Here is a 125,500-nt window from a genome sequence, read left to right as displayed (position 1 = left end):
CTACAATGGCATTTCATTAATATCAAATTTGATGTAAAGAATAATACTATACTATTTAAAACTCACAAACATTCATGACCCACAACTCAAAGTGGATAAAACAAAATCCAATTGAATTGGTTTAACTACAATTTTAAACGATTTACCAGCCATAACATCAATCAAAAGAAAAAATATATATATATACAAAAAATACAAAAAAAAAAATCCAATAAACCAACAAGACAAAGAAATTACAGTTATTAAGTTATTATTACAATTACCTTATCAAAAATAAATAAATACCTTGTCAAACTAATTGTGTTCAATTGCATCCTAATCCATAAATTACAGCTTGAGCTGTCCGAAAACTCATATTGTCCAGGGAGGTTATCAACACAAGGTCACATTCAGCTTCAACTAGTGGTAACTTTCAGTACTTTTTTCCGAACAATTTTTTTCAAATTATATCCAAGTGCTTGATATACAAAAAAGTTATCAAGATTCAAGTGTGGTGCAGACGTCGATGATATTTTCAGCTGTCCTCACTACTCACTGCAGGTTCTTACGGTCCAGGTTGGTGCAGTTGGTGCATCACTGCCTGGTTACCGAACCAGGCAGTGATGCAGCTACTCAGGATGCTCACTACAGTCCCTCTGTAGAATGTGGTGAGGATGGGGGCGGGAGGTGGGCTCTCCTCAGCTTCCTCAGGAAGTAGAGAAGCTGCTGGGCTTTCGTTTCAGTGGAGCCGGTGTTGAGGGACCAGGTTAAGTTCTCCTCCAGGTGGACACCAAGGAAGTTGGTGTTCTTCACAATCTCCACTGGGGAGCTGTCGATGTCCAGTGGCATGTGATCCCTCTGTGCTCTCCTAAAGTCAACAACCATCTCTTTGGTTTTGTCTACATTCAGGGACAGGTTGTTAACTTTGCACCAGGTTGTCAGTTGTTTCACCTCCTCTCTGTATGCAGACTCGTCATTCTTTTCGATAAGACACACCACGGTCATGTCATCAGCAAATCTGATGTTGTGATTCGAGCTGTGTAGCGCTGTGCAATCGTGAGTCTGTAGTTTGACAACTGAGCACACAGCCCTGGGGGCCCCTGTGCTCAGTGTGGTGGTGCTGGAGGTGTTGTTCCTGACCCATCTGAGGTCTCCCCCCAAGAAAGTCAGGATCCAATTGCAGAGGGAGGTGTTCAGGGCCAGCAGGCTCAGCTTCCTGGTCAGGTGCTGGGGGATGATCGTGTTGAATGCAGAACTGAAGTCTATGAACAGCATTCGGATGGATGTGTCCTTTTTGTCCAGATGGGTGAGTGCTTGGTGAAGGGCGATGGCGATGGCATCATCAGTGGAGCGGTTGGCTCGATACGCAAACTGCAAGGGGTCTAAAAGCACAGTGATTCGAGAAAAAAATCGAAATAAGAGTTAAACCTTTTACTTGGCTGCAAATCTATCAATCGTCCCTGCCCCTCTTGGTATTTAATAGTTTACTTTTATGTTTATAAGGGCTGTCGATTGTTTTAAAAAATTAACTAATTAATCGCCTAATTTGCTGTGATTAATCATGAGTAATCGTTTCTTTTTTTGTTTTTTTTTGTCTTCTAGAGACTGACACTTGTAATACAGTCATGGATTTTTAAATGTAAAACACAAAATTAATGTAGAATCAACGCAAAGGAAGTATATTTTCATTCGAAAACTATTGTTTATGAGCATCTTTTTAACTCGGAACACAGATTCTCTAATGCAAACTAGAGATTTCCAGTGAAACAATGAAGGCCATTATATTGACTGTCAGCTTGAAAGGCATATTTCTTATATTCATAACAGAAAAAAAACCCAGGCCTAAAATGCCAGTTGAATTAAGAAGGTAATCATTTATTATATGGATAAATGATAATTAAGCTGTTAATATGTTTTCACCAATCGTTTAAGAATATGTCCATTGAAGGTTTTTCTTAATTTAATCAAACCATAAATAACTAATAACCAAAGGGGGGATACAAGAGTGATTGATAGAGAGCCCAGATATGCACAGTGCTCTTTTTGTTTCAATAAATAACGGAATTGAGTACAATAACATACATCTAAAATGAAAACATGTTTTTATGTGTTTTAAATAACTTTTTGCACGATAGCGATTTTTCCGATATCCAATGAACACAGCTTTACTTCGTTTTCCGAGTTCCACTGAATGCAACATTTTACTCCTTGCTTGGAGCGCACGCGAGAGAGAGTGACAGATCAAATCTCTCGGACGGATAAAATAATAATAAGAAAAAATGCTATACATAAAAAACAAAAGCATACCAATGCTTACATCCACTGGAAGGGCAACTTAAGCCCCTCCAGCCCCTTAAATATTTTAAATTAATTACAAAATCAAGCGCTAATTTGTACCCAATTTTTATTCCAATTTGTATTTATATCTTAATCTTTACTTTCTATTTTATTTTTATGCCCAGAACAGTAACTGGCATTTGTGGAAAAGCATTTCACTACATGTTGTACTTGTGATAATGTGTATATGATAATAAATAAATATACCAATACAATAAATCTATAAATCTTGAATCATTCTTGTCTACGTTCAATCCTCGATGATATAAGAGGGGTTCCTAGTGCTCAAGGTTACTTTTCTGCCTGATGGGAACAACGAGAGTCCCTGTTGAATATTTTTGCAGTGGCTGGCGTCTAATGACTCTTTGAATCGGATGGTCGTCACGGTCTCTGTCGAGGACAGACGGTGCTGGCCCCAACATACCGCGCTTTGCAATGGCGCCGATTTTGACCCTCGTGACTACTACAATAACTTCACAGTATCTTGCTATATTGGCTTATGTGTCAGGTTAAATATCAAATTGAGGATTACTTTGGGTGTTTTCTCTAAGCTGTGGGGAAAAGACACGCAGTTCCATTTGAGGCGGGGTTAGTCACACACACACAGGGGAATTGACGTCACAGCCACACTTAAAGTACATGGTGGCAGCTTCCGTATTCCTTCTCACCCTGCTCCAGCTCTCCGTGCCGACACTCCCTAATCTCCTTCCTCATTGTGTTCACGGCAGAGCAAACCAAGCAACGCTTCAAACTCTTTTTATTGCCCTAGTTTACGAACTCCTATTTACCCATATCGCTTTCACCACAAACATACTGTATATTTTACTCAAACTATATTTCTCCAATTAGCTCAACAATTTTCCGGGGTCCCCACCATCGAATGTACATTATATTTCTTAGTTCTCATTAACCACAACATACACAATCAATCACAGTTTGGTACCATACGGTTCCTTAATGGCAGCTGTTTCCACACAATTTTCCGCTCGGCCTTCTATCACCGACTCTCGAGAGACACAGACTGAGGCCTTCCTGCCTTTGACTTACACGGATGGCAATGTGGCCCCGCGGTTCTGGTTGTTCATCCACTATTCCAATAGCAGTAGGAATTATATCTTTCAACATTTTTTTCCTTTATAATTGTTGGCCTCTCCTGCCCAGAGTTGGATCCCAATAATTTTATGCTAATGTGCCCTTTTTCTATTAATTAATGTATTCATTAATTCAATCCACAATCGTTTTATCGAAAACCATTTAGCTTGTCATCAGTTATGAATTACAAATTTGGCAATCTGACCGAATTTAGAATTTAGGTTCGTACAGGAGGTATCCCCAAGACACACACAGTCAACAGCTCCTGACAGTCCAATGTTTCTAAAACAGATTTTTATGAAAAAGGCTCTGCTCACCGATTTTTGACCGATGCACGTCCGAGGACGGCGGCACCTCCTGGCCACCAGATGATGGCCTGTAATTTACTGCCTATATGACTGAGGAAAGAACAAAGTCAGTAAAGTTTGTATAGCACCTACGTAGATTTATTACAACAGGTACAGCAATGGTGCACTCTGGTCAGATACCAAGGTATGAGCCATGAGAGGCGGTTCTGTCTTATCTTTATAGCCCCCCTTCGAGTGCTCTGAGGCAGGCCCTTAGTGCCTTGATCCTCTGTTGTTCCTTGACACATAGACAGATGGCCGTAGCTTGCGGGACCCTGGCCAGAAGGGACCGGAAAACAAACAAAGACGTTGCTGCCACTGTGGCAGGTTGATCAAAGAACGGGTCCACTGTGGTTTCTGGGCCCCCCTGTGGGGAGTTGTTTGGAAGGGCAGCGTCTGACGAGGAGCTGGATGATGTCTCGGAGAAGTCTGGGATAGTGAGGCTATGACTGAGGGGTCACATCCAATAGTCCTGGTTAGTGATGATGCAGGAGAAGTCCACATGGACTGGAATTGTATAGGTGAGGGGAGTTGGCCAGGTGTGGGATGCGGTGGTGTCCTCAGAGCGGTAGGCCGTTGTGGTGAGGGTCCAGGTGGAGGGGTGGTTTCGGTCTGGAGCTGGCATGGCGGAGGTGGTTGGTGTTGGGAGCGCGTGGCTTGGCACTGCTGTCGGGATCCCAGGCAGTGGACCTGAAAAGGTGGAGCCTGCGCTTTGGGCCATGGTTCTTAGGCCTACAGGGAATGGGGGCTGCATGAGTGTGAACTTGCCTGAGTGGAACCCTTTGGGGTTCTGGGGCCATTCATTAACTGTGGGAAAACTCTGGTTCTGGGGCCATTGATTAACTGTGGGAAGACTGGTTCTGGGGCCATTGATTAACTGTGGGTAGACTCTGGATCTGGGGCCATTGGTTTTCCAGAGGGACATGCCTGGGGGCATCTGTGGGAGATATGAGGCCTGGCCCTGTGTCATGAATGGCTGGTGGTGGGGTGCTATCAAAAGGCCTGAATGAGAGCTTGTCAACGTTTGTCGTGCACCTGTAGTGCTGCAGGAAAATCAGGAAAGTCTATATACAGCCCATCCGCTGTGCACATGATGTTAGCTTTGAGAGGGCAGAATGTCTCTCCCCAACAGATTGATGGGTGTATTTGCTGGGTATAGAAGTGGAGCGACTATAGTGCATCCTGTGATCAGCATTGGGACTGGCTGTGTGAGGGGTATCACTTGTGTTTTCCCAGAGAAGCCTATTGTTCTGACTGACGAACTGGAGAGGGGGACGCTGGAGCTGTTTTTCTCAATGCATAAGTATGTCGCGCCTGTGTCTGCCATCAAGGTGTTCTTTCTCTTGTATTAGAACTGATATGGTGGGTTAGTCCTGTGGTTGTGATGATATGATTGGTTACATCACTTCCCCCTCTGGCTTCCCCGGGTAGTCCCCCTAGTAATGTCAATTCGGAGGAGGGCCGTCCGTGGGCCGTGGGAGTCATTTGATTGCCCCATGATTTTGTAGGGCAGTCCATTCTTAGGTGGCCGGTTTGCCCACATCCCCAGCATTCTGGTTGGTAGCAGTCGTGTAGGTTTGGGTTGGATTGGTGGCGTCTGTATTGTGCTCCGGGGGAAGGTTGTCCTCCATCCCATTACATCGGCCGCCCTCGCATTATAGGCCTCACTGGCATTGTGCATCCTCTGCCTTGCATGTGGCAATAGTTGTCCCCTGTGGGGTTAACATGTACATAAATTGGCGGGAGCGGTGCTGCAGTAGGGTTGTTCTGTGGCGGCGCTAGTGCTGGCTGTGGCGCGCATGTCTAAGGGGGGACCTGGTGCACCGGAGCTTGGGGCATTAATGCTTCTGGGTTTTGGGTTTGGACAGTCGTTATCATGGGGGCTTGGTCTTCGTGTTTTCTATCTTTTGCTTGTTCAGTTCCACCAGCTGCAGTTGGGTCAGTTTGTGGGCCAGTTGACTTTTTTGCTCCTCTGCCTCCCGTTTTTTCTTCCTGCAGTTTTCCACATGGTGGACAATGTGTATGGAGAACATGGGCCATTCCGTTTTCATCAGCCCCATGATGTAATCAAATCGTTCCTGCACTTCCTGTGGCACCGCCTCTTTCACCATCAGCATACACAGTCGTTGTGTGGTGCTGAGGGTATTCCATGCACTCCCTGTCTCGTCTTTCCACTTGCATTGGAAGGCTTGTAGGAACTTGAATGGACAGTCCTCATCCTCACTTGGATGGATCCATTTTCTCGGGGTAATGTTGTCTTAGCTCTGCCCATATCTGAATGTGGTGTCAACCTTAACCCACGTCATCTGCATTATTGCCGCTCACCACTCTTGACAGCATCACTCTGCAGAAGATTTCTTCTGTGATGTGTTTCCCCGCTATGTGCATCAGCAGGGCTTTGATGTCTCCCTGGGCCATCGTTAGTCCTGCCGTGCTTTTTTCCAACGCTGTTATCCATTTTTATTTGCTCCAACCCAACAGCCAGCGAGGGCTGGCTGTTGGGTTGCTAGGCCAATCGTGTCCAAAAAATGACCATGGCACATAGCGTTGTTCACATCCGGGCCCTTTGATCACTCGGGGGTACATGCTTTCTCCTTCTTTCTCGTCATCGGAACTGTTTCTTCTGTGCAGCTGTCCTGCGTCCCTTTCCCACGCTGACCGACATTCTTGCCTCCACATTTTTGGCCGTTTCTTTTTCTCCTACAATATGGTGCGACTTTAGCGTGCCGTTCAGCTACAGGTGCAGTGTTTCCCCTTCTTTTTCTTGACTCCACATGTTGTCTTGGTCTTCCCATGATTTCCTTGTGGGTGTAACTTTGGGTGTAGATGTTTTCCGATGTTAATCTTGGAGTTCTGTTGTCATGACTTCAATGCTTTTCGCCACACTGGACAGTATTTTCTCGAGTTCATCTCTTTTCCGCGGAGTCTGGTCGATTCTGTGCTGCCTGTCAAGTGGGAGTCGTGGCGTTTCCATTGGTGAGGGGCATGGCAGTTTGAGCTGAGCACGTTTTCCCTTGGGTTGGGGTGTTGTTTTTTTCCTGTTGTGGGGTACAAAGGGGTGTGGTCAAGCACCAGTTGCGGACAACAGCACAGTTCCCTTTCCCGCGGCCACCAAGCTGCCTTTAATGGAGGCAGGGAGTTTTCTTAATGTTTGTCTGCCTTAGTGTGAGCTCCCTGGAGCACGCAGTGACCGGCCGGGAGCCAGCCAGAGGACCAGATCCATGTCCATCCCCAGGACCCACGCGGGATTCGCCTGGTCCCCAGCCCATTGCGGTGCCCCGGAGGACAATGTCAGGGAGGGCGCTACGTCCCTCCCCAGGACCCACACTGGATTCGCTGGGTCCCCAGCCCGTCGTGGAGCCCCGGAGGACAATGTCAGGGGGGGCGTTACGTCCATCCCCAGGACCCACGCGGGAATCGCCAGGTCCCCAGCCTGTTGAGGTGCCCCGGAGGACAATGTCAGGGGGGGGGGGCTACATCCGACATACGTGGGATTCGCCGGGTACTGTGGTGCCGCGGGACGCTCTCTCCCTTTCCCGCTATCCAATCTCTGTCCCCCCTCAGTGCGGACACTGCGACTCCTCCCCCGGTCGGAAAGGAGCCTACCAAATACCGGCTACAAGGGGGTACCAGGGGGTATCTGGGGTACCACTTCGTCGAAGCCCTGGTCTGACCCCAGCTCGATAAAAATCGCTGCGGTCGCAAACACACCGAGACCCAAGACCAAGAAGGACGTGAGGCAGTTCTTGGGGCTGGCCAGCTACTATAGGAGGTCTGTCCCCAACTTTTCAAAGCTAACCAGCTCTGACCGACTTAACTCCAATGGGTGCTCCAGATCCAGTCTCGTGGTCAGAGAAGTACCAGCAGGCGTTTGTGAGTGTAAAGTAAGCTCTCTGTGGGAAGCCAGTGCTGTTTAACCCTAACTTCTCCCTCTCAGACCGACGCGTCGAACAGAGAGCTGGGCAAAGTCTTGTCCAGGGATGGAGGGGACAGAGCGTCGGGTGCTGTACCTAAGCCGCAAGCTCTCAGAGCGGGAGTCGAGGTACAGCACAGTGGAGAAGGAGTGTTTAGCTACCAAGTGGGCAGTTGGTTCCATCTGCTACTCCTCCTGTCACATACTCCTCCTGGGAAGAGCTTTCACCCTCTGTTCGGAGCCCTGCTGCAGCCCTGCTGCAGTGGCTCCACCGCATGAAGGACACAAATGCCCGGATCACCCGGTGGTACCCTGCTCTCCAGCCCTTTAACTTCCATGCGGTCCACAGGTCGGCGGAGCAGATGGTCGTGGCTGACGTGGCTGACACCGGATGACTCCCTGGCCTAGGGCGGGCGGTGGGGTATGTGGCGGACAAAGGGGCGTGGTCAAGCACCAGCTGCGGACAACAACACGGTTCCTTTTCCCACGGCAACCAAGCTGCCTCAAACCGGCCCAATCAGGGCTGCGTGGGCAATGATTGGGCCAATTCGAGGCAGGGAGTTTTCTTAATGTTTTTCTGTCTTACAGAGGGGATTGGCACACAGGCTCTTGAGCAGCCCAGCAGGAGAACGCCATTCACCCTGCGCCGAGAGGATTATTATAATAATATATAATAATAATATTATTATAATAATAATAATCCTCCTTTGTTATATATAATTGTGGCCAGCGTACCTATTGTGAAGTGGACAATAAATACTCTCGCGATGTTGGCCCACCACGTCCAGAAAGACTCCCGTCTCCCTCCCTAAACCCTTACCTGTGGGCAGGAACTCCCACACCTGTCCTTGGGGCATCATGTATCACTCCGATTTTCTTTTCTCCAGATATTTTGCATAGTCCAGTCTGTTATTGAACTCTGCACTGGTGTCTTTCTCTGCTGTTCTTTGTTGGTAGTGTCAGTGTTCTTGGGTGTTCTGTGATGCAGTTTCTGTGTGTGAGTCATCTGGCTCCTCCTCTTCCAAATGTGTGCGCGATTTGTCTGCCTCATTACTGCTCTCGGTTTCGTCTTTGTCTCTCCAAAGTGTTTCTTTCCCTTTCTTGTTTTTTCTTCTTTCATCTGTCTGTCCCTCCTTTAGTGTTAGGGTGAAGTCTCCTTGTAACTTGCCTGTCACTTCTCATTTTAACCCAGTGGGTACTGTCCTATTATAAACAGGTTCCTATTACATGGGTAGGGCGGTGGGTTGGTTGAATAAGGGGGAGCTGTGAGTAGCTGTGCTTATTTTCCCTTTCCCTTTCCCTTTTCCTTTGTCTCCTTTCCCTTGCTTCTCATTGTCCTCCATCACAATCATTCGTACTGCTCTAACCATTTGTTGGTGATTACTCAACCCTCTTGTCTGAACCAACTTAGTACTTCCCTTTCTTTTGTTCTTCTCCCTGCCCTCTTGTCGCCCGTGTCTTTGGCTTTGTTATGCTTTATGTTAGTCTCCATCTTGTTACAACATGCCATGTTAAAAGTGCCCTCTTTTGGCCACTGTGCTCTGACTTTATTCCCTCCCATGGGGTTATATTCTGACCCTACTGACCCCTCTCCTTCAGGGTGTCTCTGACGATGTGTGTCCACCTGCCCGTCTCCAACCTGGCACGCCTGGGACTGATGGTGATACTCAGTTGTAGATTTGGAGTCTGTCTGTGATGGCCCGCTATACAGTAGGAGCCACTTAGAGAGGGCAGCTGGAACATGACAGGGCCCAGGCAGATCCGTGATTGGGGCATGGCTGACCCATGCAGGGTCCCTGTCAAGTCCTGGCTCAGATCCTGCCTGTAATTATATCCCCCTCGATGACGTAATTTTGCGCTGGCGGCTGGGAATGCCCCCAGGCTGCATTTGTGGAAAAGCTTAACTCTGAGAATTGGAGCAGGGGTTTCTTTATCCGACAGTGTGCCGTGTGCACAACTTATAAGTTATTATTACTTATTACTCTATGGAAATACTAATTTGAAGTATATTATTAGTATCTGTCTATCCCTGTTGCTTTTAAGAACAACAACGAATGCAGGCCCACACACACATGAGTAATTGACCATCTGTGCAATATGACTATTGATTGTGTGAGACCATTTTTATCTGTATTGCTGCATCACCCTTTATTGTTTATCGCATGTTTTTGCTGTTTTTCCTATTGCTTCCTACTTTCTGTTTTATCTTAATAATCATTTGTATGCAGTACACATTTTTTGAGTGACTACGAAGTAGACTGCAGGTAAAACCCTTGGCATCCCTTTGATTACACTAAATGGCCGATCATTGTGTCACCCAACAGGTCTGGTCATTGACGACGATCTCCACATTCAAATGGAGCAATCCTCCAGCAATCACTTGGAGGTGAAAATTACTCTTTGGAGAAGGGGAATCAAACATCCTGTTAACTATCATATGGGTCTTCTTTATAATTCTTAATTCTTAATTAATAGTTGCCGATGTATTTAATAGTTGGCAACTCATCTGTGAAGTAAACCATGGAGTTTAAACTATATCAACCGCAAAACAATCTTGAGTGTTCAGAAGGACCCATATACTGTGTAGTCTCTTTAACGGACAAATTATAATTATATCCCTGGTGTTGGTGATTTTATTTGATCAACTTTTATTGATTGATTTTTCACATTTTATTGTGCCATTGTTGTTTTTTGGAATTTTCTATTAAATGGGGGGGGACCGTTTCTTCAACAGAGAGGTTCAAATGCAGAAATTAGTTTTAATATTTCACAATTATTTTAAGTATAAAAATTTTAAGTAATTTTGAAGTAATAAAAATTTATAAAGATTGATTAAAAAAAAACATTTTGAAATCAAAAGGCCAAAAATTAGAACCTAAAAATCCACACACTTGGCCAATTTTGAAACTGGTTTAATTTATCTAACTTTAATTTATCAAGTATACATTGCATACCTGTTTTGTCTTACCTCTTAGTAGTACATTGCAGTACCTGTTTTGTCTTACCTCTTAGTAGTACATTGCAGTGTTTGTCTTAAACACTGTGTCTATCTTACCATTCAGTATTACACTGCGTTGTTGTGGCCCACGACTATTGAAGATGTCCACTATCAAGTTGACTCACTGTCATTATTGTCTGCATTTTATTTTGTCTTTCTTTGAGGTAAATACTTCTATATTACTTATATTACACTCGATTTTAAAATTTTGTTTAAAAATTAACTGTTTGAATTCTGTTTTTAAATACTGTTTTATTTGAATCGCTACTATACCCTTATTTTACGTATTATGTAAATTTGAGTTGACTCTGAGACTAAGAATCTCATTACTGGTAATGATGTTTGCATTGTTATCAAGTATTTGACAATAATCTTGAAACTATAATAACATAGCCCAAGTTTGAGAGCTCTCATTACAAAGCTATTGAACTTTGTAATTTAAAGAATGTAAATAAAAAAACAGCTCCCATTTAGCGCCATCTCATGGTGACACACTGCTATTGAATAAATGGGCGTGTTTAAAATCACAATTTAACACGCCCTGTCAGGACACATGAGAAGCTGGAAGCTGGTTGACATTCAGTTGTCAACCGGCTGGAAGAGCCCTCTTCAAGTGGCTCCTACTGTAGCAAACCCATCCGGTACCCTGAATATCGGGTTTGATGGTGGCTGCCACACTCGGATTGTGCACAGCTGTTCTAATACTTGTACAATGAATTAATTGATGTTTGATTGATTGATGGATTGATGGATTGGTTGATTGATTGGTTGATTGGTTGATTGATTGATTGATTGGTTGGTTGATTGGTTGATTGATTGATTAAGTGCAGGTGCATTTATGAAGTGCAGGCCAGCTCTCCCAGTTTCGGCCTCTGTTTTGGTCATCCTTCTCTCCTGGTTCAGCTCGTCAATTGTCGTGAACAAAGAGGACCAGGCCTGGGCCCGTTAAAAATAGTCTGGATCTCTGGACAATGTTTCTATCTTATTCTGGCTTCAAAAATTGGAAGAAACCACTGGAACAAAGCTAAATCTGATGCGATCAAGTATATTGTGCATGTTTATTGTTTATTGAGAAAACTTGGTGTTCGCTTCGCAAAACTGACTTGTTTTATTGTTTTTTGTTCTTTGCTTTATACTCGAAGAGCAGCTTGCTCATTTATATGTTTTTCCTCTTTCAGTGTCATGAGTCACTCAAAATCCCGTTTGAGCCAATCGCAGATCGTAGTCTTGTCAACATGCGATCTGGTGTAACTTTTCAGACAGCCAATCGCAGCCTTCGTAGTTGAACAGCCTTCTCTTTCTTGGAAAGGGTGTTAGTGGAACACTTCTGTCACATTTCCCCATAATTGGATATCCTTCGCCTTGGTTCAGACTTGAACTTCTCCCTCCATATTTTCCTGTTTTTGTAAAAGACTTTGGCTCCCTCTTCTGGTTTCATGATGTACATTTTTAAAAGTTTTTTTGCTACACTTGGTTTTGGTTTTATCACATAGGTGGTTTGGTATAACATGTAATAGGTTTCTTTCATGTGAGGTTACTAATTAACCACAACACCTCTGTCTCCGGACAGCTGACCGATCCGCAGACCAGACAGTCAACAAAGACCTAGGGACAATGGTGAGCAGAGCCATTTCATGAAATCTGCATAGATTCTTGACTGTCTATGTGGCTAAGTGGTGGCGTACCTCTTGAAAAGGGCCTAGATAATTCTGATTCAGACCTGTGATCCAAATTATTGTATCTAAATGAATGATTGGCGAGCACAGAGAAAATTCTGATTCAGACCTGTGATCCAAATTATTGAAGCTAAATTAATTATATACAGTATTAGACGGACTAAGGGACTGTTGGAACAAATTACGGATGGGTAAGACGTTGTGGGATGTTATAGTTAAAGTCATAGTCAAAAGGACAGAGATCCAGAAAATACTGACCTCTCACCAGGGGATGAGCGAATAATTATTAGACCTCTCACCGAAAGTGAGCGAATATTTGTTAGAATTTACATTACGGAGGATCAGCCGAAACAGTTTCAGACCTGATCTGTTGGGGATTCTCTTTAATCTCAAATCTTGACTGTGCAAAGGTTGTGGTGGGTATAGTACGTATGTCCTACCTGCCCCGCCGGTTTATTACCTAAGAAGGAATCTTGACGGGTGGAGTGTTTGTATGTATGTCCTACGTCAGGGGTCGGGAACCTTTTTGGATGGTAGAACCATAAAAGCCAAATATTTCTAAATGTATTTCCTTGTGAGCCATATAATATTTAATAAAATTGAATGCAACTTGATGCATACATTTTTAACGTATAACACATCTCTGAGCACTTAAAAAAGCGCTTTATATAATACATTTCTCTTTGTTCTTCTTAATAATATTGTTGTTAAACTGTAGCTAACCAATAATAAATGAAATACTTTTTACCATTAATGCGACTTCTGGTGCTGCATGGTTTTGCTGATGGCCTGGTAGTCTGGTTCATATGTAGTGAGGTTAAGCTCCATGCAGGTGTTGAGGCTTCCATCAGTTAAACATGAGCGCAGGTTGGTCTTAATGTTTCTCAGATGCAAGAAAGACTGCTCACATGCGTATGTAGAGCCAAACATGGTCAATACGGCAATACTCACACGCTGCATTGTGTGGTATGTGACGGGAAGCTCATTCCAAGTTTTAAGAATCAGCTGGTCTTCAGGTTCAAGTTCAAGTTCAAATTCAAGAGATTATTTGTCAGATACATATTGAAGTTTTTTCCATTTCTGTCCTCTTGTGTTCAGCTGATTGGTCCGACTCGAGGCAGGAAGTTTTCTTAATGTTTGTCTGTCTTAAAGAGGGGATCGGCGCACGGGCTCGTAAGCAGCTCAGCAGTGGAACACCATTCCTCCTGCTCCCAAGAGGATCATTATTATCCACAATTATTATAATAATCCTCATTGATTTATATAATTGTGGCCTGCGTGCCGCATATTGAAATGAACAATGAACAACTTTCGCAATGTTGGTGCACCACGGCCAGAAAGACTTCATCTTCCTCCCTAAACCCTTACCTGTGGGCAGAGACTTCCACAAGTGATGCCTGAGCAGGCCCCGGGAGGGGCAGGGCACCGAGTAAAAGGCGCCCCGGAGTCTTTCTGTGGTCCGCAGGCGGTGCTTGATGACGCCCCTTTGTCCGCCACATTTATATTTTATTTTCAAAATTGTAATTTCTCTTTCCTGTTTTACTTTAAAATGACACAGAATAATTATTTACTACTTGTTAATTGTCCGCGAGCCATATACCGTCATCGAAAGAGCCATAATTGGCTCGCGAGCCATAGGTTCCTGACCCCTGTCCTACGTGCTTCCTCAAGCGTCTCAGTTTAATGTCTTGGTTTAATAATATTTGTTTGTGAAAAGAGAGATGTCTCCAGAGTACAGGCTGCAGTCCGGCAAGCACTAAAATAGGGGATGCTGAGTTGGTGTTTGAAGGTACATGTACGGGTTGTGGTCCAAAACAGCCACAAACCATCAGTGGGCTGATATACTGTATATGTGGTTGGGGTGTGTTGTGATTGCCTGTCTGTCTGTCTGTCTGTCTGTCTGTCTGTCTGTCCATCAATCTGTCTGCTGACCTGTCTTTCAGTCCCTCTGTCTGTCTGTCTGTCCGTCTGCCTGTCTGTCTATCTGTCTATCCGTCTATGTGTTGTAATTTGAGTGAAAGTGTTGAACCTGCACTCTTCTGATCCAAAGTCATACGTGTCCTGCCAGCTCTCCAGCTAATAACGGGTCTTGGTGACTGAGAGGGTTGGCGTAAATACATACAAGCTCCTCCAGTACCCTGATCTGAGGGCTATTTAGTGACTGTGATTTAATGATGAGCTCTTCTCTTGGGAGCCCAGTGCCTTTTTCACCCCAAACATTCCAGACACCTCACATGCCAGTGCCTGGGCTTGCGTGGAGGTGCACACGTTGTTCACCGGAATTTCCTGAACATAATGATCTTTGTTGAATGTCAAACTTGTGTCCCAGAGCAATGTTCAGCTTTTACACTATCCACAGTAACTGCACCATTTGTGACGCCTGCCAGTAAAGGTCACCACAGAGACTATAAACCAGCCCGCCCCAGAAATCTGGGCTCTTTTCCGACCCTTGGTGCATGTTCTTAAAAGTTTATACCAGTACTTAATAAATACTCATCGTCTAATCACTGTCTTTCCACCTCAGTCCAGCTGTCCAGTCCACACAAAATACACCATCAAGAGTGAAAGCTGCATCAATATGAGTTATTAACTTATCGCTGAATTGACTGTACTAGAGGGAAGTGTGAGTATTCCACGTAAAATGTCAAATTAAATAGTTGCATAAAAGTATAAATAAACTCAGTTGTTTAATGGACTTAGAGATATGACGTAACGTCAAGGGGATGATTCAAAGGACATGCCCCTCTCACCGCTAATAAATGTGGCGGACTCTCTTTGTCTAAAGTGTTTTCGATCACTTTCTTTCAACGGCTCTTGCTCATTTTCTCTTAGCAGCTTTTTCCGCTCCTCTTTGTTGTTTTTCTTTTACTTTGAAACCCTGAAAGATCTATGGATGCGCAACACGGATCTCATCTATCTTAATTCCTTTCATAGTTTCACTTAAGATTTTATACTGAGTTCTGCATAGTTTGACTTAGGGAAACCAGTTCCAGTTAAATATTTTTGTATCTTAGTAACACAATTTCTCGAGTTAATAAGACATTTGTAATTGGTGTTGAACGGCCAGCAACTTTATTTACTAGTTTATTTTTAAACAAGTTAAGTAGACACATTTAGAAGAGCCACTTCCGATGCCCAGCTCTAACCAACCGTGACGACTCTCACGTCATGTCTTTCTTAAATTGCAGTGTCTTGAGCTCTCAGGACCACCGTAGGTTTCCTCTCCACCATCTGAGTCTGAACCTGTTATGGTTGTGCGCTCCGGCCACGCTTACTGTGATGTAATTCATTATATGGAGATTCACTGTGGGGATTCCTTTAGAACTGAGGTTTCCCAGTTTACGTTCGCTTTTGTCCTCATTTCTGGTTGCAACACCTGTGCATGTGTAATGCATGTCTTTTTTTGAGTGACTCATCAAGAACGGAGCCCAAAAAAAGACCCAAACCGTTCATCACTAGTGTGCACATAAATTATGGTTAATCCAGCTGAAGTACACATACTATTCCTCACCATCTTAGTTCCAAGTGTAAAATGGAGCAATCAAGTTTTCCAAGAACTGTGATGCCTGTTCTAAAAACCCAACAGTTTAGAGACGCATGGTGCAAAATGGTCACATCTTAAACTTGCTTTACACTGAATATGAAAATGCATCCGACAGTCGGAGCCTACCCCCTTTCGTCTGTGTGATTACCTGTGTCTAGGTTGTGCGTCAAACTGGTGAATCTGGCACACTGTATCTCTTCTGCCTAGTCTTCTTGCAACCTTTTCCAGAAATTTGGCTTTGCCAATTCAACTAAATGAAAGGGCTCTAAAACAGTGTGGCAGTTTCTCCTACCATGGCCACCCAAGTGGCGTGTTCGGGGACCTCGGCAGAAGACAGGGGTTGGAAACACCAGTATATTTTAGAGCGTGGGCCAGGTGGAATTACCCAGGAGCAGATAGCAGGTGTCATGACACAGGCTCCTATCCTCAATGTGTGTGGGGATGGGGGTTTTACCTGCTGCTCGTTAGATCAACAGGTATTCAGCCACTCTGATCCCAATTACCTAGATTCAGGTCAAGTGTGGCTGCTCAAACTACACCATACTGAGGCTGACACCAAACTGAGGCAAGGGAGAATACCTGGCCAAAGCCTACCAACCCCCACCAAGCAGAGAACAAAAAAGGATAAAATGCCTAGAACGGGTTTGAAACAGGGTTGCTATACCTGAAAAGGACAGACTCTGACATAGGGTTGCTATACCTTAAAATAATAAAACACTGGACTCTGAAACAGGGTTCCCATACCTCAAACCAACGAATGTCCAAAAAAAATTAATTGGACAGTGGACAGACAATTAACTGGAGAAGGTTCCCTGGAACACCACAGTCGACTGGCTTCTTGAATCTTAAATCCTTCCCCAGGGCAACGACAGACTGCCCCCTCCTCGGGGGCCTCAGGCTGCTGTGCTGGCTGATAAAGGCGTGACCGGTCTTGGCTGTTGCAGGGGCTCCTTAGAAGGGTGGCCTGGCTGCTAGATGGTCCCGGCTGCGGATGCTGGGCGGAGAAGCTAGCTGCAGCGGTTACCTATGGTGGTTGCTGTGCCTGCTTCTTGACCCGCTGGTGGCTCCAGGGCATCTCCAGAAACATCTGTGTCCCTTCCCTAAACACCAGTTTATTGTAGAAAGTGGGCCAGCTGTAATGAGCCCAGGAGCAGATAGCATGTGTCATGACACAGGCTCCTATACTGAGTGTGTATGGGCATGGGGGTTTTACCTGCTGCCCGTTAGACCGAGCAACAGGTATACAGCCACTCTGGTCCCAATTACTTAGATCCAGGTCAGGTGTGGCTGCTCAAACCAGACCATCCCCACACCACACACAGTTATGTGGTGCTTGCCTCTTACACTGAAACATTTCTGGTGGAGAACCCCCATGAGAACCCCCAATTTGGACACCGTCAACTACACAAAGACAGCAATTCAACAGGAAAAAAGGACTGTCTGTTAGTTTAGGTTTACGTTATCTTCACTCACCCATGTGTATATATACACAGATAAAGATATAGTAAAAAAAGTAAAAGTAATATTGTAAGTAGATAAAGTAAAGATAACCATCCATTTTTATTTTGCGCTATGAGGTTCACTTAGAGAATTTGTATTTTTTTTTTTTTTGTCTGTCTATGTCTTTGGATTATCTCATTCATCTGATCCATTTCGAACTTAGCGGGTGTATTTCCTCGCGACCCATTGACGTGCAGTGTCAAAATTGTTGCAATCTGGACACGCATAATATTAATAGACTTTTAATAGACAAACGAACAGCAAGCCCCTCCGTACAGCTGGGGCGATTTGTGACATCATCATTGTGAAGCACGAAAGGCACGAGGGAAGCGCTGGAGCGCATGACCTCTAACGTCACACACGCACGCGAGAGGAGGAGACCCTTGCGCCTTGCTCCTCTCAGTCCACATAAACGACTCAGTCATTGACTGAAGAAGCCTGAACTCGACTGATCCTCCTGAAGTTCTAATATGCCTATATTCTGACATTTGGTGCTTATTTTTCATTGCAAAGTTACCCTTACGTTTTAGGAGTCAGTTAGTTGGTCTGTTAGAAATACATTTTTCCTAAGACATATTGTGTGTTATCACCGGGTGCGTTGCATTACATTTCACTGCATATATGTATGAAAGTATGTATATGTATGTGACAAATAAACCTCTTGAATCTTGAATCTTTGTATTCAAATCTATACCTATACTTATAGCTATCTATTTGAAGTGTCTAAATCTTTTCATTTAAGGTTATCTCCACTTATCTCTTAACATTTTCTACAGCAATGTTCAAAATGGTTTACCTTTATTTTAGGTTATCTTCACGTATGTGTATATAAACACAGATAAGTAAAGATAACCGTCTATTTTTATTTTACGTTGAGGTTCACTCATTTGTATTATTTCCCACGGCAACATTTACATTTTCTATTTTTAACTAGTTTCTATATTTTTTCCGTTTCTATTTGCTTTGGCAATGTAAACATCTTTCCCACGGCAATAATTGAAATTGAATAATGCACGGTGAGGACTGAGGAGTCACGTCGGAGTTGTGAATGGAATTCTCATAAAAATCTTTTGAATAATGCAAAAGCGTGGATCCCAGAAAATCATTTTGACAATTCTCCCAGAATGAGTTGGTTTGGCAGATAAATGCAAAGTGTGAAACAGATAATGTTCGTATGTCAAGATTATTGATTTAGACGAAATGTAAAGTGCAAATCCGTCACATTCAATATGAACTGTGCTAAATGCGACTTCACTCGCTCGCCCACTCTTTTGCCGGAGTAAAACGCCCCACGGCTGAGTTATTTCAAGGCTTCGTTCGCTACTAACGAATCGTTCCCGAGTCGTACACCACTAGTTGTCAGGTTGTGAGTGTGTGAGAACGCAGCAGAACTCACTCGGAGCTGCTTGGAGCAGGAAAATGAGTCGAACCTATAACGATGAGTTGCAATACTTGGACAAGATTGACAAAAACTGCTGGCGGATCAAGAAGGGCTTTGTCCCAAACATGCAGGTGAGAATTAAGGGAGTGAAACGCTTGCTACGTAGCATTAGCGGATGCTAACAGCTAGCCTGTTCTTATGCTGCGTTCCAATGAAACTCGGAAATCGGTATTTCGGAGATTGTAGGCTCCACTTTCGAGCGAAATGAAACCGGCAGTAAATGTGTTTGTTCCGCAGCTCGTGGATACCTACAAGCTAAATGTATTTTAACACTAAAACTAATGAGTATGCAAATCCTAGAGGTGATTTTCATTCAAAGCCATGAGTGACGTTACGTTGCTAGATGCGCCGCCTTTGCAGTGAGTGCGTGCTCTGTCCAAAATGGTTATGCTACGCATAATGCCTCATTCATCTCGAATCTCACTGTACGAATGTATACATGCATAGTTATACACCATTCAATGGTATACCAACTTTTACAAACAAATGTTATGATATTTGTTCAAGTTTCCGTCTCCTGCCGCCGGAAAATGTTTCCCCCTCCATTTAAGAGATCGACTATGCACCTCCTTTGTCGGGAGGTGCCCTGGCGGAAAAAGAGCGCACCCACTGTCACGTCGGGGTCGTCAAACATGGTCTTGTGCTCAAAGGTTCAGGTGGTATTACTCTGATAAAACATTTGAGGTTTTATTTCAGTAAGTTATTTTGCTGTTATTAATTATGTGTGAAAAATTAAATGTTATACCTGTTCCGCACCAAAATAACTCACTTGTTTGATTTATTTGTTTATTCAGATTTTTTTTATATTCTAAATATAAATATTAACGAAATAGAAAATATGCATACTTAGAATATCATATATATATATATATATATATATATATATATATATATATAGTAATAATATCTATCTATCTATCTATCTGTATAGTAATCGTAAAAACATCACCGTATGTAGTATCTCATATATTAGTAGTAGTAGTGAGGGAATGTAGTGATGGAGTATACATTTTTGTCATTAGTGTGCTGCTAGAACCGGGGCCCAGTGGCCACTAGGTGCTCATCCGATTGGCGCGCAGCGCACCCTTGATCGGCGCACCAAATATAGTTGTTTTTTCTTTATTTTGGATTTAGGCAATTTTATTTTACTCCGTTCCTTATTGAACAAAGCAAAATAAGCACCGTGCTTAATGGTCCATGCGTAACAGAAACTCTATTGTCATGTTTAAATCAATATTTCTTTCAAGAATATGCGATACTACATTGTTACAGAAATGTTACATTACCGTAACAATGTATATTTGCCTGGACATGTTACAATAAGAAAATAACAGAAAAAACACAAATAATATTCAGTTAAAGACACTGATTAAACAACACTAGTTAAAAACCAAGTGGGCTATATAGTAGTCGTCTTCAACCTTTGCCATAACATTTTCACTTTCTTCCTTCTCTGCGGCCCTCAACATCTTGACTTATCGTAGGTGGAAGGAATATTCTATGTCAATGATCCTCTTGAGAGTCTGATGTTTGAGGAGCTACGCAACGCATGTCGAGGAGGAGGTTTGTGTAGCTACATTGTGGGGGGAGACTTAACATCACAGCCTGTGTTGTATTGTATTGTGTGATGTCTATGCAAGCTGTTTTAACATTTAATCCATAGGACGAACTATTCCCTTTTTAAATGTTACCTGTACTTATATTTAATTGCTAGTTTCTATTCCAACAGTTACTAGTAATTTGTTTAGTTTTACGAGTTAAAATGTTGTAGGTACTTATTTATTAGATACTACTAATCATTAAAATTGTTACTAGTAACTATTGCAACAACAACAATTGAATGCAACTAGTAACAATCGAGACAATTTTGTCATTGAGTCCTATGGGGCTCCATGTTTCATAAATTAAATATTTGCCCCCTACTTCTATCTGTTCTGATTGTTACTCGTATTTATTTCAATTTTACTAGTCACTATTAATTGAATACTTGTACTTATTCATTAGAGACTAGTGCAATGTAACATTTTAAATCAAACTATCAACAAGCTGTTTTGACTGGTAATTTCTCATGATGGGTGAAAGGTACATTGTTGTCATGTCATGTCTGCTTAGGTTTCGGTGGGTTCCTTCCAGCCATGAAGCAAATTGGAAATGTTGCCGCACTCCCTGGAATAGTGCATGTGAGTAGAGCGGTGACCCACCGCAGCAAAACCCACCATCTCGCGCATTTCTAAAATCGCCAGGAGCAGCCAAATAAGTTGAAGGAAAACTTGATTTTTCCGGATTCGTGTTCCTTTGTGTTTTTTTTATCTCTCAATGTATTTTCAAAACTGAGCTTGATTTATAAATAGTAGAAAAATGTTAAACCATGGAATTAAATATTCCCGTTAGATTACATGGGGAAAACCAGTTCACTTACCGAGACGCTGAATAGCGCTGAACAACGACGATCGATCGTTTCCCTAAAAGCGACCGTCCAGGTAAAGATCATTCCTCCATATTCCGCGTGATGTGAAGTCACAATGTGAAACCGTTTTGATAGAGTTTGACCTTTAAATCGTACTACTTTTACACACACACACAGAGACATCGTTGTGGAGGGGGTGTGTCCCAACGTGTATCATCGAGTAAGAATCGCTGACGTCACTGACATCTCTTCCGTAAACAAGACGAGGATCCGGTTTCACTTGTCTGTGAAAACTTTCATTTGTGTGTTTGTGTTATAATGGATTACGAGGAAGATCTAAATCATATCGCGGACCTTAATCTGTGTACCTCCTGCGGCATTCGAGCCAGCCCTAACACGCACAGTGAAGGAGTCCAAAACATTTTCCATGTTTGTGTCCTTACACATGGAGTTACCTTGCAGCTCCAGAGCAACGGGTCCGAATAGTGTCTGTTTTATTTTAGTCCTGGAAGTTTAAAAAGTTGATGAAATGTCTTTGAGGGACATGCAGTGTTTGATCTGTTTGAATGGAACCTTGTTGTTGGGAACTTCCACACAGTGATTTCCTTTCACAGAGACACTGTGAGGCAGGACTACAGGTAGTAGGTTACAGACAACCACCTTATAATTTTTAGGACAAATTAATTAACATGCAACAAATGTATCCTTGTATTATTAATTTTGCGTGTCACCAGGACATGTAAAACTAGAGTCACCGCATCATGCCTATGCTGCTTTCATTGAAACTCAGCAAATTTAACTAGTTTTAGATGTAATGCTGATGTAAAGAGGAGCGACAACACACACTGATGCTACTTTCCATGGAAACTCTCAAATTTGAAAATTGGTGTTGATAATGGACCCAGTGTATTGCTGTCTGCATCTATATTTATTATTATTATAGATCTTATCATTAATTATTTTAACAATTTGTATGCAAAATACAAACCATACAAGTATTCCATACTGAATGCAAACAGGTTTACATTCATACACCCTATCACATTGTATCTCACAATACAAAAGTATGTATGATTTGCTCTATACATTGTAGGCCAAGCAATAGTAGAAAGACTACACCGGGGGAGGGGTTTACACATAAATTAAACTATCTTATCCTTTTATAAAAAAATAAAAATTTATTTATCAAGTGTTATAGCGGCTATTTGAGTGTTCATTTAAACCACTTTGAACAAGACATGGGACAGGGGCTTTGATTTTGTGATTCTTTTTTTTATTTTTTATTGTATTTATTTATTTTTGTGGATATGACATTAAGCCAATTTGAGTATTGCATTTATTATGTAGATTTTTGTATCCAATCTCAAAATCAAATATTTTTTTTCAAGTATAAAGAGAGGACACAATACTGTAAATGTGGTTCTTGCCACAACATCTGTGGGAGCTGGTTTCTACACTGACATATTATACAAGTCAATGTCAGCAAGCCAGCTACCTCACATGGAGCTCAGGGAGCTTGTGCAGCAAAGGATTATAGGAGCTCCCACTCTCCTATTTGTGTCTTCAGTAAAACCCTTTACGCACAAACTTTAGTTTTGAATTAACTTACTTAAAAAATATATATATTTTTAAGGATTTTTTAAGAATGCAGCTCGAAGTTCATCTTGGTGTGTTAACAGTGTTTCCTGATCCACAGAGGTCTATTGGTCTCCCAGATGTCCACTCTGGATACGGGTTCGCAATTGGAAACATGGCAGCCTTTGACATGAGTGACCCCAATGCTGTGGTGTCTCCAGGCATGTGACACCCTCATATAAGAAAATGTACCAGTGTCTTGCCTTCACAATGCCTCATAGAATACGTTGGCCAGCGTAGTGTGTATTGAACTGTAGTATTTGAGCTGAGTTTTAAACTTTTAATTTAACATACTAAATAGTGTGCTAGTACGCCAATACAACATGGCTATTGTCTCATCTGTCCATATATCATCTTTTACAAAACACCTCACGATTGGTCGCCGGGTTTCTTGTTCCATCTGCGCAGGTGGTGTCGGTTTCGATATCAACTGTGGCGTTCGCCTGCTGAGGACCAACCTGGACGAGGGCGATGTGCAGCCAGTAAAGGAGCAGCTGGCCCAGGCACTGTTTGACCACATTCCTGTCGGAGTGGGGTCCAAGGGGGTCATTCCCATGAGCGCGAAGTGAGCAATTTGGTATTGTATTCAAAACACTCATAAGCGAATTCCTTATCTCTGCTTTATTTAAATGGAGTATGTTGAAGTGTTGCTAAATAGCCAGCATTTCGTTCATCATTTTGTCTTTTATTTTCATATTTATCAATCTCTGTCTGGCATGAAGTGCCTCGACACACCATATATTGATTTACTTTATTCCCGTCTGATTTTCTTTTATGGCACCAGTAGTTTTGCAGCTCAAAGGGGGTAGGCTGAATCAGTATTCTGTTTCCGATTAGACCCAATAATGGTGCTACGCCACTCCCCAGTGTTTTTGGCCTTGTGGTCATTTGTGACGTGCGCTGCAGGGACCTGGAAGAGGCACTGGAGATGGGGGTGGACTGGTCGCTGAGAGAGGGCTACGCCTGGGCGGAGGACAAGGAGCACTGTGAGGAGTACGGCAGAATGCTGCAGGCGGACCCCAACAAGGTCTCCTCCAAGGCCAAGAAGAGAGGGCTGCCGCAGGTAATGCACAGGAAAAAGTCGGGCCCTGCTCACACCAGAAATTGAAAGTGAGTTTGCTTCGCGTTTGTGTGCATTTTGCGCTGTAGGCAGTACCAGCTCCAAAGCGATATCGTTTTTTTAGCAAGCTACCTCCCTAGCTAGCTCGCCACCATTTCAATGGTGAAAGAGAAATTCAGAACACAACATAATTGTGATATCTACACACCAGACCACACACTGGCCTCTCTTGTGTAATCTGGCAAGTAATGGTATTATTTTAATTGATCAATGAGGCTAATATGGCGTCGTCTGTGTCTCCTACAGTTGGGTACATTGGGGGCAGGCAACCACTACGCTGAAATCCAGGTGGTCGATGAGATCTATAATGATTACGCAGCAAAGAAGATGGGCATCGACCACAAGGGCCAAGTGTGTGTGATGATCCACAGTGGCAGCAGAGGATTAGGGCACCAGGTGGCCACAGGTAGGTGATGTTTCACATTCATCCACTTCTGAAGTTAACCGCTTTTTACTCACAAGTCCGAATTCTGTTTTTTAAATACAACATATAGCTATATTCAGTAATAATTTTTGGTTCGAGAAGGAACAGCATAATAGGGATCAAACACGTTGGGCATGTTTGTAATGCTGATATTCTTCACAATTTGTATCCACTGCTATTATTATTATTATTAATAATAATATTATTGCTATTACGTATTTCCCTGTTTGAATCGGTTGGAAAGGCTGGCCAAATACTGTGGGGGGTGTGTTTTTTTTTTTTTTGTTTTTTTTTGGGGCATGTGGATGGAGATTTAACACATTTGCGGTGTTGGCAGTGTTGTTGCGCATGCAGAGCCAACAATGTGCTTCCAAACACAACAGCTGTTTGTTTTTGGAGGACCTGTTTGTTGGTGTGTTAATAGGAAATATATAGTTTTACTTTTCCTTCTGGTTTTGTGAATAGGGCAGTCAGGCTATTTGAGATGCTGGGCTGTGATGTACCGCTGATTTACGCCCCCGAGAGAGCCCCATAGAGATCCCAAATTAAATGGCGCAACTTCAAGATGGCATTTACACTTGTTTTGAGCTTTTAAAGGTAAAAATGCAATATCTATACACGATCAGCCACAACATTAAAACCACCTGCCTAATATTGTGCAGTTCCCCCTCATGCCGGCAAAACAGCTCTGACCTGTTGAGGCATGGCATCGACTCCACAAGACATCTGAAGGTGTCATGTGGTATCCGGCACCAAGATGTTAGCTGCAGATCTTTTGAGTCCTGTAAGTTGCGAGGTCAGGTTGCATTATCCGGCTGAAAGAGGCCACTGCCAGCAGGGAATACCGTTGCCATGAAGGGGTATATTTGGTCTGCGACAATGTTTAGGTAGGTTGTATGTGTCAAAGTAACATCCACATGAATGCCGGGACCCAAGGTTTCCCAGCAGAACATTGCCCAGTGTGTCCTGGTGCCATCGCCTTCCCGGGTAAACAATGTAAATGCAACCGGCCATCCACATGATGTAATAGAAAATGTGATTCATCAGACCTTCCTTCTTCCATTGCTCCACTCAGGTGCCCATTGTAGGTGCTTTCAGCGGTGGAGAGGTGTCAGCATGGGCACTCGCATCACCGGTTTGCAGCTACGCAGCCCCATATGCAGCAAGCTGTGATACGCTGTGTGACACCTTTCTATCATAGCCAGCATTAGCTTTTCCAGCAATTTGGGCAGCCATGACCCTGTTGCTGGTTAACCGGTTGTCCTTCCTTGGACCAAATTTTAGGTACTAACTAGGAATGCAACAGTACACGATATGTTATCGAACCGTTCGGTACAGCTGCTACGGTTCAATATGCACACGTGAACTCCTGCGATGGCTGTGTCCCTCTTTATTATGAACTTCTCTTCACCACGTCATTCACGAATGAGCTGGTTCTTTTGAATGAATGAAGCTGAGAGGTTTTTTTTTTTTTTTCTCCCTCCCCATCCGTTGTACTAGCGACTACATCCTACCTAATGACAGGTGCCATTGTAACAACATGATCAATGTTATTCACTTCCCCTCTCAGTGGTTTTAATGTTGTGGCTGATCTTTTTTCTTTCTTTTACCAAGGATAACATTGTATGCCATCAAACCACGTAGATTTGACTGTTCTAGCAACTTTTCCCTCTTACCCTTCATCCACTGAGGGTGCCTCACCTTGGCTGTTTCATACTGTTAATGGCCTTATTTGGAGACACACCTTCCCTGGCTCAATTCGATTTTCTAGAGCTTGCAAAATGTTGATCGAAGAGTCTGAATGCTTCATACACAACTTCATATCTGGCATGTTGTATCGTGACAAGCCACTTGTGGCAGTAATGATATGTCCCTCTAAATTCTACCTGTGGGTAATTGGTGCACCCCGGGACTGGAACACCAACTCGACGTTGCTCCAGCCATTGCAAAATATTTGCAACCATAGCAATTACAGTGTCTCACAGAGAGATTTGATCCTGCATTCTATTGAAGTCGGGAAGATCTGACCTCACTCTGAAAAGTCTGCATTAATGCCGAAAATGGGTGGTGTTTCCCCCTAAATATGTAGTGGTTTTTTTTCTTTTTTTTGAGAAGGGCAGGACTGCACGTTGTGCATCTTTCTTTCTTTGTGCTGCCTAGTTCAATGGCACAGAGAATAAACCATACTTTGTTTACGAAACCAGTGCTGTGCAGTGCATTGTTGCATGCTTGATCAACCTCTGCACCGTTTTATCTTTTTCCCTTGAGATGCCCTTGTTGCTATGGAGAAGGCCATGAAGAGAGATAAGATCGTGGTGAATGACCGCCAGCTGGCCTGTGCCCGCATCACCTCTGAGGAGGGCCAGGACTACCTGAAAGGCATGGCCGCAGCCGGGAACTACGCCTGGGTCAATCGCTCCTCCATGACCTTCCTCACCAGACAGGTAGGAATGTGTGCTCGGGCTGGGGATCATGTCCATTTGAATTAAAGGGAACCCATTATGCTCCTTTTATACAAGTTAATATTGGTATCTGAGTTCCCCAAAACATGTTTTTGGAAGTTTTCTTTGATGAAAATACCGCTCAGATTATGCATTCAAGCCATTCTAATATGCCTGTTCCAGAACAGGCTGTTTTAGTGTGCCGCTTTAAATCTAAATGAGCAGCCAGGTCCCAAGTTCTGTGAGCCAATGGGGTTTGAGCTTTACTTCGGTTCAGTTGTATGTAGTCTGTTAACTAAAATCTGTGAACAAATTTTAGGAGAGCAGTATGAATCCAGTTGCTGAATATTCACAACGAGTAAGACCCCACATCCCTACACACTCAGGAGAGGAGCCGTTGTCATGAAATGCTGTCCATCTACACCGGGGCTTGTTCCACTAAGCCCCCACTTTCCAGTAAACGACTCAGTAGTTATTGTGACAGGCCTACTCCACAGTGGACTTGCTTCCTTATCGCAGGCCTTCTCCAAAGTGTTCGCCACCACGCCTGATGACCTGGACATGCACGTCATCTACGATGTGTCACACAACATCGCCAAGGTGGAGGAGCACATGGTGGAGGGCAAGCAGAAAACGCTCCTGGTACACCGCAAGGGCTCCACTCGGGCCTTTCCCCCGCACCACCCCCTCATCGCCGTGGATTACCAGGTACCAATTTGTGCAAACATTTGTATCTGAAGACGATTGAGAATCGCAGATCGTCAAATCACAGTGCTGTTTTACTTTTCTCCTATGGAATCAGCTTACGGGTCAGCCGGTGTTGATCGGAGGCACAATGGGTACCTGTAGCTATGTCTTAACAGGGACGGAGCAAGGCATGACTGAGACTTTTGGCACCACCTGCCATGGTGCGGTACGGAGTGTTTTTTCTTCTTTTCCCCCCACAACACATTCTCTGCAGAACCACCAGACCTGAATTGCATTTCAAATTATGTATTTAGCGATTTTACTTTCTGTGCCCATCCATTGGCCATAGGGTCGCGCTCTGTCTCGAGCAAAGTCCCGCCGGAATTTGGACTTCCAGGATGTGCTAGACAAGTTGGCGGACAAGGGAATCGCCATAAGAGTGGCCTCGCCCAAACTAGTCATGGAGGAGGTAGGGGGAAATCATTTTGGATTCTGAATTTATTTATTGAATAACCGTTCGGGTTTGGAAACAAATTAATCCAAAGTAATGCACATTGTTTTCCAGGCTCCCGAATCATATAAAAATGTTACAGACGTCGTCAATACGTGCCATGATGCCGGAATTAGCAAGAAGGCAATCAAACTTCGACCGATTGCTGTGATCAAAGGCTGAGGGATGCAGAGTTCCCCCGCTGGTTCTACCTGCAGTTATGTCAGGGATGTGAGCGTTGGGTGAACAAGAAAGCAAGCATGAGACTGACAAGCCAGACATATTGGGAGTACAGAGGGTTTGCTTTTGATAATCAATCTTATTTCTGAGCCAAAAATGGCAAAGCTGTCTTTGTTTGTAATACGCCAGATGTCACAAGGTGAGCTTGCATTTGTAGATTAATGGATTTAAATAAGCCGCAAATCTGTTTCACTGATGGCTTTTTTTTTGTTATTTGTGGAAGCTAAATATCTTCCATGTGAAATTGTTTTGTTTTTTAATGCGATTAAAAAAAAAAAAAAAAAAGTCAATCCTAATTAGTAAAACACTTTATTGGTACTAAAAGGTGTCCTAAAAACGGTGTAACAAGAATTTCCAATATAAAAAAAAAAAGTGATGACAACACAAATTCACTTGTCAAATATTTTGCTGTGTTTTGAATGCCATTAAACCACAAATCGAGTGTCCTAATAGTTAAATTCAGAAACGACTCAGATTCAAGAAATCTGTAGTATAATATAGGCTATCAATTAAGTAACCACTTTTTCCACTTCATTTATAAAAATACTCTTTTAATAAGACTTGCTTGAGGTTTTGATCTGCTTTGCAAATGCAATCAAAGTTTATGGGAAAGCAGAAAAACACCAGTGAAATTGGAGCCGCCCTATGTTTTACAGAACCGCTGTATTTCTTAACTTTAGATGAAATGGCCGAATGAATCCTCACCCAGAACTGATTGCTTTCACTCGAATAAGAAAGCATACAGTAAACTTGTTTGTAGAGGAGGGTGTTGGTCAGGACACTTCACAGTATTGCATAACGCAAGGTTCACCTCTACACGGGCACATTTTTCATCGACAGTTAACTTCGCTATTTACACCGGCTTTCGGATGGAACAAAGATTCTATAAAAATAAAATGCTAAACAGCAGAACTTTATTTACAATTAACATCTTATTTTTATTTACATTTTGTCATTAATTTCCATCTGAAAGGGAAAAAAAATAGTTTTGGACTAATGCAAAACCAAGTCACACAGTTTTCCAGTTAGTGGATGCCAAACATAATGGCAGATTGATCTCCTTTTGAAAATTATTAAACCACTGTACAGAAGTGACATGGTGACAACATAAGTATCTACATCAAAACGGGGAAAGAAAAATTCAAGCAGCAGCGGCACTATGTTCGTATGGAGAAACTGGTTGGCGTAGAGCTGCATGAAATGAACTGCATACCATCATGTCATTTTGAAACTATTTCCTCAAGCATCCATTTGAAAAGTGGGAAAAAAGGTACATTAAGCCCTTTGTTTAAAAAAAAATAAAAATAAAAACCACATGACAGGAAAACACGCCTAAATAAAGAAATACTTTTTAATGCCTAAATAATATGACCTTTACCAAAAAAAAAACTCATTCTAATGTAGGCCAGTTCAGTTCAGTTTTTTTTTTATATTTAACCCGACAAGACCTGGGCTTAAAGGCATTTAACATCTTCAGTCCTTTTTCGAAAAATAAATAAATAAATTGTCCTCCTGTCTCAGAGTGGTTCTGTCACCCCAGCCTGCCCACCTGAAGCTAGATGAGGCTTTGTTACACGATGACTCGGGAGGGGCAAAATGCAGTCGCCCCCGCAGAGTTCCAACGTCTTTGCAGCCACAGTCTCTCTCTTGGAAGTGTCCCATTTAACTCCAAACTTAATTTCACTTCTGTATTCCAGAACCCCAGACACGCCCTTTTTCCACCTACAGTTTGGCTCGCTGAAAGAACGCCTGAAACAAAAGCAAAAAAATATATATTGTCACCATAAATTTAGTCAGTCAAATTTCAGATTTCAGTGTCTTTTCTCAAAACCTGCGTAATCTACTCAATGAAAAAAAATGTCATGCCGAATTGATATCATAGAAAGTGATGACATATCACAGAAACTGTAAACATTTGAGTAGTCTTTTTTTAATCTAAACTAAGAACCATTGTCTTTAAAATAAACCTTCAAATACTGTATGGTGATGGACTGCCGTTTTACCATTTAATGCAGAAAAGTTGGATTGGCATCAATTATTGCGATTTCCTGGCAGCACTGGTTGCCAGGAAACAGGACTGCTTCTAACTAAACAGTCCTGTTTAGTTAACTCTGCAGGCTTAAGTCACTGTTTAAATAAAGGAAAGACTACTACCTTAATGTAGTTCTTCAGGACCTTCACATCTGGATGCTGAAGCACTTGACAAAGTTCCTGTCAGATAAGAAAAAAAGACAATTATGTTAAAACGTTTCATGCTTGTTGCAACGAGCGATGAGAATCCTTGGTCAGCGGTACCTACCTGTATGATCTCCGGAGACACCTGGAGAGAGGGCAGGTATTCGTGTTGCAAGAACTGGATGAACTCTGAACCCTTGGTTGCCAAAGCATCACAAGGGATTGGTTAGTCATTTTTCAATCCAATCCTTAACAAAATGCTATTTCACATCTTTTATAAGTGTGCACAGCACAACCTCGCTGAATGCTTTACTATTGAGGAACTCACCGCTGTGCTTAAATTCCATTCAATGGGGCAAATGTTTAAGCCTTAAAAAGACCTGAATTAAACTAATGTGATATTAATGTTATTAAGACAGGTAAGACACGTGTGATTGTCATTTTCCAAAATGAGTTTAAGCTAGGGCTGGGAGATATGGCCCAGAGGCTAAATAAGTGGAAAAAATTGGCTACATATATATCCAAGTTCAACTTATTTGCAAAAATCTAAGATGTAAACTCTGATTCATGAAACCTTGATCAACAAACAAAAAGGTACTTTGGTGCGGTTCGGTAGTCGCCCTCACCTGATAATTACCCTTGTAATAATCCATAAATATGCATATCCTTATCAAACACATGTTTAGCGACAAAACAACTGTTTTTTATCAACAATCTTTAAAAAAAGTTGTAAACAACAGGGTACAAGATTTTGTTTTTTTTCTCTCCCGGGTTAAGCTCTGTACGCCGCGATTTGTCCGTATATAAGTTCCCAAAGTGCCAAGTTTCTCCATGTTTGTTTACATTTGCCCCCAGATAAAATCTCACCATCAAGCAGATTTGTCACACAGCAATAGAAACGGTTTAAAAAATATATATATATATACACATTAGTAATTCATACATAGTCATATTGCACAGCACTACTTTAAGCTGCAGCAGAGTTTCTCAATAGTAAGGCCTGGGCTACAAAAAAAACACCTCATTCTAATGTATTGATGTATTGTATCCCCCCCAAACATAGTAATGACAAACAATAATTCAGTGAAACTGATTGCAAGATTTGCCAACATACCCTTCTGAGGTGAATCATTTTCAATGTGAGCGCGCACTCTGACAGCGTCTACAGAGGGGGCGGGGCACAAAATAGAAGTTTTGAAAAACTGAATCACACGGAAGAAACGGAACATGTACACAAAAAAGGGCACCTGAACTCACCAAGACCGTTTGAGCGTCAGTGAGGTCAAAGGTCGGCTTCAGCGGAGCCAGGAAGCACGCGGGGATGATGTGTTTGTAGATGAAGTCAGGGAAGCCCACCATTCCGTCTTTACCCCCTGAAAGGCCGAATACTGAATGGTCAAAAGCAATATACATTTTTTTGGGGGCGATTTAAGGGACACCCGCTAGAAAAGAGCGCTCACCCCAAAGCTCCACCAGCCTGGAGAGGATGATGAAACAGGTTTTCTGAGCAATGGGGTCAGGAAAGTCCACTGCTCCCTGGATTATGGTGAACAGCACCTGCTCGATGTTCTCCACCCCTAGTGAGGGAGAGGAACCTTTTAAATGGTGGGGTCCAACGTCATAGCGGCATGGTTAATAATGTAATAAGTTATCAATAGCATACAAACTACATAACAAAAATCTAATTTCAACTTAAACTTAAACAGATAAGTCTTATAAAAAAAAAAAAAAATCTTATACTGTATATATTATTGTCAGAACTATGTTGTTTTCCACCCTGGTAGGCACAGTATATGTAAGTTTTTATTTTGCGCATGGAAGCAAATTTGTACAATTTCCTAATTTTGTCAGAACAGTGAATTGTTAATATAGAGTAGGGATATTCAAGTGGAGGACTGGAGTCGAAAGCAGCCACATCAACACAGACAGGCCCCTTGAATATACGGAGGTTATGCAGGATTTAAGAAAAAATATCGGTTCAAAATTAAGGGTGACAATATGAAGAGGCCATTTTCCCTGCCGTCCCATTCATTGCTGCCTCAACCAATCAATTTGCCAATTCACAATCTGCTAAACTGCTGTGAATTCTGTATGTACACATATTTTAATTTGGTAGATAGTGAATTTACACCTAGTTGGATTAAATTCAGCAACAATAACAAACATATGATTATGCAGAATAAGTGAAATATAACACAAATATGAAATAGGAAAAATGCATTTACTTATTTTAATTTAATTACATTTATTTTAATAACTATTATACTTTTGGATTTTGGTTATGATAGTTTGAAGAATATAAAGGTGTACATTAGCTCCAATTGTTTCACAAGTGCAGCTATGCTGTAAAACAAAAATAAATTAAGAAAAGTTTACGTTGCAATTATCTGGCCCATAAACTGGTAACAGGCTGAAAATCTGCCCCAAACATTGTAGTTAATTAGCCCTGATATGGTTGTATTGAGTGTATTTTGTCAAATTAGTCAAATTATTATGGTTTATTTTTAGGTTCAGGTTTATTGTATATTGCCAATTTTGTTTTGTTTGTTTATTTTGGGATAAGTTCTTGTTATATATAATTATTTTTTGTTAATCTCTTTGGTATATTGCCAATTTTTTGTCCTTTATAAATTGTTTTTATTGCAAGCTGCTGTAATACTGAAACTTATGGTATCAATCTATACCTACCTTAGTGGTAATCTCTATATGGGAGCCCAGCCAGAAGAAAGTCTCACAGTACTTAAGCAAACTTATGTTCTATACAACTATATGACGTTTCAATAGGTTTGGGGGGGAAAAAGAAAATAGCATCCGTCTCCCAGATTCTCCAATCTGTAGGATGGAGGCGCTCATGTAGTGGAAAGTTACAAGCTACTGATTGTGCTCAGAAAATCCATTGTGCAACAGATTTTTATTGTAATTGAACCAGGGATCTGAGTGTAGCCTTCTTGCCCAATGCTACTCCCTAGACATAAGTCAGTCTGGTAAACAGTACTATCAATTAGACAAATTGTTGGAACACTATTTGAAAGAAAAAACACACTCCACGACTAGAAATTATAAAAAGGGCATGTATCCTTGTATTATGCCAAGTCTTGTCCTCTGCAGAGACAAACTCAGGTCTTTTGTATAATAAAGGAGTTTGAATTAAAGGACCTGTTCTCCAAGATGATGTTTTTCCCCACCACACTAACCCTGGTTGGCCATGACCTCGTTCATGCCGCTGCTGGCGATGGTCTGGATGAAGGTGAAGTAGCTCCTCCTCAGCATCTGCTTCTCCAGGGCGGCCGTTTGGTCGTTGTCCTCAGCGGGGCGGGCCAGCACCTCAAAAATGGCCAGCACCAGGGGCATGAAGACCTGCTGCAGGAAGGGAGACACCTGGCCCTGTCCAGCAGCGCCAGTGGGAACGGTAGTCAGTATACACAGTCACACATATCACGACTAACCAGAGAGGCCTGTCAGCCCTTTTAATTTACCCGCCAGAGCAGCTCCCAAAAGGCATTGGCTAAAAGCAATGTGCAGTTCCGCCATTAAAAATATAAATAAATATAGATGACGCAATACCTCAAGGGTAATAAACTGATGATTCAGGTGTTGATTATAATCACCACCGAAAAAAAATGATGATGAATGAGTTTGAATAAGCTTTGGAGGACATTACAGGGGAAATTTCACAGGAGCGAGTCTAGTTGATCCCCCCCCGCAGCCTTCCATTGAGCTAATACAGTTAGGTGGGAGGTGGGGGGTTGATGGCTCTGGGGAGCCAGAGAAAGTCAAGTGCAGGATTTATTATTGACAAGTAAACAGTATTTTGTTTTGTTCAATTCGGAAACAGAGGAGAAAACACATTTCTAGTGCTATAATTACGTAGATAAAGTAATCAATATCTAAATCATGTATTTATGTTTAGATTCAGATTGTTTGACTATTTGTCAGACTATTCACGTTGTGCAAGGCAGAAAACTTATTAAATGTTGAAATTGCACAGATATATATACAAGTTAGATAAAGTGAAACTACATAGTCATCTGCGTCTTAAGTGCCAACGGGTAAGTAAATGGCACTAAATAGTCAGCACTGCAAACCCCACTTACTGACAGTTCCCCTTTTTTTGAGAGAAATCCAAATGATCGTTATTTCTCCCAGTGAGTTCTCTCCTGTTGTACTCATTAAAACAGCCAAGATAGTGGCAGTCGCCTTCCTTCTGCTCACCATTGTCCTTTAAAAATCAGCAGGTTGAGCTCAAGCTGAACGCAAACAAACATCCTCATGGATACTTAAAAAGGAAAAAAAAAAATCTTCAGGCACTTCAGCCTCCAGATGTTCTCAAATCCTCTCCATTTCACTGTGGCGGCTGGGGCTGTAGACGCAGCCCATAACGCTCAGGAAGTGCCCTTAATGTTGGTTCGGGTTACCTTGAACTTGGCAGTGATCTGGCTGATGAGGGGGATAAACTCCTGCAGATCCTTGGCCTCGCAGTCCTTCAGCATGTGCTCTGAGGCTGCGGGGACGAAGGGGAGCACCTCCTCCTCCAGGCAGATGATCATGCGGTGCAGGAAGGAGCGCACTGAGCTCCGCAACACCCCCCTCTGGACGGGGCAGCTGAGTGCTGGCAGAAACGCCTGCAGACAGTCTCTGTACACCTCCGTACAGCCACACTGCTTCACCGTCTGCTTGTTGCTAAAGGCCTTGCTGGTGCGGCTGGAAAACAAACAAAAAAACCTTGTTCATGAACTAGACTTGAATGTTGGGCTTGCCCCCTGAAAGTCGAAGAGACGAATCATAGTCGACTGACTTTTTTTTGCATTACAATAAGTATAAAGAAAATAAAAGATTACAAAAATGTACAGGGATAACATTTCAATGAGGAATCATAAATATTTTTATGAAAAAAAAAAAATATATATATTTAAATAATATTTATAAATTAAAACAAATAATAATATTTGTAATTATTTTTTAAATATATTATTGATATGTTTATATATGAATCCGTGTGGCCCAATCACGGAGAGCTGTGCCCTGGGGTCGAGGTATGGACGAATGGGGCAAGAGTAGGGATGGGTATAGTATCGCCCCCTCTCCATGCGTAATGCACAGAAAATATAGCAGTGTTCATTTTTACGTTTTTCCTCTCAAAATAAAATAACCGATAAGGAGTACTGTTTAAGTACCGGAAAGATAAGCAGTATCGGTAACAGTAGTAGTAATGCCGTTAAAATCCAAACGATACTCATCCCTACGAGTCGTGCCACATTCCTCTGTGCCCTGTCCCCACACTGTTTTTAGTTGTTTAATTTGGAGGAACGGTGCATGGCTCTCTGCGATCAGGGCGCACCAATTCACACATAAAGACAAATGATTCCCTTTATTTATAATATGTTATTCCTGTGCATTTTTGTAAGCTTCTGTTTTATCCTGTTATTGTAATGCATACTGACACTGATCGACTTGATGAATCTCAGTCAACTGACGGGTCTCCGACTGATGAATCGACACCCACTTTCAGGGAGCAGCCTTAAATCAGGCTTAAACATTTGCCCCTTAGGACTGCATTTAAGCAGTGAAGTTATAAATGATGGCAAACAACATTTTAATAAAAAAAAAATAGTATTTAGAGGTTCACCTGGCAAAGCCCACGGCGTGGCTCAGGCAGTCCGCCAAGGCGGTCTGCCTGTCTTCCTCCGTCTCCTGGAGAAGTTTGGCGAGCAAGAGGCGGAAAGCGTCCATCAAAGGGGCAAGCAGACTCCGCATCAGCACTTGTTTCCTCTCTGGGGGACTCTCCCCATTCACAATAAGCACCCCTGCCGCCTCAAAAATGAATAGCTGGTCGTCGCTAGTGAGCAGCGTCGGAAAGCCATTTTCCTGGACAAAGTCAGGTGTGTAAGAAGGAAGTAAAAAGTAAAAACTCTGTTAGTCTTGACAGAGAATGGTTTGGCCAAGTTACCTTGGCCTATGTGGTAACACAGTACACTCAAAAAATTAATGAATACGTCAACGAGACTTACCGGTGGAGCCAGTTCGAGGAGGTCCTGGATTTGAGTAAGGACATCCTCGACAAAGGCATTCATGTGCTTACTGTCAACAGAGAACGTCATTTGTGAGCATAATTTCATAACTGCCACAGAGAAACCAGATAAATTCTATGACAGAAATTGCAAACCACTAGCACTAAAAACCTACTACAGAGTTTTGACGAATCTAGAGAAGAGGTAAGCAACCCTGCTCCTGACTTTAGGGCTGTTGTGTCTCAGTCCCCTTTGGTCCAGAAAAGCCATCTAAAAATACAGAAACAAAATCATATGAATTAGCTTTAGATCTTGTGCGCAGGATCTTGTGGGTATGAGGACTGAACGACTTGGGAAGATCAAATTGCAATTTCTTGAGACCAATATTGCGATTGCGATTTAGAATGTGATTTATTTGTTTCCTTATCTTCTGTATTATTCACTAAACACAAGCAATAAATCAATAGCAGTGGTACTCAATCTTTCCCAACCAGCTCAGGAGCCACATTAACAAAAAATATTTTCGCAAGAGCCCAATTTCTGAAACATCCCTTTCCTGCATCGAACCATTGTGCATTTTAAAATAAGGCTACTAGTAATATCTTATCAAGGAATGAAAAGTATGATGTATGCAATAATTGCAATATATTATTATGACCATGTTTTTATTACCATTGCAACCATAAAGGTATTATTATACACAAATTATGTACAAATGTATACGGGTAGACGACAAACTGGAATTTACGTAGATAAAGAGTAGAGCTGACTTTACTGTGCCTGTCTGCTGAGTGTGCGATGGTAAATGCCATGTTCTCTGGAATATCGCACTTAAATTAAGTTAAATGGCTTAAATGAAAACCGTGGATTGATGTAAAATTAGTTTTTCTATTTATTAATTGCATGGAGGCTATTGCCGTGCTTGTAGCGTGGAAGCGAGACAGCGGGAAGGCGGGAAGAGGAGACTACCTGTGGCATTGTATCGGTGGTCTCCCATTGGCGCGGTTGGGATAAGTTGCAGCTCCAGGTTATTACTTATGTACGGTAATAATATAATTGAATACAAATTATTAATAATAAAATTGCCAGTGGAAAAAGGTGATCTGCCATGTATCACTCAGTTATCAGATCATTGATCACTACCAGAAAACAGATCTCTTTAGATGCAGACTCTCTAAGCCTGTCTTGTCATGTCTTATGGGAAATCCAGTTTTGAATACTGCAGACTCAGACCTCTGCAAGGTCTCAGACAAAATTTATCGAAATACATTTTTAGAATTGTTTTATTCTTAAAGAGATTGTGTAGATAGATCTAAGTTAGATTGTGTAACATTAAAAAAACATTTGTTTTCTTAAAAAAAAATTAACATAATAAAGAAACATTTATTCTAAAATAGCAGCCTTCTATTACATTGCGATGTTGGTTTGAATGTGATTAATCGTTCAATCAATATGAGAGATAAATTCTATCAAATTTAATCTAAAATGGTTCCGAATGCAAGTAGCTCTTTTGGGTAATGAATGTAAAGATAGGAAATGGATAGGAAATAGGAAATTGTGTCTTTATAGCAGGACTCTCGTTAGGAACTTCACTTCTCCATCCCGACAAAACAACCAAAAACTCACCAAAACGTTTGGAATATGGTGGGGCTCCACGATGAAGAACTTCTCATAGCGAACGACACTTTCAAAGAACTCCAGAGACACAGAGGTATGCTGGTACCCGCTGACCCCGCAGGAGACCAGCTGAACAACAAAAGACAAAAAAAGGGCAAATGGTTAAGCGCCGACTTTACAGTTTCGGATGGTTTCAAAACTATCAACAAAAAGGACGTTTGTGACTCTTTCATTCAATGAAAATGCAAATGTCAAGCTGATCAAACTAGTTGCAAACAGACCAGAGACAAACAGTTTATTTTTTAATGACTTAAAATTTTGCCCCATTGCACTGCATTGAGGTAAAGTGAGAAGCAACAGAGCGGTAAGTTTCTCAAGGGTTAAGTGTTCAGTGAGATTGTGCTGTGAATAGTTTTAAATGATGGGGAAAATACTTTTTAATAAGGCTTGGTTTGAAAAACAACAAACCTATCCTTTAAGGGGATGAGCAGATGACTGTATAATGTGCTAGAATGCCAAAAGCCACAGACCGTCCTCATCATCTCCTGCAGAGCTGTGGTCTTAGCAGTGTCTCCAGAGAAGTGGGCTCCATGAGAGGCAGGCAGGGCCTCACCCAGCATGTACAGCAGCCGGATTGCCACCTCCACCTTCATGAACCGAGCTGTCTGCCAATTCCTGACACGGGGGGGAGGAGATTATTAAAAATAACAGTTCAGGTGAAGTCCAAGGGGACTCGGTCACAGAGACACTTACTGCATGGTGTTGGTGAAGACGCGGTGCACAGCCTCCAGCAGCAGCTCAGGAGAGACCTGAGCCAGGCGATCCAGCAGCATCTTCATCTGCTTCCTGTACTCCACAAACATGGCCTCGTCCTCGCCCTGTGGGACGGTCGGAATTACAAATCGCTCCATGCACAATAAACACCTGCACATATACTGCAGGTCACATGAGAAGTGGCACTCACTTCATTTTCAAAATTGTACTCGTCGTCATATGTTAGTTTCGTCATGACGGCGAGCATGATTGCCTGCAGAGGGAAACAAATATATAAGGTTCAGGGTAAGATGAAGAATTCCAGAGTTAATTTGATAAATATTAATTTGATTCACGATGAAAACTCACCTCTATGTTTGTTTTCTGCTGGTCTGCGAGTTGTGGTAGCTAGAGGGAGGGACAGAAAAATAAAAGTTTTAGTTCCAGGCCACTGCTTCTTTTCAGAGTGCTCTTTTTCCACTAGATTTAAGCCATTACCGTGAAATAACACGAGTTCTCGCTTATTGACCAATTCGCTTAGCGATCTGGTCCGAGGAACGGAACTCTTTAGTGAAGTTAGGAGTTCCTGTATCTGGTCAACCAGGGATGCATTTGGAGTACTGGGTACTGAGTTTTCACGACTAGAGCCCTGCCAATAAATTGTGTAGACACAAATACTAATTGTGCGATCACTGATTTTGAAAACCAACCATAAATAAGATATCACATGAAACTAGGGTTTGGTTAAAAAACGATCTTTATTATTTTCACCATAAAATCTTCCATGAAAATGATGACAATGGCAACAAGAGAGCGGTTAAAAAAAATAATCTGCAATTTTCAGTGACATCTAGTTTGACACAACCAGAAAGAGTCCCTCGGTCTGCTCCAAATGTCCCCACATATAATCACAAAGCGCAGATTCGAAAACTTTTTGGACTATTCCATAAAATAAAATAAAATAAAATGGCTCAGTGGCGCCTGAACAAGGACTCTCCTAAAGGGACACACAGGGGCCGTCCGAAGACACTCTCCGGACTGACAGCAGCACCCAAGGTGTCTGGTGGAGAAGCAGCCGCAGCAACCACCACGGGTAATCGCTTGAAGCTAGCTGCTTCGCCCAGCAGCCACCACCGGGATCATCCGGCAGCCAGGCCACCTCTAAAAGCAGCTCCCACAACAGCCAATCCTGGCTACACCTCTACCAGCCAGCACAGCAGCCTGAGCCCCCACGCTCCGGAAGGGAGGAGGTGGTAGTCTGCTTCGTCGCTCTGGGGAAGGGTCACCTATGGGCCGTGCCGTTATAGAGAACCAGGTCCCAAGAAAGGGACCAGTGGAAGGAGGAATCTTGAATCAAGGAATTCTGTGTCAGAGTCTCCCTTTAAGATTAAAGATTCAAGATTTTTATTTGTCACATACATATACATACTTTCATACATATATGCAGTGAAATGTAATGCAACGCACCCGGTGATAGCACACAATATGTCCTAGGAAAAAAAAAATAAAAGTAGAAAATTCCTTTCTAATAGACCGACTAACTGACTCCTAAAACGTAATACAGTAAGTTGAATACTTATAGAATAAGATAAAAATATATCGAATAAAATACAATAAAAATAAATTGAAATAAAATGGAATAGATAGAAGGAATATGCCTATGTATATACAGGTATGTGCATTTAAAGTGGCATGTGAATTGTGAATTAAAGTGGCATGTGAATGTGAATAGAGTGAGGTAGTGTTTGTGATAATACAGCACAGTATACAACAGTACGGCGCAGCAATACGGCATCACGAACAACCCTGAACAGTGACACAGTATGCGGTACAGTATGCTACATACAGTACAGTAGGTAGTGGAGCCTAGTGTATGGCTCAGTTAGGACCCCTGGTGAGGTCAGCGTTGACAGTTCTAATGGCGTGCGGGAAGAAACTCTGTCTCAGTCTCTCTGTTCTCGCTGCGTGACTGCAGAGGCGCTTGCCTGACCGCAGCAGCTGAAACAGTCCTTTGTTGGGGTGATGAGGATCCTTCATGATCCTGCGGGCTCTGCTACTACACCTCCTGGTGTATAACTCCTGCAAGGGGGGGAGGGTAGTTCCAGTGGTACGTTCAGCGAACGCACCACCCTCTGCAGGGCCCGCCTGTCCTGGGCAGTACAGTTCCCAAACCAGGCAGTGATGTTGCCTGTCAGGATGCTCTCCACTGCTCCAGAGTAGAAGGACTTGAGGATCCTCACCGAGACCCGGAATTTCCTCAGCTGCCTGAGGTGGTAGAGACGCTGCCTCGCCTTTCTCACCAGAGTGTCCGTGTGTACAGTCCATGTTAAGTCCTCTGTGATGTGGACTCCCAGATATCTGAAGCTGCTCACCCTATCGACAGAAGTCCCATTAATCCACAAGGGCGCGTGCGTCCTCGATTGTGATCCACGCCTAAAGTCCACAATCAGCTCTTTGGTTTTGCTGACGTTCAGGTGTAGGCTGTTGTCCTGGCACCAGAGTGACAGGTCAGCCACCTCCTCGCGGTAGGCCTTCTCATCGCAGTCGGTGATCAGGCCCACGACCACGGTGTCGTCAGCAAACTTGATGATGGTGTTGGAGCTGGACCTGGCCACACAGTCATGTGTGTACAGGGAGTACAGTAGGGGGCTGAGGACGCAGCCCTGGGGGGATCCTGTATTCAGGGTGAGGGAGCTTGACATGTACTTCCCCACCTTGACCACCTGGGGGCGGCCTGTGAGGAAGTCCAGGATCCAGGTGCACAGCGGACCATTCAATCCGGGCTCCATCAGCTTGACAGCCAGTCTGGTGGGGACTATGGTGTTGAAAGCTGAACTATAATCGATGAACAGCATTCTCACATAGGCCCCCTTCTGGCCATCCAGGTGCGTGAGCGTGGTGTGCAGTACCTGGGAGACCGCGTCATCCGTGGATCTGTTTTGCCGGTACGCGAACTGCAACGTGTCCAAGGTGCGGGGGAGGGAGGCGCAGATGTAATCCTTAATCAGCCTCTCGAAACACTTCATGACCACCGAGGTGAGAGCCACCGGACGGTAGTCATTCAGGCAGGCAGGAGAGGTGATCTTCGGCACAGGAACGACGGTGGACCTCTTGAAACAGGACGGGACAACTGATTCAGCCAGGGAGATGTTGAATATTGTGGTGAACACCGGAGCTAGCTGGTTAGCACAGGTCTTCAGTACTCGCCCAGATATGCCATCTGGGCCCGCAGCTTTCCTGGTGTTCACCCGCATCAAAGCCCTCCTGACCTCGTGCACGGACACTGAGAGTGCGCGCTCATCCCCAGCGGTGTAACTCCAATTAGCCGGCGAGCTAGCGGTGTTGCTGCCAGACTCGAACCACGCATAAAAGGAGTTCAGTTGGTTGGCCAGGGAGGTGTCCACACTCGTGGCTGGGGAGGAGCTGCTCTTGTAGTTAGTTATTGTTCGCAGCCCCTCCCACAAGCGTCTGGTGTCCCCCCGCTCCATCTGCAGCTCCACGGTCTCTCTGTACGTCCGTTTGGCGTCCCTCACCGCCCTCCGCAGATTTTACGACGGCGCTTTGTAATTGTCCATATTCCCAGATACAAGACCGTCGTTGTAAGCGGCCGTGCGAGCATTCAGAGCGCAGCGGATGGATTTATCAACCCATGGTTTCTGGTTTGGAAATATCCGAACTTTCACCGTGGGAACGATTTCATCCGCTAGCGTAGCCACAAAACTTACTACAACCTCCGTAAACTCGCTGACGTCACTTGAACTTGTTTGGAACATGTCCCAGTCTACGTCAGTCAGAGCGTCCTGAAGCGCAGCCTCCGATTGGTCCGTCCACCGCTTCACTTCCCTCGTCACCACCAGATCCCGCGCGATCAGAGGCCTGTAAACATGAAGCAGCGAGATCGCGGCGTGATCTAATTTCCCGAAAGCAGGGAAGCGAGACGGGCTTGTATCCGTTCTTGTAAGGAGTGTAACAATGGTCCAGAGTTCTGTCTCCCCTGGTGGCACACGTGATGTGTTGGTGGAAATTCGGCAGAACTTTTTTAAGGTTGGCCCTGTTAAAGTCCCCAGTCACCACCACAGCCGCGTCGGGATGTCTGATCCGCACAACGCATCGTACAGAACCGACAGAGCTGCGTCGGTGTCCGCTTGCGGTGGGATATAAACGGCTGTAATGATGACCGTGCTAAATTCCCGGGGGAGATAAAATGGACGGCATAGTATGGTCAGCTGTTCCAGGTTCGGCGAGCAGGAGTGGGAGAGGAATTTGGTGTTGTTGGCGTTACACCAGCGGTTGTTTACCATTAGGCAGACGCCTCCACCTTTGGATTTCCCCGACTCTCCCGTTCTGTCGCCGCGGAACACGGAGAAGGCCTCGGCTGGACGTATGGCTTCATCCGGCACCAGTGGGTTCAGCCATGTTTCCGTCAGACAGAGGACGCAACAGTTCCTCGTGTCTCGCTGGAATTTAATCCTCGCTCGAAGTTCATCCATCTTGTTCTCCAGGGACTGGACGTTAGCAAGAAGGATGCTTGGCAGAGGTGGACGGTAAGGTTGCGTCCTCATTCTGACCCGAATGCCGCCTCGTTTACCTCAGTGCTTCCTCCGTGGGCCTGCTCGTGGAACAGCGGCTCCATTCTTGTGTTGTTGTTGAGAGTGTTCCCGCGTAGGATTTCCGCCGGCCACTCTGCTCCACGGATAAAAAAGTCCCAAAGTTGTTCGTTTTAGGGAACATTTTATAGCCATGAGTGCATCGCAGTCTGATGAGTTAACTGTTGATGTTTTTTTCGCGGACATTATGATAAAAAAAAGGAAAAAAAATACTAAAAACTAAGAAAGTAACCGGAGCGCCGGCGCAGAGCGACCGCTAGGGGCGGCGCCACTATCGCCAATGGGATAGGAACTCTGTGTGTTGAGCCTGTAGTTTTAGCTATGGGAACCCGGTTTCAGAGTCCGGGCATTTTTTTTCTTCTGCTCGGTGAGGTGTGGGGTGAGGCTTCACCAGAGATTCTCCCAGGCCTCCGTTTGGTGTCGAGTGTATGTGGTGTGGGGAGGAGCCCCTGTCATGACACGTCCATCTGCTCCGGGCTTGTTGCACCTTGCCCTATCGCTACAACAAGGAGGTCCCTGAAAACGCTACTTGGGGAGCATATGGCATTAGGGACTGCCACCAAATACATACATACATAAAAATGCAAACATAAAAAATACTTTCCATAAACGCTTTTCACTCACCTGTTTCAGAACGTGCAAGTAGTCGTAGCAGAAGCCCACAATGTTGGCCGAGATGTCGTCATCCTCGTGCACCAGCAACTGCAGCAGCAGCGGGACCTTGGCTTCCACTGCCTGCAGTGTCTCTGCAGCGGCCTTCACGTTTCCCGCCTTGGCCAGTTTGGTCCAGCTCAACACCAGACTCTGGCCCATCCCGTTTACCAGCCTGGAAAACTTGGCCAGGAAGTCCACGTCCTCCTCCTGGAGAGGTGGGGTTTGGAAAAGATGTTTACTTAAGCAGGGTACAGACTATACCTACTATACTACACACCCAAGATAATGAAGCTGATTTTGGGCCCCAAGTGGGCTCGAACAGCCGTGAGCAAAGTCCCGATTGATGGCTCTAAAGATTATCGTGCAGTGTGAGGTACGGTTGGGCGATCATTTCTATTTTCATATTGTCAAATCGTGGCTATTCAAGATCGAAGAAGTCATACAACAGCAGCGATGCCGGCGAATGGGAGCACTGCTAAGCATAAAGTAAAATGTACAGTGCATATTCATGCCCTCTCCATGACATCATACATTTTTTCTTTTGGATTCTCTGTAAAAAAATAAAAAATAAAAAAAATAATTGCAAAAATTAAGATCACTAGCCTGTCACCCGCCATGTTTGTTAACTCTTGGTAATCTCGCATAGCCACACCTCTGTCAAATTGTGTCGCTACGCGAGATTAGGATTAGGTGGTTAGTGAATGGAATCTGTTAGTGTGTGGTGTACTGTTTGGGCAAATTGTTGCTCTCCACTAGTGCTAGGCGATAAAACTAACTATCGCAACATTTTTTCCCTCTGTCAAAATAATATAAGCTCCTTAATTTCAATAATGTCTTCTGTAGATTTGTTCATTTCTAGACACGTTAGGCAAGTGACAACAAAAAGCCAATTAATTTATATGATCTCAAGCTGACCTTTCCCCTCTAGCCAATTACGTTTGTCGCTATTGAGAGAAGCCATGCCACGTCCCCTGTATTTAGGTTGCACTTGTAAACACACAGGCAGCAGAGACAGAGCGGCAGCATCCAGAATGAGCAACTCAGAGGAGAAAGAGAAAGATGATGTATTGTTGACAAATGAGGGCCACCCAACCCCCGTCGGGTTCCATTCGGGTGTCCCCGCCTGGCTCTGGGTGGGCTGACGAAGCGCCAGGGGAGCCTCCGCAGGCTCAAGCTCCTGAAACTGGTTGGGAAGAGAATCGCGTGACTCTCAGCCAGCCAGCGGCTGCCCCCTCAGTGTGTAGGGTTTGGTTTCGCGTGACTGGCAGGGATGCGCTGTACCGCCAGGGCTCACATTAATGATCCTTCCACACATCGATAGTTTGGCAGTTTTTTTTGTTACATTTAATTTCCGACCCAAAGCAGACGGTAAATATCCATTGTGTAAAATATGTCGACGAAGACGGGCAACACCACAAACTTCATTATTTATTTGGATTTAGGCCTACTTGCCATATTTATTTTGTATTTGATTTTATCAATTTTATTTAACTTGTTCACTGTTCTTGTTCACGCCTTACTTACATTATGAGTGCTGTCAATGTTCATTATATAAAAATAATGTTTAGCATTTTATTTTCAGACCACCCCCCCACAATCTTTCTGATATTTAATTTGTAAAAAAAAAAAAAAAAAAAAAAAAAAATAAAAGAGGATGCTTAATGCTGTTAAGTTTTGTTGGATTTTTTTTTTTACGGCACAGATTTTTATTTCAAGACTAGTGTTTATTAAGGGCAATTTCATTCCAGCAATGAATGTGTTTTTAAAATGCATCATGGCATAAAGAAAGAAAGAATAAATAAAAAAGAAAAAAGGCCTTAAACGGTATGAAATATAAAAAATAAATCTGAATAATCTTGTAGTGTGGGCCAGGCTTTACTTCCATCACATCCAGGATGTGGAAATGAGCAGGAAGGGGACACAAGTCCTCTTGACTTGTCTGGAAAACCAGTTTGGTACTTGCGTAAATCATCAAAGAGGAGGAAATACAGACGTGGACAAATTTGTTGGTACCCTTACAGCTCACTGAAAGCCTGACAGCTTCATTCCTCTTGAAAAGTGATGGAATTAAAAGTATATTCTCATGTATAGCTGCATGCCTTTGGTATGTCACAGAGAAAAGCAAAGAAACTGTGAAAAGAGATACATTATTGCTAAAGAGATGAATTATATTCTAAAACGGCCTGGACAGATTTGCTGGTACCCTTCGACGAAAAAATAACCCACAATTTTCTCTGAAATAACTTAAAACTCACAAATGTAATTGGCATCCATCATTGTTTATTCCATATTTCATAGAAATCAGACTTTGCTTTTGATTTTTGATTCAACAGAATATTTCACATAATAAAACAATTGAAAATGGCATGGACCAAAATGATGGGACCCTTAACCAAATATTTTGTTGTACAAACTTTAGAGGCAATCACTGCAATCAAGTGATTTCTGTAGCTCTCAATGAGACTTCTGCACCTGTCAACAGGTAGTTTGACCTACTCTTCCTGAGCAAACTGCTCCAGCTGTGTCATGTTTGAAGGGTGCCTTCTCCAGATTGCATGTTTCAGCTCTTTCCATCGATGTTCGATAGGACTGAATTCAGTGCTCATAGAAGGCCACTTCAGAATAGTCCAATGTTTTGTTCTTATCCATTCTTGGGTGCTTTTAGCTGTGTTTTGGGTCATTAACCTGTTGGAGGACCCATGACCTGCGACTGCGACAGAGCTTTCTGAAACTGGGCAGTATGTTTCGCTCCAGAATGCCTTGATAGTCTTGAGATTTCATTGTGCCCTGCACAGATTCAAGGCCCCCCCGTGCCAGACGCAGCAAAGCAGCCCCAAAACATAACCGAGCCTCCATGTTTCACAGTAGGTATGGTACTCTTTTCTTTGAAAGCTTCAAAGACAACCCTCTCCTTTGCTTTCGCTGGTCCATGTTCAGTGTGGTGCACATGATGATACCAAACAGCAGAGTGACTAATTTTTTTAATTTAAATAGGCTGAATGACTGATTATAAGATTGAGGACATATGTGATACCAATTAAAGAAAACAGTTAGTTTGAAATATCACTATAATTATAATAACACAATAATTTACCACTCTTCACAGTTTCTTTGCTTTACTCTATGACATACCAAAGGCATGCAGGTATACATGAGAAAATTGCTTTTAATTTCATTACTATTCAGGAGGAATGAAGCATTGTTTCAATGAGCTGTAAGGGTACCAACAAATTTGTCTACATCTGTGTCTGTCATCAGCCTCAGAATCGGGGTGCATTTTGATTGCAGGGGATAGGTACATGATATATTTAATATTAAATATGGTATACAATGTATGGAGACATTGAGGCTTATGAAACAATAGCAGATTTATAGATCAGAAGTAGCAATGAGAATGAGAACGAAGAGAGCGACGATCAGAGTAAACTCAGATGTTGAAAAATAGCTGTGTCAAATTTTGAATGGAATTCTGGGACTTGTAGTAGCACCCAACATCTTATGAATTGCCACTTTAATACGTATGAACAATTTTTTTTTTCCATGAGCCATATAGAACAGAATTTGAAATTATTGGGGTAATCTAACTACATTTTTTCTTCCCACACACCATCATTATTGCACCATAAATCACCACCTGCTCTTGGGTTAAGTATTTTAATTAATAAAATTAGTAGTTAAGCATTTTTGTGTGAATGAGATCAAAAATGTTGACATTTCGCAATTGGGCAACATTGACAACCCCTGTATTAGTCGCTGTTGTATTAGTCGCTGTTGCTTGCTGTTCGGAAGGCCAAGCACACTGACGTTGACTTGGCCAGTCTCACCGAGAGCGTCATACCTGCTCCACGTTGAAGAAGCCTGCCGATTGCAGCACTTGGCACAGAGACTCCACCAGCTTAGTTTTGTCCATGGGGTCCATGCCCTTGTTGATGATCTCAAACAGGCAGTCACACGCTTCTTCTCGCAGCTCCTCCACAGACATCTGACTCAGCAGCAAGTTCACAAACCTAGAATAACAAAGGGACAGGGTTTAATGCTGTGCATTTAGTTGTCTGTTGTAGTCTTAGTCGAGTTAATAAGAAACCCAAGCTTTACACAGGTTTCTTTTTTTTGTCCAAACTTTGATTTAACTCGTTGTTGGATGACCTTTCAGGTAAACAGATTCAGATTCATAATTGTACGGTTTAACAACTGTCGAAAGATGCAAAATATGATACCAAAGAGGTTAAGTTTGCCAGTGCTGAGAAACTGTTGCCACTTAACACTTTGAAGTAATTATTGCCTGGAGTCACAGCATTGGTATGGATTTAAACATGCCGACAGTCTTTCTGTTGAGTCACCGACCGGTCGTTGGCAATGAGGTTGAGGTCGATCCAGGACACGTAGGCCCCCACCACCTCCAGACACTGGCAGGTGAGCTCGGGTTGGGACTGCTGGTAGGCCTGCAGGATCTGAAACCAGGATTCCACCAGGTTGTGGATGCACTGCTCCCTCATGGTGTCCTTGATCAGAGTGTTCCTGCGAGTCTCCTGAAATCGCAGCAAACTCAATGTATGCTAATGGAATATGACATACGTACGAAAATATGTATTGTGTGTTATCACCGGGTGCGTTGCATTACATTTCACTGCATATATGTATGAAAGTATGTATATGTATGTGACGAATAAACCTCTTGAATCTTGAACGTATGCCACTTAAATTCTATATGGACCAAACCAGAACACCTCAACTTAAAGTCTCAAGTAAGTAACCTATTGGTTAGTGGCCAAATAGGGCAGTAAGGTGTTTCGGTTTTTCATGGTCCTTGTGATATAAATTTGCACCATAAAGACATTGCAAATGGCTGTGTTGGAAAAAATTAACACTCGCTCTGCATACAAAGCAAATGATTTAAATCAAATGCTGCTGTTTAAACATGTGACTTACACTAAAACAAGATACTTTGGGTGTGATGCCGTACAACCGTAGGATTTGGCCCAAACGTGACGAGTGGTGGACACTAGCTATGTCAGATTGACGATTATGTCTTTCGGCGATCGAAGGACATTAAAAGACAGATGATATACAGTATATATATATACACAGTATAGTGTACACACACACACACACACACACACACACACACACACACACACACACACACACACACACACACACACACACACACACACACACACACACACACACACACACACACACACACACACACACACACACACACACACACACACCTTTCGGGTTAAATTTATGGAAAATGTAAAAAGTTCACGCGACAGTGATATGATATCATGAAAGTAGGGCATTTAAGAAGAAGCATGCAATGGTGATTTCCTCATCTCAAACAATTTCCTGAAAACAAAAGCCAACCACAGTGGTGGGTTTACCACAACAAAAAATGTCAATGTCTCAATAACTTGTCATGTGCCCTTGAGCATCAAATACAGCTTGACAAGCATGTCTCACGCTTTTCACAAGTCCACTTATTGTCTGCTGAGGCATGGCACCCCACTCTTCTTGAAGGGTGGTCCTCAGGTCATTGAGGTTCTGGGGCACAGTTACGAGCCTCTACACGGCGACTCAGCTGATCTCATAGGTTTTCTATGGGATTCAGGTCTGGAGAAAGTGCAGGCCACTCCATTTGAGGTACCCCAGTCTCCAGCAGCCATTCCCTAATGATGCAACCTCGATGAGCTGGAGCATTGTCGTCCATGAAGATGAAATTAAGCCTGTGTTGTTCATGCATGGCACAATGACTGGATTAATGATGTTATTCAGGTAGTATGGGCTTGTCACTGTACCATTCACAAAGTGTAGGGCAGTTCTGTATTGACTAGACACACCTGCCCACACTGTAACACCACCACCACCAAAGGCTCGTCTGGTGACAACAGTGGCTGATGCATAGCGCTCTCCTTGGCGTCTCCAACATCGTTGGCGGCCATCATTTCTGCTCAACGTGAATCGACTTTCATCAGAGAACAGCACTGAGGCCCACTGGTCCCTCGTCCAGCGTAGATGCTCCCTGGCCCATGCAAGACAATGATGCCTGTGCCTAGTGGTGTGGTCAGGTACCCTTGCAGGTTGCCTAGCACGTAGACCACGCCAATGTAAACGGTTTTGAATGGTCTGACACCTGTTGTGAATTTTGCCGTTCAGCTCCTTGTGAGAGAACAGCAAGTTGTGCAAAAAGTACTGAAAAATTGAACAATTGGACATGTGCATTCAAAAGTTTAGAGAAGGTCAAATTAAGTTCACCTGTAAAGATTATAGTGCATTATAGGTTCACCCTGAAATTTCACCCGAAAGCCGAATATCCCTACCTTTTTGTGAGTAGTGTGTGTGTGTGTGTACACACACACACACACACACACACACACACACACACACACACACACACACACACACACACACACACACACACACACACACACACACACACACACACACACACACACACACACACACACACACACACTTTCCCCCCCACCATGAAAAATCTTGCTGAACATTGAAATGGTGTAAGTGCAGTTTACCGTGTTCGATCATAGTGCATGTTTAACAAAGAGGTGTATTAGATTTGCTGTCACAAATCAGCCGCAGAATTGCTTCACTGCAATATTTCCGGCAACATCGCCGATCACTGGGGGGCGGGGGGCACAATTGTACGACTGAAATTTTAAACTATCGCCAAGCCTAGTGGACACGATAAGAAGAAGAAGAAACCGTACAAACTCTTCACCATCAGTAGTCAGTATTAGTCAAAAGGCTGACTTCTCTGCACAGCGTTTCACCAGGATTAGATTACATCCAGGAGAATCACACAATATTTCTCAAAAGGAAGGTACGCCACAAGTTTTGCCAAGTTTGCATTCACAACATACGAGAAATGTTGTCATCTATCGGGGCATATTGGAGGCAACTGCAATACTTGACCGTGACCGACTGATCATTATCCAGTTGAACATCGGAATCCTATATCAGCCTTGCTGTCACTTTAGTACACTGGGCGTCATTCACCAACATGTGGGTAGAAATGTTCTTACTTTAAGCAGGGTAAAAGTCAGTATGCAATGTCCACGCTGGATTCGAGACACGTTTGTAGCAGGATTTCTTACCCATGTTCGTATTTTGATTAATCCAAATAATGTCAAATTGACAGGGCGTGCCCGTAACTTCTAATTAGCAGAATACTCCTTCTGCGGGCTTGTATAGGGATGGCTCATATAGGCTTGGGCGATATCCAAAATTTTATATCATGATGCAGTCCCGCCCAAATATCGTGATGCGCGATATTATCGTCGTTGTTGACAGGGGGGATTCATTCAATGATACTAAATACATCTACAATAAAAACAATATTTGTTTTTTTGGAGAGACGGTGAACCTTTAATGCCAGATCATGGAGAACGGATGGCAAGTTGCGTGTGGGCGTTCACGTTATTGGTCGACTGATTAATCTGTCGGCCGATACAAAATCTGCCGAGCCGCTGCTTCCTCAGTCTCCTCTCTGAAAGTCACATACCCCGCCGCGGTGCCCACATAGTCCTGCCTTCTCTCACTCACTCGCTGTCTTCATGGTCTCACTGGCTCATCCGGTCTGTTATGGTGTAAGCTCATTAAAAATGGCAAGTGCAGAGCCTCCTACCAGTTTTGAAAGAAAATAGCAGGAATGCTGTTTGGAAATACTTTGCATGAGGCAAAACGTAAACCAAACTCAGAGAGCTGAAGTGGAGTTTTTCTCCTCCAGACAGCTCTGCACTGTGAGTGCGTTCCCGTGGCGGTTTCACTGTGTTTTTATTTTAGATCTATTTATTTTTGTGTGTTTCCTAACTTGCATCAAACTACTGTTTTCTTTTTAGTTTTGGTTCAAAAAGAGAATATCCATATCAGAATAAAGCCACAATTTCAGACACAGAAGGGTGATACATAATGATTAACAGAGTTATAAGAAACATCAAATAAACCATAGCTAATAATTATGGCTCCAATGAGGATGAACCAAATTTCTTTCACAATATATTTTCTAAACTCTAAAAATTCTCAGACTTTAGGGGTCCATCCTGTAGGGATGGTTTCTTATTATTCTCCTTGGTGCGAATCGAGCGAAACTGTCTAGAACCGAACCAACCGCTGGAGCTATGTACATGGTTGGGGTGTTGTCAGAACCGGGATGTCGTTAACATCTCGTGGTTCAAGTTTCATCCAAATCGTTCCACATACGGAACAGAAATTTGTGAAAAACCGACAAAATTGACCGGAAGTAGCCAAACGTTCATACATCACCGACACGCCAACATTCGAAAAATTCCTTATAAGTGTGCATCTTGTGGTTCTGAACGTCCATTTGCCAAACGCATTCTGTGCGGTGCGTAGTGTAGAGTCAATCACTCTGTAGTGGCTAAAGATTACAAACTACGCCTGTGTCTGTGTACCGTCTGACCTTGTTGAAGTCGGCAGGGCTGGTCGATTGATATTTTATCTCTTTTGTCTTCAATCATAAGTGAAGACATTTACTTGTCGTAAATGAAGACATTCTATGTCAGATCCAATCCCATGTGAGATCCGGAGTTGTGTGTTCCTCCTTTCTTTGCCAGATTCGCGGAAATTGTAAGACAAAATCTGCAAGTCCATGATGAGTTTCATGTTTAATAACGAATTGGAAAAATACAATTCCGCAAAGACGTCAACCCTTTTCCGGTTTCATCAAATCGTAACCTATCCTAAAACTTGGCCACAAAAAAACGATCCACAGAAAGCTATCACCACATAGAGTCCACCCGGACTATATGAATGAATGACACATTTAATGTCCTAGGAACGCATCGGAAAAAAAGTAAATGCGAAATTTTCATAACTCACAGAAAGACGTTACCGCTTTATGGATTTTATGGAACCGTAACCCATCGGAAAATGAAATCTGCAGAAATGTGTTACCACTTTAATTACGTTAGTAGGTTATTGTTGCCCCATATGGCATTAACTGGTCAAACATCTGTAAATAAGTCATTATTGCACCACACAACAAACGTCACATGTCCGTCACTGTGGCTGCAGCTCTATTTCCACAGACAACACGGTGAGTTATACAATGTAAGATTTGGTTTAGAGACAATAGCATGTATTTAGTGTATTTGTTATTTCAAATAATTACAACGTTTGTTTATTCTTGTTCCAGAAGCCGAAAAATAGCCAAAAGTCTAAGGCTATAAAGAAAAAACATAAAAAAAAATGTCAATTTAAATTATATCTGTGAAAAAAGTGAATAAAGATGAGAAGCCTTCAAATATAACTTGACTCTAGTGGTTGGCCAATTAATTGGGCCGATATTTGCACATTTTGGGATAATTGGCATTGGCTAATGCCTGCGCTCACAAGGTCGATTTAGAAAAAATGTCTGCAGACTAGTGTTGTCAATAATATAAATTTACCTATACACCTCCATACACTTTGGATATACCTGTACCAGCTGCTTCTTCGCTCTCTCTCTGACAGCGAGTCACATACCCTGCCACGGTGCCAAATATCCCCGCCTCCTCTCACTCCCTCGTTGTCTAGTGTGAGAAAATGCAGATGATCAATGCTTTGAATGTTTCATATGTGTTATATAAGACAATAGCCTTTTAGTATCTTACGTAGCTTTTTTTAAATTCATCTTGGGATTTAATGACTCATTTAGAGCTCACATTGTAGAGACTGTTCTTTACCTATAATACTATATCGTCACAAGACTAGACCACATTCCATCTTCACTCACACCTTGTGTGGATATAAGGATAACCCCTGGGGGCTTGACAGAGTATTCGGGTTTGTTTAATAGCACAGTCAGATTGTATCTGTGACTGAAGTTTGACTGTTAAATCATTGTATGAGAGAAACACCCGGGGATATGATGGGGGGGGCATAATCCTGTGAATGACACCTAACCAATGGCAGACAACCTCTCATTGGTATAAAAATCCTCTTCTGTAGAAGGGCAGAATGTACAGCATCACGGTTTGAAAGTGCATATGTATCTTTCTCTTTATTCTGCAGAATAAGTATCTTTAATACTCTGTTTTCCTGCAGTGAAACAGGTTCACCTCACCGACCCTGCAGTGAGAATTCTCCAACACTAGTCTCATTCATTTGTTATGGTGTTGCACATTAAATATGGCAAGTACAGAAGCCTCCACGACCGCTTTTGAAAATTGGAAATACTTTTTTGCATAAAAGGCTAAATGTGAACTTAACTCAGAGATTTGGAGTTGTGTTTTGCTGCGCTGTGGAATAGTGTTTCCTAACATGTATGAAACAATTTTTTTTAAACACAACACAGTTCTTTTTAGTTCCGGTTCAATAAGGGAACGGAGAGCACAGCGGAGCGCAGATCGCAGGCCTCCCGATGTGTTCCGATCATGGAAATCAGCTTCCTTGAAGCCAATTTCACTTAAAATAAAAATAATAATCGTAAAAACAGCACATAAAAAGGGCACCGTGGACATCACAATAAATGTTCATTTAACTGCTACATACAGTACAGTGAGGTAGTGGAGCCTGTCTGTGGCTCCGTGAGGACCCCTCGTGAGGTCAGCATTGACAGTTCTTATGGCTTGTGGGAAAAATCTCAGTCTCTCTGTTCTCGCCGTGTGACTGCGGAGCGCTTGCCTGACCGCAGCAGCTGGAACAGTCCGTTGTTGGGGTGCTGAGGATCCTTCATGATCCTGTGGGCTCTGCTACTATACCTGCTGGTGTATAAGTCCTGCAGGGAGGGGAGAGTAGTTCCAGTGGTACGTTCAGCTGAACGCACCACCCTCTGTAGGGCCCGCCTGTCCTGAGCAGTACAGTTCCCAAAACAGGCCGTGATGTTGCCTATCAGGATGCTCTCCACTGCTCCAGAGTAGAAGGACTTGAGGATCCTCACCGAGACCCGGAATTTCCTCAGCTGCCTGAGGTGGTAAGGACGCTGCCTCGCCTTTCTCACATGAGTGTCTGTTTGTAAAGTCCATATTAAATGTGGACTCCCAGATACTTGAAGCTGCTCATCCTGTCGAAGTGCCATCAATCACGCGCGTGCGTCCTCGATTGTAATCCACGCCTAAAGTCCAGAATCAGCTACTTGGTTTTGCTGACGTTCAGGTGGAGGCTGTTGTCCTGGCACCAGAGTGACAGGTCAGTCACCTCCTCGTGGTAGGCTTTCCCATCGCCGTCGGTGATGAGGCCAACGGTGGCGTCAGCAACCTTGATGATGGTGTTGGAGCTGGACCTGGCCACATAGTCATGTGTGTACAAGGAGTACAGTAGGGGGCTGAGGACGCAGCCCTGGGGGGATCCTGGGTGAGGGAGCTGGAAATGTGCTTCCCCACCCTAACCACCTGGGGCCAGGCTGAGAGGAAGTCCAGGATCCAGGCACACAGCGGAGTATTCAGTCCAAGCTCAGTCTGGTGGGGACTATGGTATTGAAAGCTGAACTATAATCGATGAACAGCAATCTCACATAGGCCCCTTCCGGACATCCAGGTGCGTGAGCGTGGTGTGCAGTACCTGGGAAACCGCATCATCTGTGGATCTGTTCTCCTGGTACACAAACTGCAAGGGTCTAAGGTGCGGGGGAGGGAGGCGCATATATAATCCTTAATCAGCCTCTCGAAACACTTCACGACCATCGAGGTAAGGGCCACCTGACGGTGATCATTCAGGCAGGCAGGAGAGGCGACCATCGGGACAGGAACAACGGTGAACCTCTTGAAGCTGGACGGGACCACTGATTTAGCCAGGGAGATGTTGAATATTGTAGTGAGCTGGTTAGCGCAGGTCTTCAGTACTCGTCCAGATATGCCATCTGGGCCCGCAGCTTTCCTGATGTTCACCCGCATCAGAGCCCTCCTGACATCATGCTCAGACACAGAGTGCGCGCTTATCCCCACCGGTGTATCTCCAATTAGCCGGCGAGCTAGCGGTGCTGTTGCAAGACTCAAACCGCGCATAAAAGGAGTTCAGTTCGTTGACTAGGGAGGCGTCGACACTCGTGGCTGGGGAGCAGCTGCTCTTGTAGTTTGTTATAGTCTGCAGGGCCTGCCACAGGCGTCTGGTATCCCGTTACTCCATCTATAGCTCCACAGTCTCTCTGTATGTCCGTTTAGCGTCCTTCACCGCCCTCCGCAGATTGTATGACGCCGCTTTGTAGTTGCCCATATTTCCGGATACAAGACCGTCGTTGTAAGCAGCGGTGCGAGCATTCAGAGCGCAGCGACCCACGGTTTCTGGTTTGGAAATATCCCAACTTTCACCGTAGGAACGATACTGTCTGCTAACTGGCCACGAAGCTCACAGCCACTTCTGTAAAATCGCTGACGTCACTTGAATTTGATTGGAACATGTCCCAGTCCACCTCAGTCAGAGCGTACGGAAGCGCAGCCTCCGATCGGTCCGTTCACCGCTTCACTTCCTTCGTCACCACCATTTCTCGCGCAATCAGAGGCCTGTAAACGGGAACCTGCGGAATCGTGGTATGATCTGATTTCCCGAAAGCAGGGAGGGAGACTGTCTTGTATCCGTTCTTGTAGGTGTATAACAATGGTCCAAAGTTCTATCTCCCCTGGTGGCACACGTGATGTGTTGGTAGAAATTAGGCTTCTGCCTAATTTTTTAAGGTTCGCCCTGTTAAAGTCCCCGGTCACCACCACAGCCGGGTCTGGATGCTTGTTTTGAAATCCGCACAACACATCATCATGGATTCATTTTTCAGAGTCTGCTTTTGACAGGAAGCCTCTGTTTTGTATATTTGAGATTAAGTTGTTCACGAGATCCTCAGTTGAACAGCCATGAACTGGCTGAACAATGCCATGAACAGCGGTAACTCATTTACAATTCTCTTAAAGGTTTCAATGATATTATTGTTAATGATACGTTTTTTAATTGCTCGTGTACCACTTTGTTGTACAGGAAGAGCAGACACGTCAAAGAATATGCCACAGTGATATTAAGTCCTTTTGATATGACCAAGTCCAGAGTAAAAGTAAAAAAGAGTATGCCCCTTATTGTGGGTGGGTCCACAAACATGCTGAGTGAGGTCAAATGTCTAAAATAGGCTAATGAAGCGTTGAGCATCTGGGTCTGTTTGATTTTCAACGTGAATGTTAAAATCCCCTCAGATAATTACACAATCATAATCACTGAGACCTTGGACAGTAGCTCAGAGAATTCATCTAGAAAGCCACATTTAGATTTTAGTGGCCGATAGACAGTGATGATTGAAACCGGAGAACTGCAGTTTATAGATAGAGCAAGGTGTTCAAAAGATGTGACTTATCTGTGGGGGATTTCCTTGCAGGTATACATATCAGAGAAGACAGCCGCACTGCCTCTCATCAGCTCTCGTGGTTTGGATGAATTTGAAATTAGGTGCTGTCTCAATGAGTGCAACTGTGCCATTTCTGTCCAGCCAGGTCTCAGTCAGGACAGTGAAATCCAGGGCATGGGTACTTATAAGGTCATTAACTAAAAATGACTTATTAGTTAGTGACCTGATGTTTAAAAAGGCATTTTTAATGTTCTCGGTGCATAGCTTTGGGGGGGACTGGTAGTTGAAAGTCTGAACCAGTAGTAAAGGGTTAGGTTTAGGGGAGACGAGGCTGGTGGACAGATTCCAACTCAAGGAAAAAATCCAACTGTAACATAAGTGGCACTCTAAAATTACAAATGATGCTGTGAACCCTAAAGTGGATGTTACAGTAACTATTATAATGTCTGTCATGTACCATTCATTACCTGGTAAAACTAAAAATAATGACATATTTCAGGCAGGTGGCTTACAGGTGGCTACTTCCGTGTAGGCTACATCAACAACAATATGGTGACTGATATTACAAAAGTAGAAAAAAAATTGTAAAAACAGAACATGAAGGTGAAAAATTTCTTTATTTACCTTTGTTAAGATTGCCGCTAAGCAAAGACCCGTGTTATTTCACGGTAAGGGGGTGAGGCGATTGCGAACGTTAGTGTAGTGAATACTGACAGACTGCGGGAGAGACAGACTGAGAACGGTGATGCGTGATCTGATGCTTGATGCTGAGACGCCGCGGTATTATACGCAGCACACAATACAGACTGGTCAGAGAGCTGGTCGTAAGTACGAACAGTTGTTTAACAGGAGGGTTGTTAAGTGAGCTGTACCTGTAAATATATAACAAGTGTCAAGCTGTCTTTATAAAAATTAGCATTCTGAACATTATCTTTTTATGTTAAAAAACGACATAACACAATGTTTATAAACACTGTTGATTTGACATTGTTTAAGTTGTAAATTACTTTTTATTTCCCTTTTTTTTGGAATTCTTGAAAATTGCCATTATAAATAATACACACTTATTAAATGTGGTGTGCTCTTTGTAAATATTGTAATATTTTGTTTGATTGTTTTGTCCAGATTTTTAGACAACTGTTTAATAAAACAATTATCGGACCTGTTTTGTCATCTCTTATCCCAATTAACCAATGCACTCTACTTAACAAATACTAAATGTTGTGATTTAAATATGTAAAACTGGTCTAACATTTACAATTGAAGAATTAGACATTTTGCAATTCATCTCAATATAAAAAAAGTGTTTTACAGAATCCCGGGAACATGTAATAGCTATAACGTACAAATAATTGACCCTTTGCCGCAAAATTCACCTACTATGTCACACTGCACAAAATAAGGACAAAGAATATAGACAACTATTATGGCCTGACAATTAAAATATTTTCCAGCACTATTATTATGCAAGTGATGTTTCTCTTGGCGATCAAATAACCCACATAATAGGGAATATACATATTACTCACCCCCCACAAAAGCTTCTCTAAAATTGACTACTTTGTGACAAGTAACTCAGTAATGTCCAAAATCACAAATCCCAAAAGCCACTCCATCATAATCTCTGATCATAGGCCAATTAGTTCCAGCCACATTAATGAAACCAGTGCCGGGTGGGGCGTCTGGTCGGCTGCAGTGGAGTGGGCCTTGCCCTTGCGCCGGGCGTGGGTGGGCAGGGGGGTCCTGCCGGATGAGGGCAGGCGGTTCGGGCGGGGTGTCGGTCTGTCGGCGCGGGGCCTGGCCACAGGACAGAGTTATTGCAACAGTTCTTGATGATTTAAGAATTAATAAAGAGTTGCTTTGCAGGTTGAGAACTTGAACTCCACTTGCAGACTAACTCTGTCCTAGATGCAATGGCATACAAATACTCTGTGTTTTATGCCCAGTATGCTGACAGCACAGGTTTAAAAAAAAAAAAAAAAAAAAAAAAAGTTTGAAACCAACCCGAACCCCACTGGAGGTTTAATACCTCACTTGCACCAGGGGCAGCAACCAAGCAACGGAAAGTAGGTACAGGCAGGGAATCATGCTGTGATCTCGCGAGAAGACGGAAGTGGCTACAGATCCAACATGGCGGCGCGCCCAGCTGCACAAACTAAAACACATACAATGTTCTCCAACTTAGACAAATAATAAAGCGAATTGCAAAAAATGAAAAGCACTAGGCAAATCCAAAGTTGAGAACCTCAAGGATTATATTGATTATTATTATTATAACGAGTACGTAATGGAAGAGGACCAGGACCTACCTAACAATCCAGTAAAAAGGAAGAAGGCAGACTCAGCTACCGATACAGATTATCTAATTCCCAGCCCTGTAGAAGTTAGTGTCTTGGATATTAACAAGAAGCTGGACATGCTTGGTCCGCTCCGCTGAGAAATTTCCAAGATCAAAGCCAGCCTTTCCTGCACCACAGTCGGCAAGATGCAACAAGACAATGTAGAGCTAAAACCTCGGTAAAGCTTCTCACAATGGAGATTGTAAAGAAAGAAAATAAAATAATCAAAGACGCTATCCTGGATATCCAATCCAGAAGTATGCGGGACAATCTCATCTTTCCCGGGATCTCTGAGAATAGAAAACATGGTGAAAGACTTCCTTCACACTGCCCTGAAACTCCTCACGCAGATCATCTTTCACCGGGTTCACTGACCAGACACCACGTGGGGAACCATCCTGCTTGAATACCTCAAGCACGAGGAGCTGGTTAAAAGCAAAGGACGAGAACCTGGGTATGAAAGATAAATTCCCCTGGGAGATCAACGACTGACGGAAGGTGCTGTACCCCATCCTGAAGGAGAACCGTCAGAACGGTAAACAGTATTGCTGGTTGTTGATAAACTATTGTACTGTTGTGGTGTATGGGGTGTGGAAGGGAGGGGTACTACCTTTAAGGTTGATATGGTCGCAGCTGGATTGCTAGTGCCGGTTGCACAAGTTGCACTTACTGGACCTTACCAGCACCCAGCTCTTGTCTATGGCTCCAAGTAGCAGAGTTTCTGCGGCCACACCACGGTAAACTGCTCAGACCGGCAGGCTAAACTAGACAAGGGTAGCCAGGGGGGCTCTTTGTCCCCCTGGTGAAGAGCTTGGAGAGGAGATAGGCACCACCAAGCTTATTTGCCTAATGAAATGTCATGATGGATAAACAGTCAGGAATCTACATGCCGGATTGGTCGAGGCCCGGAAAAACAACGGCCGTGCTACCCACTGTCTTGCGCCAGGGTGGGGGGGTGACAAGTTTGCTACTGGGACAAGATTATCACCAACACACAACCTCCCAAAGCATGACACCATTATTGGGACATGGAATGTTCGCACACTGTATGCCTGTGGGAAAGTCAGGGAGCTGACCCATGAACTAGACAGATATAGGTGGGACATTCTGGGACCGGCCGAGGTCAGATGGACCGGCTGTGGCGAAACTGCTACAGAAGAAGGCCACAAGATATGGTTTAGTGGAGATGATTCTAAACACCAGCATGGAGTTGGCTTTATTGTAGCAAAAGCAAAACAAATTCAGTTATCAGCTGCACGCCTATATCCAGCAGGCTCATCAGCATCCGGATCGCTGCGCGGCCCATGAATATAACCATCATTCAAGTGTATGCCCCAACGTCCGACTATGACGATGATGCAGTTGAAACTTTCTATGAGGAGCTAGAGAACACCATCAAGGCAACACCCAAGAAGGACTTTCTGGTCATCCAAGGAGACTGGAATGCCAAAATTGGCACAGATGCCTACGAACATTGGGGAGGAACAGCAGGCCGCTTTGGACTAGGTGAAACAAACGACAGAGGACTCAGACTTCTGGACTTTGCTCGAAGCCATAAGCTCACTGTAGCCAACACACTGTTTCAACACAAAATTTCCCGCAGAACAACATGGCACGCTCCAAATGGAAAGAGACATAACCAAACCAGCACCTTTCCTGGGGCGGACTTTGGAAGTGACCACGATATGGTACTGTTGACACTCAGACTTAGACTGAAGACACAAAAGAAACACAATAACCCACGCATCAGATTTAATGTAGATAAGCTGAAAGACCCACAAGCAGCAAGAGTATTTGAGGCAAACATAGGGTGTAAATTCGCAATATTTAACCTACTACAAGACATAGACACATTGACAGACAAGATGGAGGAAGCACTCATAGAAACAGCAATGGAATTATAAGGGAAGTACAGGAAGAAAAACAGCCATGGGTCACCGACGACATCCTAGATCTATTCGACCTTAGAAGAACCTTCAAGAAGACCAAGAAAGACGACCAAGATGCAACAAAACAGTACACTCTGGTGAACAAAAACATCAGGAAGAGGATGAGGGAAGCTAGAGAGAAGTGGATCACAGAGCAGTGTGAAAGCATAGAGGAAGGGATGCGACACGGCAACAGTAAAGCAGCGTACACCACATTGAAGAAACCGACAAAGACACAGCAACCCACAGCCACAATAAGTGAAGACAAGGACGGCTCTCTAGTAACCGAAAAAGTAGCGGTAACCAAGAGATGGAACGAGTACTGCCAGGAACTGTACAACTTCGAAATAAAACCAGACCCCAACATTCTCACCAATACCACAAAGTCCAGCAGGGAATGTGAAGATGTGCCAATACTCCAAGCCGAAGTGGAGGAGGCAGTAAGGAGCCTGAAGACCGGCAAATCGCCAGGCATCGACAACATCCCAGCAGAGCTTTGGAAACACGGAGGGCATGAGATGACAAAAGCAATGACATACATCTGCCAAAGGATCTGGGAAACCCAGCAGTGGCCCAAAAAATGGACCCAATCTTTAATTATCCCCATCCCCAAAAAAGGGAACTCGAGGCAATGCCAAAAGTACAGAACCATCAGCCTCATCTGTCATGCGAGCAGAGTACTGCTGCGGATCATCCTGAACAGGTTGAAGAGCAAGGCAGAGGAAATCATTGCAGAGGAACAAGCAGGATTCAGACGAAGAAGGAGCACCACTGAGCAAATCTTCAACATCAGATTACTGATTGAGAAGCACCTTGAGCATCAACACGAGCTATATCACAACTTCATTGACTTTAAAAAAGCCTTTGATCGTGTTTGGCATGAAGGCTTGTGGCAGGTTCTCAGAAACTACAACTTTGACAATAACCTCATACAGGTCACACAAGCACTCTACACCCACTCAAGCAGCACAGTTCTCATCAATAACAGCTTGGGAGAACCTTTTAAAACAATAGGTGTCCGTCAAGGCTGTCTCCTCTCCCCTGTCTTATTCAACATCTTCCTGGAGAACATCATGGAAGAAGCCCTGCAAGAGTTCCACACCTCCATATCCATCGGAGGAAGACCCATCTCCAACCGCTGAACTCCAGGATCTCACCACCAGACTGGAGCAGGTAACGAGAAGATACGGAATGGAGATAAGCGAAGAGAAAAGCAAGATCCTGGTCAACAGCCATAACCATCCAACACCAATCAACATCACAATGAACGGGCAAACACTGGAAGAAGTAAAGGACTTCAAATACCTTGGGTCCCTTGTAAGTGAAAATGGCAGCTCCACAAAAGAAATAAAAACAAGAATTGGCATAGCAACTTCAGCCATGACAAGACTGGCCAGAATATGGAGAAGCAATACCATCGGCTTCCCGGTGAAGGTCAGACTCTATAACTCTCATACTATCCACCCTACTCTATGGCTGTGTAAGCTGGACACTCACAGCGGACACCGAACGCAGGATACAGTCCTTTGAAAACAAGTGCTATAGAAGGATAGTACACATTTCCTACAATGAACACCGGACAAACGACTACGTCAGACAACAAGAACCTGTACTCTCAATAGTGAAACGTCGCAAACTGGCCTGGTTTGGCCATGTCACAAGACACACCTCCCTGTCAAAGACCATCTTACAGGGAACGGTAGAGGGGAAACGAAGAAGAGGCAGGCAGAGAAAGTCCTGGATAGACAACATCAAAGAATGGACTGGCTGCAGCTTCCAAACCCTGTTTCGTACAGCAGAATACCGTGAGCACTGGAGATCCCTGACGGCCCAAGCTCCCAACATGACACCCCTAGGCCACTCATCCCCTGGCCCCCTAGGCCACGGGATGAGTGAGTGAGTGAGTGAGTGAGTGAGATAAACTATATAAAGAGTGTGTTATTCCGAGACTCCTCCACCACACCTTGGTTATTCTGATATGCGAGATGTAGAAAAAAGCATCCTATGTCAGGATTGGAAATATTGCTCACGCTCATCATCTCACCTTCCCAATCGCTCCCTTTCTCCCTACTTCTCTCATCACTTAGTCTCTATCCACTCTCTCACTATATGTATGTCTGACTCCGCAATGTTCTATGTTTATCTTTGTCTATTTGTCATTTGTTTGTGTGGATACGCATCCCTTCAAACCTTGTGCAATATTAGGACAGTAAAAAGGAATGTAAAGGAGAAAAACTCAAGACTTATCGATGGGAAAACATGGGTACAGTGGTATAGCTATTGCCTTGGACGCACTGTGCTGCTGCATGGGAAAACTACAAATCCATATCCATCACCCCCTAACTACCCTCAATGACATCCATCAAGTTTGTTAGTTTGAATGTGAGGGGAATAGGCTTACCTGCTGAACATAGTAAAATCCTAAGTCACCTCACCAGGATGAACCCCAGCTTCTGTCTAATGCAAGCAACTCACCTCACAGCATCTCAGAGCACCTCAAACTCAAAGCTAAATGGTAAAAGCTAAATCAGATGTTTTCTGCATCATATAAGAGAAAAGGTGTTTCTATATTGATCAATAAAAGCATCCCATATCAGAATAAAACCACAATATCAGACACAGAAGGGCGATACATAATGATTAACGGAATTTTAGGAAACAAATTAACTTTAGCTGATATTTATGGCCCCAATGAACACATTCTCCCCCCCCCCACAATATATTTCAAAACTCAACACAATACTTGATCCGAGTTTAGACCATTCAGAAACCAGATTATTCCAAATCCTGGTGTTCGTCTGACATAAAATATAGGAGAGATCTTGCTCTTGGCGATCAGATGATCCACGTAATAGAGAAAACACATATTATTCACCGCCCCACAAAAGCTTCACTAGAATTGACTTTTTTTTTTGACAAGTAACTCAGTAATATCCAAAATCACAATTCCTGAAATCCACCCTATTGTAATCACCGATCACGCGGCGATTAGTTTCAACCTCATAAATGAAACCAACCTGAACCCTCCTGGCAGGTGGTGATTTAACGCCTCACTTCTGACAGATAAATAACTTAACCATTTCATTTTCAGAGAATGGACTTCCTTCATTGAACTTATTGACTCTCCAGAAATATCACCATCCTTACTCTGGGAAACAGTAAATGCGGTTGTGAGAGGTAGTATTCTTTCATTCTCCACTCAAGAAAAATAAAGGACAAGAATGCCAAAATAAACTACAACGATTACAATACTGGCACTCCCAACAAGCCCACTCACCCACTGAGCAAATCCGAAATTAGATCCGAACAATTACTGTTGTGGCACGGTGGCGCAGTGCATTGCACTGCTGCCTCACAGCAAGAAGGTCCTGGGTTCGATTCCCGCCTGGGGCGCTGTTGGCACCGTGCTCCGGCGGGTTATCTTCCAAAAAAACAGGAGCCTTTCTGTGTGGAGTTTGCATGTTCTCCCCGTGTTCACATGGGGTTTCCTCCACCTCACGTCAGTAAGGACCCCCACCAAAAACATGCACCCATCATCGTCTGACCAGCGATGGACACTTATCACCTGGTCCCCGGGCGCGAATGCTGCCCACTGCTCCTGGCTGTGCCCCCGGAGGAAGGATAAGCCAGGATGGGTTAAAAGCAGAGGAGACATTTCACCGGCCACCATCAAGCATGTGCGTGTGTGTGTGTGCAAGCATGTGTTGTGGAGTGTCGTGTGACAAATAAAGACTGTTTCTTTCTTCTTTTTTCTACATCTCATCTTCATAATATCATCCATCAAAAGACAATTCCTCATGCAACGAAGAGTGAATTATTTTGAATTGAATTATATCATTGGCATACACACAGGAAACTCTGTTCACAAAATCAGTTTGTATGCAGACAGTATTTTGTAATATTTAGATAACCCAATACCAGAAGTGTTTAATCTTATATCTAAATTTTCAGACTATTTTCAGACTATTCAGTAAATTGGATTAAAACTTCTTCCCACTCAGTGGGGAAGAAGCAAAATTTGATAGCTTGGTATTGATATCTCCACCAATTTGTCAGATTTGTTTATCCTTAACTTTATCCATGGCTCAAATCCATTGAAGAAGACCTCACTCGATGGAACAACCTACCCATCCCACTAATTGGCATGACAGCAACAGTGAAAATAAACATACTACCAAAAACAACTATTCGGCTAACCATCTTCAATTTCTAATTAAATGGTTACAACCAGAGCAACAATTAGGCCAGGGATGGCAATACATAACTCAATCTAATTTGGCACAACCCGGCTTTTCTAGATAAAAACAAAACAATAATCTCCAGGTCTTGGAAATTAAGTAATTACTCGTCTTGAACACATTTTGAAGACAGTTTACTTATATATTTTCCAACCCTAATCCAAAAGGTATAATATCGGTGGCCACAGATTCCTGCAATTCATTCTGTCTCTCAAATTAAAAATCTAATTAATGATTAATTAACATCCTCCAACCACCTCCGATGATTGAACATCTTACTCAAAAAAAAAAATCCCTTTTCCACAAAAAAACTCTTATTAAAAACAAATGACACTTTGTGTTAACCTACCATGGAATGGGAAAGAGACCTGTTTTCACTGATATCCACTTCTGAAAGCTTACTTGCAACATGTTCTTTATGACCCACAATTCCAAAATGCAACTGATCCAGGAAAAGATTTGGCACAGAGCACATATCACCCAACCCAAAATGTTCAAAATGGGATTCCTGGATAAAGATACTTGCTCTCATTGTTCCCTCAATACCAGAGATAACTACTTTCATGCCATTCGGATCTGCCCACCTTTCCAAACATTCTCAATTGAGGAGAGTGCACCGAGAAGCTCATCCTTTTTGCTCATCCTTAAATGATACCCATCCCTACTCGTGACCCGTTCCTCCGTGCCTCATCCCCACACTGTTTACAGTTGTTATATTTGGAGGAACATTTGGGGCACGGCTCTCCATGTTGCTCTCTGCGATCAGGGCACATGGAGAGCCGTGGTCGGACAATTCACACAAAAATATATTTATTGTTTCCCCATTTATATTCCCTCATTGAAATGTTATCCACGTGCATTTCGTACATTTAGTCATTTAGCAGACGCTTTTATCCAAAGCAACTTACAAGGGAGAATAACATTCAAGCTACATTGCGACAGAGACATTGGTGTAACAATAAATACTGCTAAGTAGTGCTAAGTAATTGTAGGTTAGGAGAGGAGGTACTCACTGAAGAGCTGGGTCTTCAAGTGCTTCTTAAAGACAGAGAGGGAGGTCCCTGCTCTGGTCATTTTTGGCAGCCCGTTCCACCAACTACAAATGAGAATAGACTGGATTGCTGTGGCTGTATGGCCGGCAGAGCCAGGCGGCGCTCATTTGACGAGCGCAGCATCCGGGGGGCAACATGTGCTCTTACAAGAGCATTTAAGTAGGCGGGAGCATTCCCAGCAATCACTCTGTAGGCCAGCATAAGAGACTTGAACTTGATGCGAGCGGCTACAGGTAACCAGTGGAGCTCGATGAGCAGCGGAGTGACATGTGCCCTCTTTGGCTGGTTGAACACCAGTCGCGCCGCCGCATTCTGTAGTATCTGTAGTGGCTTCACCGCACAGGCCGGCAAGCCTGTTAAGAGGGCGTTGCAGTAGTCAAACGGGACATCTCCAAGGTTTGCACCAGCAGTTGAGTGGCATATTGGGTCAGGTACGGCCTGACTTTTCGGATGTTGAGTAGTGCGAAGCGGCAGGACCAGGAGACGGCGGCAACATGGTCCGAGAATGTCAGTTGGTCATCAATAATGACACCAAGATTCCTTGCAGCCTTGGTAGGAACAAGAGATAGAAAGTCGATTTTAATATCAATGTTGTGATAAATACCTTGTTTGGCCGGGAAGACCAGCAGTTCCGTTTTCGCAAGATTTAGTTGAAGGTGATAATCCTTCATCCATGTGGATATGTCAGTGAGACAATCCGAGATCCGCGTCGAGACAGTGGGGTCATCGGGCGGGAAGGACAGATAGAGTTGAGTATCATCCGCATAGCAGTGATATGAAAAGCCATGTGAGCGGATGATCGGGCCCAGTGAGGTGGTGTATATGGCAAAGAGGAGGAGTCCTAGCACCGAGCCTTGGGGCACCCCTGTGGTGAGGTTGTGCGGCACAGACAGCTGGCCCAGTAAGGTAAGATTCGAACCAGGAAAGTACACTGCCCGTTATGCCCATACTTGAGAGTATGGACAGGAGTATGCTGTGATTGACAGTGTCAAAAGCAGCTGATAAGTCTAGCAGAATGATAGACTGATTGATTGATTCGATAGAATGATTTGTAAGCTTTTATACGTTTTATTCTGATATTGTAATGCACAATGCCAAAAAACAAACAAACAAAAAAAACAAACGACTGCTCGACTTGAAGAATTTCAGTCGACTGACGGGTTTCCGACTGATGATTCGACTCGTCGATTTTCAGGGGGCAGCCCTACTATCATTATATACTATCCTAAAACATTCAGTTTTGAACTGTTGTCCTGATATTGCACGTCACGTGTTTTCCAAATCGCACTGATCGGTCAGGGAATGGGGAAGCGTTGGGAGAGGACCATAACTCATTACCTCAGGGTTGTGGAGGATGTCACGGTCAACCACCTCTGCATCAATAGCCATCAGCATTCGCAGGTACACATCTACGCCATGCGGGTTCAGCCCAACCATGGACAGGATGTCAAAGAAGAATTTAGGCCACATGGTAACGTACTCCATGACGAATGTTAGGGCGAACACTTGGGCAGCCTTGTTGCGGATGAAGGGCTTCTCGGGCTGGGTGTTCATCAGCTGTGTAGTTAAAAGGGAGAGGATTTGATGGCAGCGCGTCAGCGAGTGAGACTTCAGGAACAGAGGGACCGTTTTTAAAAGACATACAGGTTGCTAATACAGCAGACTAAATGAATACACAGCTACCTGGCACTGGAGCCATTTCATCAAAGTCTCTCTGATGAGCTGCTGCTGAGCAGCATTGAGGCCAGCATGTCTGTAAGAGAACAGATAAGATATTTCAAATAAATAATGGGGAGTTTCTCCACCAATTACCTTCAGTATCCATATGCTTTAATTTACAACTGTTGATAGCGAAACCTCAATGAACGCTTGCTATTAACGGGGTCCTATTATGCGTTTCCTTATTTTCTGACACACACACACACACACACACACACACACACACACACACACACACACACACACACACACACACACACACACACACACACACACACACACACACACACACACACACACACCCTCCTGAAAAGTGATGAAATTAAAAAAGAAAATGTCTCACATATAACTGCATGCCTTTGGTATGTCATAGAGTAAAGCAAAGAAACTGTGAAAAAAGATAAATGATTGCTAAAGAGATCAATTATATTATAAAATGACATGGACAAAAATGATGGGACCCTTAACCTGATATTTTGTTGCACAACCTTTAGAGACAATGACTGCAATCAAAGGATTCCTGTAGGTTTCAATGAGACTTCTGCACCTGTCAACAGGTAGTTTGGCTCACTCTTTCTGAGCAAACTGCTCCAGCTGTGTCAGGTTTGAAAGGTGCCTTCTCCAGACTGCATGTTTCAGCTCTTTCCATAGATGTTCGATAGGATTCAGATCAGGGCTAATAGAAGGCCATTTCAGAATAGTCCAATGTTTTGTTCTTATCTATTCTTGGGTGGTTTTAGCTGTGTGTTTTGGGTCATTATCCTGTTGGAGGACACATGAACCGCGACTGAGACAGAGCTTTCTGACACTGTGCAGTACATTTAGCTCCAGAATGCCTTGATAGTCTTGAGATTTTATTGTGCCCTGCACAGATTCAAGGCACCCCATGCCAGACATAGCAAAGCAGCCCCAAAACATAAACGAGCCTCCTCCATGTTTCACAGTAGGTATGGTGTTCTGTCTGTGAACATAGAGCTGATGTGACTTGCCAAAAAGTTCCAGTTTTGACTCATCTGTCCAAAGGCCTTTCTCCCAGAAGCATTGTGGCTTGTCAATATGCATTTTAGCAAATTACAGTCTGGCTTTATTATGGTTTTCTTTCAAAAGAGTCTGAACTTCTTCCAGGGAACCCACTGTCACTCAAAAAGCGACGGTTTGTGCGATCAGACATGATGTACCTTGACCTTGGAGTTCAGCTAGTACCTCTTTGGAAATTGTATATGGCTCTTTTTCTGCCATTCGCACTATCCTTCTGTTCAATCTGGGGTCGATTTTTCTCTTGCGGACACGTCCAGGGAGGTTGGCTACAGTCAATCTGCTTGGAGATGGTCTCATAGCCTTTACCTTTAACATGCCTGTCTTTAATTTTCTTTCTAATCTCCTCAGACAACTCTTCCCTTTGCTTTCTCTGGTCCATGTTCAGTGTGGTGCACACGATAAACAGCAGTGACTACTTTTCTCCATTTAAATAGGCTGAATGACTGATGAGATTGAAGACATGTGTGATACCAATTAAAGAAAATTTCAAGTTACTTAAAATATCACTATAATCCAATTATTCATAATCTTTTCTAAGGGGTACCAACAAATCTGTCCAGGCCCTTTTAGAATACAATTGATGTCTTAAGCAATAATTTCTCTTTTCACAGTTTCTTTGCTTTACTCTATTACAAACCAAAGGTATGTATGTATACATGAGAAAATTGCTTACAATTTCATGACTTTTCAGGAGGAATGAAGCATTGTTTCAATGAGCTGTAAGGGTACCAACAAATGTGACCACATCTGTAAGTGTCAGGTAGCGACGCCGCACCCAGGCGGTAAGGGCCCACCTCAGATCTAGGGCTTGCTACAAGCACCTAGCATTTTACAAAAATCAAGTGGCCTGACTCACTCTCGCCAAGAACAATCTGTGTCAGCAGATCTCCACCCTCAATCAACAACTGCAGCACATTCAGCGGCTTTGAAGGGGGACGTTTTTTCTGATCACCAAATATGACCACTCCAATGTTTATGCACAGCAAACTCCACACCCCTTTTCTTGGAATAATCATCACAGTTGTTGTGTTACGGTTTTATTTCTTATATTATACTTATACTCTTATCACGGTTGTTATTTTTCTGATACTTAACAGTTGTTGTTTTATACATTTTCTTATATTCACTACATTTGCTGTTTTATAGTCTTTCAGTATATTCACTACAGTAGTTTAGTAGATTATACACTCACTTACAGGTACATTTATGTGCTGCTTGTTTGCCTACATTATACCCTGCATGCTCATTGTTACCATCTATAAGCCACATGTTATCCAGCATAACCAGTGTTACTACTTATAATCTTTCGTTTATCCTCGTTATTTTGTTAGAATGTGTTTGCAGAAGTCACAAAGGGGGGAATGTTGTGGTTAATTAGTAACCTGTTATGGTTAAACTCCTTATCCCACATAAAAAACCTACTATATGTTATACTAAATCCGATTACATAGAAATCAAATTGAGTGAATAAAAAAATCCTTTAAAAATTACCTTTAAAATTGAATGCACCTTGAGGCCATCAGATGGCGCCAAATCGAATACAACCTCAGGCTGGGGTGCCCTTGCTTTTTCAGCTTGCGAGCTACTTTTAAAATGACCAGGTCAAAATGACCTACCTGCATTAAAAAAATGCTAAATGGATTGTGAGAGAGAGAGAGAGAGAGAGAGAGAGAGAGAGAGAGAGAGAGAGAGAGAGAGAGAGAGAGAGAGAGAGAGAGAGAGAGAGAGAGAGAGAGAGAGAGAGAGAGAGAGAGAGAGAGAGAGAGAGAGAGAGAGAGAGAGAGAGAGAGTATGTACAATATATGTTTGTGTACCTTGCATCACTGCATGAACCCTTACGGCACAAAAAAAATTTAAATACATTTATGGTCACTACCTTACTCTGATGACTTGCACTGAATGGAGTCGGCCAGAGTTGCATAGTCCAGACAGTAGCTGCTGGTAGCGAGCCTAAAGCAGGCTTCCAAATGACCATCAATCATGGTGGAACAGTATTTGGACTTAATATTTTTATCTTTATGTGGGAAAAGGCTGACTCGCATAAACATGTAGAGCCGAATAATGCAGTCAAGGAGGTAGAACATTTACTCATGTTGGGGTACTTTTCCTCTGTGAGTATGTTCCAAAACTGTCCATGAGCCCTGGACTTCAGCTGAATGTCAGCCTGTAATGTCAACATCTCATTCTCCACTGCAGACGACTTCTGGTGAAACAGTGTTACAACTTTTGATGCGAGTGAATCAACCTCAACATCTTCCCTAAATGGGTAGCACATAAATTTCGGGATTGGCTTGAGTAAAGCAGTCTCAAAACCGATTGTCAAAGTGTGACAGACAATTTTCAATCTGCTCTGTGTAGCGCGCACTGTCAAGTTACGCACACGCCTTCCCTTGGGTCTCCAGCTCTGATGCAAGGTTTTGAAAGCTCCCCAAATCATGGCGCTGTAGCTTTGAGGACAGAAGTAGCATTTTTAGTTTAAAAGCATTAACTGAACTGATCATGTTGACCACGGTTTCGTCTTTTCCTTGCAGCTCTAAATTAAGCTCGTTCAACATGTTGGTCAGATTGGTTAAAAAAAAATAATAATAATAATAACAATAATTAAAAAAAAATAATAAAAAATAAAATATATATATATATATATATATATATATATATATATATTTTATTATTTTTTTTTTTGGAATGGCGCGCGATCTACCCACACTTCCTTTGCGATCGACGTATTGGGCACCCCTGCCCTAAGGCCACCAGATAGAGCCAAAGTTTAGCACATTGTATGACACGAATAGAGGACGCTAAAACATTCCCCAATAAGGAAAGATTAAAAAATATCTCCCAAGGTCAGATACAGGGCAGCCGAGATTGCCGAGTCAGCAAATCAGCTTTTTTATTTTTTTGGAAGCTGGCTGTTTTTGGAAATTTTCAAGTAACTCCCTCTCGAGAGAGGAAGGGGATAGAATAAGATAAGAGCGCCAAGCCCGAGATCCAGGCTTTATTTTTCACAGGCCTTCGCCTTGAATCTTTTTGACCACGATAATTCACAGGCTTCAGGCTGAATCTTTTTGCGCACAATAATTCACAGGCCTAGACCTGAATCTTTTAATGATGATAGTCGTCAGTCGGCAGGTCAGTCAGTTAGTTACACAGCTATTTAGGTTGGTGAAGTACTGCATTTCTTGCAGGTTGCACGAACTCTAGCTTTAACAATATAACATAAAAACAAAAAAATAACAGAAGCCATGGGCTAGCAGTGCCTGCACAAGCACCTGAGAAGCAGAGTGGAGAGGGGAAGTCACGTTCAAGTTTGCGGGCAACTTCAGATTTTTATGTGGCCGTGGCATTTTGATCACAAAAATGTGCCACAATTCTAAGTAAAAAAAACAAACATATTTTTTTAAGTGGACATATTCTGCTCATATTTACACAAGTTAATATAGGTCTGAGGTCCTCAAAATATGTCTTTGAAGTTTGTTGCTGAAAATACCACTCAATCTAGCCATTCTAAAATGCCTCTAGTGTACAACCATCTTGTTCCAAAACGGGATGTATTCTGTGGGAGGAGCCACCCTCCCAAGGCCCCTAGTTCTGTGAGCCAATGGGGTTTGAACACAAGTTCCAGGCTCTGTGAGCCAATGGCATGGCTTCCGGGTTTTGTTGTATTTCCTCTGTAACTTTCATTGATTTCACCTTATCAATCCACCAAAATCTGTTTCAGAACAAATTTGAGACAAGAAATAAGCAATCCAGGTCTATGAGTGAAGTGAATCTTCACTCATAGACCTTCTTCTTCCTCCAACGGCTGCTCCCATTAGTGGTCGCCACAGCGGATCATCTGCCTCCAATACCTTCTGTTCTGCGCATCTCCCTCCCTTACACCAACCGCCTGCATGTCCTCCCTCACCACATCCATAAACCTTCTCTTTGGCCTTCCTATTTTCCTCTTGCCTGGCAGCTCCATCCTCAGCATCCTTCTCCCAATATAACTTTCATCTCTCCTACACACGTCCAGAAGTTATTTCCGACTTCCGTTGCCGTACTGCAAGCTTGAGGGAGACACCGCACCGCGACTCTGCCGCAGGGATTTTTTTGTTTCATGTGAACACCAGAAAATAAAATAAAATCAATAAATACATACATCTACAATAACACACTATTTTTATTGGTTTTGTTTGGAGAAACGCACATTTCTCCAAATATGTTCTCTCTGCTTCCTGCTGCGGAGGAGATCGAAGATCACTTTTGACTAAATACCCGCCCACTTTCTCACAGGCCGGTGATAAATGCGCCGCAGCTCGGCGCAGCCTAGGGGTTGGGAACCTCTGAACTAGAGGACACACCAACTCTGTTGATGATGGTCGGGAGACTTGGGACTATGTACTTTACGGGATGACATGGCTCGCGGATGACATCTTTAAATTCAGACCCGTGCGAGATGTTAATCGGCCGCATATCTTTGCAGATAAAAGGGATCAAGTAATCTGTAATTGCCATTTGGCGGGCAGCTGGTAATCCTCGCGATGAAAGCGTTCATTACTGCCTGCTTTAGGCTGTTTTGTCGCCCTTATAGACATGTTGGATGAACAGTAATAAATAATGGGAACCAACATTATTATAAAGCCTGGGTTGAAAAATAGCAGACCTATACATAAATTCAAGATTGAAGAGGTTATTTGTCATAAACATACGGTCATACAATACAGGTATACAACCACAATGACAAAATCAGTGTTATGTGGCATGCCGTTGACCTTACCTGTATTTGATCTGATGTTCCAGCACTTGGAAGCAAAAGAACTTCACATGGTCATCACTAAAGTGAAAGAACAAAAAAGAAAAAAAAAAAATCTCAAGTACATTCCAGACAAAAATAGTTTAAGATGAGGGCATTTATCTGATCCTCATGACACAAACTCACGGATCAATACGATTTTTTTTGTTGATGTATAATGTCAAAGGCCATTTAAAAACTATGGGCTTGAAAGGACCCTCACCAATGCAGGCTAAGTTCCAGATGTATTGCCAAACGTTGCTCTCTAGCTACTGGTTAAAATTCCAGCTTACTTGCGAAATACGGCTCTTAAGGTGTAGAGGTCCAACCTGAAAACATACTTGTAAATGCCTTTGGCCAGGGCGTCTGCGCACACTTCCCAGGCATCCTGAGACTCCTTAAGCTGCTCAAAATAGGCCATGGCCTAAAGAGAAGACATCACAAAGAGGAAAACCAACAAACACAATGAAACAACAAGGCAACATACAATTTGCAAATCAGAAACCTCTAACCATGACATCTAAAAGGTAAAAAATAAAAAGCAAATGATATTGAAATAGAAATTGTTTCTGAAAAAGAGTCCTTTTCCATAGCTTCTCCTCTGAAGTGACTAAAAATGATGCTCCACCTGCAATAATGGAAGTAGTGTATGCTGTGTCCCAAGAGGTTCGCACTCTATCTAAAAATTAAAAAAATGGCTCCATATAAAAGTTGATTTTTCTATTTATGAATTGTAGAGAGGCTGGATGGTGCTTTGATGCACACATGGCAACAATGAACACAGCTGTCTGGTGCTCTACCTTGTAAAGGGAATTGGATATGTTATATAACCCATATAGTTTATAAATATATAGATATATATGGATGGCACGGCTCGGTCCAATCTCCTATTTCCCACGAAATGTCCCCATAGTGGAGAGAACTTAGACATGAGGTGATATCGATTGGCAACGGTTTGTCTGGTGTATGAGTTGCGAATCCAGTTATAACATATAATAATTTCATGTATAATAAATACTACACAATAAATAAAGAAGGGCTTCTCTTGCCAGTGGAAACCAGCTGATCAGCCATTGATCATTCTCCATAAACAGATTGTGGCGATCTCTAAAGATGTGCTCTCTCCCTAAGGCGCATATAGTAATATCTTCCAAAGCTAGATATGGCCATCTGCTTATAAATTAGAGCAACACTAGGTAACTTTTTTACCTTCAAATAAAAGCTTCAAAATCATTTTGATGGTACACCGATTTGTAATATGGAGAATGGCACGTCTTTAATTTCCACCCACCACCTGAACGCCAGTTCTTGCACTATGGAACTTCAGTGTTCGGGTTCAAAACCACGGGAAAAGTGTGTTACACTTCACGACACTTGCTTGATGTTTGGCTTAGGGTTTACGTTAGCTGGTAATTACAGTTTTCTTTTTGCCTGGTAAAATGTATATACCAGGCATTTGGTAAAAACCAAAATGTCCATACAAAACATAGCCATAGCGACGCGGTGAGGTCCGTGCAAGGGGGGCACTGTAACCTAGGTGTACATTAAATTTGCATTTGTAACATAGACTGTTATTGAAACGTGACCGATAAGGTTCAAATTTGTTCGTAAAATAAATTATTTTCAGAAACCGGAATTTTACGACAGTGGTGTGAAAGCGCAATTGCACTCAGAAATTGTAGGGGCACTAAATACCAAAAGTTACATAGTGCTGCTTTAATGTGAATCCTTTATAGCTTGCATGTATAGGTATAGTTAACCAACTGTACATAAAGAGTTAATTGACGGTCCTAAAATTTTGTGGCCGCAGATCATGATTAATAGACCAAAACAAAAACAAACAAAAGAACATGAAAAAAATGATTGTTGGTTTTTTATATGTTATACTGTATTGTATAATATTGAATAACTATACTTTTTTGTGGTTCTATGCCAATTACATTTCGGCTATAGAATTTTTTCGGACTCAGATGTCCTCATAATTTCTACGTATAAGTGGTCTGTGGCCGTTTTGAATTCCAACAGTAAGAACAAATTTAATTAAGAATATATCCTGATTTTTTTTGTTGGCTACAAAGCTTGGGACACCAGCCAAATGCATTATAACATGATTCTTAAAAAAAAAAAAAAAAAAAAACATTTAAATTAAAAAAATAAATCACTTGCTGGCAGCACCAACCCATTATAGCAGAGGAAGAACCTTCTATAGATAAATCACTTTTAGAAGATAAATTGCCTTCAAAAAATGTACGGTGACAATCTGTTAGGGTTGATCAAGCAGACAACATAAATTGAATCTTACCCGCTGTCTGTAACGGGCATCTGCATTTGGATTAAGCCCAATCAGGGCCTGCTCATCCATGATTGCAGCAACAGACTGGCAGGCCATTCGTGGTTAGCTTTCCTCCAATGCGGGTTCACGCCTGTCTGCTACCATAAAGCAGATTCCAAACATCTAGCAAACAAAACATCAGGGGGAAAATAAATAATAATAATCTGGACATTTCAATATCATGACCAAAGTACTATTTGTATCCAACTTTTTGTGGGATTGCAACCGTTAGGCAGCGACTTCCACTGCAGCCTGTTTGGAATCATCAGACATCTAGTGACAGCCTAGCAACAAGGGCTGCAGATATTTCTCTAGGATCTGATTCCAATTTGCTTCATTATTTTTTACATTAGAATGTATCCAAAATCGAAATGGTTCAATAAAGTACTAGGGGGGCCGGCGTTACCCACGGTCCTGCATCTCCGATCAGGGTGATCTTTTCTCCAAACAAAGCAAAAAAAAAAAAAAAAACTTGATGAATTTAATTTACTGTTTCCTGATCTGCTGCAGAGCAGATCGTAGATTGCTCCAGATCACTCCTGGTGGCAAATGCCCCACGACCCGGCACAGTCCGCGGGCCAGTGGTTGGGAACCTCCGCACTAGAGGACATTCTATTGGTGATGGTCGAGCTTATTTGCAACTTTCATTGTCACATCTTTGGCATTACTGGACATTCTGGTCAAAGCCGCACTCTCCCTTGTACATACAGTGAAACACCGTAGGATAGGGAAATGCGCCATTGGGCTCATGCATCTCCACACACCGTTACCGGGATTATTTCTCTCTAATGTGCATTAACTTATCTGTAATATTGATGATGATGGTACAAACTAAAGAATCTGTTCTGGACTCTTGTCCAGTAAAAAGTTGTTTAATTTTCTGACTCTGCATTCAGTCAGTTGATGTAATGCTCAGGTCAGAAAGGGATGACTTGAGGGATGAATGACACAGAAGAGTCCATTGGCTCAGAAGCCAGCTTTAGACTGAATGCACAAAATTTCACTGAAATGCTATTCATTTCTATGGAGTCAGAAACTGCATGCAAAACACTGATATATATAACTTTAATGCTGGTCGTCACCATATATTCACTATAAAAACATATTTATTTTCTTAATACATTGTGTATTTTAAATAATGTTCCCACTTTGAAAATACTAAAATAAAAGCCTTGACTCCCCATTCATGGAAAACTGTACATTTCCAACTGGGGAAACAAATCGATGTTGTACTAAAGACCAAGCTCTCCAACATATTTTGAGATAAGAAATTTATACACATGCACTATGATGGCCGCTGGAAGGGATGGGTTCCGACTATCAAGCTGGAGTTTAACTTTTTTGGGGTGGAATGCCAAACTGTCAGTCAGTCACATTCGATATGAATCATGCCAAAAAGGTATTTAATTCCCTTGGCCTTCAGTTTAGTCCATAGTAGTTATAAGTTTAAGTCGAAGATTCACTCATTCGCACTCCGAAGTGGCTCCCGACTCCTGTGTCATTTAAAGATCCGTTCGCTATGAACGATTCGTTCGCTATGGACGATTCGTTCGCGAATCGTGCATCACTAAACTGTGGAATTCCAGCTAGCTAGTTGTGCGAGCAGCAAGGCGTTTACGAGGTCGTTGGCGAATATCAGGTGTTTCTCGGCAGTAATCCAGTTACATGTGGCGCGAGAGTAGAAGTACACGCGTGATTGACGGTTCCATCCACGTCTCTGGACGTCGCTCGACAGGCTCCAGTGGAGAAGCGCACCGGGCGCTGCTCCCCGTCGTCACGTCACAGGCGCCCTGGCGAAAAATCAACCACAAGACAAACTTCCCCGGCTCTTCTCTGTCAGGGGGAATACACAAGGACAAAGACGTGTGCGGCTGTACGGATATCTGAGCCGAGTGTGAACTTGTTACCGTATAGAAGCGCCGTCAGGACCACTCCACACAGCAGCCAGGACGACAACTCCCCAGAAGCCAGTGCGGCGCCGCGAGCGGAGCTCGTGCGGCGTGTCTACTCAGCGGAAGTCAGCACGTTGGGTCAGCCGGAAGTACCGCTACGTTCCATTGACGTCTAAACTCGGAAAATCTAGACTCCTTACATGGAGAAATGCAAACACATTTTTAGGAAAAGTTCAAACTAAAATAAACGACTATCGATCGGTAAAGATATTTTATTCATCCCATAGGAGAATTGTAAATGTGAAATAAACCTACAAAATGAAAATCTTGACAATTAACAATACGTCTACAAAATAAACATGAACCCTCTGTAGCAACAATTCACACCAATTGTGCCAGTTTGCATAAATATGCAGTCTATAAAATAAAATCATAAAATATTTGTAGTTCTCAGTGTTTCTTTTATTACTTTTCCTCTATATACTTCGGTGTACATTTTTTTAAATGGCGTATGTATCTTGTTCTTCTTGGATTTTTTTTTTTTAATTAAACTGTGAAATGTAAATAATTTCGAAGTACCAATGTTGCATTTTCCCTAAATATAAACATTAAACAATTACTTTAGTGTGATCAGACAACTAAACCAACAAGGACATAAATAAATACAAGTTTTGTATCCGGAATTTACAAAAGGTCAAATACGTTCGATGAAGACGTCAATATTCTATTATTTTCTTTTATAACTAGGGAATAGCATAAATCATACACGTCCTTATTTTTCGTGCGTTTTAACGGTGGCTCTGATTGTAATGTTGCATTACCGCCCTCTTCTGTTGTTAAATGCATTATCCTGTGTGTCTGGTTGTGTGTGGCCTCGGTCGTTAATTGAAAAAAAAAATGGTAAATTATCACATTGTGAATATTACTGTAAAAAAAAGTAGGTGTTTAACAAGCAAAGTATGTGATTTCTTGATTTAGCGCTAATCAAAATAAAGATATATATATTTGCACATTTATTTTTTATACTTTTGATTAGCGCTAAATCAAGAAATCACGTGCTTGTTAAACACCTACTTTATATATATATTGTATATATATAATTTTATATGAATATATTTTTGGAGCCCCTCCCCGTTCGATACTTGACAAGCGGAAGCTCCACCTTTCTACTTCCTCTTTTACTGTGGCGCTCAGCGAGAGGCACCATGAAAGCGTCGGGCACAGTACGTACAAATGTTAATTCTTCATTAGAAACCTATAGGAAATGGGCATTTCCAACGATAGTCTTTATTAGTGTTTCGATGCCCACATGAGCTCGACGAAATGTGAAAATATCGTCTGAAGCTAGAATTACATTATAGGGAGCTACGCTGCGCCGATACAACATGGCGCCTCCATTGCCGCGAGCCCCCGCCATGTGGACAGCCATGGCTTTAGTGTGCAGCGGCGCTTTCCCGTACTCCGTATAACCACATGCGGGCAATCTTAACCGAACCTCCACGATCTAATAGTTTACTTTAAACAAATGTGACCCTGCAAGCGAGCTTAAACTTTCCAGTGTGGCGTCGCGCTCTTTAGTGGCTGATGAGGGTGGAGAATTGTTCTTGATGAGTCAGTCAGTAAATAGTCGTTCGTTCATTGGATTCAGTTGGTATAATCTATATACCCTGCCAACACAGTACTCGTACAGAATATATCTATAAACAATTCCCTTTACTTTTCCAATTAATGGGTATCTTAAATTATTAATTGTATTTTTAGGTTATTGTTTATTTCCTCTTTTTCTGTCATTTACTGTATAGTATATGGGTGAGGCAGGACTTAGGGCCTGTTTACACCTGGCATTAACATACGTCTGTTCACCCTCGGCATTAGAATGCGCCTCACTTCCCCGCTCTATATGAAAAACTGTTTTTGGAAATGTTGATGCTGTGTGTATGTACGCAGCGGCATTTATTTATTTTCCTGATTTTCCTACTTGTATGGAAAATTAAAAATGTGCGCCATACACACCGCACCAATTTTACTGTTTTATTTTAGATGTTTATTTTCGCTTGTTTCCTACTTGTATAAAACATTTTAAAACACAACTGAAAGGGAGTGATCTCCGGTCCACTGCGTCTTTTTGTTCAAAAGCAACTAAAAAGAAAGTATTTATTTTAGGTGTAATTGTTTTCCCCCGTTTTCTAATTGAACGAAACAAAGCCCTTGTGTCCCATGCCACGCCAGGCATGTCTACCTGATGCTGTGGGACTTAATTCAATAAAAACTGGATGTTATCTTTGCAAATACTTGTAAATAATAAATCCTGAACATATGCGGCGGCCCAGTCCACCTTAGAATGTGGTCTGAGTGAACGGATCTCAATGCAACTTGGGTGAGCTTACGCCTGTACTTCGAGCTTTCCACTCTTTGTTGGTCACCCAAGACACATGTGAGCCCCAGGTGTTAACAGGGCCCCAGAATCAGTCCGCACTGAGTTGTAAATGTTATTCTCACAGGAATCACATTATTGTCAAAATGATGTCCAAGTCATTAGTTACATGCACCCAAACCCAATGGTCATATCTAATGTGTGGTATGACTGAATCTGGTGTGCAAATAGCAAACTATGGACCTTGTCGCCTTTCTCTGATGCTCTCGTGCAATTGAAAGTGAACTCAAGGTTCAACAATTCATAACTTGTAAACACGCATGGTTTTTTTTATGCATTCGGTGGCTAATGTATTGCTTTCTGTATGCACAGCTTCGGGAATACAAAGTCGTTGGGCGACTTTTGCCTTCAACCAAGAACCCCGCTCCTCCTCTGTATCGCATGAGGATTTTTGCCCCCAACCATGTAGTGGCCAAGTCCCGCTTCTGGTACTTCGTCTCCCAGCTCAGGAAGATGAAGAAGGCTTCTGGAGAGACGGTCTACTGTGGCCTGGTATGCGACTAATGCTTTTCATTGTGTGATGTCAAACAACAATAAAAAAGACTTAATCAGACCTACTAACATGCATGCATTTTGTTTATCATGTACACTATCAATAAATAAAATATGCGCATACAAATTTACAGTTGACACATTTTAATTCATACTAATTGAACTCAGAAACGCTCCTGCAACAAGTGTGGCATGGAGTACCATTTAGAAAATATTAGGAATTCATATGGAATTTGAAATTTAAAGATAAAGAGCTGAAAAATACAGAATTTAAAGGAACAAATCCCCATGCTTTGAAGACCTCAAATACATAGTGCGCCACTTGCATAGTTTCATAACTTCCAGACTGAATTTAACTGACTGCTCTTCCAATATGCGAGCACCTTGTGTCGATTACGCACATTTTGGTGTTTTTTAGTATTTTTAGAGCTTATTGTGCGTAATCACCGGGTGTCATGACATTTCACTGCCTATATGTATGACCTTATGTATATGTATGTGACAATCTCTTCAACTTGAACTAGAGGAAATTTTCAGTTAAAGCTTGTCGTTTGAGCTCTGATCAGTCATTCTTTTATTTAGAGTCTTGTAATTACTTCATATCTTGTCAAAATTACAAGCATGTCTTTTCCAGCTATTAATGGTTATTGGCCATGTACGTGGCTGTGGTAGGTCTGCTTGAAGAATGTCCGTCTATTGTTAGAAACTTTGAATTCAGCTCTTGGTAACGTTGCTAATGAAAGGGTTCTTTATCATACTAGGTACACGAGAAGACCCCCCTGAAGGTGAAGAACTTTGGCATCTGGCTACGCTACGACTCTCGCAGTGGCACCCACAATATGTACAGAGAGTACAGGGACCTGACCACCTCTGGAGCTGTCACACAGTGCTGTACGTATACATACAAGTATTGTCATTTTATCCTTATTCTGAATGGTTCCAGACTCCTGTGCCTGTCTTTTTATTTGAGATGTATTTATTTTTGTTTGTGCCCTACTTGTATTTAACAGCGTTTTAGAACACAGCTGAGTTAAGGGACTATCCCGTTCAAAAATTACTTTCCGTTGCTATTAGACTTTATTTAGTAAAAACTGGATGTTTTTGTGGAAGTACTTTAACAAATCTTACACTTCTGTAACAGGGAGCCATTATGTTCTATGCAGGTGCGCGCACCCCTTCCCAATAATGCGACGAGTACATGCTCAACGTGTTCAGAATTTAAGACGTTGGGCCAAATGTCAATGATTCCATCCTATGTTCCACAATGGAAGATGAAACTGCTGGTTAAGCCATCCACCAGGGAATGACCCTCTTTGACTCAGTGACAGAGCCCTGTTTCCCGGTCCCCAGCTGAATCGATTTTCGCTGGTTATTAAATGTTTATCAATATGACACGTACAGAGCCCGAATATGACATGTTAACGCTTCCCTGGGGCTAAACTAAACTCTGTTCGGTCAAGTGGGGTTCCTCATTGGTTGTCTGATCAGGCGAGTACAAAATACATGTGATCTCTTATGTAACCTTATCTGCAAATAAACTTTATCTTATTTGTCTTCATGTAAGACTGGTGATTTGAGATGTTAGCGATGTTGCACATATAGCATCATTTGATTGTCGCCATGTCTTCCTTTTAGATCGGGATATGGGAGCCCGTCATCGTGCCCGCGCCCACTCTATTCAGATCATGAAGGTCCAGGAAATTGCTGCCAACAAATGTCGCAGACCTGCTATCAAACAGTTCCATGTAAGCATCTACATGCAGTGCCTTTTTGAAAGCTGTTATTGTATGATGTAATAGATTTTGTGGTGAAATCTATGCTGATGCAGCTTCACTTATGTTTGGATCAACAAATGCTTTCTCCTGAGGTTGTAACATTTGCAGGTTTTTAGCAAACAATCTTAAACCCATGCCATTCTAAACCTAGCTTAACAAGCATTTTCCTTTGCCCCTTCTCACAGGACTCTAAGATCAAGTTCCCTCTGCCCCACAGGGTGCTGCGTCGCCAGCACAAACCCCGCTTTACCACCAAGAGACCAAACACCTTCTTCTAAAGGAATTGGCTTTTTTTCACATTGTGTGGGAAATAAAACTTGTCAAAAGGAATGTTGTAGAAGATGGATTCATTTTCCGTGACTGAACTTATTTTGAACAACGTTTTCTTAAAGTGACCACATTCACCTTAGATGTCTTTCTACTACTTTTCTTGACAATCAAGTAAGCCAAAGAGCACTTCCTTGTACAACAAGCCATTGTTTAGTCTATTGGTTAGAGTTTCATGCACCCAAACCCAAAGGTCGTGTCTAATATGTGAGACGGCTGAATCTGGTGTGCAAACATCAAAATATCTATCTTGTCGCCTTTCTCTGATGCTGTAGTGCCTTTGAAAGTGAATTCAAGATTTAACAAATTATGATTTTAAAACTACAGCCATGGAAAAAAGTCAGCATTTACTGTAAAATAACAATCCCTGGGGGGATTTTTTTTTTTAACCTTAAAATAACAGTTTAAGAATCATTTAGATTTTTCGCACCTTGAACGCCTGTTCTTGCACGAAACTGGGGAACAACTGCGTTGTGCTTTTTTTCTAACAGACCTTTATTGAAACATGACCGATAAGGTTCATATCAAAATAAATTATTTTTGGAGTTTTACAACAGTGGTTTGAGTCCCAATTGCACTCAAACTGCAGGGGGGCCAGATATCAAAAGTTACATAGTACTGCTTTAATTGGAGATATCGTGTACAGAGCTAGTATGGTCACTTACATATTTATTCTCTTAGTGTTCTCGTTGCGCTGTTGCTGGGCCGGCTGAGACAACAGTACTCTGCAAGCTCACAGTGTTTACTTTCATACAATGGAGACATCAACTGCATATTCCAAAATCCTCAGCAGTGGAAATGCCAATATACCAACTTTTTCTACAATGAACCCCCCCGTCCATACTGCAGTATGGCCTGATAATTACTGTTGTCGGTAACCCTTGAGCTTGTAAACACTACTGCGATAACTGGTTCGTAACTTCTAATACAACCCTGCAAAATGCAATCGTTAACTTGAGTAATTGTATACTCGAACATTTTAATAGAACCCCTTTTTAAAAAGCAAGTGGGAAGGAGCAGTGGGCAGCATACGCGGACGCGCCCGGGGACCAGGTGATAATGTCCATCGCTGGTCAGACGATGATGGGTGCATGTTTTTGAACATGCAAACTCCACACAGAAAGGCTCCTATTTGGGAGATATCCCACCGGAGCACGGTGCCAACAGCGCCCCAGGCGGGAACCAAACCCAGGACCTTCTTGCTGTGAGGCAGCAGTGCACTGCGCCACTGTGCCACCTATGCATTTCATACAAGGGGAACACAATGCCCTTTACAAAGACGTACAATCAAAGAAAACAAAATGTCTGCAATCATAAGAACAGCTAGTGCAGGCAATGCCTAAAGGATTAGCTGACATTTGAATATTGGAAGCATTGTATCCAAGGTGAGGCAGCTTGAAAGTCTGCTGATTGATTCGAACTTGGGACTTCTCCTTTTGGAATCATGGTTAACTGGGTCATCGACAAGGACTGCGTTTGCTGCACCTGGGTATCAGGTTTTTGGTTAAGATAGAAAATTAGGCAGAGGAGGACTTTGCTTGTATGTTCGAGATCCATTTAAATCTGTAGAAGTAGGCCTACATCTTAATTCCTTGCAAGACTTGGAAAGCATAGCTGTCTATTGTATTGTTCCAGCCTATGTAATTTACTGTTGTTGGCATATACCGACCCCCACATTTAAAAAAAACATTTTCTGACAAACTGAATACCTTACTTAAGGAAATTGGTACCAAAAATTAATACATTGTATTAGGCATGTAAATGCTGCAAAAACAAAAAGGAAATAACTCCAGTATATCAAATCTGTATAATCTCTCTCAAAGGCTTCAACAAGGCTCCACTCCAACCAATCATTACCAACGCAGGTCTTATTTTTAGTAACAAACCTGAAATAATTACAAAATCTGACCTTAATTGTAAGAATACTGACTAATCTATTTTTATACAGACAAGGGGGTAACGGTCAGTCCATTTGAGGATAAATTAAAGCAGTTGGACTGGAATGATGTTCTGCAGTCTGATGATAGACAAGGCATCTAATATGATGGCCAGAGTCAGTATCAAAATGAAAAAAAACTTGAAGGCAGCTCTTAAATCTTCATTGCCACATAAGAAAACATTTCAGGATTTGGGAAACAGTAGTAAAGGAACTGAAAAAGCCTATTTTGTTTAATGAATCATTGTAAATTAGTCGTGAAAATATAAATAACAAAATTGTTAAATTCGGAAAAAAATGAACAATCAAAAGTTATAAAAGATAATGAACAAATCTGCAATCTTTGATTTGTTCTTTGTTGGTTCAATACAGTGTGGCCAACAATTTTTGTGTACGTTCAAAGGTTCTTGAACCTGAAAAAATGAATTCTCTGTTTTCACATATCAATAACGAACTACTATTCTCCTTGCTGGAAGGCTGCAGTAGTGGCTCCTCTCCTTAAATCTGGTGACTGAACTATCCCATCAAATTATAGACCCATTAATATTCTTCAAATAGCTACTAAAGTTGCCAAAAAGGTTGTTTGTGATCAGCTAGTCTCATTTAGATGGTGTATTTACTCTACACCCGATACAATTCGGTTTCCAAAAGCATAATTTGACAGAAATGGCAAATGGCTTTTTTGTTTAACAAATCAAAAGTCATCTTGTAAAATGTGTTGTCGGAGCCAGGTTTTAAGATGTTAGGAAGGCATTTGGTACAGTTAATTATGTTTTACTTTAAAAACTTTCTAAATGTAATAAATCTGTTAATCCACTGACCTGGATGGAATCCTACTTAACCTTAGAGGAAACAATGTACAACAGTGGTTTATAAGTGTTCCTCAACTGCTAGTTGTACAGTGGGGGTCCCTCAAGGTTCTATTTTAGGACCAATTTTATTTCATATTTAAATGAATGATCTCCCTCCATTATGTCCAGATGTCTGCGTCCACATGTATACTGACACTGTGATTTTTACACATGCGAGATCTAAAGCACCTGCTGCAGCCAAACTGACAGCTGCAATGAGAAATGTGTCCGATTGCAGTTTGCATGTATTTCACAGGAAGGATCAGTAATTCAGTAAATCCTGACATTTATTAAATGGTGAGGTCATCATCTGACACATGTTAAATATCTAGGCCTTATAATTGAAACAAATCTGCCTTTCAAAAAGCTAGTTGGTAGAGTTATTAGCAATAATAGGTTTAGTGTGAATCATTTTAAGAGCATTAGCTGTCCCAGTCTGCTGCAAAGCTTTTTGTACATACAGTAGTACCTCGACTTACGACTGCATCTACTTACGACTAATCCAAGATACGGGCAGCGATAGTCGCGAAAATTTGTATCAACTGGTGACCGACTGCTCCAATATACGACCGTGGAAATTTGCAGTTGGCGTGTCAGCAGTCAGTCAGCGGGCGACCTACATTGTGTGCACATAGTTCGTGGCTTATCGATATTTTTTTCATGTTTACTGTGTTTGTGCTGTGTAATTTGCTTATTTTCACCCTTCATGATTTCATAATTTATATGGGAAAAATTGCTTCAACATCAGCTGTTTTAACATACAACCGTTCTGAACGAATTAGAGTCGTAAGTCGAGGTACCACTGTACTATGATTTTTTCTCATCTGTTTACTGCATTACAACCTGGTCACAGGCAGGTGTGACAACACTCAAGCCTGTGTACTTACGCTATAAACAAATCCAAAAATAACTAGGTAGGTAAGCCACAGTGATTATCAGCACCTGAATATATATACTGTGTGTGTGTGTATTTATTTATTTATTTATATCCTTCCTCAAATTTGATAACCTCTTATTTTACTCTAATGTATGCCTGATGTTTAAAATTATTCATAAACTCGCAGCTCCTCTTAAAGGATGCCTCTCCTATCCCGGTAGTGGTGGTAGGACTAGAGAAGGGTTGTCCAAACTTTTTTCACTGATGGCCACATACAGAATAATATACAAATACCCACTAGAGGTGAGCTATATCACCTCGCCTCAAGTGTATTAAAGTTAGCAAGATCCCCCTTCACAACTCTTATAAAGGGGGCGAAATAAGGGGATGGGAATATTTCAAGCTTGTTATGCAAATAAGTGACGGTAACTTTAATTGACGGAATTTATTAAGTAATTGGGCTTATTAACACATGAATAAAAGCATGCACTCATCACCATTGTCTGACCAGCAATGGACACCTGGTACCAGGTCCCCGGGTGCCCTGACGAATGCTGCCCACTCCTGGCTGCCCCCCGGATGAAGGACAAGCCAGGATGGGAGAAATGCAGAGGCCACATTTCACTGGCCACCACCCAAAAAGCGTGTGTGTGTGTGTGTGTGTAATGTGACAAATAAAGATTGTATTCTATATATTTTTTTTAATTCTGTGTAATATATTTTGAACTCACCTATAATGGGAACAGCATGCAGTGGACTGAAGGATGGCTGGCAGGTCAGGAATAAGTTTGGTGGTTGAGATGTGAAGGACATCACAGAGATGGCTGTCGGTCATTTCGGTTCTCAATCTGCTTTTGTTCAGAGTGAACAGAGAAAATGTTTGCTCACATGTGTATGTTGAGCTGAACAGACTCGTCATTCTTTTTGCGTGGCATCTCATCAGAGGGAACTTTCCCAAGCTTCGGTAGAAGTGAAGGGTAGGGAGAGAAGCTGATGTTGATTCTCTGAATTATCATGCTGCATTTCAATATGTTCTAATTGCAGAACTTATTGAACTTACCTTACTCTTCCACTTTCCACAGAAAGCTTGGCATTTGGAAAAGTAAATTTGATTTTGGACAACGTGGGAATTGTGCAACATTGAAGTTGCCAAGTTATCTCAAAGAGACGGAGCTTCACACAGTGCTTTATTTTCACATCAGAGATGCGATGTCTGTGGCATCAGTGCTCTTATCACATGCAATTGAGTAAAAAGCAAAAGCTTTATCTGACACTTGATGTTTTAAGTTAACTGACAAGTCTTCAATTCGATGCACAACTGTGTTTCTGGATATGCTGACGTTGAATTCTCGTTCTTTGCTCTTGTTTTGTGGAGAAGCTGCCTTGTTCAAGACAGTAGCTTCACCTAGCATTAAAACTAAGAAGTACAATACAGTCAAGAGCAAGTTTCATTTGCGGGCCATATTCCATTATACTTTTACAATCTGCTGCAGGGCAATTTAAAATGGACCACAGGCCACTGTTGTCCCGCGTGGCCATAGTTTGGACACCTCTGGACTAGAGCACCTACCCGGGGTGACAGGGTACTGCAATTCAGAAGGACCAGCTTTGGTCAATCTGTTTTCTGGGTTAAAGTTGTGGGGAAGGGGAATTCCATACCCACAAACATTAGAAACTCTGAAAGCTTTGCAGTGTCTAAAAAACAGCCTCAAGCCCTGGCTTAAGGCAGCACAGAATGTGTCACCACCAATCTGAATCATACTGATTTTATCTCACATCGATGGAATTTTATGTATTGTGCTGTTTTCGTAGTGTATTTGTTCTGTGGTTCTTATTTGTCTACCTGCCCGGGGACAATATATGTAAATTACCTTCTAGCTAACTGTGGTGCCTATTAACTTTAATTGTGTGCTGTCCCTCCAAAAATAAACAAATAAAATAAACAGATGTACATAACGATGCAAGCCAAGAGGTAAGGTATATGTGTGACCTTCCTACCTTGTTATATCTGCTATTCCAAACACTTTACATGGGTCGATGGAGCACTCAAAATGGTTCATTCAGGAATAATGGGACACACATACAACCATAGTGGTTCAGCATTAATGGAAAGATGATCAGACGTTCACTCTGGCTCACGCAGAGCATGGGGTTTCCAATTATTGTGGATTTTTCTTGAATTGTGATCGTATAGTGGTATACTTTTTACATAAAAGGGTAACAAAAATATAAATAACAAATAAAAACAGATTTTTTTTTTGTAATAGTGAGTTACCATCAACAATAAATGCAAATATATACTTCAATGATAACTCCCATTACATAACTATAGACTTCTTTAATTAAAACAAAAAAAAAAAATTCTCATTTCAAAGCTCAATTTTATAAAAATTGCATATAATGACAGCCTACACAACATGACATAGCAAGTTTAACTAACAAAATACACACACTTAACACAAACAGTTCAATATCTAAACATACCTGGAATAATGGGACATACACACAACCATAGTTAAGCATTAATGGAAAGATGATCAGACGTTCACTCCGGCTTGCACTAAAAAGCAATGTTTCATTTTAGTGGACTAGTCGGCCATGTGTGCTTCGGTGCTTGTTAGAAGCTCGCCGAAATGCTACTCGTTAGCATTGCTTTTAGAGCGATATAAATATAAATCCTCGTGGCTTTTAGTTTAAGAGTCATGTTCACGGTAAATGCTGATAGCTTTAGACATTATATGAAACACAGATTATATTTAATGCTCAATTTGTGCTTGAGTGAACGGGAGACACTTTAGTACAGCATGGGATTTCCATCTCCTGTGGGTTTCCCATAACGTGCTGCACTTTATATGAAACAAACTCAAAATATGGCCTCACTGCCACCTTGTTGTGATAACCGAATAATATAAAATAAATAAATAAACTGGTGAAAGAACCATGGTTGAGGTCCCAGGTTTGACAGGAATTTAACTTTAAACTTCAAGATTCAAGAGGTTTATTTGTCACATACATATACATACGTTCATACATATATGCAGTGAAATGTCTTTGCAACGCACCCGGAGATTATGCACAATGGTTACTTAAGTTGATTATTAACACTGTTACGCACGTATGTATGCATAGAGGTAGAAGTTAACAGGTTCTATAATAGTCACTTGGATTGATGAGGTGCCTATGTCTGGCTGCTGTCGTTTTGGCACACTGGTTCAACGGTTTAAGCAATTCCCGTTGGAAAAAACATGTAATTCCGTTTTGAAGAAGCTGCTCGGAGAGGGAGCACTAGGTGGCGCTACAAATCAACACGCCGCTGCTTCTATTCACACACTTTTATATTAGTCTTCGGCACAGAATGAAAGAGGATAAGATGTACTGTTGGCGTTTTGTCCAATTCTGAAGTTGACATACGACTAAAAACCAATAGATAATAAATAATGATGTGACATACGGCACTTAAGCATCCCTCCAATTAGAGGCTTAGCTCACGATATCTTGTGTATATAGTGTGTTTAGTTGTGGACGTCCAGTTCTCACTTCCCTTGACGGATGAACATAATAATATTCTGTTATGTCACAGTGCCACTGCTTTTCAATTCCTGAAAAAGGAGATATTGCCTGAATCAGTCAATACAGACTACACAATCTAAACAGAACCTAAACCCCACATAACAGTTTCCTCACGGTTATAAGATTTATGATCTTTGAATACACTTGGACGCAGCTGTCACGTCACCTGATTAGCATAACACCACACCCGACTGCTCAATATTAGGAAGTTGATATTTCTATTTATAGATTTAATGGTGTGTTGATGATGCCTTCCACATGTAATCTGCTCTAATTGGGCATCCCAGGAAGACAATGGTGCAAGGACGCGAGATGGTATCAGGTGGGAACGGTTGCTCTGGGTTGCCACTCCGGAGAATTATGACATATATAATAATGTAATGAATAATTCATGAAGAAGGGCTTCTCTTGCCAGTAGAAACCAGCTGATCAGTCCTAGTAAACAGATCTTAAAGATCTGGTCTTTCCCTAAAGGCACATACATCAATACATTTGAATCCTTTGTAGCCCGCTAGACAATATATAACCAGCTGTACAATAGTGTTAGTTAATGAATGGTTCTAGAATTATGCTCTGGTGAAAGAACCATGGTTGCAGTCCCAGGTTTGACAGGAATTTAACTTTAAACTTCAAGATTCAAGAGGTTTATTTGCGTGCTTCGGGGATGTAGGGTCTCCTCACACTCTCTGGGACTGGTTTATGCTCCTCGGGGCTATGCGTGGGTGTTGCTCCACGGGCTCGAACTCCACTTACAAGTCTGTCCTAGATGCAATGGCATACAAATACTCTGTGTTGTATGCCGAGCATGCTGACAACAAAAATTAAAAAAAAGAAACTGTCAAAATCCGAAAATTCTATTTGACCATAAAAGTACGCCATGATCGATTATTTGCTCATTTGCATAATGTAAAAAACGGTAATGTGATTAGACTTTTTTGGATTTTGACTGTATCAACACCAAATTCGGTATACAGAATTATGGGACTGAGATGCAAATTTCTATTATAAATGACCAATATCGGTCCAAAAACATGGCCACCGTCAACAAAAAATAACGTTGCGCATGCCCACATGCACCATTCAATATCGCACTTCAGATTTTGGTTAATACTTGCCCCCATGTTGCTAATTTGTAAAATATATGTGTATCTCAGTCCTGCAATGCGGTATACCAAATTTGGTGTTGGTACAGTCAGAATCCAAAAAAGTCTATTCACATTACTGTTTTTCACATTACAAAAATAAGCGAAAAATCCATGATGGCAGACTTTTATGGTCCAAGAGGGTTTTTTGTAGACACATTGAGCTGGACTAGTGTGTCAAATTTCAAGTCAGTCGGAGTCACGGTGTAAGGGGCATGGCCTTTCCAAATTTGTGCTTTTGTGCTCATGTTTCTTGGGAAGCATTTGCACATCATTTCCAGCTATTGAGTCAAGTTTCATGTTTCTTGCTCATTCTAGCTCACAGCAATTTAAGACGCAGCATAAGACAACAAAGAATAATAAAGCAGCAAGAAAACAATGGGGTTCTATACCTTCGGGGTTTAAACCCTTGTAAATCGTCAGAAAAAAAATAGTGTTCTTCCCCTTCAGGTTTTGAACCCTAATTAAAAAGTATTTTCAGAAACAGTGGTGAAACATTGTGCTGAACTACATCTGATTCAGTATAGTGATCAGTCACAAAGTGAGCACCCAATTAATCATCTTGCTCTTCAAGCAGGATATAATCCTCTTCCAGATGATGCCACTCTCTTCAACATTTTCATCCTTACCGTTTTCACCCAAGATCATCAGCATCCTGACTATCATCCTCCTCCTCGTCGTCATAATTTGCTTCTGTAGCACTATCATTTTGACACTCCATGAGGCTAGTAGAAAACAGAACCTGTTCATACATTACAGTTGACCCCTGGACTGGGTCATGTTTGTAATCCCAAACTTAAAAGTTCAACTGAGTTTGATGGTATTTGGGTGACATTCCTTTTGGGAAGGTGAGATCCTGCAGCCACCTATGTCTATACCCAATATAATTTTATACAAAATACAGTATAGATGCAACGGTTACTTTGATTGGGGACGATCTCTTTACCAGAACAGATTCCAACTAACATGGAGCGGAGAACTATATCACTCAGAACTCATCCATTCACCCCAGTATGCTTGAAGACCCTCATCTGCAAAATACCTGGATGTAACTACGGTGATGTTAATCTTTCTATAAAATGATTATACCTATTTGTATATTGACATATAGTACATACATGTTGTTGAACTAGTCATTATGTTCTTTATCCTTTCATATATTCTAAATCATGCTTGGACAATAAATATAGATTGTCAATAAAAAAGTACTGCAGTGTGTAGGGTATGTAAACCTATGGTACTGAATAATGTAAGTTGTAGCAATATGATCGAGAGGTATCAGTTAAATTGTAGTCCTGTGATCATGTAAAAATAAGATATTTCAGTATCGGAACAAACCAGTGTTTGTAATGTACCTTCTGGCCCATAGAAAGAATGTTGCGATCTACTCCAGTAAATCGACAACATTGGCCGACTACCTTTATCGTCGAGCACTACACATTTTCTGTGAGTATTTGGCTTGCTATTGCTTAGTGGACTGTACTGTAAATGTTTGTATATTAGTTCAAGTTCAAGTTCTAGCTACCCCTAGAGGTACTTTAGGGAAGTGCAAAGAAAAAGTGCAAAAAATAATAATAAAAAAAACATTTAAAGTATATAACATGTAAATATTAATAATTCTAAAATATTCACCTCACCAACCTATTTGAATATAGATATTTAATTTCATTTCCCAAACAACCATTGGTAAAAAAAAAAAAAAAGCTAGCCTATCACTTTTTTTTACCCTGTAAAATAATGCTTACAGTTAATTTAATTCCCCCGATGGTTGGTGCCATGAAGGGAGGGGAGGGATTATTTTTGCTATTGTGTCTAATACGATTTATTAAATATCTACAATTTGTATATCATAATATTATCCATCATAAAACAATAGCTATAACGGAATTTAGTGACCGCTCGACCTGCACACTGACCCATGCTCTCTGAGTCCATCTTGTTAAACCAAACACTTATGTTTTACATACTGTATTGGACCTTTTCCTCTTCCAGACATCTAATAACTTCTTCAGGGACCGCGTTCACATAGAACACCAGTGACTGATCACTCATGACAATACATGCGGGCACTGCTTTAAATAGGATATAACAGATTGAATCATGGCTCAAGATTCTATGAGGTTGTGGCTGTGCGGCAAACATCCCTTGCCGAGCAGGCAACATTCCTCTGTGACGTTTAATTTTTAAGTTTTATATTTTTATTTTTCGTCGTTGTGATTTATGTTTTATTTTTAAATTTTTTTTTACCTGTGCTGTCAGCATGCTGGGCATACAACACAGAGTATTTATATGTCATTGCATTTAGGACAGAGTATTTCCCGGACTATAAGCCGCTACTTTTTTCCTAGGTTTTGAACCACGCGGCTTATACAAAGGTGCGGCTATTCTGTGGATTTTTCTTCCACCGCTAGGGGCGCTCTAACCGGAATTAGAATCAAAAATAAGATAGACGAAAAATCAATGCAAAGAAGAATACGCTACTTTTTCTTTAGCAGATAGAACGCGGACGATAAATTACCAACTGGTAATTATTTTCAAATCCTCGCCCCTTCATCATGGAACCCACAGGGAAGAAGTTCGTATGATGCAAGTTTAAAGTTGAGGCCATCGACATCAGTGTGAATCGGGCATTTAAAGCTGCACTCCGGGTTGAGTGGGAGGCTTGGATGACAAGTGGTGAGAAGTCATTCACAAAAACTGGCCGCATGCGAAAAGCATCTTTTTCTGATGTCTGTCAGTGGACCCTAACAGCGTGGAGTGCTGTGAAACAAATCCACCATCACCAACGGGTTCCGAAAGGCTGGACTGCTACGCGAAGCGAGCGGCGCACCTTCAGAGTCAACTTCACCGGAGGATGACAGCGACACGGAGCGAGACTGATGGAGACAGATGTGACGAAGCGCTTCTGAGGCTGTTCAACTCCGACACTGAAGAAGACGACTTCATGGGTTTCAGCGAAGATGATTAAAGTGACTTGTGGTTTCAAACACAGGAGAAATAAAGGTAAATAAATGCCGTTTTTTTTCTCTTGGTTCTGTTCCGTTTTAATCACCAAAGTTGCTGCCGTGTTAAAAGGCACTGTGTATTTTTGCACCTTCTTCCCTCTTATTACACAGAGAAAAGAGTGGTTTCAATTTTACACTGATGACTGTTATTTGTATACCTCCATTAGGATAGGAGTACCGGTGGGTGGACGCCTGGGCAGAGGGACCGTGAGAGAGTTTCCCTGTGAATGGATATCGGGTTCAGGAAACCGAAACACGTACTGCCCGGCAGGGTTTTGGCTCTCACACTCGATATAAAATAAAAAAATGTTATGCATAACAGGGGGGAATGTTATAAGAATTTTATATGTATATATATTGCTGTGCCTTTCACGTGAACTCTTGTACGTTCTATGTGTACTCGGTTTATCCTTCCGAAGGCTAAGTAGAGTTACTGTCGTAAAAAGGATGTAAACTAATCACTTTCTGTGAGGAGGAGGAAGGGAACCTCAACAGATAGTCGGTCTCAACGAAACTGCCCCATCAATGATCTATGCAGGGGCGTTGCAACATCTACTGACCTACATCCCAGCGGCTCCTCAGTTTTGCCACTCCAAGGAGACTGAATAAAAATCTGAGTACTCCAGGGAGAACTGAGAAATTCCTCTGTGACATTCTGTTGTGTTGTTACACTGAAACTGCTCCTCTTGTACAAGATTAAATACTTTATTCACCTAAAGTATTTGTCTCTGATTTCCTCTGTAACGGTTAATCTGTCCAAGAACAAAGTTTATAGCTGTTTAACTTTTACAGGGTCTATAAACAACTGATCACTACTCCAAGAGGGGGAGAATCACCATGGGTGAGACAAATAAACATAGAAACAAACAACATCTACACAAAATCATAAACAGTGGATATCATGTATTGAAAAACTGTTAATTAGGTCCAGGAAAACTGGAACTACAACTGGTCACGGTCCTCTTCCTGTCATAATTATGGCAGCAAATGAGGGAGGAAAGGAGAGGAATGCAACCAGGAGGGTGTTGGGGTGCACTTGAAGCAGGTGTGGTGGTGTGTGCGTGCGTGATGGGAACGCCTGTATGTGTGTGTGTGTGTGTGTGTGTGTGTGTGTGTGTGTGTGTGTGTGTGTGTGTGTGTGTGTGTAAGATGTCCACCGGTGAGTGGACATGACTTATCCCCATTGGTACTGGTGTCGAAGGTGGGTATTATGGCGCGACGCCTTTAAGCAGCAGAAAGAGCCCCGAAGCCCACTCCATCCAAGCCGACCGCCCCCCGGCCAACCACGCCCCCACACGACCCGCCAGCGACCGGCCACCGCAGAAAACCCCAGTCCTCAATGTGTGCTGTTGGTATTTGCAGTTAAAATTGCGGGGTTGGGGATGTGAGTCCTTCAGGCAAGTCAAACCTGAATCACTTGCACCCCTCCTGCCCCGCAGACCCTGGTGTTCGGAGTAGGATCGGTGTGCGAGTGTATGTGTCTAAACTAGGATAGGAGTAGGATTAAAATTTCGGGATGGACGAGAAGCACGCTTGGGCAGGAGCGTGATAGGCAAGATGGCAGCTGCCCGCCATATCCCCACCCATATAGCTTGCACCTTGCAGTCATCTCTGGTATCAAGGGAACATTGAGAGCAAATGTCTTCATCCACAAAACCCATTTTGAACATTTTGTGTTCCGTGATATGGGCTCTGTGCAAAATTTATATTGGATGAGTTGCATTTTGGAGTTGTGGGTCATAGAAAAGGTGTTAGGGTTATGGATAGGGTTAGGGTGCAAATAAACTTTCACAGGTGATATCGGGGGGAACAGCAAGGTCTCTCCGTTTTCATTGTAGATAAAGATAAGGTGTCATCTGTTTTTAATAAAAGTTTGCTTATTGTGGAAAAGGCATTTTTCAAGTGACCGATATGAGTGAAATGTTCAATCATTTGAGGTGGTTGTATGCTGGTGTTCGTCAAATTGATTTTAACTTTTAGAGAATGCTGTAATTGAAGGAATTGAAGGGAGCGGTGGCCACTGATATTATACCTTTGGGTTAAGGTTGGGAAGGATATAAGCAAATTGTTTTCAAAAATGTGTTCCAAATGAGTAATTCCTTGTCTTTTCCAAGACCTAAAGATTACTGGTCTGTTTTTAACTAGAAAATCTGGATTGTGCCAGATTGGCGTGAAATTGTTTGGAGATAGAGTGTGACCACTGAGTTTGAGGAATTTCAACCAGGCTGACAGAGTTGTTGCGATGAATGGGTTTTTAATGCAATTATGTTTCCTTATTGATTCAGTAAGGAATGGGAGATCAGATAATGATAACTCCTGACATTCAGATTGCTCAATGTCTTGCCATCCATAGGCCAATTGTTGCTCTGCTTGTTACCATTTAATCATGAACTGAAGATGACTTGCTAGATAGTATTATGTAAAGTTTGGGGCCTCTACAGTCTTTGTTTTTCTGTAGTATTGCGAGATTAATTCTCGGTTTCTTGTATTTCCAATAAAATCTGTTGACTATTGGGTCTAGAGTATTAAACCAACCCCAGTTAAACCCCAGTTGGTTGCACTGGGGTCATTGAAAATAAATAATTTATTTTTGGAAGTATATTCATTTTCACTGCTGCTATTCTACCAATTAGTGAGCTGGGTAGGAGTTGGTTGCACTGGGGTCATTGAAAATACATAATTTATTTTTGGAAGTATATTCATTTTCACTGCTGCTATCCTACCAATTAGTGAGATGGGTAGGTTGTTCCATCGAATGAGATCTTCTTCAATGGTTTTGAGCAATGGAGTGAAGTTAAGGGTAAACAAATCTGACAGACTGGTGGAGATATCAATACCAATGTATCTAATATTGCTCGTTGTGATGGTTAACTAAAGTTTCTGGGTTGCAGCATTGCAGTCCCCCCCACTGAGTGGTAAGATTGTGGTTTTGGTCCAATTTATTGAATAGTCTGAGATAGCTGAGAATTTAGATATAAGATTGAACACCTCTGGTAGGGATGCTATTGGGTTCCGTATGTACAACAAGATATCATCTGCAGACAAACTGATTTTGTGAACAGAGTTTCCTGTTTGTATACCTACAATATTAGAGTTTTGACGGATGGCCACCACAAGGGGTTCAATAAAGATTGCCAATAGTAAAAGGGAGGGTTAGTGTAGTGTGAAACGCTGTGAAGTGTTACCATTGGTGATGACAGAAGCAGCTGGTGAGTTGTACAGAATTCTAATCCACTGAATAAGTGACTCTTCAAAGCCGAATTTGTTGAGGGTGTAGTATAATTTTAAGCTTATATTTAAGGGAATCAAGAAGAAAAGAAGAAGAAACAGTCTTTATTTATCACACAACACACCACACTATAACACATGCTGGCACACACACACACATGCACATGCTTTTTGATGGTGGCCGGTGAAATGGATTCTCTGCTTTTGACCCATCCTGGCTTGTCCTTCCTCCGGGGGCACAGCCAGGAGCAGTGGGCAGCATACGTAGACGCGCCCGGGGACCAGGTGATAAATGTCCATTGCTGGTCAGACAATGATGGGTGCATGTTTTTGGGGGGGGTCCTTACTGACGTGAGGTGGAGGAAACCCCATGTGAGCACGGGGAGAACATGCAAACTCCACACAGAAAGGCTCCTATTTGGGAGATTACCCGCCGGAGCATGGTGCCAACAGCGCCCCAGGCGGGAATCAAACCCAGGACCAATGAATAAGAAAAACATGTCTTTGTCTTTGTGTTGGGTATGCCACAATTAGAAGCAGATGTGGAAGGCAGGAAGGAGGCTCCTTCCAATAATCACCTATTGAGAAGGAATGTGGGGGTTCAGGGTATCAAATCAACCTCATGAAATATATGTTTGCATGAAGACAAGATAGAACATATTTTGATATAATATGAATCAAATATAATGCATTTAGACATAATAGCAATAAGATATAACTTATTTAGACATAATATGACCAATGTATTAATTGTTGGGCTACTTTTATCACTGACATAATTCCATCATTTAATACTTGAGTCTTGAGCCTAAGTCGGTGCAATGTCGTGGTGCTTTGGGGCATGTGGGGGTCCTCCTGGTTGATGGCCTGGGTGGTGGCGCCCGCTCCTATACCTGAGTTGAGCTGGCCTGTCTCCAGTGGGGGGGGGGGGTGCTTGCTCGTGGGGAGTACCTGCAGCTGGTCCATCCGTGTGTTGGTTCAGGGCGTGGTTGAGGGTTCTGGGGTTCGGGTTGGGGGCGGGGGGTGTAGTTCACTGGTTCGGGTCTCGACCCCGCAGTCGGCAGGTTGGCACACCGCTGGGATTGCCTGCTCCGCGGGCGGGGTGGCCAGGCTTGTGTGTCCTTCTGCGTCCCGTGGAGGAGGGTGGCCCGTCGTGCCGGGGCTGGTTAGGCATTCCGTCTGGTCCTGTCAACCAGGGTCCTGAACCTGGCTGGCTGTGCTAGGCGCGGGACTCACCATGTGGCCTCCTTCGGTGGGGGGCGGTCTCCTGTCGTCACACTGGGCTGCCGGGGTACTTGCCTTCTTGCACTCTCTGTGCGCGGGGCACTCGTGGCTGTGGGTTCAGGCTGTGGGTGGGGGTGCTGTCTGCCGCCCTCTGTTCTGTGGCCCACATGCTTGGCGGCTGGGGGTGACCAGGGGCTGACCAGGGGCCTTATGGGGGCGCAGAGCTGCCCAGCATGGCGGAGACGCATGGCGGACCGCTCTGCACCCTTGGCTGATCGCTGTAGGTTTGCTGCCACCAGACCGAGGGCTCGTGGGATGGGCAGGGTGCAGGCTCTGTGGGTGGGCATGTGGCGGTCAGCTGCCATCTTGCCTGTCACGCTCCTGCCCAAGCGTGCTTCTCGTCCGTCCCAAAATTTGAATCCCACTCACATTAGCTTAGAACCCATACACTCGCACACCAATCCTACTCCGAACAACACTCTATCAGACCAGGGTCTGCGGGGCAGGATAGGTGCGAGTGATTCGGGTTCGACTTGCCTGAAGGACTCACACCCCCAATCGCAATTACCTACAGCACACATTGAGCACTAGGGTTTTCCGGGGTGGCCGTCCGCTTGCGGGTTGTGTGGGGCCGGCCTGGCTGGAGTCTTGACGGCTTGGCCTGGTGGCTTGGGATGTGCTGCGACCTGGCAGGGCTGCGGAGAGTGGGGGGTAACATCGAGGTGTCCGGCACTGGGCACACGCTACGTGTATGGGCACTTGACACTCACGGCGGGTGGGTCTTCTGGTCGGCTGCAGTGGGGCGGCCTACCCCTTGTGCGGGGCGTGGGTGGGCATGTGGGTCCTGCCGGCTCGCAAGTTTGGCGGGCGGCTCGGCCAGGATCCGGGCCTGCGGTTTGTGCCCGAGTTCTGTGCCGGTGGCTGCATCTTGTGCCTGAATCTGCACACACCATCAAACCTGCTTCAAGTGCACCCCAACACCCTCCTGGTTGCATTCCTCTCCTTTCCTCCCTCATTTACTGCCATAATTATGACAGGAAGAGGCCACGTGACCAGTTGTAGTTCCAGTTTCCCTGGACCTAATTCACTGTTTTTCAATAGATGTTGTCATCCAATGTTTATGTTTTTGTGTAAATGTTGTTTGTTTCTATGTTTTTTTGTCTCACCCGTGGTGAATCTCCCCCTCTTGGAGTAGTGATAAGTTGTTTATAGACCCAAACATGATAAATAGTTCTCCAAAGAGGGGGGTTGGTGGTGGTTCTCTATAACCAAAAACTGTGCTCTTGTCATTCTACAGGTCATCCACAGGACAGAGTTATTGCAGCAGTTCTTGATGATTTAAGAATTAATAAAGAGTTGCATTGCAGGTTGAGAACTTTAACTCCACTTGCATACTAACTCTTTCCTGGATGCAATGGCATACGAATACTCTGTGTTGTATGCCCAGCATGCTGACAGCACAAGTTAAAAAATAATGACATTTCTATGGCATTTCATTTGATTGGAAATAAATGTACCTGTTTTGTCATTGAATTCAAATAATTAACTCTTATTTGTTGCATGTGGAATTGTGTCTTTTGATGGATGATTGTGGCAGTCCTACCGGATCTTATTTTAGATTTGCTCAGTGGGTGAGGGGGTTTGTTGGAAGTGCCAGTCTTTTAATAATTGTCGTAGATTATTTTGGTATTCTTGTCTTTTCTTTTTCTTGTGAGTAGAGAATGAATTGATACTACCTCTCAGAACTGCTTTTGCCGTTTCACAGAGTAAGGATGGTAATATTTCTGTTTAAACCAGGTCTGGGAGGACTCAAATGCATGACAAAGAGGCTGCTGGCGGGGTTCAACAACTGATTTTTCTTGGGAGACACTGGGCGTGAGGGATTGGGAGAGTCCCGGTCGGGCTGGATCCGGTGGACGGGTCCTGGAAGGCAGGACCATCGGACGGGATGAGGCAAGACAGGAATGGTGACGAGGCAGGACAGGAATGGCTTGGATGTAGAAGAAGGGATCCACATTCCAGACAGCAGGACAGGGAGCCAGGCTTGACGAGGCAGGACAGGAACAGCTTGGATGTGGAAGGGAGAACAGAGAGAACAATGGACGGAATCAACGAATACTCCAAAATATGGAGGGGCCACAAGTGGGACTAACTGTAGATAAGGCAGGTGGGTGGCAGGATAGGATCCAGGTCCATGCTGTGTTCCTCCACCGCAAACAGGGCATCAGGCTTGGTATTACGAGACCCTGGACAATAGGACAGGGAAAAATTTAATCAACCAAAGAATAGAGCCAACTGGCCTGAAGGTAGATGAGCCGCTTCGCAGACTGAATATAAGACCAGTTCTTGTGTCCAGACCACAAACGGCTGGTCCCCCCCATCCAGCCAGAGCTGAGGAGAGAACCGCTCCTAACCCTGTGGCAGAGGCATACACCTCCACCACAAACTGGAGGTTGATGTCGAGCTGTGCTAGAACAGGGGCCTACACAAAGAGGTGTTTGAGTTCCGCCAAAGCAGTCTCTGCCATGGAGGTCCACTTGAATGGTGAGGCGGTAGAGGTGAGGGCCGAGAGTGGGGCTGCGATGCAGCTGAAGTCCGGGATAAATCGGCGATAAGAGTTGGAGCAACCGAGGAAACGCTGGAACTATTTCCTGTTGATGGGGGTTAGTCATTGTGCCACAGAAGCCACCTTCCCAGGAACCATCTCCATCCTCCCCTGGCAAATGATATAACCCAGGAAAGACACTGAAGGAACATGTAACACACATTTTTATGATGTCACATACAACCTGTTCTCCAGGAGGTGTTGCAGGATCTGCCTTACGTATTGCTTGTGCACCGCAGGGGACTGGGAAAAACAAATCGAAATATCATTGAGTTACACAAACAAAAAATTATTCAATATGTCTCAAAGAACATTGTTAATCAGGCCTTGGAACACTACAGGAGCATTGGACAGACTGAAGGGCATAACCAGGTACTCAAAGTGGCCTAGAGGGGTGTTGAAGGCAGTCTTCCAGTCGCCCCCCTGGCGGATGCAAACCAGGTAGTAAGCGATGTGGAGGTAGAGTTTGGTGAAGTGTGTGGCACCACGGAGGGGAACAAAAACAGAGTCAATAAGGGGCAGAGGATACTTGTTTTTAACTGTAATTTTGATAAGACCCCGAAAGTCGATGCAGGGGTCTTGTGCTTTTTTTCCCCACAAAGAAAAACCCGGTGCCCACGGGTGAAGGTGAGGGTTTATCCCGGCAGCGAGAGAGTCCCAGATATTAACCCCCATTGCCTCCAACTCAGGCCGGGAGAGGTTGTATAATCTGCTACAGGGAAGAAGGGCGCCAGGCAGCAGATCTATCGCACAGTCATAAGGGCGGTGTGGCGATAGGGACAGTGCCTGCCGCTTACTAAAAACCACACCTAGATCATGGTACTGTCCCGGCATGTAGGACAGGTCTGCGGGTTCAGGTGGGGATGGGTAGACAACTGACGAAGAAGCAGAGGCAGAACAGAGACAGTGGCTGTGGCAGTGGGAACTCCAGGCGGCAATTCCACCTGAGGTCCATTCTATGTCCCAGTCCCAGTCAGGGCCTTGGCTTCCATGTGAAAGGGGAATGGGCGCCAAGCCCAACTGGTGCGCCAATCCCTAGTCCAAGAATCTCTCGTCTGCACAAGAATCTAAGAGAGGTGAGAGATGTAGAGTCTGGCTGCGCCAGGAGAGGGCAGCATTTAACAAGGGAGGAGAGGTGGGGTTACTCGGTTCATAGGTACCTCCCCTATGTCGCACGAACCGACCAGTTTCCCAGACGCAGCGGGCATGTGACCCAGATCTGTCTAGTCCGGCCGCAGTACAGGCAGGACCTGGTCTGTAGCAGGCGAGAGCCAACCCCCTCAGGGACGTGATGAGGTAGGTGAGGCGGGAGCTCTCGGTTGCATAGGACAGTGGCTGCTGCTCAAACACCACAGGCTGGAACATGGAGCTCCTGGTGGACTGGCGGTGTGCTGGGAGCCAGGCTGGGAAGTGATGCGGGAGACGGCGGAGCTGGCAGGTCATGGAGACCAATCATTTCCGCCGAGATGTTGCAGAAATGTTTGGCGATGTCCTGGAGGGCTTGGTCATGCTGACCCAGGAGGGTAGCCCGTCTCTGTACAGCACGACAGAGAGCCTCCTTGTCGGCTATGTCCATGTTTTGGCCCGATTGTACTGTTACCACCCGGGAGAACGGCGAGTTTAGAACAATGAACTGAATCAACGAATACTCCAAAATATGGAGGGGCCAGGAGCGGTACTAACTAGGTTAGATAAGCTGATTATCTTTCAATGAGTGGATGGGAGGCCAGGGAATAAATACTGCAGGCTTAATGGAATGATGGATCTCAGGTGTGTGGAATGGCACAGGAGAAAGGAGTGGCAGAGGGGACCAAGAAGCAATGAGCACCTGGGGACCTGTCCATGAAAAATGACAGACATTGACTGCTCCGAGTGGGGCTAGGAGGTTGTGGGCGTGACAATTTCAGGAGAGTCATTCAGTTCAATTCTCAGTTTTCCATTCTCTGGAAAATAAATGGTTAAATTAATTATCTGTCAAAAGTGAGGTGTTAAACCGCCACCTGCAGAAGGGATCGGGTTGGTTTCATATATGAGCTTGAAACTAATTGGTCTGTGATCGGAGATTACAATACGGTGGATTTCAGGATAAATGATTTTGGAGATTGCAGAGTTACTTCTCAAAAAAAAAGCAATTCTAGAGAAGCTTTTGTGGGGTGGTGTATAATAAGTGTATTCTCTATTATGTGGATTATTTGATCGCCAACAATCGCCTGGAGCAAGATCACTCATATATTGATTTATAGTGTCAGACATCAGGACTTGTGATTATCTCTGGTGGATGAACGGTCTAAACTCGGGTGAAGTACTGTGTTGAAATCTTGTCCCAGTATAATAATTGAGTCAGAATTCTAAGAGTTTTGAAAATACATTGTGAAAGAAATTTGGGTCGTCCTCATTGGGGCCATACATTTTAGCTATGGTTAATTTGATGTTTCCTAAAATTCTGTTAATCATTATGTATCACCCTTTTTGTGTCTGATATTGTGGCTTTATTCTTATATGGGATACATTTATTGATCAATACAGAAACATCTTACTTATTTATGAGTTATATGATGCAGAAAACATCTGATTAACCCATTTAGCTTTGAGTTTGAGGTGCTCTGAGATGCAGTGAGGTGAGTTTCTTGCAGTAGACTGAAGCTGGGGTTCATCTTGGTGAGGTGACTGGTGAGGATTTTGGGTAGGATTTTGCTACGTTTAGCTGGTGAGCCCAAACCTCTGACATTCCAACTAAAAAACGTAATGGCTGTCATTGAGGTTAGTTAGGAGGTGATGGATGTGGATTTGTAGTTTTTCCATGCAGCAGCACAGTGCATCCAAGGCAATAGCTTTCAAGTTCAAGTTCAAGTTCAAGAGATTACTACCGTGCCCGTGTTTTCCCATAGATATGTCTGAGTTTTTCTCCTTTATATTCCTTTTTACTATCCTAGTATTGCAGGAAGTTTGTAGGGAAACATAGCTACACAAATAAATGACAAATAGACAAAGAAAAACATGGAACAGTGCAGACTGAGACATACATATAGTGAGAGGGTGGATAGAGGGTAAGAGTGATGAGAGAAGTAGGTAGGGCGGGATTAGGAAGGTGAGAAAAACTTATTACTTATCGGGTTCCTCCAAAGGAATCAAAGCACCCATCAGGCGGACGGCCGGGGAGCTGGAACCCTGCCAAAGTGAACAGGGCAGGCAGGCGGAGTCCTTTGGGAGAGCGACCAGCGGACCCGGCCTGGAAGCGGGACCGCTCGGTGGGTGGACCCGACCTCGTGGCACATGAGCAGAGCTGCCCGGAGAAGGACCCTATAGGCCGGGCCACTTAGGAGGGCGCTGGGTGGCTGGGCGTTGGCTGGACCTCAGGAGAGACAGCCGACAGCTCGGGAAACAGAATGGACTGGACCTCAGGAGAGGCGGCCGAGGGCCGGGAAACGGAACGGACTGGACCTCAGGAGAGGTGGCTGACAGCTTGGGAACTGGAATGGAGTGGGCCTCGGGAGAGGCGGTTGATGGCTCAGGAAGGGGAACAGGCCTCAGCAGGATTGGTGGACAGCTCGAGACAAGGAACAGACTGAGCCTTGGCTGGGGAAACTGGAATGACAAGCTTAGGAGAAATGGGAGGTGGAGAAGGGTGGGTGTACCATTTCCACCTGTTAAACACTAACATCTGGGCAAATTCAGGATCCTGCATCCAGGTGATAGCGAGGAGCCTAAGGAAAGCTGGCTCTTCACTTTCAAACACCTCCTGTGTCACTCCTAAGTCATGCCAGGAGAAGGGCAAGCAGGGCAGTGGAGACTCCGTGGCACTGGGCAACGGAGGAACTAGAGCGCTGGGCAGCAGAGACATGGGGTTGCTGGACAGCAGGGACTGGGGAGCACCTGGCAGCTGAGACTAGGGAGTGCTGGGCCGTGAAGACTGGGTAGTGCCGGGCCGCAGAAACTGGGGAGTGCCGTGCCGCGGAGACTTTGGAGCGCCGGATAGCGAAGACTGGGGAGCGCTGGACAGCAGAGACTTGGGAGGGCCAGACAGTGGAGACTGCGAAGCGCTGGACAGCTGAAACTGTCCTCGGAGATCCCTGTAACCATGCTCCTTGGAACCACGCTCTCTCCTGGGGGACATCCGAGGGTCCGAAGAAGGTCCGAAGAAGGTCTGAAGAAGGTCAAGGCGAAGCGTGACCTCCTGAAGGGGGACTCCTTGGGATCCTCGGGGGCTCGAACAGGACAGGTGAGTACCAGGCCATCCAGCTCTGGACTGGAGGCTCGGTCAATTAAAGACTCCAGGCTCACAAACCAAACCAAATGTCCAGGGCGGTAAGCATGCTGGCGACTAGCAAGCCTACTGCTAGCAAGCTGGTGACTTACACGCTGGTAGCTAGCCGGCCAGTGGCTAGCAGACTGGTGGCTAGCAGGTTAGTCTCCTGGTTGGTCCCTGATGAGGAATTGCCTGAAAGTTACAAAAACTCGGACAGCTGGGTTCATGTTTGGTCAGATCGTTCTGTTATGAATACGGTCTGGTAAACCCAAAAGCAAGACACAACAAAGGCTTAGGAGAAGGTGCAAGGTTTATTGTAGAACATGCAGGGGACAAACACAGAGGAACGGTTAACGGGAAAACTCATAAACAGGGAACCGGGGTCCAGAGGAACAGGCAGAGGATCAGGGTGCAGAAACAGACAGGGAATCAGGATCCAGGAACAGGTAGGGAATAAGGGTCCAGGAACAGGCAGGGAATCTGGGTCCAGGAACAGGCAAGGAATCAACACAGTAGAAAGGACCGAGAATTCTATACACACACAGACACAAGGATCTGACCGAGACAGAGTAAATGGGGAACCGGTTGAATACAAGATGAGAGGTGACAGACGGGAGCATGCTGTGATCTTGCAAGAAGATGGAAGTGAGTACAGATCAAACATGGCGGCACCCTGCTGCTCTGACTAAAACCGCTCCAACTCAGACAAATAACAAAGCGAATTGCAAAAAAAAAGGCATATATATATAAATAAATAAAAAAGGAACACTGCGCAAAACCAAAGTGGAGGACCCCGCGGATAATATCGATTTTTTTTTTTTTTAACCTGTGCTGTCAGCATGCTGGGCATACAACACAGTATTTGTATTTTGTATTTGTATGCCATTGCATTCAGGACAGAGTTAGTCTGCAAGTGGAGTTCAAGTTCTCAACCTGCAATGCAACTCTTTATTAATTCTTAAATCATCAAGAACTGCTGCAATAACTCTGTCCTGTGGACGACCTGTAGAATGACAAGAGCACAGTTTTTAGTTATGGAGAGCCACCACCAACCCCGCTCTTTGGAGAACTATTTATCATGTTTGGGTCTATAAACAACTGATCACTACTCCAAGAGGGGGAGAACCACCACGATGAGACAAATAAACATAGAAACAAACAACATTTACACAAAAACATGAACACTGGATGACACCATGTATTGAAAAACAGTGAATTAGGTCCAGGAAAACTGGAACTACAACTGGTCACGGGCCTCTTCCTGTCATAATTATGGCAGCAAATGAGGGAGGAAAGGAGAGGAATGCAACCAGGAGGGTGCTGGGGTGCACTTGAAGCAGATGTGTGTGTGTGTGTGTGTGTGTGTGTGTGTGTTTTGCGGCGCCTCCAAGCAGCGGAAGGGGCCCCGAAGCCCCCTGGAACTCCACAGCCCCGTGGACACCCCTTGGCTGCAAGAAATCCCTGGGTATGATCTGAACTTGTTTTTCAATAGATTTGATCAGTCCCCTACCCATCCCCCTGCCTATTCACCTCAGCTGCTACCTTGTCTGCACCCCAGGTGTTCTGCCCCACCCCCTTCCTTCCATACTCAGTTTACAGCCGGCCCCCACTGCTTCTCCTACCAGAGACAAAACCCCCCATTCACACCCTCCACTCAGACCCCCTGCTCCAATCTGTCCCTCACTATGATCCAGGTGAGGAACGAGCTGGTGAGAACGAGGAGATGGTGAGGAACGAAGATGGTGAGAGAGGCTGCAGGGCCGGACGGCATCAGCTCCAAGCTACTGAAGACATGTGCAGACCAGCTCTGTATAGACATGTGCAGACCAGCTCTATGAATAGTGGAGCACATGTTCAACATTGAAGCTGGGGAGAGTGCCACAGCTGCGGAAGACATCCTGCGTAGTGCCGAAAACCCCGCACCCCAAGGACCTCAGCAGCTACAGGCCGGTGGCACTGACGTCTCACCTCATGAAGACCCTGGAGAGGCTGGTCCTTGTGCATCGCCCCGGGGTGAAATTGTTACAGAAATTACAGGGTCACTTTAATCTGCAGTTTGTATCGGTGGTCTTAAATAAAATGGCAGACAGAGGTTGGTTTTACTTGTACAAGGGTCGGATCAGAGATGTGCCAAGGAGCAGCTCTCTGAGTTGAACAGTTTATTTTCAGGGAGTCAGAGAATATATGGTCAGTTCGACGTCACAGATAGATACAGTCAGATTTGTGAAAGAATTAACCCTGTGTGCAAAAATAAAAGTGTGTGACTGGAAGCAAAATTAAGTTGTGTTCTTCATTACGTGTGTGTGCATTATGTTTATGTGATTACATGGATTTAGATATATTGTTACATTCCACCCTTTTAATTATATAAACATAGGGATCATAAAAATAAAAAACTATGTAAAATGTAAATACTAAAACATGAAATGTAAAAACATAAAAATTGAATTTTAAAAATGAAACACACATGGGGAACAAAATATATACGTAATGCACATCACAACAGAAAACAAAACAACAACCAACCTCAATAGGTACATATAAATGTATACTAAGAATAAAGCAGGAACAAATTCAATAAAATAAATGAACGTTACACAAGAAATAAATGGTATGTCAACAAATAACCCGTTTGTATATAGTTATCAGAAAAAACCTAGCACTTGACATCCGATAAAACCCAGTGGGAAACCCAGGTAGTCCTTTTGATGGAGGGGTGAAGGAAAAAGATGACCATATAACAAAGTGGGGAGTAGCCAGGCTAGAGTGGGATCGGACTGGGGGGGCTTGGGGTCCAAGGGTCATCTGGTGGAATGTTGAGTTCTTCACCACCTCTATATCTAACTCTGAGGAGCTCCGTGCTTATAGTGGACTTGTCTCATAGAGGGACCATTGACTGCAGCCCACAGCCAGATCTCAATTTCCAACTCGGCCAGGGGCGAGGGCGTATCTAAGGAGGAAAACAAAGAGGAAAATTCAGGTTGCGTCAAAAATGCCATTTGCTGCACCCTCACAACCTTCAAAATCATAGCACGGATGATCGGAGCAAGCTGGTCATATATTCTGCAGGACAGGTACATGTGTATAACAAGAGGGGCGCCTTATGATAAGACCTTATCTTTATCTTTGCCGAGTCCAGATGTTCGAAGTTCCTAACAAGCTCTGTGAAGGAGTTCTTTGTTCAACCATACTGAGACTCACCATCAGTCCCCCTTGGAGATCAAACATCTCCACATCTCCACGTACTGAATAAAAGAGGCTTCAAAGAAAGGCAGAATAAATGAGTAACAACGAAATGCAGAAATGAAAAACAAATTGAAAAACACATCCAAAAACCACACAACAGACACACCACACACACTATGAACATCAGAATAAAACTAATAACGAGCATTATAACACTGTATTTGGATAGTAGGACTCCCAGTTTGCCTAATATTATGCCCAGCCAGACAGTATTCCACTGAAGTTGCGTCTAGCTGCTCACCGAGGGCCTTGAACAATTGAAACATGTAATTGGCAAAGCCTTGTTGATTATAATAGAAAATCAACATTTTTGTCAATAACCAGAGACAAAGTATTGTATAGACACAAATCAAATTGAAATTTGGTTTTGTGCCTTAAATTTGTGAGGGGACCTCCCTTGGAACTCTGAAGGCATCTATGTAGACACTGGGGGCGTTTACAGATTGTTATCTTTCAGTTGACATTGGTGCAGTGAATCATGCAGTCCCAGACATATGGGGATGTGGCCATGTGTACTCCATTGGTTGTGGGGTTGTATGTTTGAAGACCCCATTATCTTTTAGCGGTTGAGCATAATGCCACAGTATCGGCAGTACTACTAATAATGTTGTGATTAGTATGAATACTAGGGTTGTTCTGACCCTGCAGAGTCGTTTTAATGGGTTAAATGGGTGTCATGTGCTTTCCTGGCTCATGGTTTCTGCTGGGTGTAATCACTGGGTGTGAGTACTTCGCCTTTGGCAGTGGCATTGGCTTTCTCGGTGGATGCAGCACGAGTGAGTGGGAAACAGTGTTGGATTTTTATGTTTGGCATGTCAAGCAGACGCACATGATAACACAAAAATCTTTGTGGTGTAATTTGTGTTGGTTTACCAGTTTGTAGGATTAGTTCTAATTTAGAAGAGAAATATGCAACCGGGTGGAGTTTTCCCCCATGGGGTTGACACAGCACCGATAGCATATACAGTATCCACCCTTTTGATCCACAAACTGACGGCCTGAGCGAGCATGGTTGTTTGGGTCTGGGACTCACGTTGTTTCTTTTGATCTTGTTTACAGTCTTTGTCCCTTTGGTGTGTCTCATAGGCATGTTCAGCGTGAAGGATGGTGTCAGCAAGGGTCGTTGTCTTCCAGGTGACAAACGAGCGTTCCAACATGTCACCGAGTGGGAACATCAGACCGTTGATGAATGTGGACCGTAGATGAGTCTTGTATGGTTTTTCAGGTTTCACCAGTCCACTGTGGTTGTGGAAAACAACTTTCAGGTGTCGGATGTAGGTTTGTGGTGTCTCATCGTCGTCGCTGTCGAGGTCGACCGCTAGTATGTCTGCGTTGATGATGTAAGGCTTGGGTTGGGTAAATTTGGAGGTTGAGGCCATACGGGAGGATGGGAGTCAAGGTCCAGATCAAGTATTTTCACTGGTAACATAGGATACAAAGAAGTACATTGATTAGCAGTTTACGGTGGTGGTGCTGATGCTTTCTGCTTTCTTTGTCCCTTTTTCTGGACTTGTCTCTCTCCCTGATTCCCATCTCTCTGTCCCTTTTCCTCTCCCTGCTCCTTATTCTTTTTCTTTTCTCTGTTATTCCTCTACCCACTCTCCAAAAGCCCACCAATCGGCCTTGTAGCTTCTCTTGCTTTTTTCTTTGTTTTGTAATTTAACTTTCAGCTGCTGTAGCTGATTTAGACTAAAGTTCCTGCTGTGGGAAAACCTAAGCTTTCCCATTCCACCAAACTTATCACTGTTCTTTCATCTTTTCCCTTTATACATTTGTAACATTCCTTCGATTCCCTTACTTGTTGATCCTTCTGTAGCGTTTTACTATTACTGGTACCCATGGTGTTATTAGGCTAGCTCAAGTTATTTCATTTTATTTTATTTTTTTATTGATTTATTAATTTATTTAATGATTGCCTTCTAACCTAGGGATTTCCTTTGTGTCAATTTGTGTTTATTCTCCCTTTTTATCTATTTCATGTACCTATTTACCGTCTAAATAGATAATTCACCTTCTATTTCACGTACTTTACGATCTTAATGTAAGTAAATATAGTCGTCACTATATTTCCAGGTTTCTTCTAAACTTTGGTTGGAATAAAACACTACTTTAGGAAAATCCGTTGGTATTTGAATAAAACATATCCTGATTTTAGATGTATTTATTTATGAGAAACCTTCTTTCCCACCATACATCTATCTTACCCTGCTATCAGGAACGTAGATCGAGGCGGCGCCCCAGAGTCCCACCAAAGGACAGTCCTCCAAACGAGGATTTTAGTCTATGCCTGTCATCGATGGTCCCCCTGGACGCAGCTCAATTCTGTTCCGTGACGCCAAATTGTGACAGAAATTAAAGGGTTGCTTTAATCTGCAGTTTGTATTGGTGGTCTTAAAAAAAGTGGCAGGCAGACATTGGCTTTACTTGTACAAGGGTCGGATCAGAGATGTGCTAAGGAGCAGCTCTCTTGAGTCGAACAGTTTATTTTTAGGGAGTCAGAGAATATATGGTAAGTTCGACGTCACAGATACAGAGAATATACAGTCAGCTTGACCTCACAGGTGCAGAAAATAATTGGTCAGGCCAAGATAAGGCAAGCTTTGAAGATGGGGAAAGCTTTTTGGCAGGAACACAAGGGAGGACACAATCTAAAAGTGTGACTGGAAGCTACATGAAGTTGTACTCTTCATTATGTGTGTGCATTATGTTTATGTGATTACATGGATTTAGATATATTATTACAAGATCATCAATGGACTCGCTCCAGTTTGCCTACCAGCCTGGCATCGGGGTGACCGACGCGGTCATCTTCCTGCTACATCGAGCTCTCTCTCACCTGGAGAAGCCTGGGACCACTGGGAGGATCATGTTCTTTGATTTCTCAAGTGCTTTCAACACCATTCAGCCTGTGCTTCTGAGGGACAAGGTGCAGAACACAGGAGTGGACCATCACCTGTCTTCCTGGATCCTGGACTACCTCATTGACCAGCCACTGTACGTGAGGTCTCACAAATGTGAGTCTGACATGGTCATCTGCAGCACGAGTGCCCCGCAAGGAACGGTCTTGGAACCTTTCTTCTTCACCCTCTACAGTGCAGACTTCATGTACAGCTCAACCAGCTGTCACCTGCAGAAGTTCTCTGATGACTCTGCAATCGTTGACCTCATCACAGATGAGGACGACAGGGAGTACAGAAAACTCCGTGGACTGGTGCCAGCGGAAACTGGCACTCCGTGGACTGGTTGCCGCCTCCAAATCAGCACGGGGAAAACCAAAGAGCTGGTTGTGGATTTCCGCAGGCGCACACTCCTCCCCCCCGACTCCGGTGAACATCCAGGGACTGGATATTTACATAGTGGAATCGTACAAGTACCTGGGTGTCCACCTGAATAATAAACTGGACTAATCACACACATGCACTTCATAACAAGGGTCAGAGCAGACTATCTGCTCAGAAGACTTAGGTCCTTTGGAGTGCAGGGGGCTCTCCTGAGGACCTTCTTCAATGCTGTGGTGGCATCACCCATCTTCCTCCTGAGGACCTTCTTCAATACCATGGTGGCATCACCCATCTTCTATGGAGTGGTCTTCTGGGGCAACAGCGTCACCACAGCTGACAGGAAGAGACTTGACAAACTGATCAGGAAGGCCAGCTCTGTCCTGGGGGGCCCCCTGTACCCAGTGCAGGTGGTGGGAGAAAGGAGGATGATGGCTAAACTGTCATCTAATCCCACCCCTTGAGACTCTGACGGAACTGGAGAGCTCCTTCAGCGATAGGCTGCTTCACCCAAAGTGTGGGAAGGAATGCTATTGCAGTCCTTCCTTCCTGCGGCTGTCAAACTGTATAACCAACAGCGCAGCCAGTAGACCACACACACACACACACACACACACATACCTTTGGAAAATCTAAGTGCAATTTTTTATCAAAAAAAAATAATGAAAAAGTACAATCCCTGATGTGCAATGTGTCAAAATATGTGTATTACGCTTAGTACTCTGATTCCTATATATGGTGTTTTTTTCTATATATTTTATATTGTTTATAGTGCTGGACGAGTACTGAAGACCTGTGCTAATCAGCTAGCCCCGGTGCTCACGATGATATTCAACGCCTCCCTGTCTGAATCAGTGGTCCCGTCCTGCTTCAAGAGGTCCACTGTCTTTCCTGTCCCGAAGATTGCCTCTCCTGCCTGCCTGAATGACTACGGTCCGGTGGCCCTCCCCTCGATGGTCATGAAGTGTTTTGAGAGGCTGATTAAGGATTACATCTGCACCTCCCTCACCCGCACCTTGGACCTGCTGCAGTTCACGTACCGGCAGAACAGATCCACGGATGACGCGGTCTCGCAGGTACTGGCCGGAAGGGGGCCTATGTGAGATTGCTGTTCATCGATTATTGTTCAGCTTTCAATACCATAGTCCCCACCAGACTGGCTGTCAAGCTGCAGGAGCAGGGACTGAACACTCCGCTGTGTGCCTGGATCCTGGACTTCCTCACAGCCAGGCCCTAGGTGGTTAGGGTTGTGAGGCACACGTCCAGCTCCCTCACTCTGAACACAGGATCGATCACCCCAGGGCTGCGTCCTCAGCCCCCTATTGTACTCCCGCTACACCCATGACTGTGTGTCCAGGTCCAGCTCCAACATCATCAAGTTTGCTGACGACACTGTCGTGGTGGGCCTGATCAACAACGCCGATAAGAACTGCTAGGAGGTGACTGACCTGTCACTCTGGGGCCAGGACAACAGCCTCCTCCTGGACGTCAGCAAAACTAAGGAGCTCATTTTGGACTTTACAACCGAGGATGCATACGCCGTTGGTGATTAATGGGACTTTTGTTGACAGGGTGAGCAGCTTCAAGTACCTGAGAGTCCACATCATAGAGGACTTAACATGGACACACTGGTGAGAAAGGCAAGGTGGCGTCTTTACCACCTCAGGCAGCTGAAGAAATTCCGGGTCTCGGTGAGGATCCTCAAGTCCTTCTACTCTGGAGCAATGGAGAGCATCCTGACAGACAACATCACTGCATTGTTTGGAAACTGTACTGCTCAGGACAGGCGGGCCCTTCAGAGGGTGGTGTGTTCAGCTGAACGTACCACTGGAACTACCCTCCCCTCCCTGCAGGACCTATACACCAGGAGGTGTAGTAGCAGAGCAGCAGGATCATGAAGGAACCTCACCACCCCAACAACGGACTTTCAGCTTCTGCGGTCAGGCAAGCGCCTCCGCAGTCACACAGTGAGAGCAGAGAGACTGAGATGGAGTTTCTTCCAGCAGCCATAAGAACTGTCAATACTGACCTCACCAGGGGTCCTCACTGAGACACACACATAGGCTCCACTACCTTACTGTACTGTATGTAGCAAACTCTACTGCATACTGTATCACTGTTCTGTGTTACTGCATACTGTGTCCTATTGATGTTCTGTTCAGTGTTACTGTATTGCCGTGCCGTACTGTTGTATACTGATGGTTGCTGTGACCCACGTACCATGATTCTGTTTCACCATGATTCTAAACATTCCCTGTGTGTCTTTTCCTGTACTACCTGATGGCATGATAAAGATTAGTCCTTCATTAGGGTCTGGATTTTTTATAGTTACGTACATCTGGTTACAAGCGGTGGGGCCACACGGCATGAATACCGAACCTCTAAACATTCCATCTGTTCCTCTTGTGCTTATGAAGATTTATCAATCTATTAGGACTTGTGGTTAGGAATACCTGTCATCACGCTGAACAAGGATGGCCAACATATACAGTAGGTACTTATGATCTGCCGATAATTGTTGTGCTAGGAGCTGAGTACCGCTCGCAACTTTACAAAGGTCTAGTTGGAACGTGGCATCTTCTCCTTCCACCAAATTTACCTCATTTATCTCTTGTCCACATGACCAGGTTAAGATAGTTGTTAATAGTATGAGTATAAACATCTTCAGAGATAACTTGGTACTCAGGGATCTGTAGGTTTCTTCACCAGGTTTGAGACAGCTGTTCACTATAGGACACATCCCTTTGTAGCCCAGACTTCCTCCTTTGTACAGTTGATCTCTTTAGATAGTTCACAGTGCGTCTAATCTATATATATTATATTCCCAAAGCCTTAGTTAAGTGACATATCGTCCATTAAGGAAATGACTGCCGTTGTCGCAATATAATTTCTCAGGAATCCCATATCTTGGAATAATATCTCGTAACGGGAGCAGCTGAAAAAAGAAGAAGAAGCAGAGAAGAGCTTTTGCTACCCTTAAAGCATCGGGTTTAGCCGTTGGAAAAACCTCCACCCATGTAGAAAAAACATCAATCATTTTCAGACAATATTTCTTCCCTTGTCAGGGGGTTGATTAGATATAGTCCATTTTTAAACTTTGAAATGGATAATTTGGTAATGGGAACTTTTTTGGGAACACAGATGAAACATCTGTCATCCGGCCTGTTGCCTCCTCCCGCTGCTCCTCTCCCACCTCCGCCTCGGAACCGTCCTCCTCGTCCTCGGCTTCTGGTATTTTGGTTGCCACGGAACACGTCAGAAGCAGAAGCACCACACAAACTATCATTGTAGACTTCCTCACAACTTGAATCTTTGAGGAAAAATCCCTTAGTTATCGGTCTCTTGCTCGATTCTAGTTCTTTAGCACACAAGTTTTAATGCTAGCAAGAGCGCACATTTTCCACCGCACCAAGTTCTTTTCCACAAAACCACAGAGGTTTGGCATTAACCCGTTTAAGAATTTGTTTTTTTAACTGTTGGCCATATGGCCCATTGTCATCATAAGGTTCAGGCGCCACCTGCCCGCTATTGGCCTCAAAGAAAACCTTTAGGAGGGCATAGTAGTGGTTGAACATTTCCTCTTTGTGTTGTGAAGTTTCTCTGATTTTGGAGTAGTCTGCCCTGCTGGCAAAATGATCCCTAATTTTGTCAGTCAGTCCTACCACCAAGCCTTGGTATACTCCTCCTGGTGTTGGGTCGTAGGTGACGGACGCATTTGCAGCTACGGGGTTCCACTGTCCTGTTACCAAACACCAATCTGTCTGCAGGATTTATCTTAGTGCCTGTTCACATTCTACAGCACTGGGTCGATAGCTAGCCGGCAAATTTCTGACCCTTGTGAGAAAGGTGCCTAGGTTCTCTTGTGGATGTGATATACCAGCAAAAAGGCTTTCATTAAATCATTCATATTCCAGGGCCTGTACACATATACTGTTTGAGGCTGGTTGTCTTCTCCAGCATTTGTATGTTGTTGGCATTGCTATCATAGGATACTGTTCTGTTCTGATTTTGGTGTTGGACTCAAAGCATTAAAGAATGTTTTACCTGATCGCATTTGGGATGGGTTGGGTGTTGATGTGGCCATCAGGATCTCGGCCACGTAGTCTTGTAAGTCCAGGTATATTGATGGAGTTGGGGGGTCTGGTTCCTGGCGAGGAGGGGAGAGGGATGGCGCTGAGGGAGTAAGGAGTGGCTGATCTGGGTATGGAGGAGGATCTGGCTGTGGTCTGTGTTGTTGTCTCCTTCTGTGAAATACTTCACTGTCTCCAGTGCGCATAAAAGCGTTACTTTCTGTTTATCCACATTTTTCATTTGTGTCCTTTCTCTTCCTAGCCTCTTCCAGCCATCGTCTTGCTTCCTCAAAACCAAACTTTTCTTTGTCCTATTTATCTCTCACCTCAATATCAGCCACAAGCTGGTTACATTCATCCACATTCAACTTCCCTTTATACCCATATTTCTTACTCCACCTAAAATAGTATTTTGAATTTCTTTTTTCTTTCTTATGCATAAATTAAAAATCTCCTTTGAAATTGCTTTCCGCGGTTTTTCTATTGTTGTTACCCATGGTTATTAATCCTGACTACGCTGTCCCTCCTGTCTTAAAACAGTTCCAAACTGCCTCAGTCCCAGACTGATTTTTTTTAAGATAAGGCTAAGTCTCCAAGAATATGATCACCTTTACCTTCTTAAGTACCCCAGGTACTTTTCCTCAGGTCCCTGACCTGTATGAGCGGACAGTTTAGTTTGTCAGCCTAGTTAACTATTTAATTGTTTTATAGCGAGAATTATTTTATATGAGACCTTACCTTTTCCTCTGGGTTGGTTTGCGCAGGACTTAATCACCCGGTTCTCCTTCAATGAGAGTTCACCTCCCTATTTCCAAATCCCTCTTATTAGGAAAAAGGAGGTGGAGGTCTTTCAGTCTGTGCGATTTTTGGTCTTCCTGGAGGAAAATCAAGGATTTTGGAACATCACGTTGGGGGCCAAGTTTTTGAGAAAAATTATTCTGCTGAATGGCCTGTGTTCTTAAAAACAATGAAGAGGAAAAAGATCTTGGTCTCAAAGTGAATTTATTAACTTGTACAAGGGTCGGATCAGAGATGTGCTTAGAGATCAGCTCCCTGAGACCAATCTTTATTCAGGACACACAGAAGTTTATGGTCATGGTAGGCATTATGACATAGGAAGGAGTTTGTCACAATGTAACGGATGATGGGGTGACGAGAACTGGTTTGAACTGGTTTATTGTGACGATTTGTCTATTGTGACGAATGTACACAATATGCAGAGTACGTGCGGTAATGCATACGCAACATGGCAGAAGTAATTAATAAAATCCCCATCAATTGATCAATTAAAGTATTCTATATCAAAATGAAACCACAATATCAGACCCAGAAGGGTGTTACATAATGATTAATGGAATTTTAGGTAACATCAAACTATCCATAGCTAATTTTTATGGTCCCAATGAGGACGACCCAAATTTCTTTCACAACATATTTTCAAAACTCTTAGAATTCTCTGACTAAATCATGATATTGGGAGGAGACTTCAACACAGTACTGGATCCAAGGTTAGACCATTCTCAAACCAGCAATAATCACAAATCCTGGCATTGACAGGACACTATAACACAATATATGAGTGATCTTGCACTTGGCAATTGCTGGCGATTGTTACGACCGGAGCTAGGAGGGACCAAAACACACGACAAAGACGAGAGGCAGACGAAGGAAGTTTATTAGCCCGGAGATGGCCGGAGGGACCCGGTCAGGTAGGGATGGAGCAGGGCAGGGCCGGGATGATGATGACTGGGTAGGAGGGGTCCAGATCCGGGTGGAGAGACAGGGAACTGGGCTGGATGAAGAGGGACGGACAGACTTGGTCGACGAGAGGAGACAAGCAGGTTAGGGGAAGACGAAACAAGGAGACATAAACTAGAAACTTGGAACAAGCACTCTGACTAGGAACTAGGAGCCAGGAACTGGCCAGTAGCAGTACAACTTGGGTAAGCTAGTTGACGGTCTGGCAATGAGGGACTGGGGAGCTGGAGAATAAATACTGTGTGGGTGACGAAGGTAATTGATCCCAGGTGTGTGAAATTGGGTCAAGAGCGGCCTCTAGTGGTGCTGGGAGGCCCTGGGCCTAACAGTATCCCCTCTTCTACGGACGCCCCTTGGCGGACATCTGGAACCGGAAGGGCAAGTGTGGTTGAAGGGGAGGCATCCAGGATCTGTTTCCCGGGGACCCAGGAGCGTTCCTCCGGACTGTACCCCTCCCAGTCCATGAGGCACCTGATCCCAGGTGTGTGATATTGGCCCAAGGGAGGAGCCACGGATGGGTCTAGAGCAGCCTCTAGTGGTGCTAGGAGGCTGTGGGCCTAACAGCGATCAAATAACCCACATTCTAGAGAACACACATATTATTCACCACCCCACCATAGTTTCTTTAGAATCTACCTTTTCTTGACAAGTAACTCTGCAATGTCCAAAATCACTGATCCTGAAATCCAGCCGCATAGACATCCAATGCCTGCAGGAAAGACCCAAGCACCCTGCCCTGCGGCCACAGAAGGCCCCCTGTGCCCCCAGGACTGCAGGACCGGAACCAGACCCCACGCCGACAGACTGACACTCCGCCCGAACCAACCATCCCGCAGGTGAGCCGGCGGAACCCCTATGCCCACCCACGGCCCGTGCAAGGGCGAGGCCTGCCCCACCACAGCCGACCAGGCACCCCACCTGGCTGTGAGCACCGAGTGCCCATCCACGTAGCTGAGTGTGCTCAGTGCGGGGCACTTGGATGTTAGCCCCCACCCCTGCCGATGCCAGCAGGCAAGCCAGACATATGGGCCATCCACCTGTGGCACCTGCCGCAGAGAAGTCGCGCAGTGGGAGCAAAAGGCCGACAGCCGCCCCCTACACCCCAACCCCCACCCACATCAGCAAACAGCCCCCCCAGGGGCCCTGGAAGGCGCCAGGACTCCGGCACAGCCGACGGGGGTCCCACCCGGCCGCCCCCAGGCAAACCATGCCCCCACACCGACCCGCCACCCCAGAAAACCCCAGTGCTCAATGTGTGCTGAAGGAAATTTCAGTTAAAATTGCGGGGTGTGGGGATGCGAGTCCTTCAGGCAAGTTGAACCCGAATCACTCGCACCCCTCCTGCCCCAAAGACCCTCGTCTGGTGGAGTGTTGTTCGGCGTAATATTGGTGTGCGAGTGTATGTGTTTTAAGCTAATATGAGTGGGATTAAAATTTCGGGACAGACGAGAAGATCCCACAAGCCCGAGGCCTATTGTGTGGTGTATGTACTGAGTATGAGTTTTGGCACTGGGAGAGATAGGTGAAGCGTGATCAGATCAATGCAAGAACACCAGCTGCCAACACACGAATGCCAGCTGCAGGTACTCCCGAGGAGCATGCAATCAAAATGGGTGGTGATGTTTAAATGGTGGGTCAACTGAAGAGAGGTCAGCGAAATGCACATTGTCATGGAGACTGGAATGCTGCAACCCAGAGGTGTTGATAGATTCTAGGGGATGTTGGTCCAGAATGCTAGGATAAGTGGGCAGAGCCAGAAGGCATGCAAGTAGTCATCTCTGGTATTAAGGGAACAGTGAGAGCAAATCTCTTCATCCACAAAACCCATTTTGAACATTTTGTGTTCCATGATATGAGCTCTGTGCAGAATCTTGTTTTGGATGAGTTGCATTTTTGAGTTGCAGGTCATAGAAAAGTTGTTGCAAATATGCTTCCACAGGTTGATATCGTGGGAACAGCAAGGTCTCTTTCCCATTCCATTGTAGGTAAAGATAAAGTGTCATCTGTTTTAAATAAAAGTTTGTATATTCTGGAAATGGGATTTTTTTAATGACCGATATGAGTGAGATGTTCAATCATTTGAGGTGGTTGAGAATGTTGTTCGTCAATTTGATTTTAACTTTTAGAGACTGCTGTCATTGAAGGAATTGAAGGAAACCGTGGCCACCAAAATTATACCTTTGGGTTAAGGTTGGAAAGGATATAGCACACAGCACGATGGCCTTCATGCTCGTTCTTCGTCCTTCCTTTCCGCCTGCTCCATCTGCACCCAGAATAAGACCTCCACCACGCTCCGGTCTCCTCCATCCCCTACCAATCCTGGGTCGCCCTTGGTTCCACATCGCCCTGGACTTTGTCTCCCACCATCCAGCGGCAACACCACCATCCTCACAGTTATAGACCGGTTATTGAAGGCGGCCAACTTCCTTGCCCTGCCCAAAGTGCCGTCAGATAGGGAGACCGCCGATCTTCTGTTGGCCAAGGTGTTCTGGCTACATGGCATCCCCGCAGACGTGGTATCAGACAGAGGGCCGCAATTCATCTGCAAGGTCTGGTGTGCCTTCTGCTCGGTCCTTGGAGATCAGGTCAGCCTATCCTCTGGCTTCCAACCCCAGACCAAGGCCAGACTAAGTGGACGAACCAGGAGGTGGAGGCCTCGTATATAAATGCCAGAAAGCGGCAGGAAGTCGCCACTATAGCAAGGGAGTACTGACAACTGCCAACAACCACCAACAACTGCCAACAACCAGGTCCCAACATCCTCCCAATCGGCACTTATGTCTAATGGAAGCAGGCCCTTGCAGAGACGCTAAGAGCGGCAGGTGCCCCCAAAAAAAGAAAAGGCACATGGAGCGCCAGCTCTGGTTTGTTAGCATTTGCAGTAAGACACTGAGTGAGGAACTGCTCCCATTACACACAGTGGTTTTTTTTCATTCCATAAGGAAACAGAGTGGCACAGAGGAGCGCCCATGATTTGCACTCCGCTGGGCGCACATCGCACACCTTGATGCCCATTCACGTTTAAAAAAAAATCCCTTTGTTTCACTTTGATCAGGCATTGTCTCTGAGTTAAAGATTTCATTGTTTTCCCCTCCAGTAGAGGTCAGATCACATTCTATAGTTACTCAATTGTGAAAATATAAGAAAAAACAGCCTGGAGGGACTTAAAAGGGTTTTGTGTTATCAAGGAAATTCCAAGGGGGTACTCATGTGAGTGGAAAAATGATTGCATTCTGTTTCGGGACAATAAGATTGTAACTCTGACTGAACTTTGACTGTTAATCATTGTACGAAGGACAAACCAGGTGACGTGATTGGGAGGCATACTGTAGTCTTGTGAATTACACACAACCTCACAGTATAAAACCCTTGTTGTGACCAAAATAATCCCGACCTGGGCCAGGAAAAGTCTGGATCTCTGGACAACACGTCTATTCTAGTCTCAAAAACTTGGAAGAACAACACAGGAACCTTGCAGAGTCTGAGGTTTATTGTGTATCTGAGAGTCAAGTATAGCAATAACCAAAGAGTGGGCTCTGGAGGCCGACTAATAACTGGACTGTTGGTCCTTCCTTATGTACCCAAGATGTACTCTCTTTCTGGTGCATGCCCTGCCCCTTTCGGTAGAAGGAACTAATCACAGTTTTTTTAGGGTGTACCCCAAGGAACCAATCACAGTCTTTGGGATGCACTTATTTTTCTGGGAATCCTTCAAGGTTTCTGAAATACTGGGCATTATCTGGGCATGTTCTGCAGAGTAATGAGTTCTTCTGACCTTCACTTCACACCAGTATTTTTGAGATTTACAAGCGTATATTAAAAAAAAAGGTTTTTAATACACACAACCTGAATATTCAGTTGTGGATTTATTGCTTAATGCTACATGTAATCAGGCTCTTGTTATATGGGGGTTAATAATTAAATGGAATTATGGCTCAACATGTGAGCAGATTACTTATCATGTGGGTCATGTGGGGCTAAATAATTAACCCACAACACCCTCTCCGGCAGAAGCAATGTCAGAGTGTACTTGCATTTTACTGCTTCCAAAGTGCATCTGTACCTCTCTCTTTATTCTGCAGAATAAATTCCATTAATATATGCTCAGTTTGTTTACTGTAGCGAAGCAGGGTTACCTCACCGTCCATGCAGTGAGAATTCTCCAACAAATCGGTGATGAGGATGGAATGGTTGATCAATTATTCAGGATATTTAAGGGGGTTTTCTCTGCTAGATGAGTTTAGGTGTACAAACATTCAAATAAGCATATCTTCTTAAAATATTTTAAGATTTCAATGTATGACACATAATTGGAAAGTTTGCAATCTACACTTTCATAATCTGCAATCTGAAATCTGAACATGACCTTGCTCTACTTGGGAACCAAAACACCATACTCTGTCATATATTGAAGCCTTAAAACAAAGTGATCCCAAGGAGAGGATTACTTAATAAGCTGCATTTATTCCATAAAAGTAAGCTGTGTAACCAATGACCTTTGCAAAACATTAACACAACATGAACACAGTGCGTGCATGATTCATTGCTGCACTTTATCTTCCTTGGCTTGGAGAAAATTTCACCATTGCATCATGATATGGAAATTTTGCCACAGGATACCCATTTATTGTAATCCTCATGCAGGCCCAGAAGTGCTCTCCTTGCAGTCTGTTCCTGAGGTCTGTTTTCACCTACCTAGACATTTGAAGTGACAGCAGTGGTACTCGCATCACATCAAGAGTTTCCCAGGCAACGACACAGTGATCCAGACTAACTTTTTTCACTACTGTCTCAGAACCGTCCCGAAATAACATTTTTTCTTGTCCCAAAGTGAAAAATGTCCCAAAATCCAAGTGTTGTTTCTTTACTCTATATTTGTTAGTTGTTAGTGGAATAAAACACAATTAAAATGTTGCTCCATTCAAAGAAATTGGTTCAGAATTGTTTTTTGATTTTTATGAGAATATAATATATTTTTCTTGGCTCATAGCAGAGAACAGCAGAGTGACTGTAGTAAACTTTAAAGTCCCTGTAAAGTGAATCAAATGATCTGTTTCTCAACCCATTATACATGTTATAAGGGAAATACTGAAAACATTTGAAAGACTGAACAATGTCGTAGTCAAATGGGGAGTTAGAACGTTAAACTGTTTCTCACCATTTTTTGTGTTTTTATGGATATTTTTTGACGAGCCAAAATCAGGGCTTGATGACGTACTGCCGCCCTCCTTTCAAAGGCCCTTCCGCTTACACTATATAAAGCCAAGGTGGCTTGACATAGTAGTGGTTTGCTTCGTTCACCTATCACTAGCGAATCGACTCAAGAACCCCCTCTAGCTACTGAGAGATGTGCACGAGCGACTCTTTCTTTGGCTCAGTGGGTGTGTGCTTTGTGCTAACTGAATGAGTCTGTCACTGCAGCGGCACTCAGGGTGTCAGGTTTCAGCATCTTCAGCGGACATGCCCCCAGTATTTCAGAACAGAGAATACAGTACTTTTTTTCCACAATTTTGAAACCTAAATTTAAATATTTGATGATTTTTTTAATCATTCAAATTGGCTGGGTGCTTTAGTGACACATTGTTCTGTGGTGTGACAAACGCAGAACACATATTTATTTTTGCTTCACAGGGACTTTAACAATAATTACAACGTTTTCACATGAATGAAAAACAATATTTTTCTTGATGTAAGTGAATTTGTTCAAAAGCCTCTGAGATGTTCTGGATCTCTACTTAAAAGAAAATTCTATATATTGTTACAGAAATTAAAGGCTCACTTTAATCTGCAGTTTGTCAATTGGTGTTTTTTAAATAAAGAGGCAGACAGACGTTGGTTTTAGCTTGTACAAGGGTCGGATCAGAGATGTGCTCAAGACTGGCTCCCTGAGACGAGCAGTTTATTCAGGACACTGACAAGTTTATATGGTCATGGTTCGCATTATGACATAGGAAGGAGTTTGTCACAATGTAACGGACGATGGGGTGACTAGAACTGGTTTTAACCGGTTTCAACAGGAGTTTGTCTGCTGTGATGAGTGTGCAGAGTATGTACATTAAAAAGTGTACACAACTGTGTTTGATTATATGATCATACAATAATACAGTATTGTAGCAAATATATTTGGCAGGGGTTAAAGGCTGACCCCAAGCACCCACATGCCTCTGTGGGAATGAACCCTGTGTGCTGAAAAATATGTGACTGGGGCTTTATGAGGTTGTGTTCTTCTTATGTGTGTGCATATATGTTTATATGATTACATAGATGTAGGTATATTGTTTCATTCCACCCTTTTAATCATATAAACATAAGGAAAAGAATGAAAACACAATGTAAAATGTTAGGCCCACGGCCTCCCAGCACCACTAGAGGCCGCTCTTGCCTCATCTGCATCTCCCCCCTTGAGCCAATTGCACACACCTGGGATCAATTACCTGCATCACTCCACACAGTATTTAGTCTCCAGCTTCCCAGTCATTCTTTGCCAGACCGTCAACTAGCTTACCTGAGTTGTACAGCTACTGGCTCAGTTCCTAATTCAAGTCTCTAGTTTATGTCTCTTTGTTTCGTCTTCCCCTTACCTGCTTGTCTCCTCTCGTCGACCCAGTCTGTCCGTCCATCTCCAGCCAGCCCGGTTTACCTGCTTGTCTTGGCTCGTCGACCAAGGCTGTCCGTCCTTCTCCATCCAGCCCGGTCCCCGTCTCTCGGTCATCATCATCCCTGCCCAGCCCTGCTCTATCCCTACCTGACCGGGTCCCCC

At 43.4% G+C, this 125,500-nt stretch overlaps 3 protein-coding genes across 5 annotated transcripts; 2 read left to right on the top strand and 1 right to left on the bottom strand.

Annotated features, from left to right (window-relative positions):
- The first annotated feature begins 18,752 nt into the window (after positions 1–18,752).
- On the top strand, positions 18,753–28,463 carry rtcb (RNA 2',3'-cyclic phosphate and 5'-OH ligase). 2 transcript variants are annotated; one of them, XM_080022442.1, is made up of 12 exons: positions 18,753–18,898; positions 20,312–20,390; positions 20,940–21,007; positions 22,931–23,030; positions 23,278–23,434; positions 23,776–23,932; positions 24,236–24,395; positions 26,682–26,857; positions 27,374–27,562; positions 27,657–27,762; positions 27,891–28,010; positions 28,107–28,463. In XM_080022442.1, exons 1-12 carry the CDS (start codon positions 18,806–18,808, stop codon positions 28,121–28,123), a joined length of 1,422 nt encoding a protein of 473 aa, XP_079878568.1. In that variant the 5' UTR covers positions 18,753–18,805; the 3' UTR covers positions 28,124–28,463. The 2 variants fall into 2 exon arrangements, with proteins under 2 accessions (XP_079878568.1, XP_079878567.1); XM_080022441.1 differs by having other exon boundaries at positions 27,657–27,767.
- Positions 28,464–28,655: 192 nt separating this feature from the next.
- On the bottom strand, positions 28,656–78,781 carry xpot (exportin, tRNA (nuclear export receptor for tRNAs)). Of its 2 annotated transcripts, XM_080022100.1 has the most exons (25): positions 78,692–78,781; positions 76,755–76,907; positions 74,794–74,876; positions 74,438–74,494; positions 68,608–68,677; positions 68,263–68,481; positions 48,430–48,614; positions 47,924–48,092; positions 44,056–44,292; positions 39,194–39,232; positions 39,036–39,098; positions 38,825–38,949; positions 38,602–38,746; positions 38,081–38,200; positions 36,630–36,724; positions 36,455–36,524; positions 36,073–36,311; positions 34,862–35,147; positions 33,641–33,830; positions 31,907–32,023; positions 31,704–31,819; positions 31,561–31,608; positions 30,571–30,642; positions 30,426–30,482; positions 28,656–30,020 (listed from the first exon to the last, which is right to left on the bottom strand). In XM_080022100.1, the coding sequence occupies exons 2-25, from the start codon at positions 76,839–76,841 to the stop codon at positions 29,994–29,996; spliced, it is 2,916 nt and encodes a 971-aa protein (XP_079878226.1). In that variant the 5' UTR covers positions 76,842–76,907; positions 78,692–78,781; the 3' UTR covers positions 28,656–29,993. The 2 variants fall into 2 exon arrangements, with proteins under 2 accessions (XP_079878226.1, XP_079878225.1); XM_080022099.1 differs by lacking the exon at positions 28,656–30,020 and having other exon boundaries at positions 30,178–30,482.
- A 1,057-nt stretch (positions 78,782–79,838) lies between these two features.
- rpl18a (ribosomal protein L18a) lies at positions 79,839–83,707 on the top strand. The gene is made up of 5 exons (XM_080022172.1): positions 79,839–79,899; positions 81,423–81,602; positions 82,364–82,493; positions 83,238–83,347; positions 83,563–83,707. Exons 1-5 carry the CDS (start codon positions 79,882–79,884, stop codon positions 83,653–83,655), a joined length of 531 nt encoding a protein of 176 aa, XP_079878298.1. The 5' UTR covers positions 79,839–79,881; the 3' UTR covers positions 83,656–83,707.
- The last annotated feature ends 41,793 nt before the right edge of the window (positions 83,708–125,500 follow it).

Source organism: Zeus faber, assembly GCF_960531495.2.
Source record: "Zeus faber genome assembly, chromosome: 21".
Lineage (NCBI taxonomy): Eukaryota > Metazoa > Chordata > Actinopteri > Zeiformes > Zeidae > Zeus > Zeus faber.
This window is presented reverse-complemented; position numbering and strand designations above follow the sequence as displayed.

Excerpts from the sequence above, each read along its gene's own strand:
- rpl18a (XM_080022172.1), top strand. Across the intron at positions 81,603-82,363 it reads AGACGGTCTACTGTGGCCTG|GTACACGAGAAGACCCCCCT; the intron begins GTATGCGACTAA and ends TTATCATACTAG. Across the intron at positions 83,348-83,562 it reads CTGCTATCAAACAGTTCCAT|GACTCTAAGATCAAGTTCCC; the intron begins GTAAGCATCTAC and ends CCCTTCTCACAG.
- xpot (XM_080022099.1), bottom strand. The coding sequence starts at position 76,841 with ATGGCCTGCCAGTCTGTTGCTGCAATCATGGATGAGCAGGCCCTGATT. Across the intron at positions 74,495-74,793 it reads CTGGCCAAAGGCATTTACAA|TGATGACCATGTGAAGTTCT; the intron begins GTATGTTTTCAG and ends CTTTCACTTTAG. Across the intron at positions 36,725-38,080 it reads ACCATATTCCAAACGTTTTG|ATGGCTTTTCTGGACCAAAG; the intron begins GTGAGTTTTTGG and ends CTGTATTTTTAG.
- rtcb (XM_080022441.1), top strand. The coding sequence starts at position 18,806 with ATGAGTCGAACCTATAACGATGAGTTGCAATACTTGGACAAGATTGAC. Across the intron at positions 18,899-20,311 it reads GCTTTGTCCCAAACATGCAG|GTGGAAGGAATATTCTATGT; the intron begins GTGAGAATTAAG and ends GACTTATCGTAG. Across the intron at positions 20,391-20,939 it reads CAACGCATGTCGAGGAGGAG|GTTTCGGTGGGTTCCTTCCA; the intron begins GTTTGTGTAGCT and ends ATGTCTGCTTAG.